Genomic DNA, 144,179 nt, shown 5'->3' with positions numbered 1-144,179 from the left:
TTACAAGGCACAGACAAAAGTAGAGAGCAACGTGAAATTTCGCCTAAGGGCACCTTCGTTGCTAAACTGAAGACTAGCACTCTGTCAACATATTGCATAGCTATCAATAAGTCACACTCAAAGGTTCTTTCCAAACGTTTTGGTATAACAGGTTAATCAAACTACGCTGTTGTAGGTAAGGGATGAGACTCTGAATGACCGATAAGTGTTGGAGTTCAGAGCCGTAGCTAGAAATTTCGTTGCCCGGGGCGAAGTAGAATTCGGCGTCCCCCGACACTCACCTTACCAAACTTTGACTTTTTCTTTCTGTGCTTTTATTTTTAACATATAAGAGAAACACCTTTTTGTTGTTATGCTACGCTGTTTTTTCTTTTTTATCAAGCCGCTTAGACAGACCATTGCAACAGCCAAAAGCGATCGTTATGTATTCTTTAACAAATAAGAGCCACTCTCAAGAGGCTTATTTTAGACCTGCTGCTAAACTTGCCAAACTACCTTGTATACAAATCCATTTGGAGAATAATTATGAAAAAAGCATGGAGTCGATTCTCCTACGTCAGGACGACCATGTTAGACATGGAGTTGCTGGACGCGAGTGGTAGCGTTGGAAAGGCCCGGGTCCCCTGAGTGCAGTAGTAATGTCAGAAGTCTGGCCCAGGCCACGCAACTCAAGGAATGGGGTCCTGACGTTATGGATTCGGGTCCCTTCTATTCACCTATTAAAGATGAAGTTGTTGGACGGCGTTGGCGGCATTTAAAAGGTTTTGATCCGTTGAGCACAATTGTGATGTCAGAAGTCGATCCCTAAACTTGAACGTCAAGAAACTGGGTCCGGAAGTTTTAGACACGGGTTCTTTCTATTCCCCTTTTAAACATGGGGTTGTTGGACGCGGATGGTAACATTGGAAAGATCCTAGTCGTTTGAAAACAGCGTAATGTCCGAAGTCAGTTCTTGGCCTCAAAGCGCCAAAAATGAGGTTCCGCATTGGCTCAATATCAATACCTGGTTGCGTAAGATAGAAAAACATTTATAGCTGTATGGATGGTTTTACCTCGCGTAATAAAATACTGAGACTGAACCACAGCAAAGGTTTACATCACAACCTAAATGCTTGGGACCGAATATGATTTCTGACATCACCGCAATGCTCAAGGGACCAAGGCATCTCCAATGATTAAAGCAAGTCAATGATGATAGAAGAATTGGTTGAATGAAAAGTGGCAAAAAGCGGGAGTACCCTGAGAAAACCTACGGATACGATCTTGTCCAACGCAAACTTCCTTGCCCGGGGATCGAAACAATAAAGACCACACGCACCAGCGTAAGCGGTTTACCATTGAGCCCCACAACAAGAACAAGAAAATTGGAAGTTACTTGGAAATATTTTAGAAGCAATATCTTTCAATGGTAAAGACCACTGCCCGATGATCCTGTTTTAATAACTCCATGAGCAGAAAGGACTGATATGTCCCTCTCCTATATGGTATTTTTCAAACCATATACTTTATCTGGAATATTATCCTTTATTCTTCAATTCATGAATTGTTTGAGGTTGAAGTGAGCGTAAATGTTTTCATACTTAGGAGTCTGGATATGCAAACCTGCTTACCGTGGGGATTTACTTCTGTGAAATTTGGTCCATGAAGTTATACAAAAACCGGTAAAATAAGGAACGTTAACATTCTTACAATGAGAACAGATTTCAATTCCCGGTGGGAGTTAGCGTACGCACGACTTTATCGTGGGAGACCCGGGTTCGATTCCCGGTGGGAGCTCATGTGTTTCGTATTCCATGTTAATCAGTAGGTCCACGTCTCCTATAGCCACGCTGCTGACCGGGCAGTTAAACTCAAAATCACAATCACCACCACACGGCGGGAGTTTACATGGTTCGGGTTTTACGTTAATCAATATGTCCACGTCATATATGGTCTTGCTGTTGAAAGAGACGTTAAACTCCAAATCAACTCAACTCATTAAGATCAGAGTTCTGAGTTTAATACCAACTTGAAACCATACGTTCAAAGCAAAAATTGAAATAAAATGAAATCTTTATGTTTAACGTCCCATGGTTATGCCGGTTAGGCTAAAGGAGACGGTGATAATGAGAAAGGAGTGAAATGGTGGAATGAAGAAAGTAGGAGGAAACGGGAGAACCCCGAGAAAACCCACCAGCACGGCGTTTGTCCACCACAAAGTCCAAACGGCGCGAGCTGGGATCGAATTAGGGACCCGAAGCACCGGAGGTGAACGCTCTACCACTGAGCCACCGCACCCCCCAAAATGAAAATTATTCATGCTTCTGATAACTATATAAAAATGGAGAGGGAGAGAGAGAGAATAAATATGGTTGTATTTTTCATAGGGCCAAAGTGGCTTAGTGGTAGAACGTTCACCTCTGGTGCATGGTATCCTTGGTTCGATCCCAGCTTGCACGAAGTCAGATTTGTGGTGAAGAAACACCGTGTGCGTTCGTTTCTTCAGGATTCTCCTGTTTCCTCCTACCTACATCGTTGCACAATTTTCGTTCACTTCTCATCATCACCGTCTCCTTTACCTAGCCGACATAAGCATGGGACGTCAAACTTAATTTAATTTCATTTCATTGAAAAAATTACTGTAATTCATAATCTGCATCTTTATAAAGCAACTTTAACAATCATATGGATGTATAATGCTTAAATTGAATTAAATCGCAATTGCAGTAATCTGCAATATTTTAGGTTTCTCATTTATTTACATCAAATGTTTAGTTATTTGATACTTTGTAGCAAAAATATTAACTGCTATATAAGACACTATTATATGCCTGTGGCGTGGAAGACCCTGGTTTGATTCCCAACGGGAGCTCACGTTTTTCGGTTTCTATGTTAATCAGTAGGTCCTGTCCTATCTAGCCTCGCTGCTGAAAAGGGCGCTAAACTCAAAATCAACTCAACTCAATAATTATCTATACATTGAATTTAATAATAAGGAGGGAGGCCGAATAAAGAGGGAGACCTTAAAATTTAAAACGTAGGGTCAGTGTGAGTCAGAGAGGTCACGGGGGGTGGTGTGTCACAGTGAGTCACGTCCTGTTGACCCACGATCCACTGACCTACTCACAAATCTTGACCCAATTGACTCACTCCATCTCTGGACTGTACACACAGATAAAGCAGACATATATGTAATCTGACCTTACTTGGCCTTCACTAATTTAAGATAATCTACAAAAAATGAAAGAAAGCAATTTCAAACGCAAAAATATAGAAATGTATTTTCAACGGAACAAAAAAAAAAAAACGTAACAGCCAAGATTTGAACCCGAATTTCTGCACTCAGCAAGCAGACGTCTTACCGACTTACCCACGGCATATCTTCCGACTTCTGGTTTTGAAACTTTATTTACACTGCGTGTGTTACCTAACAACGTTACGAGATGTCCTTACTGTCGTGTTAACACGCGTTCCGTAAATTTACGAAGTCGCTCTTTTAATCCAAAATCAATTCGACACACACACACACACACACACACACACACACACACACACACACACACACACACACATATATATATATATATATATATATATATATATATATATATATATAGATAGATAGATAGATAGATAGATAGATAGATAGATAGATAGATAGATAGATATAGATAGATAGATAGATAGATATGTTGGTGCACCAGTAAGCTCCCAAGAGTACAGATTAATTCATTCTTGATTTTAATCTACAGAACAAATGTTTTTTATGAAAGCAAGGGGACTGCTACCCATAGATGGCTAAGTGAGGTAAATAAAATTTAAACTTCAAATGGAACTGGGGTGATTCACCGACAATGGCTGATTTAACACGTTTGATAACAGCGCGGGTAAGAGCTGGTTTATAGATAGAGCCTGTGTAGGTAAGTGGATACCGCGTGAGACTGTCATTCTAAGGGTGTGGGGTTCGAGTCTCGGCCTAGACTGAGTTAATTTTTTTTCAATGCTATAAATGATGTTCGCGTTTGATACTGAAAGAGATTTATCCTATGAAGGGAGAAAACCCACGATGGGGTCAGGGGGAAAGACGGACACTGTTTATCCTTAAGTGTTAAAATTTAATTTATTCCCATGTCTTTTGCTCTTTCCTTTCCCTCTTTCCTTCTTTTCTCATTTTGTTTAGCTTTCCATACTTTTTCGGTCTCTGCATGATGCGTATTATTGTTTTCGTTTCCTTTGCATTAATTCCTATCTCTTTGATCTTAAAGTGAATGGATTTTCTGCAGATTTATCTCGTGGTTGTTTCTCTAAGTGATGCTCTCAGATAGTAATACTTTTTCCTCCAAATGGAGGAATATCCTGGCATGTTATGTTTTCGGGCACGTATTTGCTGTCATGTTGGTTGTCCAACTATCAGACATCGAGTGAAACTATTCTGCTACTGGAAAAAGCTATCATTTCTTATGTATCCAACCTCCATTTTCTAAAGTCGCTGACTGTACCACGTGTTTGTTCTTTTGGCCCAATTTATCCTCTTGGATGAGGTCCTATTACCTTATATGGTTATATGGTTATGTATAGGGGTCCATTACCTTTCATAAGACATAGGTACATTTGTGCACCCCTTTAAAAATTTGGGAGGAGTACTTTGGCCCACCCCTTAAATTTTGGAAATTGCTCATTTTATATATGTGGTATTATAGTACTGGACCCTAACATGTATTATGATAAATTTGGGTGGTCCACCTCGTTCCCTTTTAGGGGTACAAAATTGCCAAAATATAAACGTAAGCAATACGTTGTACCACGTGTTTGGTTTTGGCCCAATTTATCCCCTTGGATGAGATCCTATTACCTTATATGGTTATATGGTTATGTATAGGGGTGTATTACCTTTCATAAGACATAGGTACGTTTGTGCACCCCTTTAAAAATTTGGGAGGGGTACCTTGGCCCACCTCTTTATTTTGGAAATTGCCCAATTTAAACATTTGGTATAATAGTATAAGACCCTAATATATATATATATATATTACTATAAATTTGGGTGGTCCATCTCGTTCCCTTTCATGGGTACGAAATTGCCAAATTTTAGTACAACCACGTGTTTCGTTTTTCACCTAATTTATTCACTTGGATGAGGTCCTATTACCTAATATGATTATATGGTCATGTATAGGGGTCCATTTTCTATCATAAGACATAGGTACATTGATGCACCCCGGGAGGGGTACCATAGCCAATCCCTTAAATTTTGGAAATTTTTCAATTTAAGCATTCGCTATCATAGTACATGACCTCAATATGTATCATGATAAATTTGGGTGGTCCACCTTGTTCCCTTTCATGAATAAAAAAAAATGCCAAAATATAAACATAAGCAATATGTTGTATCACGTGTTTGGTTTTTGGCCCAATTTATCCCGTTTGATGCGGTCTTATTACCATATATGGTCATATGGTCATGTATATAGGTTCATTTCCTATCATAAGACATGAGTACATTGATGCACCCTTTAAAATTTGGGAGGTGTATCTTGACTCATCCACTCAGTTTTAGAAATTGTTTAATATAAGCATTTGGTATCTTCGTACAGGTCTTCAATATGTACCACTATAAATTTGGATGGTCCACATCGTTCCCTTTCATGGGTAAAGAACTACCAAAAATCAAATTTCGGAGGTTATTGACCCTTTGATAAGTATTTAGCACGTTATATGGTTTATTACCTTTATATGTTTATGTTCTCTTTTAAATTTGGGAATTATAAAATAACATAATTTGGTAAACGTTTTCTAGGACCCATTGTAGATGTTGGTGTTCCTCTTATGGCCAAATATTCAAAATTTAAAGGTTATTGACCGGCTTTATTATTGAATAACTACAGGATTTATTACTTTTTCATAAGACACAGGTGTATTTGTGTACCAATCTTAAATTTCGGGAGGGGTACATTTCTTATTGTCATATCAATAATTGGTGATTGTTCTTAAAATTGGATAGTATCTCATTCATTGGGTAAATCATTATGATCACGTGATCAGTTATTGACCTATGATGGGATTAGGAGTCCAGGACATTGGTACATTTAAACTTTGTAGGATAATTTGAGAATGCGTCATTGGTATTGATTATTACAGCCAAATATAAACGTAAGCAATACGATGTACCACGTGATTGACCTTGATGAGGTAGTGTACAGGGATACATAGCTAACCTTATTGAATCTTATGACTCATAGTCTTAAGGGAATACATGCTACAACACTGGCAAAGTTATTGTTGATGCAATTTGATTGGTTGATCACTATCTTTCGTGCAATCCGATTGGCTGATCACTATCTTTCGTGCAATCTGATTGGTTGATGAGTTTCAAATCTTTGCTGCATTCAGTTTTGTTTTAACATTTAAAAAGTTTGAAACTTTGGTTTGACATTTTTTCGTTTGATATTTTTAGTTTAAAAATTTTTGTTTCGAAATTTTTTTGTTTGAAAATTTTGTTTCAAAATTTTGTTTGAAACTTTTCGTTTGAAATTTTTGTTTGAAAAGTTTTTGTTTGAAATTTTTGTTTCAAAATTTTTTGTTTGTAAATTTTTGTTTCAATTTTTTTGTTTAAAAATTTTTCGTTTGAAATTTTTCGTTTCCAAAATTTTTTTCTGTTTAAAAATTTTTGTTTGAACAGTTTTGTTTGGAAAATTTCGTTTCAAATTTTTTTTTGTTTGAAAATTTTTGTTTGAAAATTTTTTGTTTGAAATTTTTGTTTGACATTTTAAAAGTTTGTGCACTCATTAGTAAAGAACCGGAACTGTTTAGAGCAAAAACCTTTGACAACATTGTGGTGCAATAGTACACGTCAGAACATGATGCAACGTCATCAGTTTTTCATCATATATAAGTATCGTTCGAGTTAGTATTCATGATAACGTCATCATGGCTACTTGTCTGCAGTTTCTAAACACACGTGATGTGATGAAATCATTTACCAAGATTACTGATTTACAACAGAATGTACCTTATAGAATCTTAGCTAGCCAAATGATCCCTACAAAGTTTGGATTAAGAATCGTAGTGAAGCTTGAAAATGATAAGAATATAATTTTACCAGCAAGATTATGGAAGCATCAAAACAAGAAGAACTGCTGCGTTTCTTAAATACTGGATCTGTATCTTTATGTTACAAAGGATTCTTGGGTCGAAGTCATCAATTTGAATTTAGTACACAGCCAGATTCGTCAGCAATTGTGATGAAATCATGAAAACAAACGTCAGCACATTAGACATAGTTGTATGAATGTGGTTGGTCAGCATGACGTCAGCAACTGTGATGAAATCATGAATTCAAATGTCAGCACATTCCTTTCCAATGACGTCAGCTGTAGTTCTATAAATCAACCAATACACTGTCATCCCACGAAATCATTTGAGCAAGTGCTTTTCAGGAGGAAAGATGTGTACTTCTAACGATAAAGAGTTCATCTTCGCAAGCTATTATCCAATAAATATATTTCAAACAAAACATGTGATGATTGGTATCAGTGCTAAAACATTTGAACCTGTGATTCGATTGGGCAAAGCAGAACAATTTGGTGTACAACTGACCTGTGAAGAATGGCAAATATTATGTTCACGAATCGACCAAATGAACGATTATTTTCATGATGAGCTAAATGTGACCATAGTCAAATCATTAGGCTCAAATCATGAAGTGGTGCTGCGTACAATCCTCGAAGAGAAGATGGTGCTGTTACGTAAAAAGAGTACATTCCATGTCCCTCGCAATATGGTGTATCTAACACAAACGGAATGGAGCAAATTTATCAGCGTATTTCAGTGTGTGAAACATGCAGTGGAAGTGTGCAACAAAACTAGTATATTCCTGAAAAAGTACTATTTTGAAAAATGTGTTATGCATATTGTACAACATGTATCTAGATATTGTGATGGTTGTCAACATCGTTCGTGGGTGCATACCTGTATTGATAAACAGTTTATTTGTGATCAAATGGACATTGAGTTTCCACCAATTGATATTGCAATAGACCTTAAAAGACTTCAATTGGAATTAAAATTATATGCTAAAGACAAACTAGTGCAAGAAGTTCAAAATACATTGTATCGACAATATCCAGAACCACTATCTGGTATGGATGTATGTGGAGTGTAATAAAATGATCCATTTCAATGAATTGTGTTTTTTCATTTCAAGTACAGCCCCATGTTCTGACGTGTACTATTGCACCACAATGTTGCCAGAGGTTTTTGCTCTAAACAGTTCCGGTTCTTTACTAATGGGTGCACAAACTTTTAAAAATGTCAAACAAAAATTTCAAACAAAAAATTTTCAAACAAAAATTTTCAAACAAAAAAAATTTGAAACGAAATTTTCCAAACAAAACTGTTCAAACAAAAATTTTTAAACAGAAAAAAATTTTGGAAACGAAAAATTTCAAACGAAAAATTTTTAAACAAAAAAATTGAAACAAAAATTTACAAACAAAAAATTTTGAAACAAAAATTTCAAACAAAAACTTTTCAAACAAAAATTTCAAACGAAAAGTTTCAAACAAAATTTTGAAACAAAATTTTCAAACAAAAAAATTTCGAAACAAAAATTTTTAAACTAAAAATATCAAACGAAAAAATGTCAAACCAAAGTTTCAAACTTTTTAAATGTTAAAACAAAACTGAATGCAGCAAAGATTTGAAACTCATCAACCAATCAGATTGCACGAAAGATAGTGATCAGCCAATCGGATTGCACGAAAGATAGTGATCAACCAATCAAATTGCATCAACAATAACTTTGCCAGTGTTGTAGCATGTATTCCCTTAAGACTATGAGTCATAAGATTCAATAAGGTTAGCTATGTATCCCTGTACACTACCTCATCAAGGTCAATCACGTGGTACATCGTATTGCTTACGTTTATATTTGGCTGTAATAATCAATACCAATGACGCATTCTCAAATTATCCTACAAAGTTTAAATGTACCAATGTCCTGGACTCCTAATCCCATCATAGGTCAATAACTGATCACGTGATCATAATGATTTACCCAATGAATGAGATACTATCCAATTTTAAGAACAATCACCAATTATTGATATGACAATAAGAAATGTACCCCTCCCGAAATTTAAGATTGGTACACAAATACACCTGTGTCTTATGAAAAAGTAATAAATCCTGTAGTTATTCAATAATAAAGCCGGTCAATAACCTTTAAATTTTGAATATTTGGCCATAAGAGGAACACCAACATCTACAATGGGTCCTAGAAAACGTTTACCAAATTATGTTATTTTATAATTCCCAAATTTAAAAGAGAACATAAACATATAAAGGTAATAAACCATATAACGTGCTAAATACTTATCAAAGGGTCAATAACCTCCGAAATTTGATTTTTGGTAGTTCTTTACCCATGAAAGGGAACGATGTGGACCATCCAAATTTATAGTGGTACATATTGAAGACCTGTACGAAGATACCAAATGCTTATATTAAACAATTTCTAAAACTGAGTGGATGAGTCAAGATACCCCTCCCAAATTTTTAAAGGGTGCATCAATGTACTCATGTCTTATGATAGGAAATGAACCTATATACATGACCATATGACCATATACGGTAATAAGACCGCATCAAACGGGATAAATTGGGCCAAAAACCAAACACGTGATACAACATATTGCTTATGTTTATATTTTGGCATTTTTTTTTATTCATGAAAGGGAACAAGGTGGACCACCCAAATTTATCATGATACATATTGAGGTCATGTACTATGATAGCGAATGCTTAAATTGAAAAATTTCCAAAATTTAAGGGATTGGCTATGGTACCCCTCCCGGGGTGCATCAATGTACCTATGTCTTATGATAGAAAATGGACCCCTATACATGACCATATAATCATATTAGGTAATAGGACCTCATCCAAGTGAATAAATTAGGTGAAAAACGAAACAACGTGGTTGTACTAAAATTTGGCAATTTCGTACCCATGAAAGGGAACGAGATGGACCACCCAAATTTATAGTAATATATATATATATATATTAGGGTCTTATACTATTATACCAAATGTTTAAATTGGGCAATTTCCAAAATAAAGAGGTGGGCCAAGGTACCCCTCCCAAATTTTTAAAGGGGTGCACAAACGTACCTATGTCTTATGAAAGGTAATACACCCCTATACATAACCATATAACCATATAAGGTAATAGGATCTCATCCAAGGGGATAACTTAGGTCAAAAGACCAAACACGTGGTACAACGTATTGCTTACGTTTATATTTTGGCAATTTTGTACCCCTAAAAGGGAACGAGGTGGACCACCCAAATTTATCATAATACATGTTAGGGCCGGTACTATAATACCCAATGTTTAAATTGGGCAATTTCCAAAATTTAAGGGGTGGGCCAAGGTACCCCTCCCAAATTTTTAAAGGAGTGCACAAATGTACCTATGTCTTATGAAAGGTAATACACCCCTATACATAACCATATAACCATATAAGGTAATAGGACCTCATCCAAGAGGATAAATTGGGCCAAAACCAAACACGTGGTACAACGTATTGCTTACGTTTATATTTTGGCAATTTTGTACCCCTAAAAGGGAACGAGGTGGACCACCCAAATTTATCATAATACATGTTAGGGTCCAGTACTATAATACCACATATATAAAATGAGCAATTTCCAAAATTTAAGGGGTGGGCCAAAGTACTCCTCCCAAATTTTTAAAGGGGTGCACAAATGTACCTATGTCTTATGAAAGGTAATGGACCCCTATACATAACCATATAACCATATAAGGTAATAGGACCTCATCCAAGAGGATAAATTGGGCCAAAAGAACAAACACGTGGTACAACGTATTGCTTACGTTTATATTTTGGCAATTTGGTACCCCTAGAAGGGAACGAGGTGACCACCCAAATTTATCTTGATACATATTAGGGTCCTGTACTATAATACCAAATGTTTAAATTGGACAATTTCCAAAATTTAAGGGGTGGGCCAAGGTACCCCTCCCAAATTTTTCAAGGGGTGCATTAATATACCCATGTCTTATGAAAGGGAATGGACCCCTGTATACGCCCATATAACCATATAGGGTAATAACACCTCATCCAAGGGGATAAATTAGGTCAAAAACCTCCGAAATTTGACTTTTTGGCAATTTTTTACCCATGAAAGGGAACAACATAGACACCCAATACTGATAGAGGTACATACTATGGTCCTAGGATACCATACCAAATTTTTAGATTTGGCAATTTCCAAAATTTAAGGGGGGTGGTCCTATGTACCCCTGCCAAAATTTAGGGGGTGGGCCATGGTACCTCTGCCAAAATTTAGAAGGGGCCTATACATAACCATATAACCATATAAGGTAATAGGACATCATCCAAGGGGATAACTTAGGTCAAAACCAAACACGTGGTACAACGTATTGCTTACGTTTATATTTTTGGCAATTTTGTACACCTAAAAGGGAACGAGGTGGACCACCCAAATTTATCATAATACATATTAGGGTCCTGTACTATAATACCAAATGTTTAAATTGGACAATTTCCAAAATTTAAGGGGTGGGCCAAGGTACCCCTCCCAAATTTTTCAAGGGGTGCAATAATATACCCATGTCTTATGAAAGGTAATGGACCCCTGTATATGCCCATACAACCATATAGGATAATAACACCTCATCAAAGGGGATAAATTAGGTCAAAAACCCCCGAAATTTGACTTTTTGGCAATTTTTTACCCATGAAAGGGAACGACATAGACACCCAATACTGATAGAGGTACATACTATGGTCCTAGGCTACCACACCAAATTTTTAAATTTGGCAATTTCCAAAATTTAAGGGGGGTGGTCCTAGGTACCCCTGCCAAAATTTAGGGGGTGGGCCAAGGTACCCCTACCAAGATCTAAAAGGGGGTGGTTCTATGTACCCCTAGGTCATTGACCCCAGGCCACGTAACCCGAAAAATGGGCGCCGGGCGCCTGGGGGCGCAAAATTTTGGCGGCGGTGGGCGCCCCTTAGGTCATTGACCCCGGGCCACGTAACCCGAAAAATGGGCGCTGGGCGCCCGGGGCGCAAAATTTTGGCGGCGGTGGGCGCCCCCTAGGTCATTGACCCCGGGCCATGTAACCCAAAAATGGGCGCCGGGCGCCCGGGGCGCAAAATTTGGCGGCGGCGGCGGGCGCCACGCTCCAGGGGGCGGTAAAATTTGCCTCAAGTGGGGCGATTACTACTATAGCTAGATATATAAGGAAAACATTAATGCAAGTTCATTAGTAAATATTCAGTATGACAATAGTTATTGGAATATAAACTTTTGTGCAAAATAACCCCATAGGTGGGATTATTTTGCACAATATACAAAAAAGTATGTTCAACACACAACATAACGTTTCTGTGCAATGCTTTCCCTTTAGTATTTATACATTTTACTTTCTACACAAAACTGCATGCACTCTACAAATATTGATATTAGAATGATGGTACCGGTATCAGTACTTTGAATTATCTATATTTGTAAAGAAAATTATATATTTTCTGGTAAAGGTACGGGAACCACATTCTAATAGTTTAGCATATGTCCCACAAAAATGCCAACTCTGGAACAGAAAAAAAAAAAATCCTCGTGGGCTGATTTGCTTTGCTTATTCCTTATGTCTAACAGTAAGGATATAATCCCAAACATATTCAGTGGAAGATTTACGGGGTTTGGGACTTTCAAGCTGAAGCCCACTCAAATTGCACGATTTTTTTAAAAAATGTAATGTTAGTCATTCCTATGCGTATAAGCTGCAAGCCCCCTGAAAAGTCTAGTGATTTCCTTTTTTTTTAAAAAAAAAAAAAAATAAATAACAAAGCTTTGTGAGTGAAGCCCCTCTCAAACTACTTTTCTGGATCCACCACTATTCATAATTTATTTTCCAACCAGGAATATATTCCGGCATCTACCTAAATAGGAAATTTACCTATATTTAGAATGCAGTAGGTTCCAGTAGTAATATTTCCTTTCTAAGCGGTATTTTGGACCGGTGCAAAGTAACCCCGAGTAGAGGCTGAAACCGCCTTCTTCCAGTTTTATTCTTTTTATGACTTTAACACGTTTCGCATTTCAATTTGAATTATTGCTTCAAAGTCCCATTATGCAGAGTAGTCTACGATACTGACTTAACTTTGACGGAAATTCTTGAACATGATATCCTTCAAATTTTGGCGCCCTTTACAGTCACTGTTTTCCATAGCTATACAACAACGAACCTCCCGGTAATAAAAACTGATATTAACCGCTAACATTATAGCCAAAATACAGTTAGATGTTTTATTTTACTGTGACAGTTGAAACTTTCTCATTATTGTTCATGGTTTTACCAATAGAGGACTGTGAAACTCTTTTCATATTTTGTGCAAAGTAACCCTTGATGCGCAAAGTAACCCCGTTTTACGGTATACAAATAGGGACGGATTTAGATGGGTGCGCCCCCTTGTTGTAAGAATACACTATCTAAAAATAAGCCAGTAGTGAAAATAGCAACACTTTCATGAGGATTCCGTACGATACAAGTATCCATCATATTCCAAGAAATTCCTGATCTAAAGCAGCAAGCTAATTATACAGTGTATACTGAAAACGATACCGATAAAAAGTGGCCGTGGCTCAGTTGGTAGTGTTGGCTATGCATTCGGAAAGTCATGGGTTCGATTCCCGAAACCACATACTGAGCACTTCCAGGGCAATTCCTAATTTATACCACAGATGCCTGCAGGCATTTTACAAAAAATCAACTTTAATTCAAATATACTGGTAGTTATTGGCACACCCGCGTCAGAAAACTTGGATCTGGCCCTGTATATATATATATATATATATATATATATATATATATATATATATATATATATATATATATATATATATATATATATATATATATATATATATATATATATATATATATATAGTTCAGAAATATCATAATAATTTGGTATATAAGAATATAAAACAAATATAAGTGTGCATACTTTATAAACATCAATGAACGTTCTGTATTTACTTTGTGGACTGTAACATGTTATCAGAAGTAAATTTCCTCTTCGAAACGAAAAAACAAAAAAAAAAAATTCTCCAAAAAGAAGAATTAAAAAAAAAAAAAGATCCACTTGACTCTTGGTGAGAATGACGTAAGGAGCTGGTCACGGGATACATGACTTCACGGGAACCGGTCAAAACCCCCACAGCCAAAACCCCCACACTCAAGAAATGTCAAAACGCCCACACGATCGGTCATAACCCCCACACAAACGGACAAATCCCCCAAACGCACGAACGGTCAAAACCCCCACAGCCAAAACCCCCACACTCAAGAAATGTCAAAACGCCCACACGATCGGTCATAACCCCCACACAAATGGACAAATCCCCCAAACGCACGAACGGTCAAAACCCCCACAGCCAAAACCCCCACACTCAAGAAATGTCAAAACGCCCACACGATCGGCCAAAACCCCCACACAAATGGACAAAACAGTCACACATAGCAACGGTCACAATCGCCACATAAATGGACAAAACCCCCACACAAATGGACAAATCTCCCACACAATCGGTCAAATCTCCCACACTCTGAAATGATCCTGGTTGTATGTCTTGCCCTTGTACTTTTTAATAACATTTTTTATTCCACTTAAACCGATGTTGCAACTATTCTTCTTGCACTGTTTTGTAATGACAGAAACACTAAGGTGGGCGTCGTAAAGAGCCGCAACAAAGACGTGCAATCACGGTATTTTCAGAGTGTGGGGGATTTGTCCGACTGTGTGGGGGTTTTGTCCATTTGTGTGGGGGTTTTGTCCATTTATGTGGAGATTGTGACCGTTGCTATGTGTGGGAGTTTTGTCCATTTGTGTGGGGGTTTTGACCGATCGTGTGGGCGTTTTGACATTTCTTGAGTGTGGGGGTTTTGGCTGTGGGGGTTTTGACCGTTCGTGCGTTTGGGGGATTTGTCCATTTGTGTGGGGGTTATGACCGATCGTGTGGGCGTTTTGACATTTCTTGAGTGTGGGGGTTTTGGCTGTGGGGGTTTTGACCGTTCGTGCGTTTGGGGGATTTGTCCATTTGTGTGGGGGTTATGACCGATCGTGTGGGCGTTTTGACATTTCTTGAGTGTGGGGGTTTTGGCTGTGGGGGTTTTGACCTAGACCCGACTTCACCTTTCAAGTGGGTTTAAGACAGACGAAGTATTGATAAGGTATTTGGAACGTTTTGGTGGCTCTAATAACAAAATGGAGTAAACTACTCTATTGACTTAAATCTCTGTTTGATGATGTCAACTTAAGATCTGTTACCAGGAAGACGAAGGACAGAACAATCGTCATTGTGTGTGTGTGTGTGTGTGTGTGTGTGTGTGTGTGTTTTGTTACAATGCCATTGGTTAACCTCGGTAAAGCATTCACTAAGGATTTCATGGCTGAGAGGCATGAAGAAGGGAAATATTTTCCTCTGAAAAGCATCCGTTTTCCTTCCGAATGTTTACACGTTTATTATTTATTCTTTCTTACCCTGGAGGCGCAGTGGCTCAATGGTAGAGCGCAGGGACGTATGCAGGGGTAGGTCATGAGGATCCGGACCTCCCGAAACTTCGACTTTTGTGTAAATTTAGCCTAATTTTAGGTGCAATTTTAGGAATTTTAATATAAAATACCCTCATATCGAGTTTGGATCCCCCGAAATAAATTCCTGCGTACCTACTGGTAAAGAGTTCACCTCTGGTTCGATCCCACACCAACTGAACTTTGTGGTGGACAAACACCGTGTTCATGGGTTTTCTCAGGGTTCTCCCACTTCATTCATTCCACCATTGCATTCATTTCTCATTTTCACCGTCTCCTTTAGTTTAGCCGGCATAATCGTGGGACGTAAAACTAAAAGATTTCATTTTCTTTCAAATACCTTCAGGATACTGAGTATACGAGGCAGTATGCTTGCTTTCTGTTCTATGCACCTGGCTCTGGGTTCGACTCCAAATGGAAACGCGAAACCTCCAGAAAACTTGAATAATGGTTCAGATCCCACTTTAAGAAGTATATTTCGTTTTATGTAGTCTCAGAGCTGAAAACGAACGCAAATTTCACATGGTATTAAAAATATACGGATTAGAATTAACACTGACAAAAAAAGATTAAGAAAAATAATGCAATAAGTAATTTATTCTGAAGATGCATGATTGTTTCCTAGCAAACGAAATTTCAATTGAAAATACAGTAACTTTCAAGACTCAAACTCAATGTATTTTTTTCTTTTTCTTTTTAAGGAAATGCATTTAATAAACAATGTTCTCAAGTGTGGAGTCACTAATGTTAGGAATGAAATTCTTTATGTTTTTCCGTAATTACACTTAAATCTAGAGTAAGTTTCGTCACCATCGATCTTAGGTCTGGTTCCACATTAAGATGATTTCGCTTTAAGTTTTTAATACTGCAATGAGTAGAAAAGGTCTGCTCACGTAAGTAAGTGGCATCAAATGTTGTAATGCCTTTTTAAACAACTCTTCATACTCACTGGGAGAAATTTAGTAAAGTAGGAAAATATTTACAAACGTAGGTATAATTTCTAATTGCTTTCTTTTTAGTAACTTCTTGCATAACAGCTGTGAGATCCATTTTATTACAATACATTTCAATTTTTAGGCATCGCGGGCCCCACTTTGAGAACTACTAGTCTAGAGGTCTGTACGGGCCCAGCCCGACCCGTGAATTTATAATGTAAGGCCCGACCCGAGTCCGAAATATGTTTTAGTCTTTAGGCCCGAGCCCGGCTAGAGCTCGCGTGATAATCAAATAAGTCCGAATTACAGAAACTTAATAATTAACGCTAGGGATGGGCACGAGCCAGTTCGAGCGAGTTTTCTTTGAAACTCGACTTGACTGGAAATAGTTATCTTTGAGCTCGACTCGAAAAATTTCCTCTAACTTGACTCGAATTCGGATCGAGTTTCGAGTCGAATCGAGCCAAAACGAGCCAATTGGAGCTAAACCCTGTGTATAGTTCCAAGTACTCTCTTAAGGTATTCTACATGATTATTATTATTATTATTATTATTATTATTATTATTATTATTATTATTATTATTATTATTATTATTATTATTATTATTATTATTATTATTATTATAACAACACCGTGTATAACCATGAAAGGTAAGAGGTCTGTATCTGAATAGTAATAACTAGTTTATTTTGACTGTCGATCTCGGTCGTCGAGAAGTCTTCAGGAGTCAAGGACATCGATCATGAGGTTCTGGGTTTGAGTTCCGGAGGAGCAAGTATTCGGACTCGAGCCAAAAATTGTTAAAAGTTATAGAGCGCCGGCCAAACATATTCGAAACTGCTCGGCCCGAAATTAGGGTTGTCAACGGCTCGAGTGGCTTGGCTCACAGCTCATTTACTATCGAGACGAACCAAGAAGTAACCCGAGCCAATAGCTCACCCAACTTAGCTGGTTCGAACCGATGGCTCACCCGAGGCGAGCCGAACCGAGTTGATTGCTTACCCCAACCGAGCCAGTTAGAGACATTGATCCAGTTGAGCTGAGTCTAATCGAGCCAGCCGGTGGACTCGTTTCAAATGAGTTGGCTCGAGCCGATGGGTCACATGAGCCGAGTCAGTGTCTCATCCCGACCGAGCTGGCTCGAGCCATTCGCTCTATTCAGCCAAGTCGATGGCTTGTCCCAACCGAGCCAGCTCAAGTCATGGGATCAATTGAGCCGAGCCTATGGCTCATCTCAACCGAGCTAGCTCGAGCTGTTCGCTCAGTTGAACCGAGTCGAGCTAGTTGACATCACTACCCTGGTTGGGCTTCTCCTTGGGCTCAAAAATTCGACTGTGCAGGTTTCAACCTTGATGGTAAGAACTACAGTATAAAATTATATTGATGCTCAGGACACTTCAGGCTGTCTCGTTATAAAAATCTATTGTCGTCTCGTTGTGGAGACGAGACGAGATACACTAAAAGTACCCAATAAGATGCACTAAAAGTACGAGACGAGATACACCCCTGTCGTGAGCAACACTAAAAGTATTCCACATTACTGCTTACTTTTCTCACGGGTTTCGCTTTCAGTCTAATCAGACCATAATTCCAAAACGAGTTAAAACGAGCTGAACGAGCGAGCCATTTATCAAACTCGACTCGACTCGAAACTCGACCTCAAAACAGTGACTCTGCTCGGAACTCGACTTGAGAAATTTACCTTTGATTCGACCCGAAACTCGAGTCGAGTTTCGAGTCGAGTCAAGTTTTAGCTTGACTTGAGCCCATTCAAAGAACAGTCCGATAAATATCGTTGTATTTACAATGTTAGACCCGAAAATCCCCAAGAAATATTTAAAAATTTACGACCCGGGTCCGAAGTGATATATGCTTTACAGGCCGGAATCCGGCCCTCGGTCTCGGTCGAGCCCGTGGAAACCTCTAAATTACGGTCTGACGTTGTTAGCGTGATATTCGCCACTCTTTCTGTTGATCGGTTGCGTCTGTTTCTTTTGAATTGCTAAGTGCACTCGCGATAATTGTCAACAGTACAGGTCTGAGTCTATCATTCTGCCCGACAGTAGCAGCTCATGGTAAACGATGCCCTTCCAATCTCACTAAACGCACAGCATAACTTTCCGGAGAGTCAGTATGGACCTTGCCAAAACCATGGACTTTCTCCTCGCTTCGATTATGATCTCATTGTATATACATTGATTGAGAGAAAAAGCACATTGTTGGCGTAGTTATCCATTTTTCATCACTCATTATCAACTCCTTCAGAAAAGGCTTGAGTTCGTAACGTTCCAGGAGAAATTTGGAGATGGAAATTCCAAGTAAATGCTTTTGTGTTACATCATGTGACACTAAAAGATGGAGCTTCTTTTTTAGCCAGCTTTTTTCAAATGGTTTAGCACAGGTTGGTGATGGATGTTTAGGTTACTGGCGATGTCCATGACTGCTTACATGCCGATCTTTCTCGACTTTTGCCAGAATATCATCCATTTTTGCTCTAATTGGTCACCTAGTACGAGGAGCATCTTAGAGATGGAAATTTCTCAGAACGAAAACAACTGAACCATCTTTTGGCTGTTGATTTTGATAACGTATCTTATGCTTAAAAAACACAAGGTTCTTTACAGACCTGTTGCTGTAACATATGCCGCTTTATCGAAGGAAAATATTGTAAAATATAGCTCAGTTTTGCGGAAAGTTCACTCGTGTTCACGGCCCAATATCTTATGTCTGATTATAAGAATCTATAAGCTTCAACTGTCAGCTGTCAAATGACGTCAGACCTGACCCATTTTGATTTATATACTGAGATTTCGCACATTAGCTGAGCAAAAAGTTTGTATACTGAGATTTTGGACATTAGCTGCGCAAAAGGTTTATAAACTGAGATTTTGGACATTAGCTGAACAAAACGTTTATATACTGAGATTTTGAACATTAGCTGCGCAAAAGGTTTATAAACTGAGATTTTGGACATTAGCTGCGCGAAAGGCTCAGTATCCTGATATGAAAGTCACGTTCTCTTCAGTTTTCTTTAATTAGACTGTATTAAAATACTAGTGAAATTAATGAGAGAGAAAGAAGTACTGAACTAAATACTCTGGTGCTACAGCCCATGAACGTTTAAGGCAGTCAGATGGCGTACGTTCAACTATGTGATGCGTGGTCAACTTATTGGCTCTAGGATTCCTAGATCTTAAGGGTCTATTCGGTTTGCCATAAGCACCAGACTGTGTAATGTGATCAGGTCAAAAGTCACGTTGCGTGCTAAATCGAGTCTGGAGATTCCAAATCAAGACATGAGATCTTTTAAGCACGTAACTTCCGTGTGGGTCGCCCTGGGTAATTCGAAGAAGATGTATATATTTTATCATTATTATTGATTTTACAGAAACAGTGTTCTATCCATATTTACCCTACGTGTTATACATCATTTCTAAGCTCTTCACTATGTCTTTACAATAAGCTTTCTATTAGCCACCTCCTTATTACAGTTTTTGAGATATGTGGACGACATTTTTTTCACTGATTTTCCATTGACTTGACTTTTCCATGTTTCATTATGTCTTTTGACTATGTTTTACCCATTTGAGGACAATTTCTTTTTGAATGTAGAATCTGCATAGTCTGTTCTATATTTAATCAAATTTTCAACCATCTCCCTCTTTAGGGTTTTGAGATAAGTGGAGGAAGTATTATTTTCCATCGATTTTCCATTGACATTAACGTTAATGTTTCAAGCTTTTTTGATTATGCTCCATCGATTTTAGGGCAATTTGCTTTTGTAATATGGAATTTACATAGCCTCTTCCATATTTCAGCTGAATTTCAGCCATCTCTCTGTTTTGGTTTTTGAGATAAGTGGAATCATGATTTGTTTTTCATCGATTTTCATTGACATTAATGTTAATGTTTCGTGTTTTTTGACTATGTCCTATTCATTTTAGGACAATTTGCTTTTCGAATATGGAATCTACATAGTCTCATCTTCATTTAAGCTGAATTCTATCCATCTTCCTGCTTTGGTTTTTGAGATAAGTGGAGAAATTGTTTGTTTTGCTTTGATTTTCCATTGACATTAATGTTAGTGTTTCGTACTTTTTGACTGTGTTCCATCCATTTTATGACAATTTGCTTTAGGAATATATAATCTACGTAGTCTCTCCTACACTTGAGCTTAATTTCAGCCATCTTCCTGTTTTGGTTTCTGAGATAAGTGGAGGAATTATTTGTTTTTGATTGATTTTCCATTGACATTAATGTTAATGTTTCGTGCTGTTTTTGAGTATGTTCCATCCATTTTAGGGCAATTTGCTTTTCGAATATAGAATCTGTATAGCCTCTTCTACATTTAAGCTGAATGTCAGCCATCTCCCCGAAAGTCCGTTTACATCATTGAAACCGGGTAGGCTCTTTCTTCCGTACGTAGGCTCTTTATACGTTTTGCGTCGTAATTTTCCCCTAAAACGATTCTACTGTTTCTTATAAATAAGTGAAAAAAATGTTAGTTCTAAATAGGATTATTTTAAAAGCACAGTTTAGAGAATTTAAAATAGGGACCAGATCCAGTAAAGGCGAAATAAAAGTAGAAACATATACCATGTGTTTTTTTTTTTTTTTTTTTTCATTTTGTATTACATGTCAGTTCGACTACCGTTTCTCTAGTGTTGAAATCGAAAATAACAATTGAACCTGTTCGTACGTTTTGCAACGGTTCCCCATTCTGCTGCCAAGATATTTTTATGATTATTTTTCAATGAATTTATCGCTTGTTTTGTTTTTTCAGTGCCAACAATGGGACAATGATAAAGTCTGTGTGTTTTTTTTCTTTACAGAGAAATAAAAACCTTATCTCAGTACGGAGGAATGTCATAGAAATCCAGCTGAACGTAAATCTGAATAGGTTAATTCACCTGCATTTTTATGATCCCAACCCAGATTTTGATTTACTTTTTTCATTTTTAGATGTTATCATAAAAAAATAAGATAGGTTACATGATTTGTAGCACAATATTATAAGTTTTCATAGTTAATATAGTGTCAGTTAGCTTTAATTAGAAGTACGGTCTACAATGTAACAAATTTAATTTTGTTTTACGCTTTTATAATAGTTTAATTTATTATTAAGAAAAAACATGATTTCTCCAGATATTTCTATAGAGAAGTATCTTCTAGACTAGAGCCACATCTATGACAAATGAACATTACACATCTAATAATTCCTTTGTGAACATCTATCTCATCTATCATCTATTTCATCCTGCTTTTCGTGTACTAAGTAATTTTTCCCAAGACATGTTAGAGAATGAGTTTTTAGTATCTCAGAGAGCCCAAATTGATTTGAACAGGAACGTTTTATTTTTAAGATTTGGAGAACATCCTATATTTGCTCTAAGTAATGACAGAGATATTTCAAAGGAATTGTCACTACAAGCTAATAATTTGTTTTGTAATAGAGGCCCAAAAGAGCTCACTCCCTCAAAATAAGTATCGTGAAGACGCTGGTGGAAGAAGACTTAACGTTAGCGATACTGCGAGCGGGAGAAAATTAGCATGGCTCTGAAGCCTATAATATAATAAGTTAATTACTATATTTTAGTATTAAAGAGAGGGATTTTTGTAAGTTGATATTTTAGTATTAAAGAGAGGGATTTTTGGAGGCCTTCTCAGAATGGAGGTCCCGGATCCTGGGCTCCATTGGTCTGTCCTTAATCCGCTCCTGGAGAGAAGTAGAAATTGTTAGGAATTTGTTAGTTGACCAATATACACTTTAAACTACATTGGATAAATGACGGCAAATTGTTGGTTGGCCAACATAGACTTTACGTTGCAACAATGATTTTTTAAAAACTATTTTACTATTTTTACAATGACCAACGCCGACCATCATCCTACGTAGGGCCCACTAATTGCGCTGCTAGAATAGTGGGTTGTTCGATTATGCATTAAAATTTAGTTTATTGATTATAGTAATTCTCCCAAAATTACCATTCTACCCCCAAAATTGCTCTTCTTCAGGTTGATTGTATAATTTTCAATGATAACATACTGTATGTCTCCCCCGCAAATATCATAGGCACAATCTGCACCTTAAAACCTGATTATGGACACCTCCTGATATCAGACGATTTTATTTATCGTTTGCTGCAGATATCAGCTGTGTGGTGTATACTTTGTTATGGTCCATTCTTTTGTTTTCGTGGTGAAAATCACAGATAATTTTCGTATGCCTCATCATTGCACAATCATTCCTGTTATGAGCATGATTAGGCGCAGTAAAAGAAACAATAATGAGTAAAATGACAAGAACAACATATTATAGCTATTTCATTACCATCTTTTTGACCAGACAGCCCTTCCTGCTCTCTGACATTTATGTTATTAAGCTGTTACTACACCCTAAGTGCAGAGGTTCTTTCTGTAACAGACAATTTGTTGATTACTTGATTTAGAGTTAACGTTCCTTTTCAGCACCTAAGCTATATGAGACGTACACTCATGTCCAAAATGATTGTCGCATATCTACAACTATCTTCTTGTAAGAATATAATTTGATAATGATTTTGCAGGGTACTTTTAATACTGATACTATGTGTATAATCGGGAAATGTATATTTGTGGTAAATTTCATAGGAAAGGAATTATAAATACGAAAATTAAAGTGAGTAAAACAAAATGTTGCTAAATGGACAAGATAATTTTATTTTCATTTTATTGTTCTTATTTACTGCTCCTTTGACATGAAATTTGCCACATACATGTCTTTGCTGATTATACACATACTAATGTTATAAGAAATACCTTGCGAATTAGTTATCATATTATATTCCTACAACAAATCATTTATAGACATACGACAATAATTTTGGACATGAGTGTACGTACTAGGGATGGCCAGATCCGGATATTTTTGGATCCGGATCCGAAATTTCGGATCTTAGATCCGGATCCGAAAATCTGGATCTTGGATCCGGATCCGAAAAAACGGATCTTGGATCCGGATTCGAAACTCCGTGTCAGAAAATTCGGGTGTTCCGAATCAGCAAAATTTTCGAAATTATTGACAAAGTGATTTTCATTCCTATGCTTAAAATAAGATTTTAAGACACTTTTGGTATCTGATCGTGTGACAGTCTTGCGTTCTCTTCATTCTGTTGATATTTGGTTTTCGTGCCTTAATATGTCACAATTACTCCAAATTTGATTGAGTTAAACTGTCGACTTAGGTGTGAGCAATCTCATTGTCAGATTCGATTCTAGTGGAAATGCTTGACCGAAAAGGTAGTAAATCTTTTTTAAAGCGGTCGTCCTGATGGAAATTTGTCCTTTGTTTTCTGTAACACTAGTCAAATGCTGGGATGAAACCTTAGTCTCAAACCCAAGCTTCTTCATTAGACTCAGGCTGCTTACTTTTCTAATTCTTTCTGAGTTATTGTGGTCACTGAATGAGGCCATTTCCTAGTCGTGATGGGCTAGGCCATTGCTAATAGGAGAGCCCATAAAATATAGATCAAATCAAATTAAGGAGCAACTTCCTTTTCTTGCTCTTGATGAGCTTTTTTAATTTCTTTAAAAATACGTTTCTCTGTGACCGTACCACTCCAGTTAGAATTAAGAATTGTAGTAGAGATGAAGTTCTAAATGGCAATTAATGTATCAAAATCAATGTATTCATGTACTGTATGTTTATACAAAATAGCATATGGAGCCTCGAGCAGTAACACGTATCTTTGTAATTAGTAATCCACTACTATTAACTCTGCATAGGTTGTATAAAGAGCTATATCATTCATGTAAACACATAGGCGGATGCAGGGGGAGAGCGAAAAGTCGTTCGCCCCTACCCAGCGCCACCATTAACAGTGTACTTTAGTAGTAATTTGTGGCAATTTCAGATCATCTAAGTAATTTTTCACTGCTAGCATCCCCAATCGCCCCCTAAGAATTCACCGCCCCCTCCAGGAGTCCGTTCTGGATTCGCCCCTGCACAAACATAATACATGTATACAACTCATTCAAGAGTACATTTTGGTAGCTTTTTAAAATTTTTATCTTAAAGGATTGTCATTTCTCGTGGCTACTTATGCAATTTTGTTCACAGCCATATATGCAATCTCCAGTCATTACGCAAATACATTTATATATTTAATAGACCTCGGCTAGTTGGGGGCTTCGCCACTAGACCCCCGTTACTAGGGCCTCGCAGCACAAAAGCCTCTAATCATAATCAATTTTAAAAGAAATGTCTGGGGATTTGCCCTTAGACCCTCTGATATCTCATTTGATCGGCCTATAACCTCGTACCTCGTAAACCTACAACCATACCGAATCTCAGTTCAAATATCAAATTGTATGTAATAACATTCCGGTATCCCGAGACATACCGAATTTCAGTGCGAGTACATGGGGGCTTTTCCCCCAGCCCACACATTTGCTCGGTCTACGGCCTCGCACATCATCCGCCTGCAAACATAACGAATTTTTAAGGGGGAGCGGTGGCTCAGTGGTAGAGCGTTCACCTCCGGTGCTTGGTGTCCCTGGTTCGATCCCAACTCGCGCCGTGTGAACTTTGTGGTGGACAAACACTCGGACTTTTCTCGGGGTTTTTCTGTTTCCTCCCAATTTCATTTATTTCTCATAATCACCGTCTCCTTTAACCTAACCGGCATAATCGTGGGACCTAAAACTCAAGGATTTCATTTCATAACGAATTTTTGTTCAAATAACAAGTTTCATTTCTCTAACATTCCAGGATTCCGAGATATAAAAGTCTTTTCTCCCCGCCCCTTTTCTTCCCCTCTAAGACATACATCAAAAAACGCTTAAGTACATATCTAATTATTTCAAATGTAAATTCCAAATACCAAATTCTATTCTCCTAACCTTCAGAGGTTCCCAGATATCGACATGTTATTATAATAATTACAATCCCCACCCTCTTTCCTTTCCATCTCTTTTCTTTTCCTTTTTACTAAAACGTCAAAAAACACTGAAACACATGTCAAATTATTTTCAATGAGAAATACAAATACCAAATTTCAAGTCTCTAACCTTAAAGGATTGAACATATTAATACAATAATTGTAATCCCCACTTAATTTTCTTCTCACTTAAAATAATTAGATACGTATTTCAACTTTTTTTTTTTTTTTTTTTTTTTGAAATGTGGCCCAGAAGGGAAGAAAAAGGGCGAGAAGTCCAAATACCAATTTCCATGTTTCTAACCCTTTCCATGTTCTAACCATGTTTCTAACTCTAAGTTTCCGAGATATAGGCATATTATTATACTAATTGCAATAATTGCAATTACCACCCGTTCTTTTACTTTCTACATCTTCCCTGCCCCTTCTAATTTAAATATCAAAAAGCACTTAAACAAGTATCAAATTATTTTCAATGAGAAACCCAAATACCAAATTTGAAGTATCTAACGTCAAGAATCATCAATATTTTCCACCCCATTTCCCCCCTTCCTCGTCGAATTTCCCAAAGTCCTTCCTTAGTGGTATCCTACGTCACAAAGCCTATAAACTGTCCAAATTTCAAGTTTGTAGCTTAAGCGATTTGGCCTGTACGGTGATCTGTCACTCACACTCAGTCACTCAGGACTTTGCCCTTTTTACATAGAGAGATTTAAGATTTTATGGGAAAGCCATGGATTTTGTCCTAAGGCCGCCAGTGTCTTAGAAATGTAATAGCTTTGCTATAATCCTAACTCGATTTAAGCAATCAACTGACTGATCTGCGTCTATATGTATTATGTAAAATGCCGCTTATGATATTGATTTTGCTCGTAATAATAATAATAATAATAATAATAATAATAATAATAATAATAATAATAATAATAATAATAATAATAATAATAATAATAATAAAAGAAATGATGATGAAAATCCAAAGACATCCATGATTTTAGCGTAATGCTGCAGGAGTTCAGATCATTGAATTAATCATAAGAGCCGACTGTATAAGATAGACTACATTAAATTCCAATGTGGCACAAAGAAAATATGCGGCATTACTATGCAGTTTTTCAACGTTATAACTCATTCTGAAAATATTATCATAGGTCTCACAAACAATCGAATTTTAATCCTAACTCGATTAATATATAACAAAAGGCAGATCTATACAACTACTGACTTGAGATGAAAATGGCATACTTGTAGTACGTTTAAAGGTATACTAAAGACTAAATGATGGGGTGTGCGCAACAGTGGTCTAACCCCGAAAAATGTGAAAATGAAATTTCGCATGTAATCTTTTGTCATTTAAATTGATGTCTTCCCACTGAGTTAATAAAATTCACCTAGTAAATTTTATACATATGGATATTTTAGTTCTGGGTCTCAATCTAAGGCCTAAAATATTCAAAACAGGAGTCCGAATCTGAACTTCGAAATTTTGGGTGTGGATCCAGGAACCGAATATCCGGATCCGGATCCAATATTCGAAACTTAGGATTCGGATCCAAGATCCGAAACTTCGGATACGGATCCAAGATCCAAAATTACGGATCCGGATCCAAGATCCGAAATTACGCATCCGGATCCAAGATCCGGATCCGTCTGGCCATCCCTAGTAAGTACCTACAACGTAGTACCCGAACCACAAGAGCTTACAGCGAGAATCGAATTTGAGTCTCCCGCAACAAAGATGCCTATGTTAACAATATAGTCATGGAGGAACTCTTTGTAATAGTAGAATGCCGCGGTGGCTCAGTGGTAGAGCGTACACCTCTGGAGCTTGGGGTCCCGAGTTCGATCCCAGCCCCCGCCAAGTGAACTTTGTGGTGGACAAACATCGTGTGCGTGGGTTTTCTCGGGGTTCCCCGTTTCCTCCCACTTTCTTCATTCCACCATTTCATTCATTACTCATCATCACCGTCTCCTTTAGCCTAACCGGCATAACCGTGGGACGTAAAACTCAAAGATTTAATTTCATTTCTTTGTAATAGTACAATTTTAGCACGTACCGTTTTTTTCCTTGGATACAACTTCTTGTTTGTTGTCATTTTTCGTATCAACCGAAAATTAGTAAAGTGAGCGACTTTCCTTCTCAAAAACCAGTTCCTTTACTGTCTTACGGGGTCCCAAGGATTAATTTTATACATAAAAAATCTAAAACTGTTAAAATCGACTTTTTCAAGTAGTAAATTACAAAATAGTCTGTTGGTAGGGGAAAAAAAAAGGAAATATACGTTGGATGATTTAGCTTGAAATAAGCTTTAGAAAGCTTTGGTTATTTTAACTTCAACCTTGCGAAACACCTGGATATGAACTGGCAATTCTGATTAAAATAGTCTCACTTTCCAGATATTTTTGACACAGGACCACAGACCAATGTATTTTAATCCATTTTGGGAACGAGAGCGCGGTTCCGAACCATTTCGGGTCAAGATACAGAAGACTTTCGACTATCCGGCCTAATGTAGCGGAAGAGCAGGCCAGATAACAAAGAACAGTTTTCTTTCTTTGTTTTAAAGTCGACAGAGAACTGCTTTTCCTCGGCAAAGTCGTTTTTCCACGAAGGCGAGTAGATTGATGAGAAAAATTATTCCTGGTTTTATTACGGAGTTTTTGGAACTAGATCGGAAAGTACGAAGGCCGGATAGTCGATAGTCTACTGTACATTGCATTGTTGACAGTTCTATGAATTCTTCAGGCGAAATGAAGTTTTTTATCTTTCTCTTTCTTTTATCTGTCGGTTGACAGTCAACATGTATCGTGATACGTTTTCTTACCGGCAATAACCAATTGAGCAATGAAGTGTGATGCCATGCTTAACAAAACACATGCAATGAAAGATTACAATTTCTTTCGTTTTATTAGTCATAAATCGAACGTGTGATTGTTAACACATCTGTTCGCAATTTCACACTATTTATTCCTCTTGTTCTTTGTTTTAGTTAAATCAGAACACTGTTAGCAAATCCTTTGGAAACATGTCTATACTATGACGTAAGCACTGTTATAGGTATGAAAAAGGTAATCACAAAGAATTTCGTCTATGTATCGATAGATTATAATATCTGATTAGGTACAAAATCTAGTCTGGGCACTAGGATAATTCAAGAGAAGTAAAGTGATCACATTTTTCCTGTAGTTTCGGACTGTATGAGTCGTTCAGTTTCAAAATGGCTCTTGTCCATTTACAAAAAATCCCAGAAAACTTAGGAAAAATGTGGGATCTGCATGTTTTGTAGAACTGGAAATATTTCAGTGTGTTCATGTGAAAAACTTGAACATCCTCAAATATTTCGAATTCTACAAAACGCATCGATCCTACAGTTTTTCTCGGTTTTCTCGGATTTTCTACAAATGGACAAGAGCCATTTTGGAACTGGACGACTCATATAAAGTCTCAGTAGTACAGGGTGACCACAAAGTCCCATTACCTCTGAAAATTAGTAACATAAACCCTAAATGTACGTAAATAACTACACGGAAAGAACTGAATAACATGAAGAACAATGCTTTCGAGAAGTTTTATTAAGGTAGGAAACATTAAGTGTCCAAAGGATCAGTTTGTCGACCGTTAAGCTCATGACAAACGACAATATTCCGGCAGGTTCTGTGCGATATTTTGCGGAGCATTGCAGGTGTAACTTGAGTGAAAGCTTGATTCACAACTTCTGTCAGTTCGGCAGTGGTATCGTAATGGTTTTGTGTAACGATGCCCTTTATAAGCCCATAGCGCATTATCACAGATGGTGAGGTCTGGACTTCGTGCTTTCTCTCATGCACCAAACAACTTGCAATAACACGTTCTTCAATACTGTAACTGGAAGTATCGCTCATCGTTCACTCAATCTGAAACAATGGAAAATCTTACATTAACATTTATAAAGGGTTAAAGGGAAATCTTACATTAGCATTTATCAAGGGGGTAACGGGACTTTGTGGCCACCCTGTAGAGTGTTCACGGTAAAACTGAAAGATTTCATTTCATTTTTGCAGGTATATAGTTATGACTTATACTTACTTCTTTCATGGTAAGAATAAATATATATATCCAGTTTATTTTACAATATAAACAACTCCGTCAGATATGTTTATTGCTTCGTAAAAAGATACTCAAAGCCTCATCTAGAGGGGATAGATTTTTCACAAGTCGGATTTGTTTATCAATGGACATTGCCATCAGAAATGTCCCTCTTTCTAACAGAAAAAGAAAATGTTTGTTCTATACCTAATAGAAAGCGCTAACGATAAATATGACTGAAATACCTTTATTATGGAATACTTCATTGGGGTATAAAACTATACTTTCTCAGAATTTCTAGAAACCTCTTTCAATTTATAGTATTCTTGGCATTGACGCGATGGTAGAGTCAGAAGGAATCTATGGAGTTTAGGACTTGGCATTTTAGGACTAATGCACCTTTAGGAATTCTGCAGTTTAGGCCTTGTGCGCCTGTTGATTTTTTTAAAATTATTTCTGCACTTTAGAACTAGTGCATATGAGTAGGTGCGCACCTAGAAACTTTTGTTTGGGGGGTACAAGCTTTGGGGGATCCAACACTAATACGTCTATTTAATATTGAACTAGTATTATTCTGTATCCGATAAGCAGTGGCGTATTTAGGGAGGGGGCTTTTCCGGGCTTAAGCCCCCCCGAAATCTTACTTACTATAGTAAAGTATATGAAATATTTTGCTGAATTTTCACATTTTCAGGCAAAGCCCCTCCCCACGAATGTTAGCAAAGCCCCTTCCGAAACAAAATCGTAAATACGCCACTGCCGATAAGTAATTGTAAAATACTTCCACCTACATTTTCAAAGAAAAAAAGAGAATAGATTGTTCTTAGAAGAGAAAGAGTGTAGATAATGTGTAAGATCAAATGTTCATGCTACATCAATCATTTTCCTGTTAAACAAGTTTAGTTTTATTAAGAAAGCGTACAAATATATGTTGAGTTAAGAAGTTTTGGAGGGATTCGGAGCCGGTGGACCTCCCGTGTGTGCGCCTCTGCATGTAAGGTTCAATACATTTTAGGACTACTACCACGTCTTCAATTCAGTCAATTATGGGCACTCAACAATCGCGGGTCATTTGCATTCTATTGATAAGGTGCTAAAATTGCAAAAAAAAAAAAAAAAAAAAAAAAAGTGTGCATGGGTACCACCAGTGGCGTAAGTAAAGGCTTGGAAACTCCCCTCACAGACAGCGTGGAGTGGGGCCCCTTCTCTACGTCCCACTTCACGATTTGGAGACTCCCTGATGACTTGGGGCCTCCGCAACGAGGGGTTTACGGGGCCCTTATTTACGCCCCTGGGTACACATTGTTAAGTGACGGAAATGTACTTAATAAAGATTTTCCCCCGCAAACACTATGGAGTGGGGCCCCTTCTCTACGTCCCACTTCACGATTTGGGCCCCCCTGATGGCTTGGGGCCAACCGCAACACGGGGTCTGGGGGCGCTTATTTACGCCCAGCTAGGTACCACATGTATTAAGTGACGGAAATCTACTGAATAAAGATACACTGATTTACAAAACTCTGTTACTTTATGTACTGATCGCTATGTAACTTATTATTTTTGTTACTTACGCGGATTATTGTAAAAGATTATCAAAACTATTCTCTTTTCTTTTGTGTGATTAACTAATACTGTCTGCACCATAATTGAAGCTAATAATGCTATTTCCATACAGTTCCAATGACTTCCCTTTCAGTACAAATTGCTTAGCTGGGCTGTGAAATAAAATTCCTTCCTGATGAGAACGTAAACACAAAATTGTTCTGGTGTTACGTAATTTTAAAACCGCTCACTCCTTCCGCTCTAACCACAAACCAACTAACAGACAGATACCAATGGACAACGTGACTCATCATCGTGTGTCAATTTAATCCCAAAGCATTAACCTGGATTTCTGTGTTACAAAAGTTTAGTTGTCTTTATATAATTCAAGTGAACTTCAAATCCCTGTTATTTATCCGCCTCATGTCTGGCGAAAAGTTCGTCTTAGTCAGAAACTAGAACGTCCTTGGCTTAAAATTGACAATGACAATGCTGGTACTTTTGTTCTATTAGACTTGTTTAATTTACAATGGTAGGTTTAAGGAATATTGCCTATTGTTTTAAAGGAGTGGTTCTCAAACCTGTTGTCACTGCGACCCACATTAAATAATAAAAAGTATTTTGTGGACCACCTACTTTTATTCAAATGCACATTGACATTCTGCGTAACGGTGGTGTATTTCAAAGCAATTAAATTTTGTAAATCATTAAACTTTCCGCGATCTACACTTTGCGAAACACTGTTCTAAAGGGTTCGCATATAATTCCTGAAACAGCGGCGTAGCGAGCATTACAAGATTGGAGGGGGGGGGGGGATTAAACTTGAAATTGCCAAGTCTTGATAAAAAATTGCCAAGTGTTTCGAAACTTAGTCTCACTTTTACCAACCCTGTGGAAAACTTTACAGCAACCTTATTTTCATATTCGTGTTATTCCATACCCCATCTGAGATCGAATACGAACACCCCCCGGTTTCGAGTCCAATTCCACACCTCAACTCAGGATCATTATCATCACCCACGATGCATAACTGTTAATTTGACAACTCATGGCTAACCTCCCAAGAAGTGCGCAGAGCTTTTTTTTCTTCTGTTCTTCAGTTTCCTCCCACTTCGATTTCATGATTTCGCACTCTGATGAAAAGTATTAAATACCGGCAAGAAAAATACTAACATAAAACCTCCCTTTTAGGCGCTCCTCCAACCACGCGCCCGGGGCACGTGCCTCGCTTGCTCCCCCATAGTTGCGGTTCTGTGAGCTACATAAGTGACATACAATGGTTACGTAATGCTTTGACTTATAAATACTATAAAGAGAAGAAGAATTGCAATTTTTGTTTAACTTTCCGAAAGAAGCGACTACGGGATTAAAAGTAAAGTAGGAAAGGCTACACATTTCTATGAAAATGAACTGAAACACACACCGGTCTATGCTTTTATCCAGCAGACGTATTGTTTGCCACCCCCCTCCCCAAATGTGACTTTTGGAATCATGTACTTAGGTTCACTGCAGAAGCGACACGATGACTCATCCAATGTAGCTTGCCCCCATCAAACAACTTCCTCCAGAAAACTACTGTGCCCCCCAGTGCCATGACGTGGAAAATCAGTGCCCGGAGCGTGAGTATACGACGACACCCCCGTACATATGAATGAGGTCGACTGACGAACCGCGAAGTGCCATCATGGTTGGCGTGAACCGGAAGAAAATTTTCAAAAATAAACCCTGCTATTCCTTGATTTTGAGCACTTTTTATTACTTTTTTCCTTCCATTTTATATATGTGCACATATATTTTCTTAACATGAGTAACATTAAAGGACCACTTCTTAAAGCAGAAAGAGGATTTAAGTACATATTAGTAACATTTTCTTTCTCTTTTTCTTTCGTTCTCTTCTTTTCTTTTTCCTCCTCAATTTTGCGCCCCCTTTACTTCTTCATCCTGCCCCGCTTGCCCCCCCTTCCTTACGCAAAACACTGATGATACCATACCCAAAACAAATTTTGGTTCAGTTCTCCCTACTCGAAAAGCCCTGTAAATAGAAAGTCTTACTGCAAAACAGAATTGAAATAAGTAGGAATGGGCACGAGTTGTTAAAAATCGACTCGAGTCGAGTCAAAGCTAATTTTCTCGAGTCGAGTTCCGAGTCGAATCAGTTTTGAGGTCGAGTTTCGAGTCAAAAATGAAATGAAATTTTTGAGTTTTACGTCCCACGCTTATGCCGGCTAGGCTAAATGAGACGGTGATGATGAGAGATGAATTAAATGGTGGAATGAAGAAAGTGGGAGGAAACGGGATAACCCTGAGGAAACCCACGCACACGGTGTTTGTCCACCACAAAGTTCACTTGGCGGGAGCAGGGTTTGAACCCGGGACCCCAAGCACTCGAGTCGAGTTAGATAAATGGATCGCTCGTTCAGCTTGTTTTAACTCGTTTTGAAATCATGGCCTGATTAGACTGGAAAGCGAAAACTACGAGAAATGTAAGCAATAATGTGGAATACTTTTAGTGTTGCTCACGACAGGGATGCATCTCGTCTCGTACTTTTAGTGCATCTTGTGGGGTACTTTTATTGTATCTCGTCTCGTCTTGATAACGAGACGACAATACATTTTTATAACGAGACAGCCTCAAATGTCGTGGTGAGGATCAATATAAGTATGTAGTTCTTTACCAGTGGTCGAAGTGAGACGGTATGCGGTGGTATGCCATACCGCCTCTGGTTTTCCAGTGATGAAGACATACCGCCTCTAGTTTTTCGGTGATCAAAACATACCGTCACTGGAAAGTGGATGCTAATATACGATACTTTAATAAATACAATTTTTATACACAGTAATTGACAAATAGCTTTGCACGAATAGCGTTGCAACACCAACATCGTTATTTTCTTTTTTCTGATACTTTTATTTTGTTATTAAATGAGGTATATTCCTTTCGGGATCCGGGGTTTTTGGGGTATTTTTTAGACTTTCAGTCAAGCAGCTACTGCATCGTCACTATTTATCCTAGGATCATGGTTCATACCTCATTCTCTTCAGAATGGAGCTGGCTTTTAAATGGTACCACTTGCGTGCTCATACTATATACCAGGAGAGGGAAAAGTGATGTCAAAGGGAAAATTTTGAGGGATTTTTTTCACACTTTGGGCCCCTCTGGAACGGCCCTGTGTGAACGTAGAGATCTCAAAAAAATCTAATAAATAGTACTTGGTATACTGAATGTGTGTGCTAAAAATTTCAAGTTTCTATCTTGAATACTAAGGGCGGGAGAAATTTTATCAAGAATCCCCACAATGCCCCAAATTACCAAAAAACACCATGATCTCAGGTAAAAAAAAATCCTGATTTACCCTAGGACTATAATCCGCCAATCATTCTCTTCAGAATAGAACTGCTTTCAGGCGGTACCATTCACGTGTCTCTATCTTGTATCTAAGGCGGGAAAATCCCGAAAAAAGGGATTTTTGGGTCTAAATATCCCATTTTTCAACTTTTAGCCCCCTGGACCCCCCTGTTTTAACGCAGAGATCTGAAAAAAAATCTGATAAATACTACTAGGTGGGCTGAATGTTTATGCACAATCTAGATCAGCGTTTCCCAACCGGTGTGCCGCGGCACACTGGTGTGCCGCGAATGGACTGCTGGTGTGCCGCGAGGAAATCGAAACAAAATTATTAGTTCCATAGCAACCAAATTGCAAGACAGAAAAAAATGTATATTTTTGTATTTCACATTAATATTAATTTCTACCATGGAAAAAATTACTATAATTGTAATATATTATTCTACATCTTTTACTATGTAGCAGACAGTATTTCGGCTCGTACACATTTCCACTGTTAGCTGCTATGTTACTGTTTCAATTGAGAGTCATACTAACACCGAGAAATGGAAGCACTTGTACGGTACGCGTCAAGTGAACGCTCGTAGAACACTCATTCGCACGTGAATGACAGAACAACACTTTGTTCAACAGCTGTGTTTTGACCGATGCATCGCAAGCTGTGTGATTGCAATAATGTGCTTTTAACTTTGCTGTTTTAACCAAAACCGGTGCATAAGACATTTGTTTGTTCGTTCGTTATTTAGTGATCTTCGTTCTTAGTGGAAGATTGGATACAGTTTTCGAAAAAGAAAGCGTATTTTTAACAATCTGAGTCCTATATTTCATTGCAATTGTTTTCAATTTTAAAATTAGAATAAAAAATAAGCATAATGAATTAGCATAGGGGAAAACCAGTGATCAACCTTTCATCTCTGTGAAAAGATCAGTAATCACAGAAAAAAATACCATGGTATTTTATGTTTGCAAATAATAATAATAATAATAATAATAATAATAATAATAATAATAATAATAATAATAATAATAATAATAATAATAATAATAATAATATCATCTATAAGTGTGCCGCGAGAATTCAAGTTACACCTGTAGTGTGCCGCAAGTTGAAAAAGGTTGGGAAACGCTATGATTAAATTTAGAGTATCACATTTAAACTCCAAGGCTAAGGGAGACTGTGATGATGATAAGAACGAAGTAGTTAAATGAAGATGGGAGGAAACTGAAGAACTCCAGAAAGCACACGCACATGGTATTTGTCCACCACAAAGGCCGAAGTAATCTGACATCGAGCCAGGAACCCTATAGCTCAGAATTGTTCTGATTATTATTGAGACATACATAGCTAATATGTTTAATAGTAATTTACTGCACTTACGGAAACAAATACAAAAGAATACTCTCGGCAGTTACAGAATGCCTTCTTGCTCATTAAAACATTGTCGCTTGCATACGTTTCATTACAAGTCATTGAGATAGTGATATTCGAACATCATGTTTGATTAATATTTAGGCATAACGGTTTGTTGAGTGGCTGGTTGGATTTCAGCACCGAGGTTATAGGACACGTTGACTTAGAACGTGGGATCCGAAATCACATGAGCTCGAACCCAGGTTTCTCGCATCAATGGCGTGTTGCCGTAACCATATAGCCATCCATGAGGGAGCACTTATACGCATAATGGTGAAAGTGCTGTCTGCAGCAATGTAATTAGATCTCGATTTTTCATAAACAAACATATTGCTAGATATGGTTACAGCATCCATTGATAAACAACGATGACGCTGGTATCCAGTGTTATTAAATTCGTAACCAATTTCTGAAAGCAACAGTGTATAATTTTGAATGATTGGTACGCTGGTATTTATAAAAGAAGTGAGCTTACCGTTCCTAGGTCACGACCTCCCGTTGGAGTGACGTAATTCCCTGAAAATTCAAGGCCAATCAACAGGCAATTGCAGCTGGTGCTGCAGGGGTTGAAGGCTCGTAACATGGTTCGTTGCTGAGTGACCTTCACTGTTTGTTGCGGGTAGGAAGTAGAGACAGAAACAGCGAGACTGCCTTGAATGGAATGGCTATTTGCTTGCGTGCACAGAAGCTGAAGGTGTTCTAAATGCCTAATCATTTACATATTTATAGTTTCTATTACATCAGGTAAAAAGGAAGATGAAAGTGGGTCAGAAACTCGGGGACCAATAGCTCATTCAGAATTTTATGGAAGCAAGTTTATACATACATATATTTTAGAACTGAAATCCGAATTTTCTAGTGCAGCGTTTCCCAACCGGTGTGCCGCGGCACACTAATGTGCCGTGAATGGACCGCTGGTGTGCCGCGAGGAAATCGAAAGAAATTATTAATTCTATAGCAATCTAATTGCAAGACACAAGAAAAATGTATATTTGTATTTCACATTACTATGAACCTCTACTATGAATCTACAATTTTAAGTTTCATACCGTGTTACTTTTCTGTACATTTTTAATGTTGAAAAAAGTATTTGTTATCATTGTTATGACTATTATTGCTTCTTTTTTGTTGCAGACTTATTTCGTAACTTGAAATTTTAAAATATCATTCAATCCTTTCGACAAAGCAAACATGCATACAAATTACCTTCATTTGTGTTTTAAAATACAAGAGATTTGTTTGTGCGTTCGTTATTTAGTGATCTTTCTTCTTAGTGAAAGGTTGGATACAGTTTTTGAAAAAGAAAGCTTAGTTTTAAAAACCTGAGTCCAATATTTCATTGCAATTGTTTTCTATTTTTAAATTAAAATGAAAAATTAGCATAATGATTTACCACAGGGGAAAAGCAATGATCGAGCTTTCTTCTCTGTGAGAAGATCAGTAATCACAGAAAAAAAAAATACCACAGTATTTTATATTTACAAATAATAATATCTATGAGTGTGCCGCGAAAATTCAAGTTAGACACGTAGTGTGCCGCAAGTTGAAAAAGGTTGGGAAATGCTGCTCTAGTGTAACCAGTGACCACGTGCTCTCTCTCTCTCTCTCACACACACACACACATATTATATATATATATACTAGCTGAAAAACGGAAAAAAATTGAATTTCCTAACTCTTTACAATATTTATTTCAATGAAAGTGTAATGAAAAAATACAAAGATACCCTACTTTTCATATAAATATTAAAACAATCTAACCACACAGAATACACCTTAATCAAATTGACATGGTAAAAAAAAAAAAAAAAAAAAGTAAAGTGGATACTATCTTCCAAAAGACATTTCAAACGGATCAGACATTTTCCCGACCTTGAAAACTACGAATTCGACACAAATTTCAGTCATTTTTGACATTTTATTTTTCATTTCCCCCACCTCATCCTTTGCAGATGAAAATGGACTTAAACGGCATTGAGCACTAATATTCATTTCAGTGACCCCAAAAACTATGAATTTGATACTAATTTCGGTTATCTATATTTTAAAATTGAAAGTGACTATGTTTGCGACTCTTTAATTTCTTGAACTGCCCGACCGATCTCGATCAAATTTTCAACATAGATGCGGTTCTGGCCTCGGAGTGATTTTAGCTATTTACTTTGACGGTACAACTTAGAGGAGGGGGAGGAGGAGATAGAAAAAAATAAATAAAACTTAATAACTCTTGAACCACCCGACCGATCTTGATCAAATTTTCAAGGTAGATGAGGTTCGGGACTGCCATGATTTTTATCATTTCACTTTGACGGAGCAACGATGGGGGAGGGGGTGGAGGGGGAGATATAAAAATCAAAGTGACTATGTTTGTGAATTAACTTTTGAACCACCCGATCGAATTCGATCAAATTTTCAACATATATGAAGTTCAAACCTGAGAAGTCTTTTTTTATTATCATCATTTCATTTTGACAGTAGATCTTAGGGGAGGAGCTGAATTTATGAAAATGAATACAACTTAATAACTCTTGAACCACCCGACCGATCTCAACCAAACTTTCAACATGGATAAGGTTCGGTCCTGTACAGTGACACTTCTGATGCCATTTAAATCCAAATTTAGACCCACAAAAATTGTGGGAGGGTATATATATATATATATATATATATATATATATATATATATATATATATATATATATATATATATATATATATATATATATATATATATAATCAAAATGACAATCGAGTTCATACATTTCGGGGTCGCTGAGATGAATAATGACACTTGCGATGCCGTGGTCCGCAACATGGGGACGAGAGGTGATATATAAAAATCATCGTAAATGGCCAATATCAAGGAGCGCTTTAGTAATAGTAAGAAGTGACTGACTAACGAAACACATTAATATTTTTTCTTAATTTAATCCAGTGAAATGGGTAATTGATGCTAGTTTTTAATAATTTTTCATATTACCATTTCCTCCTCCCCCCGGATACTAATGAAGCTGAACTTAAATGGCAACTGGAATATCATTCTTTATCTAAGCGACCTCGAAAATTATGATTCGACACTAATATCGGTCGTTTCTTATCATTTTATATATCCACCCCCCTTCCCCCTAGGAATGCTAAGGGGTCTTATCCCAAGTGAGGGTTGACCTTGAACTTAAAGTATACCAAAACTGTCATTAATCAACTGAGGGACTCCGGAAACTACGGATTCGCCATTAAGGTAAGTTATTTTCAATTATTTTTACTTATTACCATCCCTACCTCAGGAATACAAATGGGGGCTGAAATTGGATTTAAACGGTATCGGAAGTGTCACTTTTCATCTCAGCGACCCTGAAAACTATAGATTCAACACTAACATCGATCATGTTTATGTTCCCCCTCTCACTCCCTCTAGGTGTGGTAGGGGTCTTACTCCGACAGTCCTCTTTTCCAGACTATAAGTAAGAAGTGTAACAAGTTTAGTTAAAATTACTCCAGGCGTTCCGGAGTTATGCTGAAACAAAGAGATACACACCTCTCCCTCCATTGATATATAAATATATAGGGCTCGAAAAGTTCTGGGCGCCAGTCGCCGTGGTCACTGGAAATAGGTCTGGCGCCTATCTAATTTAAGGCCAAATCATGTACGACTATGTATCAAATTGATCGCAAAGTCGATATTTTCGATCGCTAGGTAGCCGTTGGTGACTAAATATTTTAGTTTGACGATAGACATTTACATAACTTACGTTGAGTTGAGTTGATTTTAGTTTAGCGTCCCTTTCAGCAGCGAGGCTATATGAGACGTGGACCTACTGATTAACGTGGAATCCGAACCACATGAGCTCCCGCCGGGAATCGAACCCGGGTCTCCCACGCCAAAGGCGCGTACGCTAACCGCTTAGCCACGGAGGAGCTCTACATAACTTACGTCTGTAGTAGAAAGTATTGCAACCAAACTCTCTGATCTGGGTACCGGATTCAAACCTGAAAAAATTAAACGAAATCTTTAAGTTTTATGTCTTACGGTTATGCCTGCTAGGCTAAAGAAGTCGGTAATGATACGAAATGAATGAAAGAGTAGAATGAAGAAAGTGGGAGGAAACGGAAGAATCCCAAGTAAACCCACGCACACGGTGTTTGTCTACCACATAGCTCAAACTTGAAATTACGCGTTTTGCCCATAATACACTGCTCCACAAAACTTAAGCAACCCGAGAGAACGTGGTATAAGTGACGTGTGGGGCCCATTCAACACTGGTTAGTGGCATGCACATACACAGAGACACACAGGCAAGTCGAGCACCCACTCTATCGCATAAGCAGCATCGTTGCAAGCGCGGTGAAAAACTTATGCCATGAGGCGTACACTACAGCTTAGTAGTGTCCGAGGCTCCAAGCATTGAGTTAGTGGTTCTTGTGTGGGGTACACACGTTGCAATGGCTGGTAGACGACATTTGAGTGACTATGATCGCGGGCAAACACTTGGGCGGTGGAATTCGGCCGATCGCAAGTGGAAGTGGCGCAGGAATTCAACGTGAACAAAAGTGTTGTGTCAAGGCTGTGCAATCGCTTTCAAAATGGAGGTGAAGTCAGTAGACGTCATGGAGGAGGCCGTCCGAAGAAGACGTCGGCCGTCGAGGGCCGATTTCTCACAATTTCTGTCAAACGTAACCGCCAAGCTTCATGCTCTCACCTGGCCAATGAGTTGTTTCAGGCTACAGGACAACGCGTGAGTCATGAAACTGTTCGTCGGCGACTCAATAGAGCAGGACTGTATGCAAAAAGGCCTGCGCTGTGTGTGCCATGAAACTGGAGCACAAACGTGCGCGTTACACATGGTGTCAGGAACATGTTGTATGGGGGGAACACCAGTGGGCGCGTGTCATGTTCTCCAATGAGTCGAGATTCAGCCTGTCGTCAGATTCTGATCGGACTTTAGTGTGGAGAGAGCCAGGAGCACGCTATCATCCAAACTTCATTGCTAAATGGCCCTCCTAAGGCGGTGGTTCCATTATGGTGTGGGGTGGAATTATGCTGGACGGGAAAAAGGACCTCCATACTGTGCAACATGGCACTTTGACAGCACAACGGTACCTGGATGAAATTCTCAATACACATGTGTGTAATTTCCGCGGAGCATTTGGCCCAGACTTCCTGTTCATGGATGACAATGCCCACCCACACCGTGCACATCGTGTGTCCGAGTATCTGGGGAGCGAAGGCATTACGCGTATTGCATGGCCTGCATATTCGCCGGACTTGAATCTCATCGAGCATGTGTGGGATGCTCTTGGGCGGCGAATAGCGCAGCGCAGTTCACCAGCACACACTCTCCCTGACCTGCAAACAGCTCTCCTCTAGGAGTGGCGCCATCTGCCGCAAGACTTGTTCAACACACTGACTTGCAGCATGGAGGCCAGATGTCGTGCCTGTATAGCTGTTCGTGGTGGTTACATGCCATATTGACTGCCTATGCCCTCGCACAACCCAGCTTCACCTGTTGAGGTATCGTAGTGCTGAACTTTTTGGTCACCCTGTACATCCTAACTGTATTGTTCGTCTTCACTTGTGTTGCATTGTGCATCTGGACCGTCTGTTTGTACATTATACTTGGTGCAGTGATCGTGCCGTTTTATTTTCCGCCACTTTCTTCGAGTTGCTTAAGTTTTGTGGAGCAGTGTATATAGCACATCAGTATATAGAAGTCATTACATATACTGGCATGAAAAGTCGGAAATATAGCGTTTGAACTTTGATGCCGACAACTGGGCACGTACCGGTACATGGCCGAATCAACACGCTCTGGCTCCCAAAGTTATGCTTCAGTACTTTCTCTCTCTCTCTCTCAAAAAAACACCCCTCATGTATTGTAAATTACAATAAGCAAATTGTCGGATCACTCGAAAAGAGAAAAGTATATGTAATACAGAAATGCCCACATAGGAAATTTCTAGCACAATAAGTCGATTTATTCTGTAATATCTAAAGTAGCCCAGTCAAAAAAGAAAGTCAAACATTTGACCCTAGGCTCCTACTGAGCGCAGGCGCTAATTCGAACACGATCACTATCATTGGCAGTAATGTGCATGTTTTCTTTAGTTATACGGTATTTAGAAACTAATGAAATTTTCTATCAGATAAATTCCCTTTCGCTACAGTCCATATTATCTATGGCTGGTCAAATGACGCTAGTTCAGCGTTTGTCAATTAATTTAAGAGTTACGAAGTTGTATCAAGAAAAATGGTCCACTCTGTATATTAATTTAAGAAGCTGAATTCAATGACTATTTTTAAATATATCTGTCCATGGGGTCACAAGAAAAATGAAAGCTGGGATCTTTAAAGTACAGCTTATGGCAATGGTAAAAGTTGCAACGCTTGATACATTTCTAATTGCATTTTTTTTATACTAATTAGATGTTAAACCAAACAGAACTATTTTAAAACAATCGTCCATGGGGTTTCTAGAAAAGTGATCTCAAATATGGGATTCCATAGGTGGATATGCTCAATTAGAAATGTATCTGGACTTGGGCACTTTTATCATTGGGGTAAGGGAGGTCATCATACCAAGATCTCAACGTTGATGTGATTATTCTCGTAACACGGGGTATCTACTAAAATTCCAAATTGAAATTTCGTGACCTTATCTTTACCAAACCATAAAACTTCGTAACACTCTCAAGAAAGAATTTGGGTGCGAATTAGGTCGAATTTTCATGCATGCGATAGAAGCGTACTTTGCTTTCGATTTGGTAGCGTCTAAAGCCGACCACATGGTGGTGAATTTTGACGTTTTATAGCCCAAAATTTTCCAGTCTGTACTTATATTTGTATAGATAAAAATTGTGACCCAAAAAATAAATTTCGTGACCTTTTCTTGACGTCCTTTCCAGAAGTGAGACGTGGATCTATAGCTTAACGTGGGATCCCAGCTACGCGAGTTCTCACTGGATAATGAGTGGATGAAAAAGTGAAGAAAATTGTTACAAAAATACTAGAATCAATCAATGATGCATAAAGAATTTCAATAAAAAGGGTGGAGGTGAGTTCAAGGTCCCAAGTTCATATTGTTTTAGGCTTTTTGCATACATATATCAATTCGAAGAGCATTCATTATTTTTCAAGCCTAAAGGTGACGCAACAATTACGGGATGACGAAACGATTGCATCTCCTTCCTTAACATAAAAACAAAGGTAGGAGCTGCCTTTTACTGATGTTTTAATAACGTGCGGAACGTAGATACCCAATAAGCTGCAGTTTCCAAAGATGCTATTCAACATTGTGGATTCCAACTTTTTCCCCATCGACGCTATCCCACAGACCTGGCCCCGTGTGATTTTTTCTTGTCTCAAAAACTAAAACTTGGGTGATTCAGCGACGATGATGTGTTAACGTTGATTCTTTATACTGTCTAAAACTAGTTTGACAGCCGTGATAAAATCTTTTCTTCTGCTGGTATTCGATGTCTTGCTGATTGATGTGTTAAGTACATTGATATATAGGGACGTTACGTAGAAGTCTTCGTTAAGTACTTTCAAAATTCATATATTCCTTGTGAGGCATAGAATTTATTGAATGGTTCTCGATGGCAAATGTATGTTTTTTCATAACATCTAGTTGATGGAAGGTGTGTGAGAGTGGGGGGGAAGGGAGAGTTAAAACTTGGAAACTCTTCTTTGTGTACACCACTATTTTCATTGCTTTTCATGGCGTGGGAGACCCGGGTTCGATTCCCGGCGAGAGCTCATGTGGTTCGGATTCCACGTTAATCAGTAGGTCCCGTCTCATATAGCCTTGCTGCTGAATGGGACGCTAAACTCAAAACCAACCAACCAATCATTGCTTTTCATACATTAATAGTAACATTGAGATACGAATGGAAAAAAACATGCGAATATTTGTCTCACGTAACGTAGATTTGAATTCATTTTCAGTAAAACCGTAATAAGCTATACAACTGCTTGATACTATAGCGCATGAAGGGCTACGAACAAATAGTTGGCTCACACTCAATTAGATTATACATGGCTATCTTATCAGCTCCAAGTTCTAAAGCACTCCGACCTATACCGCTATTACTCTGGTTTTGAGTTTTAAAATATGCTTTACATTTTATACGCGGAATGAGAAACGTAAGTTGAAGGTCAACATACGCTATCATAATTACAAAGGGAAACTTTTCAAATCTTCATTCTATTCGTCATGTTAATTCCTATAGTAAACAGTCACGCTAATAGGTGTCGATCGCACGCAGGGAATTTGTGGATTTACAACTATTTTGACAATTTAATTGCAAGTTAAAAACTGTACAGTTTCAATTTAGTTACTTAAAAATACGACTGGGGTCGTAACCACATTTACAGTATATTTGAAACGCCGTACCCAAACCAAAACCTCGAAAATGCCTAAGCTGCTGCTACATCATTTTCTTCTTTCACGGCTAGCAAACATCTCAACTACACTACAATGTTCATCATTAACAACATATCCAAAGAACTTTCGATCTCCACCTATGAAATCATCATATTCAAGAACTTTCAATTCAAGACACAAAGATTTTTTTCTTCTCTTAAGAATTTCAATCTTTTCGCCATTCTCCAGAAAGCAAAGAAAGGAGTATAGAAACTACAAACAGTTCTAGCGGCTATCAAAATTTAACCAAACTTCTAGATATCTCTCTCAGCATTTTCCATAATGGCACCATCTAGAACTCCACTCCACCGTCAAATTCATTTCCTAACTTGGAACGCAGATAGACTTTCACTCATTTTCTCACAGAAAAGAATGTCGACATCTTAAGAAACATACGAAGCCTCACACCAATCTCAGAATACGGGGCTACGATGTTCTTAGGTAGATAGTCACATTTCCAAAGAAAGTGTGTGGTCGGAAGAGTGAAGTTTTTGTCTGATTTTCAGAGGTACAACGTCGAGTGCACCGAAAACCCAATGAACCATTTCATGTGCAACGTTGTTCAAACTGAAGGAAGTTCTGTGATGCTGTGAAGATGTTTCTCGTACCATAATTTGGGCCCACTCATACAGGTAAATATGGACCAGTACATTTGTTTGGACTTTCTCAGTGACCAGATGACATTTTACCAACATATTCATAAAGAATATATAGTGAACACACTTATCTTCCAAGGTTAAGTGTAATCACTGGTTCTAAAGCTTTTGTACAGTCAGCGACGAAGTTCTTTCCGTTTGATGAAATCAGTTTCGTAAATAACTTCAGAATGGAAGGACAATTTGAGTACAGTTTTCAATAAATTAAAAAGAATGTAATTCTCTGTACGTTCCAGCGATACCACCGTTATTCCCCAAATAAATTTTACTAAACGGAAATAACTTTTGTCGCTGATTGTACATTGTTTCAGGGACATTCAGGCATCCTTTTGCACCTTGTATCGCCTGAGAATTCCTCAGTGAAACTCAGATATAAGCACGCCCATACTTTTCTGAGAATTCTGGTATTAGGTAACTTCTTCTGAGGAAGGGAAGTTAATTTTTTTTGTCTTGTGGTTACAATGAATCGTTAGGTGACAGAAGACAATCTGTAGAAAGAAAAATTGAATTGTAAAATTCAGGAATACAATGAACAAATGAAAACGACATTATGGAAGACAGAATTTCTCATTATATACGTACAAAACAATACATGAAAAGTTATAAATAAAAATAATATTTGGTATAAAGTTTCAAGAAAAGCGCATAATCAGATAGTTTATTCTTACACAAAAATCTAATGAATATGTAGTTTTTTTTTTGGACTAATATATCCAACCAATGTAATAAAGAGATATACTACACAGAAATTGACTTATTTTTGTTATTCTTCTTTCATGACGTTAAAAATAACATGTCACATATAAGAAACCTATGAATAAATAGAAATTTTATCTTCCTACTTATAAAAAGAAAATACCTTTTGTTTTGAGGTATGCAGTTACTTTTAAAAAGTCTATGGTTCACATACAAAGTTGAAAATACTATCTTTTATACACTTATACATGAATATTTCGTCAACGATGGCTGTCACTTGTATTACTGATTAACACCCACTTGATGGTAATCCACACATTGTCGTACGCTTTCTTTGGTGGCAGTGATAACAGCAAAACACACGAAGTGAACACACGGACGTGCCTTTTGTTATGTGCAGGACTAGCTACAGTATCACTAAAATACGTTTCATTAGAGTCATGTCTATGATAGTACCAAAGTCCCTACAGCAGTGTACTCCACGAAAGAAGGGATGAAAGAAATGCTATATAACAACAGAGTTCACGTCAGGCTTCTTGGAATAATTTTAGCATCTTGATGTTAATTTGGAAGCAAAAAAAAGCAAACAATACTTGTATCTATTTCTTCTTGCTTTTACCGAGTGTTAGTGTATGATGACTGCTAGTCAACTGTTGCTGCTGCAATTGTTGTTTCCTTCGATTGAATTCCACTATTTCATCCTCCAGTTTTTTCCTCGATTCTTCCAACTTCTTTTTGTCTTCTGCGTGATCCTTTTTCAACTTATCAAATTTCGCATGAAGCTATGGAAGAAGAATTAAATAAAATAATTATGATACATAACATGTTAAAAGCAACTTCTACAGTATGTCCGAAAAGTACTGCACCATAGGCACAAGTACAGTATTTGCTCACATGTTAGTAGGCAGAATCGCACAATTGTTGAGGGCACAGATATAACGTGGGCCAACTGCTTAACATACATCCTTGATTCTTTACAAAGATCAGCTATATCCCGAATCTTTTGCTGTACGCTTGAGATTTAACCCCTAGAACGCATAGTCTATCGAATTAAAATCCGGCGAGGGTGAGGCCTATTCAGCGGCTCCTCTGAAACCAACCCAGTGCCCCGGAAATTGATATCCAGTCTCGTGAAGCCCGGACGTAGTATTTTTACCAATTTTCCTATGGTGCAGAACTTTTCGGATACTCTGTACACCAATTTTCTGTTACACCTGTAATCCTGTACATTGCAGAAACTACAAAATTTCCTGCACTGTAATCGAATCTGAAAAGCCCATAATTATTATATTCATTGGAAGTTACTTAAGTTTAGAAAAACAACATATAAAAATGAAAATTGTATATGAAAGAAGTGCATAATTTCTTTTGTTGCAGAATTAAAAACTAAGACTAATTTGCCAGTCGTTATTATGTCAAAAAGCGACTCTTATTGTAAGGCATTACATACTAAATAAAGAGAATATTTAACTGCTAGGCATTTTAAAGCACAGTCATGAAGAATTAAAAATGATATATTTGGGTGAAAATAATCTACTGTGACAAAGCATTTGCCACAACAGCTAGAAAACCCACAGTGCCTAATCAATTCAAACAAAGTATTATGCAAATGTCGAAAACAATAAAACAAAAGAAGAGCTTTGTGGAAGAAATAAGTGAAGGTTATATTTTAATTATGAGGAAGCTGATAAAAACTGAAACACATTATAGTAAAGGTATCAGATTGTTTAACAAAATCTGGAAACCTACTAACATGTGAATCTATCTTTTTTATCTTTTCTAATCTATTCTAGATTGCTTGTGGAAGCCATTGGATGCACATTTATTACTAGAAAAACTACTTTTTATATAATGTGGATTAAACAAACTTTCTTCCTCTTTACAACAGTTTTACAGTGAAGCATGGATTTTCACGGATGGAAGGAATCTAGAACCATGTTTTAGCGGGCAGTGTGGTAGCAGAAAATGCATTGAAAAAGAGACCAGAGAAATCCTGAGACATTTATGTTGATTATGATATTCAAGTCCAGGATTCAAAGTAGAATCATTTTTTTCCCTGATATAATCTACAGTACTTTGCGATAGCTAGTTTAAATGCTCTAATTGTCCAACATGGCTTATTCGTCACCCGAGGTTTTTACTACTTTTATGGCATAATGCGAACATCCGGTCTGTATTCATAAAAACCGTTTGAAGTGCAGTCTTATGAATACAGACCAGATGTTAAACAAAATGCCTATTTCTTAATGTTAGGGACATAATACAAGGAAGGATCAGAAACTAAGGTTACAAGGCCGATATTTCTGAAATTTCGACTGTTATAGAGAAATGAGGACTGTGCTGTAATTTTAATACATGGAGTTGGCAACTATGGCGACTCGTTTGGAAAACTGGTCTCGCAAAGAAGTTCGCTCAGTTATTCGATTTCTGTGAGTGAAACATGTAACTGCGGCTGATATTCAGACGGAGAAACTGTAATGTCTCGTCAGCATGTCGCAGAGACCAGAAGACCACCACGCAGTGGAAGCAGTTTCGCTGGGACATCATCGACCACCCTCCCTACAATCCGGACCATGCTCCAAGCGACTTTCACCCGTTCCCTCACTTGGAGCACCTAGGAGCCCGCCGCTTTGCTTCAGACGAGGAGATGCAACACTTCGTGACAATGTGATTGGACACAAAAGGACAGGATTTTTACCAGGAGGGAATCTTCAAACTCACCCCATGATGCTACAAGTGCCTCAACTAATATGGAGACTATGTCGAGAAATAACCTGATGTGTGCACTATCTGTTGGATGTATGAAGTAACATATACATGTTTCACTGCAGGCTTACTTTCTGATCACCCTTCGTAAAAACTACCGGGCTGAAGTTCATTTGGGAGTCTTTACTTCAATTTCACCAAAATTTATTTTGCTTATCTTACTCTGTATTGCTTATATTATTGCTTTAAATATATAATATTACCCATTCTTTGTAATCTCTTCAAAATCAATCTTTTATTAGCATAACTGCATAAATCTCTTCCTTTGAAAATAAAAGTTTGTCAGTTCTCACAAATTTTAAAATAACAAAACGTTAACTTAGGACCAGACCTAGGTCTAACTCTAACCCGATACATGGAAACAATGACATAGCGAAAAATGTGAGCATGTTGCGACTAACAAGAATAACCTAAAGACACATAAAGTTGCTTGAAAATGAAAATATACCAAGTTAATTTGATCTGCATGATTTTTCCTGATTTAAATATGGCTCGATTGTATGCCATTATGGCTCTGGTGATAGAAGGAAAAGATATAATTTCAGAAGATAATTGGCAACTTGAAAATAATGTCTTATATGCAATAGCAATGCCTTGTGATAGTCTGCCAAAATGTATTAAAAATATAATAAATAAGTTATTAATTAATTAAAAAATAAAATCTGACCAAAGTAAATTACTTTTAATAATAAATGATAATGTTACAATTTCGGCAATGTATCCCTGTGAAACCGTAAACTGTTATTTATTAAAATGATTTGCTTTAGTCAGTGTATCTTGTAGTTAAGTTCGAGCAAACATGTTAATCATTGAGTTTTCCACTGACAGCTGTCAGCATCATCAAGAAAAGGTAAAAAGAAAAAAAGGGCTTTAGTGGGGACAGGATGCGTTTTTCATACCTGTATCTTGACATTGCTGACAATTGTCAGTATGAACTCGACGTTTAACATGTTTGCTTGCACTTAAATACAAGATACAAAAGAACCGGTAAGTACATTTTGAATTCATTGTCAAGATTTACTTTATTAACACAACTGGGAAACACCTACGGAGGCTTAGTGGTAAAGCGCTCACCAATGGTGATGGGTCTCTTGTTTGATCCCAACCAAGTGAGTATGTGGAGGACAACATCGTGTTCGTAGGTTTTCTCGGCCTCCTCCCGTTTCCTCCCAACTCTTATTCCACCAAATATTGTACAGTAAACCACTTTCATTAATCATTCGCCCTTTTGGCCTACAGGGAATACTTGTGGGAGGTAAAACAAAATATTTAACTTGTTTTCACTTGGAAACTACTAAGATTTACAAGTTAAACTAGTTTAATTCGGAGGTGGATTGGAAAGAACGACCATTGGTGTGAAATGGGAGAATTTTACACCATTTCAAAGGTTTATATGCTTGCCATTCTTTCCGGAAGCTACAAGGAAGAATTACTTGCTTTTCCTTTGAATAATGTCACCCGTAGGCTTTGAGGGAAAAAGTTGGTTTTGTTCGTGTGCAAGTGTTACAAGATAATTCAATATTATCTTTACTGTATTGCAACGTTGTGTTTTTATAAAGAATTACTACGACTGTACCTACTATACCTGAATGATAGGAACATTTGTCATAGTTTTATCTGTACAGCTTCCTTCAACCAGCTTCGCTAGGATCAGCTAAATAGATAGATAGATAAATAAAAAGAAAAAAAGTAGGAGTTTACGCATATTGAATGGACACTTTGATGATCAATTACCATAGCTTCTGGGTAGCTGATTATCAAAGTGAAATTATAAGTCTACAACTGGACCTAAATACTCTCTACAAAAAATCATTTCAAACGGTTCTGCCATTTTGTCGTAAAAAGGCGACATACGTCGATTTTATATATAAATAGATTGTCTTTTGATGGTATTTTGCTCATGAATCTCCGTAAAGGAAAACCAAGACGGCGATGCAAGTATAAGAGACGTAATGGACTTTTGCAGAAAAATGATGTGACTATAATAAAGACGGTTTCCTATCGTTATGTAAAGGATACAGTACACGTGATGTCTCTGCCACAGAACATAATGCATCAATTAGGAAACGAGACTGGGTCTGTAAATAATAAATAAATAGAAAGTGGAAGTAACTTATTTCGATTTACTCAAAGTAGTAGTAGTCTACACACACATTTCTACATGATCCAGTAGGTCATGGAATGACTTCTGAGTCCTGGACAGTACTAGTGTTCAAGGTTCTAATCACTGCTTCCTGAATGATGGGAACGCCGTCAAATAAGCAACTCTTCAGTAATGCTTTTACTTAAGGAGAACGAAAATAATTATAGGGAAACAGGTCTCGCGAATATAGCCACGTTTCGTCCTCTGCAGTGGTGTTCTGAAGGAAATCGGGCTTCCTTTCGCCATCAGTTCTTGGCAATCTTACATTATTATTTGGCGAACAGTCTCCTTATTCACCTACGAGATCTGATATTGTCATAAAATTTACACTCCAATCATTCAAAATGATATCCAGAACTTTATTAATCATTTTAGCTGTTCTGACAGATCCGGTACCTATCATTTTTCACGGACTCCTTGGCAGCACTGACCCTCTTATGTCATTCAAAAACATGACAACGGGAAAGGCAATTGTTTCCATAAACCTTTTTCAACATCTCAAATGTTTCTGTTAAAGTTTCCGTTCAGCGCGCAAAGACCTGATATTCACTCCTTGTTCCATCATTGAAACAGTGATGATGTATCAGAACATCAGTCTACACTTAGCCGCACCACAACATTGGCGACTGGCTGGGGTAAAAATTTCTGCACTTGTTCCCAAGGTCTGCAAGATTTACTACGTAAAAAACTTCAGTGGTAAAATTAATTTTCCATAAAATAATCTCGTTTCCTAGTTACCGCACAGAATATGTGTGATGACTGAATGAGATTTGAGAATTCTTATTTTTATTAACGTAAAGTACGTTTCTGTTTTAAATTCATTACCAAAATATGGCTTTATGAAAGTACAAATATCTTTACGAATCACCATGTATTTTACAAGCAAATAGTTGAGTGAAGCTGTAGAAATGCACACTCGGAATATAGGTTTTTAACTTTCAAGAATCGGACGGTCCCATTTTACCAATGAAAACACTCACACAACACTGGAAAGTTAAACCATTAGCCCTTTCACTCCATGACTATCGCATGAATCTCCTCCCATCTCCACCTGACAAAATATTCAGGTAAGGATGGGAGGAGGTTCATGCGATAGCTACTGGGTTGGGCAGTAAGAGCACAGGAGGGAGAAGTAATAATTACTGAAAATTTTTGTTTTGTGTTTAAAATAACAGAAACGAAATACAAGAACTGAGAAATACAAATAAAAATAAGTGAAGTAGTAACAAGTAAGGACAATAATGAAAGATAATACGAAATGAAAAGTATCTAGAATTCGATTCCAGGCGGGACCTCATGTGGTTCACTTCCCATGTTAAGTTGTAGGTCCACGTCTCATAGCCTTGCTGCTGAAAGGGACGTTAAAATCAAATGACATCAAAAGTATCTAGGAAACATAATAGCCCGGAGAAAGTACTCGGAGAATAGTTTCGCAGAACACAGAATACTGGATAATGGATTTATTTAAGAATGTGAATGAGGTTAGAAGAATCACAAGCATTGGTGTAACGCTAGAAAGCCAAATTGGTGTCGAATATAGGGTAAGTTTTATTTACATCTGGCATCTTCGGTAGAGGTTTGGAGCATGTGAGGCTTTCGGTACTATTTCTTGAAGCCAGTTGGGAAAGTCTTTTTCAGTTTCAGATGAAAAATTATGTCGTCAGTTATTCGTAATGTGACTTACAAATAAAAAGTTTATCGTACTACGATTATGCATTGAGGCTAAAGGATATGATGATGATGACAATGAATGAAATAATGGAAATAAGAAAGTGGAAAAAAAAAAAAAAAAAAAAAACGGGAGATCCGCAAGAAAACCCATGGACCAGGTGAGCACACTACCACTGCAGCCCCAAAGAACGTGAAAATGATATAATAAGTAATGTGCATTTTACGTGAAAATGATATAATAAGTAATGTGCATTTTACTGAAAGACTAGTAAACAATCTTAAGGTGTATTTTGGTTCATGTGAAACATCACTTTGCTTAAACATTAATCTAACTTTTCAGAAGGACTCCATGTATTCAGAAAGCTTTAGAATTTCATTTTAAATAAATCAAGTCCTTGAACAGTAGGAAGGTGTTCAAAATGTATAACAGTCAATATGGTACATCAAACTTGGAGTACATTTCTGATAAGTTATTTATGATGGAATAATGTGTTCACTGTGTACAGTTTTGAAACATCGTATCTTTACTGAATGGATACCAAATATTACATGAAACTGGAAACAGAGGATGTTGTTTATTATTATTAATGATTGAATTTGCGGATAAGAAGAAGAGGATTTGGAATTGGAGGTGTTGACAAGTAGATCTTCAAGTAACTGTTGATAGGTGATGTGGAACAGATAATGGTTCCTTCAAAACGGCTAGGAATCACGGTAGGGAATATTCGATGTGGTGTGGGAAGGAGTTCTTTTAGCAGAAATATTGCACATTGTTGGTCAATTTGATATATACGTGAGTCTCAAGCAGTTCGTTCTCAAGTCTGACGTTCACAACGTGAAAGGTGTTTCTGAATTGGATTGGAGTTTAGAGTCCCTTTCAATACCGAAGTTATATGAGACTAGGATCTACAGCTTAACGTCAAATCCGAATTTCAAAAGTTCCCACCTGCAATCGAACCCGGTCTCTCGCGCCAAACGCGTGTACGTTAACCATACAGTCATAAGTACGCTCATGAAAGATGACAGTGTGGTTGACTCTGCATTCGAACACATTCCAACCTTCTAGTACAAGGGGCGATCAACTGAAACCCGTTCGTTCCATGCATTATTGGTATAGTGTGTAGGAATGTTGTTGATACGTGTTTCCGTTTTGAAGGGATAACGAGTGAGAAATGGCGTTCAAGATCCCCACTCCCTCCAAACAGGACCAGCGTGCCGTCATCCAGTTTCTAAGTGCCGAAAGTTGTCAACCAGCTGAAGTGTTCCGGCGTATGAAAGAGGTGTATAGTGATGCATGCGTCTCCAAAACAACAGTGGTGGACTGGGCCAGAATGTTTTGGAAGAGGCGTGAAGAAACCACTGATTATGCCCGTCCTGGTCAAACCAAGTGCATGATTTGTTTCAACGATTCAAGTGGGAAATGTTGCGACACCCGCCCTACAGCCCTGACCTTTCACCTTGTGACTTTCACATCTTTGGGCCTCTAAAGAAGGCAATGAAAGGTCAGAGCTTTCAGTTTGACGCTGAGGTTTAGGACGCTGTGCGTGATTGATTTGATAGTCAGCCGTCCAAAGTTTACATGGACAGCATTTGTCAATTAGTGATACAGTGGGACAAGTGTCTCAACGTTTATGGTGACTTCTTCTGAACAATATTTTTACTGCACGCTAACCATAGACGCCTCTAGATAATGTACAAGTTTCCGCTCGAAATAAAACTTATTTCATGAATTATGACCACTGAACGGGTTTCAATTGATCGCCCCTTATACAATCCGTAACAACAGCATATTTGATCACACTTTTCAAGTGAATACTCTCAGGATAGGCTTTTTCACGAGCTTCAGAAAGAAATGCTTCAACATTACATTACATTACATTACCATTCTATCTGCGGACCGATCCGTGGTCTTAATCATCTGTAACGACCTCGTATATTTACTTTACTGTAATTTCATATTCATTTTTTTATTTGGTATTATTTTTATCAATTTTTATTTTCTTCTAATTTTTAGTACAAAATTCACTTTCAAAAATCGTAACCGACGTTTTACTTAAGTCTTTCAATTTATTCTTTTGCACCTGTATCGTTACTAGCCAACCAAGTGTTTTCTTCCATCATTGTACTCTCTTCACTTTCCAGCGTATCATGTCGCATGCTTCAGAGTGACTAGTATTTTCTATAAAATTTCTTCGGTTCCTACCTCCTCACGTCCTTAAGTGACACATACTTGCTAGAGCATATATTTACGTTATTCTGCATTGTGAGATTATGCTTGTAGCACAAAGAAGCAAATTGCACAGTAAAAGCAGAATTGGGGTCAGAAAATAACCACAGTATGTGTTTGGATAATAATAATTCTAGCCGGATTTATAATTCTAACAATGCTAGCTTTAGTTAACATTAAACTGATTTAATTACCTACCTATTTCAAATGTGGTTAATTTACTCTAAGACTTTTGTTATCAACCTCCTTAATATTCTCTTATCTTCCCGCTCTACCCAAAGGTCTTGTTCTTTCACTGACTTTTAACTACAATTCTTTACCCTACAAGTTGTTTCCCACCTCAGATGTCTCGATTTATTATCTGCATGATATTCAATGACAGCTATTGTGAAGTTTCACACTGTTTAATTTTCTTTATATACCCGTTCGTCTGGTTTTGCACCGAATACTGGGAAAAAATGTTACCAAAAATCCTTACGATATTGAAAGAAACTTACATCTTTTTCTGCTTCTTTTAGCTCTGCTTCCTTTTCTTTAACTCTCACCACGAACATCTGTCGCATCTCATCTTCTTTCTTCTGCAGCTCTTGAATGTGGTCGCTTCGCTTTTGCTCAAAGGTTTGTTGGAAACTTATTGGTTTATTTTCTGCATCAACGTCAGTGAAGCCCATCTAAGATAGAATAAATAATGAATTAGATAAAATGATAACATATAATACATACAAATAAGCAATGATAATGCATCTATTAATTATGGTAACGCTTCTGAAATAATAAATCGTAATGTGATTTTACTATTAAGTGTGTTTGTAAGCCTTCTCTCATCTACTTTTCTACATCCTTCAAACTATTGCAAAGTTCTCAGTTTAATCTTATAGTTTTCCAATACAGTATCTGCGTACTATTAATCCTTAGATTCATGGCCTGAAAATTATACAAAAATGTATAAGCAGGGTCTCCGAGGCTCTGTATTGCTTTCAAATGGGAAAATGTGCACTTTTGAATCACATGACTTAAATAACAGGTTATTTCTTTAGAAATAATGTATTTTATTACAATTAGAGACTATTTTATTTTATAATTATTTTAACATTTTATTGGAAATTAAATAATAATGAAATACGAATGCCTCTTTTTGAAGATTTCAGAGCTTTTTTCATATTTCTTGTAATAACATTATATATTGAGGTTAGTAATCGATTTTACATTATACTGAGATTTCTTTAACAACTAGGTATATCAATATCCATGAGATACATTCAGCAACATTGTAGTGCATGCCGGAAAAAAAAAATACCGAGTCCGCCCGAAAAATGTATACATTCTTTGTCATCCTGTATCAGGATACTGTCATTGACAAATGTCCTGAAATTTAAGTATGTTGTAGTATGGTTTTTCGGCCAACAGATGTCTGCATTGTCAATTGTTTTCAGTTAAAATTATGTTGTAGTACGGGTTTTCGTTCAACAGATGTCGATACTGTACGGTTAGTGAGATAAGAAAATGGTAGATGCACGCTTGACGTTAGAGCAGCACTGGATTGGATGAAGAGGGCCCACTGAGTTCCCTCCCCGTTCGCCAGATCATACCCCCATGGGCTACTTCTTATGGGGAACTGTGAAAGTGAAGTGTATGGAGGTAAGCCGCGCACGCTCGAGAACCTTCGCCAGAAGATTACAGAGGCATGTGCCTCGATCTCCATTGATACACTGATCACTGTAGCTGTAGCGACTGCTGGTCGTTCTCTTTGGTGTTTGGGCACCAACGGCCAAAATTTTGAACATCTAATGTATACAAATGCTTACTTGAAGGTTTGTATCACATGTTTGAACAATAATTAAACGTAATTAAGAAATATAATATAAAGTATTTTTTCTTAAACAGTGTATACATTTTTCTGGTGGACTCTGTAAAATAAAAATCAGATACACTATTTGAGAAGTACATACTTAAAAAATGTTAACCTAAAACATCTTCAATTCTAATTAAGTGGAATATACATATTAAAAGGTTTTGCGACTTAAAAATAATTAGGAATTATAAGCATTTTTCATGACATTAAAGTTCATAAATTCGAAAACTGCTTTGTGCATTTAGAAGCAGCATGGGCAGCAAATTAATTTGCTATATTGCTTAAAAATATTTTTTCCATACCTGGAGCACGTCAACTTGCTTTTTGTGTGAAGATTGTAAGGACAAAATCCACACCTTCTTCTTTTGGGTTCTTAGAGTGGCTTATTAAGTCTACATCTTTTCAAAGCACCTTCAACTGACCTTGGCAAGTTAGGTATTCGAAGTCTCTTCACCATTTGAAGTTTCACTAATGATAATTTGGGAGAATACGGGAGTACTCCCGAGTTTTACGTCCCATGGTTATGCTGGTTAGGCTAAAGGAGACGGTGATGATGAGTAATGAATGAAATGGTGGAATGAAAAAAGTGGGAGGAGACGGGAGAACCCCGAGAAAACCCACGCACACGGTGTTTGTCCACCACAAAGTTTACTTGGCGGGGGCTGGGATCGAACCCGGGACTCCTAGCACCAGAGGTGAACGCTCTACCACTGAGCCACCGCGGCCCAGGGAGTACCCCAAGAAAACCCACGGACACAATGTTGTCTACCACAACTTTACTTGGCCGGGGATTGAACCAATGACCCCACGCACCAAAGGTAAGAGCTCTAGCAACTAATTACCGTGCCCCCGCAAACAAAAACTTAAATGTATACAATTACAGTTCAACTGACCATGATTTTTAACTTACGGTGAACATCCCAGCAGGCACAGCTGCAACATCTATCAAAACAAAACAAATTCCATGTCCTTACACAGCATATGATGGACTACGGTGAATCAAACACCTTTTAGCAGGGTCATGTAGTGACCACATCACAGTTACTTCTATCTTGCTAGATTGACATTTGCTATCTTTGAATTCAACTAGCTTTCCAATTAAGTTAAGATAGTACTTAACACTTATTAAATATTGGGAAACTTTGATAGTGGAATTTCAATACTTATCTTTGATTTATAAAGTACACAAATCTTTCAACTGTATAATGAAACACGAAACACTATACTTATTCAACGCAATAAATCGAAGCTTATAGTACCTACCTAGGTGATATGTTGTCAGGGAATCAACTTACTTTATTTATAATGGTTTTATTGATCTCTGGAACACTTTCAACGAAGATATCGGTTAAATTTCACAATACTAACCTAGATGTGTCCCTGTGATGTTACACATTTTTTTTCTATTTCTCTCCTATATTTCTGGTGAGATACTAGATCATCTTTCATCAGGATGATCTTTAGAGCTTAAATGTGAAAATTTTGGCTATTCACATATTAATGTGAGCTCCTCCGTGGCTAAGCGGTTAGCGTACGCGCCTTTGGCGTGGGAGGCCCGGGTTCGATTCCCGGCGGGAGCTCATGTGGTTCGGATTCCACGTTAATCAGTAGGTCCACGTCTCATATAGCCTCGCTGCTGAACGGGACGTTAAACTCAAAATCAACTCAACTCACATATTAATGTATAGCACTTCAATAGCGTTAACTATATACTGCAGCACACCTATACACAACGAAAACACTATGATAGTGTTTTAAGTACAATACTTCTATATTTTATTTATAAATGACTTGTGCAGTGTTTAAGCCAACCCAACTTCTGGAACAAATCGAGAAGTTCTTGAAAACATTACTTCTTCATTATACATACAATAGTAGTAGAAGATTGTATGCATTTAATGTATGTTAGAATGTCACTGCTGCCATAACAAATCTGTATATAGTTTGGTGATATTTTTTTAAAAAAGAAAATCGGTATCTGCCTTTTTTAACAAAATGTATTAATGCCTTTTCTGTTATTATTATTATTTGTTTAAAGTCTATTTATGTCCTTTAAGGTGAAATCCATATTATTTTATATCGCTTTATGTGTACACAAATATGTAATAATTTATATATCAACCGTATTGTATTAATTACATTAATAAATATATCTCAATTAATACTGTAACACAATTAACTGGTACACTCACCTGCTCCAGACGTTTCTTCCGATACAGTTCATAATGACGACAATGTGTTTTCTCTCTCATATCCTCCATATTTGTGCGTATCAACATCTCACGAAGTTTTACAAAATCGCAGTGTGCTTCATTTTCAACTATAAAAAGGTTACAAAACAAAAGTTTTGTTAAACAGTGCTATGCACAACAGTATTCAGTAGAAGCTGAGTTCTACTTTGATGCCCCAACAACGTTAAGTATGTCCTATACATTAGTACATATTAGAAATACATTATGATCTCTTTACTCAGCTATTATCTCTGGTTTTCTATAGCTGACTCAACAACTAAAAAAATAAGCTTTTACAACATATAGTACTTGTAGGAAATAATAAATGTAATACTAGCGACAAGGAATTAGGTGATCAGGTTTACGCTATACTGTATAATGAAAAAGGACTTTGGTTTGTAGTAAACTGATTCTCTTATTGATGGTAGTTATGGAAAATATAATTTGAAAAAAATAAATGAAATATTTCAGTTTAACATCTCACGATGTTGCTTTGTAGACCAGTAGTACCCAATTTTTTTCAATGACGATACTTTACTGAACGAGCACAATATTGCGAAACTCTCGTTTGATATTTTATTAGTAACAATAAAAATTCAAATAGTGTAAGCCTATAAGATTCTAGAAAGTAGTGACTCTTTATAGTACTAAGCATTTTTGTTGCTGTTGAAGGCGTTGACTGGTAGAGTCTGTTTCAAGATTGATTGTAACTACAACCCAACACATAATTCAAGCTGCACGTCTGGAAGAAGATATCAATGTGACATCGAAATTATCACGATTAAACAAACAATAATACACTAAGGTAAGTCATTTTATTACTTCTTTATTTAATTACTAAATGCTTTATGATTTTTCAATTCTAAAATTTAGCGACATACCCTATGGAACAAGGCGACACATTGGTTGAGAACCACTGCTGTAACCTAACGGGAACGGATGATTAATGAAAGTAAATTAATACGAAATAATCAGTATAATGAAAATGTGGGAGGAAACGGGAGAACTCCGAGAAAATCCAAGGACACTACATTCTCCACGACAAACACAAATCACCTGGGAGATTGAACTAGGAATCCCTTGCACCAGAAGTGAGCGGTTTACCTTTGAGTTGTCGTGGTCCCCTAGTCAAAGATCTGAGTGCCACCTTGTGACATGCGGGAGTTTTGTGTGCGCCCGGTCCGTATTTCCCTGTTTTCTCTGATACAATCTTTAGGCCCAGTCTCATACAGTCTTAGTGGTGAAGTGGGATGCTAAATTTCAATTAATCAAAGACCTTATCCTATTGAAAACTTTGATCGATACAACCCTATTTACCACTCTAATGTTAACCCTTTAGGGACGATTTTAGTAACCATGTTAGGCGTTTGTGTGTTTGTATGCCACGCCTGTCCCAAAAGAGTTTAATGAAAGTATGTCGATGACTCGCGAACCTCTGTCAGAAACTAGACAGGGGCTGTTTGTAATCACCTTTTAATATATGCACTTGTAAGAAACCTCGCAAATAAAAACTTTTGCCAGGTAGGGTTCTGTGCATTAAAAATATAGAATAAACCTTGCAATGTATTATGAAAAAATATCTACACTTGACTTATGAAAAATTATGCCACTGTAATTAATAGCTACACTTAAATATTTTAAGCACAAAAATGAACATCATTTAACACTGATAAAAGCCTTCATTATGAAATGTAACCCAGTTAAATAATAAGCAAACAATCTGCTACCTTAATTTTATACCAATTACCTCTTTCAGGGTCTACTTTCCAAATTTGATAATATACATCAACAATTTTTGCTTTAGAGCGGAAGTATATTCACTTTTCAATCTTAAGCCTGTCGGACGACAAACGGAAACCCGCTACTCGCCAATATAGTACTTCTTTGAAAGACTAGATCACATTCTTGAACACTTAAGACTATTATTTTACCTTAGCTATATTGAACATGCGCTATCTTGTTTTTTGTCCTCTTATTATATAAGAAATTATTTAGGTTTTCTTTCAAATGAACTGGTATAACTTTTTCTGACTCTTACTTTGTGAAAATAAATTTTGTAATATATGTTTTTAATATTTAATAATGAAATTTAATTTAATATTAAATTCATATTGAAAAGCAAGCATTAAACTAGACTTAAGGAAGAAATCAGAAAATTCACACCATTAAAATAACAGTTTATTTTAGAAAAAACAGAAAAATAATTTCCCATATAAATTAATGGGCTAAAAGATAAAGTTGAATCAAGATTGCGTAAGTTCTCAACACTATTAAGGCAAACTTACAATACCTCATTAATGAGCTTCCTGTTATACGTGAAATTTGTATTCTAGTAAACGAAACAAGATTAAATGTCGATATACATTCATGAGCAATTGAGTGGAGTGGATTTGGAGTTTAACGTCCCTTTCAGCATCGAGACTACATGAGACGGGACATACTGATTAACGTGGGATCTGAACCCGGGTCACATGAGCAATTGAATTAGAGATATTATGGGGAAACTGTGGTATGCTCGGCCCGCGAATGTAAATAGGAGCGCGTGGCATGTAACGGCGAGGACGTCAGACCTCGTACGGGTTGTATGAATAACAGCTGGCTACAGAATGGGTAAGACACGAGATCTCAGCGCATTTGATCGGGTCACTCCATCTCTGAAGTCATCTAGGCACTGAGCTTTCCAAAAACTACTGTATCAAGAGTGTACCGTGAGTAGTTACGTGGATTGGGACAAAACTACCGCCGCCTAGGTCAACTGTCATGCTGTACGATGCGCTGATGGGAGGATTTGCCATTGGCTAGCCCGGATGGTAAGACTGGATAAACGAGACACAGTGCAACAGACCACCAGACACTCGTTAATTTAATGTTGGACAACAACGAAGTGTAACCAGTTATAGAATCCAGAACCATCTCGCCAGAGATAGAGAAAAAAGCGTTCTACGAAGGTGCCTCTACTCAACACCCATCTGCCATAAGGCACAACGATTGATATGGACAAAGAGAACGCTCAAAGCATGGAAAAGATCAGCTGGGCAGATGAGTCGAAGTACAAGTTGGTTTCAACCACATGAGGCAATGGTTCCCTCTTGCGACCACAGTAGTTTAGGCTGGTGGTTTCCTCGTACAGGGACTGTTCAGTAGGATGAAATGGGATCCCTGGTAAATCTGACAACATCCCTCACGGCCGAACGTTACAGAAACCTGCTGGTAGATTATGTTCATACATTTTTTTTTCGCACCCAGCAATCTGCACGCGACCTGTACGTATAGTAAGACAATACTCCAGTCCATCGCTCTCAAACTATTATTGACTCGTTTGATCAGCACTCCACGGATATGAATATGTTTGCTAATCCCCGAGAGATCTCAATCCGAATATCGATAGGAATGTGTGTGCCTTTATCCCTGCTTTGATCAGCACTCCACGGATATGAATATGTTTGCTAGTCCCCGAGAGATCTCAATCCGAATATGTGTACCTTTGTCCCTGCTTCTACCAATTTTATGGGAGGTTGTGCAGCGATCATGGATCACTATGGCTCCCCAATGCTTCCTGTGTCTTTGTGAAGACCATGCCACGCCGCACTGCTGTCATAATTAGGACAAAAGTGTGTGCTACATCTACTAGCCAGATATCTCTCACTCAACTGCTCATGAGTGTAATATAGACCGATTTTAGTTCATTCACAGCATTCCAAAACAATGTCTCCATTGTCATCTAAAATATTAGTGATTTCGTGTTAATATTCTTCACTTAACTGTAAGATCATGCTTTTAATACGCGTATAGCAATTGTTGCAACTCGAAACTTAACTTGTATAAACTAAAACAGCTAAATCAACGCTGAATCCAAAGACACATTATATTATCAGAGATTTCGATAAAACATAACTATACTGCTATAAGCTTAACTATACTGACACTAAAAAAAATACATTGAATGTTTGGTGAATTTTAAATAGTGTAGGTGAAAGTATAGCACATGTTTTTTCTCTACTTGATTAAGAAATAGATCTCAAGCTATCGTTCTCCAAGGACATATTTTACTGAGACCCACGATTTTAAAGGAACAGATTAAAAATTTGTCAGATTGAATTTGTACAGCGCATGTTTCATACATGTAAAAAACAGAATTTACGCAGTATTTTTCATAACCTTACGTTATACTAAGAACGAGAAAGTTAAAGGCCAGATTTGAAATTTGTTAACTGATTATATAAGGGATTAAAAGGTATCGTTTTAAGTTTGCTCAGCCCAAAAATATAATTACCACATGAAGTAAAGGCATAGATTTCAAATTTGTTAAATTAGAAGATATCAAGGTTCTCTAGGTACGGTTTAATTTTCGTCATTTTTCTTCAATTAATTACGTTTACTAGTCAAGTGCAGGTGAAACTAGTGACTTCAAACCAATGTTTCATTATTATCGCATGTTTTATACACTAGCGGTTAGTGCGCATAAAGTGAAATATATATATATACATATATATATATATATATATATATATATATATATTTTGAGAGAGAGAGAGAGAGAGAGAGAGAGAGAGAGAGAGAGAGAGAGAGAGCGAGAGAGAGAGAGAGAGAGAGAGAGAGAGAGCACAGGAATTAATGAGTTACGATATACAGAAGAAAGTAATCAACGAGTGTAGTTCTTCAAGCAACATTAGTTTTCTGAAACGATCTGTGCTAAGGATGGAAATAAATTTTTGACAAAATGTTCAGAATTGAATTATAATTTGGGTAAATATAGTTTTAATAAATAATGCATAATCTAGTTACCGATAAGTTAAAACATGGTTGTTATTACATTAACACAACACTTAGAAAGTGACTAACAAGTGTGGTACTGGTTTCGAACCCCGCTGAGAGTGTTTCCTTCGGATTAAAACCCCAGTAGTAGTTCAAACCCCACTTTAATAGTAAGGCCAGTGTTATATAGCCTCAATGCTCTAAAAGGGACCCCAAGCAAGCAATAAATTAAAAACCAACGATGTCCTCGATGAAAATCTAATTCAAGTCAACACTTTTAAAATCAGTTGATTTTTTTTAAAAGGAAATTTTAGACTTTCATTTACGACGTTATTGCTCCCATCCTGATTATCTTAAGTTCATGGTTCGTACATCATTATCTTCGAAATGAATAGACTTTTGAAAAATACTACACACACGTATCTGAATGCAAAATCTGTTTTTTTTTTTTTCCTTGTGAATTTTCAAGAAAATGAAAATCTTATAACCTATTAAGGCGGTCCTAACAGCGGCAGAATGCAAGTAGTTCCACGAATATATATATATTAATGTATTACTTTCCCTTGATTAGAGACGTTTTTCAAATTACTGAAATACGGGTAACGGTTATGAAGATAAAAATATTTTCTAACTATACATGTAAAGTAAACAATGAAGAAAAACATACTTTAGGAAGCCCCTGCTCGTATTGTAATTACCTTGGATTTATGGTTCTAATGTCACTGTCTTCAGAATGAATCAGGCTTTCGAATGGTACGATACACAACTGTCACGAGACTCATAAATTTGGGAAATTTTCGATAGATATTATATACTTTTAAATATTTGATCACCCCTGTTGGGCTCCAGAGTCAACTAGCTGTATGAAACTACTCCGAAAAATTCTTTATGTCCTAGGCTGTACAGTATATTTGCCAAATTTCATTAAGGTTAGGGGGTATGATAAGCAGACAGGAAGACACAGAACGTTTTTGAACCAAGGACACAGAAAACCTGATTTCTGAGAGGGAGAGTGATAGAGAGGGCAATAGAGTGAAAGAGGACATGTATTCATGTGTGTATGACGACTCATAACCTTAGATGTAAAAAGGTTGCATAAACCGTTATTATTATGTAATAAAGTATAAGTAAGTAGATACCAGCTAAATAACATCTTTCTGGGATTATGTGACGTGACAAGGATTTTAACGGGTTACAGAGTTGAATAAACTAATCTTGTACCTTGTACAGTTCCCCAAGGATATTGCCTGGAACGCATCATTTTGTTTCCTACTCGAACAAAATCTGTGCTTCCAACAACAGCAAAAGGCACATGGGCATTCATTGACGTGTTAACTTCTGCTACCGACTCATCATCAGTTGGGAATTGATAGATCTGTACTCCATTGTTTGTTAGTTCCGACATGATTTTGGACTGTAAAATAAAAATACATAAATGTATAAATACTACAAATATACTTCAGAATAACAATATAACTAGTACGTTTCCCTATAATGAAAAACATTCGTCCTTCATTGATTTATAGCAAATTTTTATTCGTTAAAAGAAAGTTTTATCTGTCAAGAAAAGTACATACTATCTTTACTTAACATTTAACAGATTTCTTAAGTTCAAACCCCAACTTCGATTGGCAGTACCTTGGAAACCAAAGGATTGCACACTATAATATTTCATATATCTACTAGTTCATGAAGGTTTAACGTCATGTTAAAATTAGTCAAGATTAGATGAGTTAATCGATCGTGTCAACATCTAACTTTTCTTTTTAAAAAACATTGATGATGAACAACTAGGAAACCAAAGACTTACATTTGACCAAATTAGCTATACTTGTAAATGCCGATGAGCTCAGGCCGAATCAGAAATATTAAGATGTTCGGATTTTGAGTCTCAGAATTATTGGCCACCAAAAGTCTGTAAATCACAATAATTCATACGCGTACCAGGCTACTCAAAATCCACCACTATTCCAAATTTGGAGGGGGCTCAGTAGTAGAGCGCTAACCTCTGGTGTGTATGGTCCCTGGTTCGAACCCCGTCCAAGTTAGTTTGTGGTGGACAAAATCGTGTCCGTGGGTTTACTTGGGGTACTTTCGTTTCTTCCCACATTCTCACTCCACCAATCCTTGAATCACCTTTCACTTACCTTAATAATAATAATAATAATAATAATAAAAAATCAAATAAAGGATGAAAAGTTTACCATTAAAAAACCCGAAAAATTATCTGGTTATTTTCTAAACTTACTCAAAACATATTTTACTGGTATTCTTCAAATATTGTACAAGGTAGCTCATAATTGTGTATATGATGTTTGACTGACTGTAGTATTTGTAATTCTGGATAAAAAGATTCGATATGGCAACTGTGTAGCCTGAGAGTGGGGATAACAGTCACTGGACTTAGAGCCGTTTGTGTATGCCAGACAAAATGGCGGAACAGAGTGTGCGTTTGTATTCTGCAACAAATAATTACGCGGAGGTGAGACGGAGCTCTATCTCCCGATTTAACACCACCTGACTTTTTCTTATGGGGTGTTTTAAAGGGCAAAGTGTATCAATACACATACGCAATATGGCCGAACTACGGGAAGCTATCACAGAAAAGTTCCACAGGATACGTGTAGGGGTCTGTCAAGCTGCTTGTGACAACGCTGCTTTTCGTCTCCAGGCATGTATCGATTTGGAGTGTGCATTGGTGGATCATGTCATGGAGAATAGAGATTAAAAGTCTTCTAAGGAAAGGCATCAGAGTAATGCATTCAAGTTATGTTGCTAGTTTCTCTATCGTACTCTTTGAAACATCATAAATACAATTATGAGCCACGCTGTATTTACTGGATCAAAATGACATGAGGCTATGAACAAGGACATTGTGAGAAATTTGATCTGGTGGTTGAGTTAATTTCGTTTTATTCCTTTTTACACATTCTTCTTTTTCAACGATCATCTTATTAACATTTTCACCTACTTAACATTGGGTCTCCTGAAAATTCCTTTCATGTTCAAGTTTTCGGCTCTCTCCTGAAGACCTGTTCAAGGAGGATAAAACTAGGAGTAAAAGTAATAAAAACATACTAAGAAACGGTCTCACCGGAATACAGCAGTACAATAACATCATGGCGATTGGTTGTGTACTTTGACCATTGCAAACAATCGATAAGGTGTTTCTGTACTGCTGTCCTCCGGTAAATTCATTTTTATGTAACTGTATCATTAATTATACTTTGGTTAAAAAAAACACGACATTTTGAAAAACCGAAATGAGTATTGCCAATAGAAAAAGGCCTACCTTAAATTTCTGCAATTCCGTCTTTGATATCGTGTCAGCTTTTGCAATGATAGGAATGATATTAACTTTAGTGTCCAACTTTTTCATGCATACTAGATCAATGGACTTCAATCTGAAACAATATTAATTGTATTGTGAACATTCTGACAATATATACATTTAGACTTTTTAAAGAGGAAAACTAAACTACTGTACCAAAGTAGATACCACTGTTACAAGCTTAATATGTTAAATGGGAAAAATGCTCGGTTATAATAGTACAGCAAAAGTACCTCTCCCAACATCAACAACTTGAAAAGGAGATCACAAATCTGAGCGTCATTTAAGCTAAGCTACAGAGAACCACATTGTATCTATATCAAAATTAACTTTCTTCAAATCTGTATATCCTTTCTAAACTTTTATGACAGAAGTACACAGCGAAGAGACTCTATTACTTACAACTATTTACATTAAAAACTGTTAACTTGGCCACCTCTCTCAGCTGAATATTTATCTTTGATCTTAGTTTTGTAAAACCTACACTTTTCCATCACACACGCATTACTTGTTAATATCGCAAGTTGGCTATCTATCTTATCTTGAAACAGCTGCATTGACACAACGTTATCCCTATCTTGTTACATTTACTTCTGTGTTGGACATCTGAATATTCGGCAAAATACTTTAATTTTTACGAACTCTTGCAGAATATTTTTTATTGTACAATGTACTCATTGGACAGAACTTGTTCTTGTTGAAATATTTTTTATATCTGTTGTTGGCGAGTGTATGAAGAGATCGCCAATATTCATTTAAAGGATACCTGCAAGACATTTGGTAATTCAGGGAATTTCTGGGCTTTCGCTATCTAAGGCCATTTAGCCCGTCACGTTTGAGGGATGACGTCCCTCGGCGAGCACACTATCCGGGGAAAGGGGAAGGAAGAGGCCTGGAACCTGTAAGGTAGGTACCACCCTGGCATTTGCCTGGAGTGAATGAGGAAAACCCAGGAAAACCTCATTCAGGGTGGCTGGACTGAAAAAGCGTGTTACACTTTTTCGACCGAGTGCCCCCACCGGGATTTGGTAATTCAATCCACATGGATTTATTAAATAAGCTATGGGTACCTGCTGCTTTTGTCACGTATTGGAAACCGCTGCAGCCTTCTAGGGAACTCGCAGAAAATTTGTAATAAATGACAATCGGTTCATATTGTAAGATAAGAAACGAAAAGACAAAAAGCAAAAGCTCTTTTTGGTCAACAGTCATTAAAGAGGTGAATGTAGCTATCTAAATCTACAACCAAGCCTGCTTTTGGTGTTTCGCTATTTTGAAGGGTAAGACAGCATTGAAATTTTGATTATTTCCACGAACCGACGATTTTATCCCCATCTTCGTCAAAGATGGAAGAAATGGAACAATCAATAAAAAATTGCCATAGATGTGTAGGTAATTAGCATATTAGACCTACATTTAAATCTTAGTGTAAGAATAGCAAACTTAAAATATTTATTGCGTGCCAGGTTTTATGTTGCAGAGAAATGTTTACATTATTTACGAATAGCCGAGAACATAGGTAATAATTAATTGCTGTGTTAGAAATACACATACTACAACTTAGACCTACTAGTTGGCCACTTCTCAGTAGAATTAATGGTGGCCAATATAGACATATTTCACTATATGTAATTCTCGTTCATACAGGGTAGTGCGGAGCCACATTTGGTAAGAATGTTGGATAGGAACGAAAGTTTGGAATGCAGGATTAAAGTCCATAGGATGCTATTTCGTAAGAACACTGTAACAGTTACAATGAACGTTTAGAACAATTTCAGCTAACAATGAAATATTGTCTGAACAATTGCAGCACTTTAATAACACATCATTTCGTAATAAATACGAACACAGAAAACATGCTGTTCAACGTTCCAGCAATGTCCATGGTAACTTTTATACAGTCCTATACTATACCAATACCCCACTCGGAACTCCCTCCATGCTATAGCGCCTGAACAATAATCAATTCGAAATATGACCGCTGGCTCCGTGCCATCCTGTATACAGTTAGTGTTCATCAATGATTATGTGTAAAGCATGATTGATTTTTATAATAGTCAGAAAGGGGCAGTTTTATAATTTGCAACACAAATTACAATAATAATAATAATAATAATAATAATAATAATAATAATAATAATAATAATAATAATAAATAACTCAAAAAAGTATAATCTTTTATGAAAGCTTCAACTTTTACTTTTCCTAATTATTCACTCCAAAATAATTTACACTTCATTAAAAATAAATTTAAAAATTGATTAATTAACGTTATAATCATGGATGAAAAGCACTAAAATACATGCTTAAATCATCTCAATTTCTCGTAATTCACTCACATTTCCATTCTATCAAATTTACATATTTATAAATTCAATCACTAAAAAACTTACCCATGCCCTGTTGGACATATAAAATATAAACACACATGGATCCGGCTGTCATGGTACGTTGTAAGAGAGCGTTTAATCTTCAACTCTTCTTGAAGATATGCCTCAAATTGGGCATCAATATAGTCTACAATCGCCTTGAAGCTATCTTCTTTATTGATCTGGTCTCCATAGCCAACTGTATCAACGATGGTCAACTTAAGAGCAAAAAGGAAAAAAGCAATTGATACATTAATTCTCAGTTTTCGAGAGACTGCGACCTGTCAAACAAAAATACTACACGAAGTTTAGCAGCAAAAAAATATTTAATTTAAAGCTCAGAACATATACAATGCCACGATTCCATCAATACCGCTAATTATACAAAATTAGGTCTTAAGAAAATTTTACTCAAAAATAATCTTATTATGCCTGTATATTTACTGATATGTTTCAAGAACTCTATTGGTCCCTACATCTGTCAGGATGTACGTTGGAAAAACTTATGCCAAGAACTATATACCTTAACAGTTCAATGTTAAATGCTCAGAAAATTACACACAGAAAGTTATCTTCACAAGAAAATAAAGTATAATCACTGTTTGCGAAGACCTTTCTAAATTCAATCCGGATGACGGGATAGCGTAATCAATAGCTTTACTCAAAATATTTTAGTTACTATGATGTATGGCACTCTTGTTTTTCTGAGCCTGGAAATGATACAGTTCTTCTTCCAGAAGTCAATCGACTTGCAAAAATGTAAAAAACCTCACTAATTTGGTTTACATTCTGTAGGTGTTCACTGAGACAACGAATGCTCATCGTTTTTCGTCCTTTAACTAAAGGACGGAAAGCTATATATATATATTTTCCTGTTTTGGAAAAGTTTAAGTGAATTCTTTCTAAACAGTGAATATACTTCGTATTTTCGCATCGTGACGGATGAGTTCTTGGAAACATATCACTGAATAAATATAGAAGGATAATGTCAGTTCTATTATATATAGAAATCAATGACCTTCTTAATGTTCCTGACAGACAATATACTGTGTGATTCAAAATGATTTGAACGATAAGAAATGGTTTCATGAGCGCTAAAACTCTATATCTAGGATTAAAATTATATTGAAATACTTTCGACTACGACCTCGAGTTTGGTTTGGGACGGTTAGTAGGAAATTTTTCTGTCATGTGGCAGGGTGACAAATTTCAAGATGGTTGGCTGCCTATGGCATAGATACAACATTTGCATCCTATAATTTAAAGTTAGTCAATCTGTTGTGTGTGTTCAACGTGAATTTTGAACAAAATTTCGTAAACTACCACCATACGCATTTCTAAAGGGAAAATCGTCTGGAAAGCCTTTCACTACTGCGATAGATGTCGAGAACTTCAAATATCTCGAACGACTATATGGCGCGCAGTGTGTAACACCTCTACCACAAAACGTCAGTGAACAGCAAGAGAAAAAAAAATTGAGTTTTACGTCCCACGGTTATGCCGGTTAGGCTAAAGGAGACGGTGATGATGAGAGATGAATGAAACGGTGGAATGAAGAAAGTGAGAACCCCGAAAAAAACCCACGCACACGTTGTTGGTCCACCACAAAGTTCACTTGACGGGAGCAGGGTTTGAATCCGGGACCCCAAGCATCAGAGGTAAACGCTCTACCACTGAGCCACCGCGGCCCCTTGTGAACAGCAAGAGAGTATGATATTGTAATGCAAATTTGATGAAAACATGCTGAAACGGGCATTGCAGGAACTGGATTACCGAATGGATGTCTGCACAGTAATAAAGAGAGTCCACATTGTGCATTTCAGAGTTACTGTATTACAATTTTTACCACTATAACTTGAACAATTATAATACTTATGTATAAAATTTTAAATAATTTGAATTAATAATAATAACAAATTGTAAGAAGCTGAAATCGTTTAAATCATTTTGAAACACTTTGTGTATTACAATGCTACTGGGTCAATCCACGCAAAGTGATCGAGAAAAAAGAAAAATTGCCGCTTGACCTTTTCAAAAAAATTAATTTTTTCATGAATTTATCCTACATCAGGATACTTCAAAACCACAATTAATTATTTTTTACAACATCCCATGGTGACAACGACTGCCGCCATTTTGCGCTTTTTTCGATTTTAGGAATTTACGTTGTTTTAAATATCTCAGCATGTATTTGTCCTACCAAATTGAAAATTGCAGCACGTCTTCAACTCGTGCAGAGCTCAAACTTTGATTTCTTAACATTTTTGCCTAAAACCACTTGAAAGGGGTGAAATCACGGTCTACAATAGGAACATTTTTGGACATTGAAGACATGTTTGGGAAGAGGAAACAACTGACTAGAGGTCTGAATTTGTGTGTGCATGTAGTCCGGGGTCATAAGTTAATACACAAAAATTTACAGTCTTGTAGCTGCTTCCAAAGGCCTGAAAAAAGTTAAGGAATTATGCCAATTTGGCATGTTTCACTGTCCAATACGTATCTCCAATGGGCCTAGATGAAAAGATCTGAAATTTTGGGAATAGTTAGTCCTTTAGTATACCATAACACACAACAAAGCGCGTTTTGTGTTTTTGAGCAGAAGGGGGCAAAGTATTAAGTAATGACGTCATACGCTAAGAGTTGTTTTGTTCATAAATTCAACTGGAAATTTGTTGTGAAGTAAAATAATGTAGGATAAATGGTTAGTCCAGTTAAGGCTCTCAAGCTCGTTTCTTTCCTTTAGTTGTAACACTGTCTTATCACATCCACAACAGCACTTGTGAAGAATGCTGCTATCAGCAGAAGGCGAGGAAAGTCGAAATGCATATTTGACAAAAAAAAAGTCCGGTATGCTAGAGATAGAAGTTTGAGCCCCGCTAACCTACACAATTTCATTTTTAAAAAATCTTCTATTTATTTATTTTTTAAATTGCTTAGTTATACTATTGGACGCATTTAATACAGTTAACACTTATCTCTAAACTTCCTAAAATTTATACAAAAGTGCAAACGATTTTGTGTAAACATGTCTACTTCTTCACTGTAAATTAAAAACTACAGCCGCTTAATCCATCACATTGCATTGCAAAATTATATACAAATGAAATGGATGAATCCTTGATACACTTCATTCAACGCTACGCATCAGCTAACACGTTTCTTGGAAGTTTTTTGGTGATACATTTTAGACAACGCACTTAATGTTATATGCAACCTGTTACGTTACAAGTTTTTCAGTGATACATATATAGATATCCTTTTGAATGAATACCCTTTGATCACACGTTCATTTTCCTTCAATTTAAGAAATCAAGATGATGAATATTTTCGTCTGCATATACTGTATAAAGGATTTGCCCATGCCATTTGTATATAGTTTCCCATCATCTCTTAGTTGAAGGAAACCACGCAATGTGACGGATTTAGTTTTTCATTTAAACAAATACAAGCTGATAACGAATACTTTCTATAACTTACCTTTAATCTAACATTACTCTCCTGTAGTTCATAGGTATGAGCTTTCAGTTTTACTGTCGGCAAATTGTGCGGACTAGGGGTGGATTCAAAGCTTGTGTTGAAGAGCGAGTCCATTAATGTGGACTTTCCAAGCCCTGTCTCACCTAATGAAAGAAACATAATCAGTAATGCAGCACAAAGTATGCATATTAAAGACAATAAATAAAACGATTTCAGTAGGAAATCATTAACGGTAAAGCGGTTGGAAAATTGGTGTTGGATTTCGGAGTGGTAGTCTGAATATTTTATGATTAATCAGCTCGGTAATTTAAGTTCCCTTATCTTTAATAACTCAACTCACCCAAACTTTTCGCAATAAATGAGTCTGACAGAAACTTCAAAGGTAGTTTAAAATTAGCTTGCAGAAATTTGATCTAGACAGATTGATACCCAGTTAGTATATTCTTGTAACAAAATCACTCACTCCGATAATTCTCCATGAATACGACAATTAGAGTTCAAGGCAGTGCATTTTTCACTTAAGCAGGGTGTCTACTAAAATTCCAAAATGAAATTTCGTGACTTTCTCTCTACCAAATCACAAAATTTCCTAACATTTTCAAGGGCGAATTTGGGTGCGAATTAGGCCGAATTTTCATCCATGCGATAGAAACGTACTTTGCTTGCGATTTGGTAGCGTCTAAAGCCGACCAGAGACATTTTGGGTGGTGAATTTTGACGTTTTATAGAACAAAATTTTCCAATCTGTACTTACATTTGTACAGTTAAAAAAAAATCATGACCCAAAAGCTAAATTTCGTGACTTTCAAGACCCTTTTCTGATTTCGTGACTTTCGTGACCGATAGACATTATGTTAAGAGATGTAAAAACTGACGAATTTGAAAAATCATCACTGTACACTAATATCTTTATTTACTTAAAAATTGTAGAACTTCTATATGAAAATGTAGAACTTCCTGTCGTTACAACTCACAATACGCTAGGGCTAGACTTTTAGTTGATAGATCATACGATTCAAAGTGGGCTAGAGATAAATATTTGGTTACGTGATTGATTATGTTATCTTACAATGGGCTAGAACCACATTATTAGTTGTGTGATTGGTCATAACTCAAAATGGGATAATGTCAGATTTTTAATTGTGTGACTGTTCATAGGACTCATAATAGGCTGCAGCTAGACTTTTCGTTACGTGGTATTAATGTAACAACTTCCTGATTGAGTATCATCATCAACTGTGGCCTCTTTCATCCCTCTCTACTTTTCCTTTACCGTATCTTCTATTGCGTCTCCCATGATATAGTTCCTTCTCAATAGATGTACCAATCAATTTCTCTTCCTTTCTATTTAATTTTCTCCATTCTCCTTCATGCCCACATTTCAAAATCCTCCAATCTTTTTCTGTCGCCTTTGTACTGTCCATGCTTCTGCTCCATCCGAGTAGACTGGAGTACAGTACTATACACGAAACATTTTAGAAGTCTTTTTATTTATGGACTTAGATAACACTTTTTTACTTCTTAAATGGTTCTTTCGTCATTCCTATCACTACTGCTTTTTCTCTGTTCGTTTTTACATTCGCGCTTCATGTCTTCGGTAATATCTAAGTACAAAGAGTCATCTGTGTGCAGTTAGCTATTTCTTAATTCAATTATGTCCCTCAATTACTAAACTTGAACTAACACAATATAATTTTTGTTTTGCTTGGTGTGATTGATGTTCATAGAGCATGCTTAACAGCATTAAAGTATGAGTTAATGGTAAAACACGAAAGAAAACTCACATAGGAGTCGTAACAACTTATATTCCAGAATATTGTAAATTTGACAGTAGAAGGCAAAACTAAGAAGATAGATAAAATATTACAATGCTTGTGCCGCAACCTCTCTTCCTCGTTTTACCATCTGCCACTGTTTCTACTTTGCCTGTCCTAAAGATATCTTCTGCTTAAGTTGTTTTTCTTTCTTTCTTTCTTAAATTTACTTTTTGAAATGCAATGTCAAGTTTATATTCCATGAAAGCATAGGCCAATTAGAAACTATCTTCGCTATTCATTTTGTTTGTTATAAATAAACACAGGCGACAGCTTCTACGAATTTAGTACGTGTTTATATGGCATACAAATATAGGCATACTTATCTCATGGAAATTTTTGCCGTGTGTCAAAGACCTTTACATATCTCAACGAGTACGATGAGAAGATATGTCAATTAGTTACCCATTTACTCACTTATATGAATTCTGATGCCAAACTTGGGGACAACACATGAATTTCAGTTCTCTCTACAGATTTTATGTAATACTACTACTATGCAATTCATCTGCAATCCATAAATTAAACACTACATATTTACTTAAAGAGTAATTGAAAAGAAACATTTTAAATTTAATTATTGAAATGAAATCTTTATTTAACATCCGAAAATTATATCCTTTAGGCTAAGGGAAACGGAAGATTAATGCAAGTGAATGATGATGCAAGAATTGGTGGAATGAGATTGTGGGAGGAAACAGGAGTACTCTGGTAAAACCACGTACACTTACTGCGTTATGTCTGTAAGAGCTTTCCTGCACAGTTTCAACCACTTATTCTGTGGCCTTGTTCACCTAATTAAGTCACTCATATGAAAATCAAATTATTTTATAAATAAATTTTCCACTTTCGGTGCAAGGATTCTAAAACTGAAATAAGATCTCCTTTATTCATGTACACCCGTGATTTCTTTATGAAAGAACTGCGGATTTAACGACTTTTCTGTGTACACTAACAATGTGAATCCTAGCTTTGAAACTCTATTGCTTTAATTGAAAATAAAATGTGACCAAAGTAAATCACTTAATAATAGTATTACAGTTTTGGCGATGCATATGATGAAGGCCGAAACTATAACATTATTATTAAAAAAAAATATTTGATTTGGTCAGATCTTATTTTTAACTAGTAACTAGCTTCGCTGGGTTAAATTAAGAAAAATTAGTAATATGTTCCGTAATATGTATTAGTCAGTCACTATTTCCTATTACTAAAACGCTCTCTGATATCGGTCATTTTTGATCGTTTTTATATATTTTCCCTCCCCCAAATTGCAGGACTGAATTTGGATTTAAAAGGCATCAGAAGTGTCACTGTCCATCTCAACGGCCTCGAAAACTCTGGATTTGGCACTAGTATCTAAAGTTAGTTTTTTCTGCTATTTTCTTTTTAAATCTTTGATGGTTTACAAACGTAACTGCAGTAACTTATAATGGTATTAATTTCATTCCACAAGATACATGCACATGTCATTTTGAAATTGACGGTTTATTATCTGAGGTGGGAAGTCTCGATTATAGGCCGCGCCATTATTTTTCAACCTAAAATTTTGAAAAAAAAAAAAAAAAAAGTGCAGCCTATGTTCGCGCAAATACGGTAAGTAGCTGAAACCGTAATCGAAAATTCTTACAGTAGAAATCAATGACGCGTGTGTCACTTAGAAAATAAAATCAGAGTTGTTGGAATTTTCCCCAGCCCAAAAATTTCCAATTTTTTACAGAGGGCTTAAACACACACAAATAAATTCACAATAAAACCCAAAGACCACACTTTCAAGAAAAATACTTTACTTCGATTGAAATTATAACCTTAATGTAATTATAATTACTTTCTTCTACCGTGTTTCTCAGTATACATCTCGTTTCGGAATTGGCTTAAACTACATATTTACTAAAATGCAAATTACTCTATTTTTTCAACACTACATTTGGATAGGTGACGAAGTACTATCCCAGTATGTGCCTGGCGTATTTTGAAGGAAATTAAGAGGATCTTCAGTTAGGATGGTTGGCCCAGGGGTTAGAATCCTGAGTGTAACAGGGGATTTTATTTCTATTCTATATTATATAGAACTATCCACTTTTTTTGTTGTTACTTTGCAAAATTGTCTACTTCCTTCATCCTAGGAATCGAAATATAAGCGAGTGCTAATGATGCAGAAGTGTGCCCCACATGTGACTTTTCGGAACAAGGAAATTATGGCTTTAAATATACGTACAAAATTTAATAAAACCCACTGAATTAGAGTGACCATAAAATTTTCAGCTGAAAACGGGACAGGTTCCGGCTTATGAGAAATGAGAAACAGGTTAGTTTCTGTTTACCTTTGCAATACCTAATACATATAAGCTATAAAATATAAAGAGCATTTAACTTACAATATAGTCTAGTAGGACACGATGCTGCCTGCAGTTGCTCCTTTGCTCCAGCTCGAATCCTTGATATTACACTGGATGAGAAGTTGATTCTTGAACTGAGGAATGCCAAAAGAATTTCTCAGAAGAACCTATCTTCTTGAGAATAGCTTTACTCTTCACTAGTCTTTCATAAAATTCACTGCAGTTCTCTGTGAAGTTTACCCATACCAAATTATAGATTTCATTGTTGCAACATGTACGGAAGATTTTTTTACTCGTCCATATGTTATTCATGATTGATCGACAGGAGTGTACGGAAAAAGGAAAGACACGTTGAAGTTTGTTCAAGAAACAAGCAACTGCTAAAACGTCTGCTGCCTTTCGAGCAGTACTGAGAACTATAGATCACGTTTAATGTAAGGAATTTCAGTTCAATTCTTGCTTCTATTATTAATTATTAATACCTTTACAAGGCGTAAAAGTACTAGGTTTGCTACTTCTTTCACTTGCACAAAACGAGACAAATACTTTTTTTTTCCCTACTGACGGGACGGCCGGGACACACCTCTAAAACGCGACTGTCCCGATTAAAACGGGACATATGGTCGACCTACACTGAACTGTTAGAAAAAACACAATCCCGATACAAGCACTACATGTCTGTATTATACTAATACATTTCCTGTAGTAATGACTTCATGAACAGAGGAAACACCAACAGTACATTCTATTACACACATATATAATGATTGCAACCACTTAAAACACAATAAATTATTCTTACCAATACAGAGAATGTTGAACACAAATCCATTCTGCACAGATTTGTTAACCAGTTGATCCGGAAGACTATCGAAGCCCACATGGCCCGACAACTTCAAATTGCGAAGATTGATTTCAGCCGTCTAAAAAAATTAAATAATATTTTTGTTAAGACATATCTTTATATTTCATTTAAAAAACAAAGTCATTCTATGTTATATGAGTGAAAAATCGACAATTGTCCTTAATTTTACGGACAACTTCTATAAAATCCCAAAATTGAACCTAAAATTGTACAGCAAAATACTATTATTTTATTTCTACAAGATCAAATTTTGATCTTTGATGTTCTGCACTAATAACCTTTATCTAAATTTATCTGCCGACTTTTTTTATTTTTTTAAAAAAAATAAATTAAGACTATAGTTTTCCGTCTCATAGGAAGCCCTGCTAAATAAAAAATGGGGGAAACCCAACAAATACTAACGACACAAGTAACGTTGTTTTAAAGTCCGGGACACTTTTGTTGCGATGACAAAACACTAACTTTTTTTATACTTCCAAACTATGCTATGCATGAGTGTCGGAAGTCTTATACAACGGTTTTGTCCGTCCGTCTATCGACAGGTATCAGTGCAAAAATGATCAGAAATATTATTATTTTGTAATCGATTCAGCGTCCCAAGACTACGTTTCCACTTCCTCCGTTAACGCTCTATTCAAACCGGAAGTGGTTCAAATTTACTACTCCTTCCGGTTCCAATATTGATTTTCATTGAACTAAAACAGTGAGAAATATCTAAGTGCAGGTTTCTGCAATCAATTCAGCGTCCCAAGAATAGGTTCCATCTTCTCCGTTAATCCTCTACTCAAACCAGAAGTGGCTCAAATTAACTATTTCCAGTTTCAACATGTATCGGTATAGAACAAAAATGGTATTAGACAGCGGCAAGCGGTTTTCTGTAAACGATTCAGGGTATCAAGAGAACATACTATCACAACCTGCAACAAACTGCCAAAACCGGAAGTGGTTGAAATATAGTACTGTTTTCAATTTCAGTACTGATTTACGTAGAACAAAAACAGTAAGACATGTCAAGATGCCGTTTTCTGCTATCGATTCAGCTTCCTAAGGGTAGGTTCTATCTCCTTCCTTAACCATCTATTCACTCCGGAAGTACTTCAAATTAACGATTTCCGGTTTCAATATTTATTGTCATAGAACAACAACAGCAAGTCATAGCGAGTAATGGCTTCTTTTTGATTATGAATTCAGCGTCCGAAGAACTGATTCTAGATTTGTTCTTATCAATTTATTGCAACCAGTAGTTACAGATGTACTACTTCAAGTTTGAGCATTGAATTCCCAGTCTGGGTGTCTACTGTATTTCACAGTGAAACGGAAGTAAAATTTCATTTTTTTAAAAGAGAGAGAGAGAGAGAGAGGGGGGGGGGGAGCACTTTACTCCTTTTATTCATTACGTCTAATATTTAATATACTATTAACTGAACTATTTCAATGTTCCCTGATACTTTCCTCAACAGACCTTGCCAATTTACATGCAACTCACTTCACTTTTTAAAATCTCATGTTGCAATCATTCGTGTGCACAGTAAAAATAATGATGTCAAAAACTTGATAAAATGATAACGTCAACTCATAGTACTTGAATCCTCCTCTTTTCAATCTTGGGCAAGTTAGTGATAGTTTGTAGAAATTTTGATTACTTCTACCATGCACTTAGTGAAGGTGTCATTATGGTCATAAATCTACGTTACCCGTTATTTGTACGTTAAACTTAGATGAATATAAATTAAAACGTTAACATTATATCCCGAAAGAATATTCATTCTTTTACATCAATTCGAACATCTTTGGGATCTTCGTAAGTAATTCCTAATTTGCTGCTATTTCTTTTGGTTTCAAGAATATTCTCCTTGTGGATGATTAATCAAGAAACGGAACTGCAGCAAGAGAGAAGTTACTTAGGAACACGCCAGAGAGGGTCGAAATAATATTAAAGTAGTAGTATTCTTTCGAGATACAAGATTAGTAGGTTTTAATTTATTCATATGTACCCTATGGCATCCATTAGCAAATATTCGAAGTATTTCTTTAACTTGCCGTATAACGTTTAACGTAGACTTGAGATTATTATAACAGTACTTCCACAAACTGCCTGTTAAGAAGTAATTACAGTATCTACAAACTAGCACAGTATAAGAGAGTATATATATATTGTGAGTCCAGGAAAATGGCAACGTTGTATATTCATTTAACAGTGGGCGCATAAAGAGTGTACAGCTTAAATGTCTCGTCCCTCAAAGAAATTTCTTCACTTTAGATTGAAAACATCACATTTGGAGACGGTTTCCCCTCTTATATTTCGTTGTAACTCTGATAATGACAGAGATACTCTGTCAGGGGACTTTTGAGACACACTGTATAAGAGGGGAAACCGAGGTTGATGGTCAACCGAGGAATTACTTACGAAGTTGATGGTCTTTCTTAAATTTGTTGACCGTGCTCGTGGGTTTTCTCGGGGTTCTCCCATTTCCTCCCACTTTCTTCATTCCACCATTTCACTCATCTCTCATCATCACCGTCTCCTTTAGCCTCACCGGCATAACCGTGGGACGTTAAACTCAAAGATTTCAAAGATTTAAATTTGTTGATGCCCTTATATATGTTCCCAATATATTTGTTATTACCATTATCTTCAAGTTCATTAATTTTAGTTAAAAATTTTTTTTTTGGAAGTTTCTCGCCTGATGTCTACGAAATTTTTTGTAGTTATAGCCTGTTTTCTCCTCTCTTTTAGTTTAGTGCGTTTCTGGTCGAACCATGGTTTGTTCCTACATATTTCAATGTACCCCAATTTGTCTTTTCCTGAAATTTTATTGCTATCTGTAATTTTAACCCAAATATCCTCAAACACTAATGCACTCCGAACCTCCTAAAACCGAAAATCTATTTGACACTTCAATCTGGGTATTTCTCTCTCACTGGTTCTCCTCTACTTACTTAAAATTGAACCTATCCGTTTTCAGATGTAGAATATTTGCTTTATTCAACGATAATCTCTCTTAATATCGCTGCTACCAGGTCGTGATCAGTATCACAGTCAACTCTTCTGGACGACCGAACATCAATTATGCTATACCATTTTTTTTTTTTTCTATCTATTAAAACGTGATCAATTTGATTATGTGTTCTTCCATCTGTTGAGGTCCAAGTATATTTATGGACGTCACGATATAGCAATTTTGTACTCCTCACGATAAGGTTTTTGGATGTTGCAAAGTTCGCCAGTCTAACCACTGGTGTCATTACCTTCCTTTATGCAGACTTTCATTCCCTACAACTGGTTTAAAAATATCTTCTCGTCCTACCTTCGCACTGTAATCCTCTAATAGAATTTTCTTATGGTATCGCGGGAGTTGGTCAAATACTCGTTCTACTTCTTCATAAAAACTGTCTTTTATATCGTCATCCTAATCTTCTGTTGGGATATGTAGCCTACATTTAAAACAACGACCCTTATGAGTAATAAAGGAAAGTCTATCATTAACAAATTCAACCCTTTAATTGCTGACATTCATTTGTGAACGAAAAACTTTGTTCCTAGTTGGTGATTTTTATTTCCTTCCCCGTAAAAGAATGCAAAATTTCCGGAATTTACTGCTCGTTTTTCTTCCATCTAACTTCCTGAACTCCTACTAGGTCCATCCTATATTTCTAACTCACTCGTCACGGATGTTAACGCGCCTGTCCAATAAGACTTCTTATATTCCAAATTCCAAATTTCATGTCTATTGTACTGTGCTGAGGTGGTGCTAAGTTATCAGTCCTAGTCCGAGCTTGTGTGATTTTTTTTTTTTTTTTTTTTCAGGATGAGATTGTTAGCCCCACGCCAAATACCCAAGGTAGATGACCACCCCTTGCTGTTTGTTTGCGACTCCTTATTTAATATATTCGCAGCTAACCTCTACATGTAGGGGCCTTCTCCTCAATTCGCAATCTGAAGACGCGCCATGCCATGATAACAGAAACTCCCATTACATGGATTTTTCTATTAAGTGTTTTACTCATGGAAATCTCTCTTTCACCCGTTCCATTTCCCTGCGAGAACGACAGTAATTTTCAGTCTTTTCCAAAATTTCTGTATTCTTCAGTGCCAGCTAGAAACTTGCTCTAAACAGCGTCAAGTTCTGATTCGTTGGAACTCTGGAAGACTTCTTGAAGTTCTGGAAAGTTTAGATTGGAGAAAGAAATGTATTTTTCCCAGAATTTTTAGCAAGCACATTATCTATGATGTCCGCGATTGTCTAGAAGATCCTTAGGTAAACGTTGAATTACGTTAGGATCTAACAATGATGGATCTTTAATTGGTTTGTACTCTAAAGGACTGCTCTGTTGGAGTTTGGTAATCACAGAAGTTACGCATTCAGCGGCAGTCATATAAAAATTCTAGTTTCAGACATCGAATTATGAGATATCGTAAAAATTTCCCAACAGCATTAAAGACGAACTGGGCCATTGGTCTTGAAATCTGAAACCTACCCAAGAAGGTTGGTATTCAATGGCTACCATCTTGCAGAAAGCCAATTTACACTTATAATATATTGTAAATCGATTGCTGCCTTCTTCAGGGTTTCTATAAGTCGTGTTTGGCAGCTTTGCTTTTGTAGAAATTTATCGTAGTCCCAAATTTCTAATGTTCTCTGAAAACAACTGGCATTTTCCAACTAGTGGACCCCGCACAACTTCACAGGAAATTTTGTGCACCCTGTGATTTCAGTAAACTTTCCTCGACGAGCTGGAAAGTCACTGAATAAGTAATAATGTGATAGTAGGTTACACATATTCCAGTTCACCGATTCATTGCAACATCAATGATTCACAATGGCTTTATCTTAAAGATATTTCTTTCATTTTAAAATGAAATGAAATGTTTGGTTTAACGTTCTACGATTCACCGAGGCTAAGGGAGATGGTGATGATGAGAAATGAATGAAATGGGAGAACCCGAAAAAACCCACATATACGGTGTTTGTTCACCACAAAGCCCACTTGGCACAAGCTGGAATCGAACAAGGGACCCCACACACTAGAGGTGAACGCTCTATCACTGAGCTACGCGGCCTCAGTCATTGTTAAGTGTTCTCCATTTACCAGAACAAAAACATCCGAAGAAATTTAAAAATCCCCCCCCCCCCTAGTTTTCCATGACTTTTCGGTTTGTACGAATTCAGTTCTAATATAGTTTTTTTGAAGATGGCTTTAATTAAAGCCGAAATATTGGAAGGATAAAAACTGTAACGCACAAACAAGGTAAATACCATTTAAGTTTTGTTCTAGTACTACTAATGGTGAGGAAGTAAAAGGAAACCTAACATAACTTACCTAAAGTTACAAAATCAGTACCGTATCTCTCTTTAACATGTTTTAGATACCAGAAAATGCAGAAAAAATAAAATAAAAAGAAGTATTTTTCGTACTGTAATCTTACGTGAAGGAACTAGCTACCACGTATCGAACTTACTTTTCTAAAATATCTAATAATTTATAACTTTATTTTACTTACACTGGTAACTCAAGGTACAATGGATAAACAATATTCTAGATTTGTAGTTGTAATCAAGTAAAAGGACCGCATATTACATCCAACAAAAAATACACAACTTTGTATTCGAAAAGAAGACGACTCATCCTAAGTTTTTATCGATCTAAGTTTTTATCTTCGTAACGGTTACCAACTGCACTGCTAAGTTATTAACATGTATGTTGGTTCGTTCTTATTCGTCGAGTCTTTCTTCTTAAATGTAGCTTTTCGAAAAAGAATGCTCTATTAAGTGATACAAAGAAGTTTCACTTTCTTGAAGGCTGGGTAGTATTTACTAGTATTTATAAGTTGCATCTATTTTTTTGTAGAAGGATACGATATTAATGTTGTGTATTGTGATTTAAAAGAAAACATTTAAAAACTTCCCGGGAAAGACATTTACTCGCTCCATCTATATATCTAGATACAGCGGTTCCATAAAAATACTAACATACTTTAAAGTGGTATTATGTCGCTTAAAATGGATAATCATATTTAGATGAAATTGTTCACATTTGAAAGAAAACTTCAAATATTTATGATAGTTTACTGCAATATGTATGTCATTTCATTTAATGTTAACCTTAAGTTTATCATGTATTTTTGTTAAAAAGAAAAGTACTGAACAAAAGTATTCAAGGAATTTAACACAACTCCAAATGCTTTGATGAATGACAAAGTAGTTTATTTTATGAACGTACAGCGAAATTTCGTGTTGGGTTAAATTTTTTTTTGTTTAATCGATTTTCGGAGTGTGGTATTATTTTAAGGAATGAGAGAAAATTTACACCGGTACGCCGGAACTTCTACTTAACTTGGTTAACATTACTGTCATAAGTTGAAAAAGAAACTTTTCCTACTTTGCCGATATCTCAACAAGCCCTTCTCAGTAAAAACAATGTATTGTAAAAAATGGTTTCTTGATTGTTCTACATCCCTAGTCTTTAAAAAACACAGCGGTTCATCATTCAGGAAAAGAGTGCCTGTGATTCAAAATGTTGTGAATAAAGAATGAAACATTAAGATATTGCAAATAAGTTAACTCAGGATATTAAAATAATAATAATAATAATAAAATAAAATAAAATAAATAAATAAAAAAATCTTGATTTTCTAGGCGTCTTCGCAACACGCAGAACAGCTCTTTAAAAACACTACTGTACTGCTAAAATCATTACGTCTGTTCACCTAACTCATAGACATTGAATGTGAGCCCCACGAGTGGCGATGCAGACATCAAAACGATATTCCTATTCGTGCCACACACACTCCAACATATCTGATGAAATGGACTGGATGGCAGCACTGATACGAACTTGCACTTCTTGCAGGTTTCGATGCAATGGGCGTACATAGACACAATCCTTTACGTAACCCCACAAAAAGAAGTCATAGACCGGCAAGTCAGATAACCTCGGCAGCCACTTGTAGAAGACATTATCATCATTTCCGGCACGTCCAATCCATCTTCCTGGAAGCCGTTCATTCAGATGTTCCCGAACACGTAAATGCCAGTGACGAGGTGCTCCATCTTGTTGAAAATAAAGTCACTGCTTTCTTCCAATTTGTGGAAATAATCAATTAGTGAGCACAAAGTAAATATGAGTGAATTTTCTTTTTTGTGTTTGATCCGTCCATTATTCAAACTGTTGTCCATTACTGATATGCACAAAAATACTTTTCTTTCAAATGTGACCAATTTCATTTAAATACAATTATCCAAAGCGACGTAATACCACTTTAAAATATGATAGTATTTTTATAGACATGTTGTTTGTAAAAGCGAACATGGGTTTGTGTGTTACCTCATCCCGCAATACGTAGTGAACCAATTAAAATGATACTTAGAGCATGATTACCAACCTCCGGTCTCGCAAAGATCTTATGACATTACACTGACAATTTTCGCCATCCGGTTGACTGCAAAGGGGCAACATGTAAAAATAATCGAAAACAACCAATATTAGTGTTCAATCCACAAGAGTCGCAGGGATGAACATTGGCACTTCCGATGCCGTTTAAGTGCAAGTTCAGCTCTCATCAGCATCGGAGTGAGGAGTAAAGAAGGGTCATTTCAGCTAGTCTTAGAATAAAAACAAATAAAATTGGATATTTATGCTTCTACAGACAAGACGTGCGTACACCTTACATATTATAAAAACGTGTAAATACTAGCCTGGCTTTAAGAAAACACAATGTATTTTTTCAAAAGGCTACATTTGCGAAGACAGACTCCACGGATGCGAAGGAATCCACATACACAATAACTTCGCAGCGTGGTTGATGACCCTGCCAGGATGTCTCTTTCTCTTCGAATACAAGAGAAAGTATTTTCATCTCCACTATTAAATATGTAGCTACCAGGGTTGGCAAAAACCATAGTTTTTATTGAAAAAAACAAACAAACAAAAAACAGGTTTTTTTGGTTTAAACCCGTTTTTTTTGTTTAAACCCGTTTTTTTTGTTTAAACCCGTTTTTTTTTTTTGTTTGTTTAAATAATTTACTCTATGTATTTATATTAGATATGGACAGAAATTAGTTTGTTTCCCCTTGGTGTTATTATGCAACAACAAGGTTATGCTGGAAGGGGTGACATAAGCTTAAAGCGGAATCCAAACCGCTTCTCAGCTTCATCCAAGAAAAACTGTCCATTTCGACACGAAACCGGGACCAATTGGTCACAAATGCGATTGCCGACTCACTCACGAAGGACTCCTGATAAAAAAAAATACGTTGTACTTATCTTTACATAGGCCTAGTTGTTATAATTGTCAAGAGTCATTTCAGAAGGACGAAAAAAATAAACAGTTACACAAGTAAAAAGATTATATTTGGTCTAGGAATTAATTCGTGCGGGTGGGCAAGAGATGGCGCAACGAACGGAGCGTCCCACAGTTCCGTGTATCCACACATGTGTTGCAAACCCCTGTCATCGCGTATCGTTCGTAGTATAGGGCAGTGGATTAAAGCGTCAACAACACCAGTTTGTAGTTAAGTGAACATGGCGCAATTTGTGCCTGATAAAGTGTTTTTGCGGGGTGTCCTGCTGCATTACTTTAACATGCAGAAAAGTGCGACTGAAAGTCATCGTATTTTGGTGGAAGTGTATGGTGACCATGCTCTAGCTGAGCGAACGTGTCAGAAGTGGTGATTTCGGCTTGGCAGACCAAGAGCGAGCTGGACAGCCAAAAAAATTTCAAGACGAAGAATTGACAGTATTGCTCGAGCAGGATTCGTGTCAAACGCAGGAACAACTTGCAGCAGCATTAGGCGTTGATCAAACAACAGTCTCCAAACGCTTGAAAGCCATGGGAATGATTCAAAAGATGTCACATTGGGTTCCACATGAATTGAAAGACAGAGACGTTGAAAGACGAAAAACCATTTGCGAATTGCTGCTTCAACGACAGAGCAGAAAGGGGTTTCTGCATCGAATTATTACGGGTGATGAGAAGTGGATCCATTACGAGAACCCTAAACGAAAAAAGGCCTGGGTGAAACCAGGTGAACCAGGTCCATCACAACCAAAACGAGATATTCACTGTGCAAAGGTTATGCTGTGCATATGGTGGGATATGAAAGGTGTGGTGTACTATGAGCTGCTGCAACCGGGTGAAACTATGAATGGAGAACGTTATCGACGACAATTAATGCGTTTGAAGCAAGCTCTGGCCAGAACACGACCAGAATGGGAGAACAGACATGATAAACTTATTGTTCAACATGATAACGCTCGCCCACATGTCGCAAAACCGGTCAAAACCTATTTAGAAAATGTCGGATGGGAAGTTTTACCCCACCCGCCGTATTCACCAGACGTTGCTCCTTCGGACTACTACTTGTTCGATTGCATGAACAACGATTTGATTGGACAGCGGTTTACTTCTTCAGAAGATATCGAAACATGGGTCTCTGACTGGATCGCTTCCAAGGATGAGGACTTCTTTCGCCACGGAATCCGTACATTGCCTGACAGATGGGCGAAAGTGGTGGCTAGCGATGGACAATATTTTTCTTAAGGTATTTATGTATTTTGTGTTTGTACTACAGCTTCAATGTGTGCGTACCAACCGCACGAATTAATTCCTAGACCAAATACAATTATATATAAATCGGGAAACTCCCGCCTTAGCCATTGGGAAAATCCTGTTATTACTTTAAATGTATTTGTATATAAAATTTTAAGGTCATCGTATCATAATCACTACGCTAAAACTCAGGTATTACATTACAAATCTGATATGTAGATATCATTCAATAAAATTAAAGTCAAATCCAAGCTGATGTTGGAAGCTGCGTAGGCAGTTGATAAATTTTGTTAATTTCTATAAATATATTTAAGCAACCTTGGCTTCTTTATAAAACAACAGACATTCAGGCAAGTAGAAATATATAATTCGGTTTCGTTTCGTATGTTTAGGCTTAACATCCTTATGAAATACCAAGGTTATCACGGAGAAGACTCGCTTAAAGGGACCTCGAATCGCTACTTACACTTGGAAGATGGGTTGTGGTTCGACCGAGAATTGAATACGGGACTGGGTCATGGCAGAAGTCACACAACTTTCATAAAATTCTGAACATTACTCAGTGTGGAATGTTCTTTACCTTTTTGCATCTCTAGATTTTGTACTTCTTCTCCGAAAATAAACTTGTCAAAGTTAAGTATGTGGGTTTTCCGTTTCCTATGACATTCTCATTCCATCAACTGTTTCAAAGTCATTCACTTCCATTTAGTTATTCTTCTTTCTATAGCGCATAAGCGTGGGTTATAAAACTAGACAATTTCCTTTTCTTCTTTTCATTAGCCTATTCACTTTTTTGTATTTTTTCTATACCCCAAATAACACACAAAAATACTAGGAGAGATTCTACCCTATTTACAATGCAAAAATATCTCAGTCTGTGAGTAACGATAATATCCTGATGGTATGCCACCCTTCTTCAAAGATGTGTAATGCTGATTGCAAAAACACAAGGGGCACAACGAAAATTCCTTATAATAAACGCAAACGTCTGTGTATCACGCTAACAGATGTCGCTACTAGCGCGATTGTTGTATATAATGAAATGAAATCTTTGAGTTTTACGTCCCACGGTTTTGCCGGTTGGGCTAAAGGAGATGGTGATGATGAGTAATGAATGAAAATGGTGGAATGAAGAAAGTGCGAGGAAACGGGAGACCCCGAGGAAACCCACGCACACGGTGTCTGTCCACCAAAAAGTTCACTTGGCGGGGGCTGATATCGAACCCGGGACCCCAAGCACCACTAAGCCACCGCGGTCCCTGTATATAATGAAGTCCTTGAATGACTACACTACCATACATACCTAAACATACATTATACAGGGTGGCCCAAAAGTAGGTATACAGTCCCGTACTCATCCATCCTGACATATTATATCATTTACTTATTCTTATCCATACAGGTATTGACTTAGTTACTTCCTTATTTGCTCTTAATTTATTTTCACTTTTACCTTAAGCTCGGAACAAACCAAAGCAAATAAGTTCATTGTATTAATAAAATAAAATATCATACTTGATCGATGTTGGTCTGTACACCTACTTTTGGGCCACCCTGTATATATAATATGGACTCTGAAGTGGTTGGTAAAAATCAAATGAAATCTTTCAGTTTAACGTTCCATGATTATGCCCTTTAGGCTAAATGAGGCGATGATTAAAGCAAATGATGATGAAAGAATTGGCGGAATGAGACAGTGGGAGTACCCCGAGAAAACCCTCGAACACGACGTTGTCCACCACAAATTTACTTGGCCGGAGATCGAACCAGGGACCCACGCACCAGAAGTAAGAGCTCTACAACTGAGCCATCGTGCCCCCTGGAATGGTTGGTGGGCAAAAAGAAGTTACATGTAAACAACTAGAGCTTTTAATTAAGCACGATTTTAACCTATAATGTACAGCAGGCCGAAGGCGTGGGCATTAATGATCAAGAACTCCCTAAGGAAATCGACCAATATGAAATAAATTACAACTTTAACATGTCCTACAAAGTTTCATCGCTACAAATGCATTAACAAATATTGCACTATTGTGCAACTTTTTTTCAAAATACTTTAGACACGAAAAGATAAATGTATAATGAAAAGCGTATTTGACCCATATTAAATAGAAGTTCCACATTAGCTGTATCCACTCTTGTTCCCTCTTAACTTTAATGTACTCTTAATTGTACCAGATTATTTCGGTTATCTCTGTTAACTTCATCAGTAGTAGTAGGGAAGGTTCTAGAACACAGGTCTCCCTTTACAAAACTAATGAAATATATTTTACGTACCTTGTTTTGGTACTTCTTCTTATTCTTTTCTTTCAGTTTTTGGACTTTTTTATTGTTGAAATATACTATTACCGAAACTAAGAACACTGAACAGTCCACTACCGGTACCATGTTTGTTTAGTTAACCACACTAATCATATGTAGGTATATTGTTTTGTACATAAAGTAATAATAATGTTTTAATTAATTATAATTTTAAATAAATTAAGTTTTTTGTTATTTCTTTGATTTTACGTGCATAAATTTTATTTTAGTTTGCTTTTTATTCTATTCGAAATCCACTCAGGTTCGTTTTCATAATCGGAGTCGATGTTGAATTGTTCATTGGTGGTAGCCTATGTGATTGTATTGTGTGAATTTGTTGAAGTATTTATATATTGCAATATATTGCTTTACAGATCGTGTGTTCTGTGTACATTTCATGGTTCCTTTAGTGTCCTGTTTCTTGATTCTATTGTGTTTGGTTTTTATGGGTTTACAAAATGTTTTTTTGTGGTATACAGTGTTGTCTTCTTTGAAATTCATTTGTTCGCAATGAGTATATTGTTTTACACTGTCTGATGTTATCGATGTTTCTGGTTCCTTTTGTTTTCTTTTTAGGCCAAGTTGGATGAATTGTAAAATAAAATTATTCGAAATTATTAATTAACCAAAATTACACTTGCATTGAAGGATTTCTTCTAATAACGTATATTATAAAATAATATGCGTTCGGGGCTGCGGAGCGCTCTGCTCACCAACTATTATAACATATGTAGATTATTGGAAGAAATCCTTTTATGCAAGTGGTATTTCGGTTAGTTAATAACTTGAAATAGTTACACTGTCGTAATTCAACTAACTTGGCCTCTAAGTGGTGGATTTGGAGGGGGACCTGTATTCTAGAATCTTGCCATGAAAAGCATTTATGGCCCATGTTAAATTGAGGTTCCATACTAACAGTATCCACTCTTGTTCCCTCTTAACTTTAATGTACTCTTAATTGTATTCCACTGTTTCGGTAATCTGTTTTTTCCTCAGTAGTAGTAGTAGTTCTCAGAAATGAAATGAGTTGATTGTGAGTTACGTAAATCTCCTGATGAAGGTAGCACAGATTACCGAAACAATGTAGTACTTACTGTACGTAAGCATGATGACGCAGTAAATATAAGACATTCCGTGGGATTATTTTCCTGGAGTTTCATTGATGCAGACTGTGCTAACGTGATTTAAAAGAATTTCTTACAAATGTACCAGGGCAAGTCTCAGAAACCATACCTAACCTCACTGTAATATCGTATAATTTCAGAAAAATTTGACAAAACTGCATTGGTAATGGTGTGAAAGTAATAACTGGTAAGTCTATCAGTACCAACTACTAATTTTAATAGAGGTGTTAAGTCATTATTCTATAAAAATGTGATTTAATGTTGGAAAGAGAAGGATAGATGCGCAATATGCATATGCAGTACATCGAATTTTCCGTATGGAAAGTATAATACTAAGTATCCAACAGCAAATACATTATCAGGTGCTGTTTGAAAAACAGCCATGATTTGAACATTTATTATTCTTCTATTAATTACGCACGGGAAAAAAGTTAATTTCAGATATTCATACGAAGTTAAGGCCTATGTTTAGTTATAGGGGTCCAGCATTATTTTCGAAAAAAAAAAAAAAAAATGATAAAATTTCGCTTATATCTCTTAATAATAGGTTAATATAGGAAAGGTTTTGTTAGTGTAGTTTAAGTTAGATCAGGTTAGATTAGATTAGGTTTGGTTTGAACTAACTACTTGCACTATTGTATTCATATTCCCTTATGTGCGCTTCGGTAAATACATATAGTCTCTACAGCATTTTGCATTTCTTATTTCTACAATACGATTTCATTCTGAAATTATAGGAAACAATTACAAAGCCCTTACTTCAACTCATTTCTCCTGTAAATCTTCTATTTTTTACGTTCTCCTGGACCCCTTCAACTAAACATAGCTCGAAGTTAACAGAAATTCCTTATACCAATCCATTACGTTTCATACTCTTTGTAATTTCACTGTGGTATCATTATCAATATTTATTAATACCCAACTTCTTGCGGTAAATCTTTTTCGCTGGTAGCATGAATTAACTTGCCTTTTCCCACGTCTATGTTGTTAGCAAGATATAACTTGATTAAGAAGTTTTGATTAAGAGTTGTTGTTTTTGTGACGTCTAATAATATATCTAAGTGCTTAAAGCCATCTTGAATGGAATATAAGCAGTAGGAGTTGGCCAGCCTTTCCTATGTAAACTACATTTCTCTAATCGTAACCAAATCTAACCTACCGTTGAGAGGGAGGTTCTGAAATTTGGACAGTAGTTTGACTGACCTGTTCTACATATAAAGCTCCATCGATTTTTCTTAAAAGTATATATAATGGAACGAGTTAAGTTTCAATAAGCTCGAACGGGCCAAACCTATGTACTAAGTACTACAAACCTAACATATTCATAGGTAATTATTATCATGTTAACTAGATAAATGCCAACGGAAAATTTGAGAAAATGCAAGGCCTATGTTTAGCAGAAGGGGTCCAGCTTTTTTCTCTAAAAAATGTTACTATTTAGGTAATTTCTGCTCACATTCGGTTAGTTTAGGGTAGAGTTGGTTAGTTTTAGTTAGGTTAGGCTAGTTTAGGTACGCTAGGTTAGTTTATGTTATATTAGTGTAGGAGTCCCGCATAATTTTACAAAAAATGACAGAATTTCGCTTATTTCTACTAATACTACGTTAGTTTAGGTTAGTTCAGGTTAGCTTATATTTGGTTACGTTATGTTACGTCTAAGTACTTGCATCACTCATTTCTCCTGTAAATTTTGTGTTTTTTACGTGCTTCTGGACCCCTTGTACTAAACATACTCCAAATGCAAAAAGTGTTATAGGAGTCCTAAGGGGAAAAAACTACCCTATCCTAAAATGCCTCTACTCACTTAGAAAACTTTATTGTTAACGGTGAGAATCTGACATTGCATGTAAGTTCCCCCCCCCCCATCCCTTATGTAACATATTCCTGAGAAAACTTTCTGTATAGGAAAAATGCTGGCATAGCTTAGACTGAAAGGATTTAAAATTAAATTCACAGGACCGATATTTGAAGCAGGTCTCCATATGGATATCAATCTTCGTTTATAATAACTGTAACAACGATATCTGAACAAAACAACGATATCTCGCTAAACTACTAATTTCAATTTTTAATAAATTTAGTTGTTGGTTAATTAGATATATGATTTCACATACTGTTTCTCACTGTAGAACCTATTTATTACTGCATAGAACGAGCTATTTTCTTATAATTACTGCATAGAACGAGCTATTTTATTATAATCTCTTTAACAAACTATTAACTTTGCACTTCCAACAATAATTTGACAATATTTTCAGTTATATAAATGATAAATAACTCGAGGTATTCTATTTGTCAATCATTACACATCTATTCACATTTCAATATGGGAAGAACACGAACCCCTTGGAATTTAATAGACTAATCCTTGAACCTCTACTGACCTTTCCGTACATTGTTTAGAATAAATTTAAGCGATTTGAAAGTGTTTTGATAAATCACACCCACACATTCTCAACCTGTTAAGAACTGGAAGTGTCAACACCCATAGTAAATGCTAATGTCGAATACACGTTCTCAACGAACTACCGTATAATAGCCAACGCCCATGACAATTAAGTGTTTTTACTTGATCCGGGGATGTTTCTTTTTTGAAAAAATATTCAGTAAAACAACACAAAATATTGCACTTTAACAGCAAATAAAAAATGCGAAAAAATGAAACTAAACCACTAAATTCCAAGTAAATTTTTACTTACTCGGCTCCTCTCAACGTCAACAGCAGCCATCTCTGTTTCCATGTGATGAAATCACTTTCCTTTCCGCTAATTGGGTAGCAGAAATGTGAAGCAAAGTAGAACACATTTAAACACTACAAAGTTAAAAAGTTTCAACAAATTCAGAATTATTATATTTAAAATAAATTTTGTACAAATACACATTTATTCAATCTATCAGTTTTTAATTATAAGATTATTATTTAGTCTAGTTTAGATTCAATTTGACTAATAGGAAATAACCATTTCAGTTTTCAATATGGCAGATGTTGTCAGTGGTCGTGATGATGTTACGTGGTGAGCGTTGTGTTTAAATTTATTTTCTGTACCAGTACGTGAAATTTGACTGAAAGTAAGAAGTAATTGAACTCTATAACCATGGCGGATCAAGCCAATCCGCCCATAAGTGACATAAAAAGACCTGAAGAAGTGGTGAGGATGGCAATGAACGACAACTTGAAATTTGCAGTCCTAATCGGACTGATAGAGGTGGGACAGGTGTCCAACCGGGAAGTTGTGAACACCGTACTGCATTTGGTGAGTGATAGCAATGTTTATTCACTCCTTGCACTAATTAATGATATAGTTATTCGAAGTAAATTTGAAATAAACTGTTGCCACTTTAATAAAGAAAGTTTTTCCAATATTGTCACATCAGATGCTTCAATAATGCACAAAATGGCATTGTTTACATAGAGCATATTGCATTTCGGATTTAATTTTGTATGGCTGAAAATGTGATTCGTGCTGTATTAGACAATACAGCTGATTTTCCGCAATATCTTTATGCAGAAATGGTTTATCTTATTGTGTAAACATCTGATTCTTAATTAGATGAGTTGCAGTGCAAGGTTGTTTCCGTACAGGTTAAATTGAAAGACGCAAACAGAATTATGATTGGAAAACATTTTTTCCCCTAATTATCTTGTGCATGTTAAGTTTAAACAGAATTCCACAAATGTTCAAAAACTAAATTCTTTCTTCATCTCTTGCAAAAATTTGTAGTGCGACATTACATTGGACGTATTATGTAAGGTGAAGTTGATGGGGGAGGGGCGCCACAAATATATATGGGTTAAAATTGTCACCTAACGGGTAACGCTTTTTAAATTTATATTCTGTTAGCGATATTCCAGTTGTACTTTTTTTTTTTTAATACGGTGATGAGTATAAATACAGTGTGGACGTATGGCGTAAAAACTACAATGCATAAAAGACGAATCAGCTTGTGCTAGATGTTCGCTGTAAAGTACGAATGCTATCTAAGCGAGTCAGGGCAGGAGCATTGCAGGGGGCTGAGCGGTAGCGAGGTGGTGCGTCAGTAGGGAGTGGGCGCGTCATTGTTGGTGGGTATACTCTTAAACGAGGTCGTTTACAACGGGTTGGGGTAGATATTAAATGCCATCCACTTTCTCTTGAAACACCCTTTTCTTTTCGCACTATTATTGTTTAAGTTATGGGGCCGCGGTGGCTCAGTGGCAGAGCGTTCACCTCTGTGCGTGGGGTCCCGGGTTCGATCCCAGCCCCGCCAACTGAACTTTGTGGTGGACAAACACCGTGTGCGTGAGTTTTCTCGGGGTTCTCCCGTTTCCTCCCACTTTCTTTATTCTACCCTCTCATTCATTACTCATCATCACCGTCTCCTTTAGCCTTACCGGCATAAGCGTGGGACGTAAAAAAATGTTTAAGTTGTATCAAAAATTAACTACTATGATTTTAGGGGGAAGGAGTTAGGGTTTATATTTTGTATGCATTTTGTTTAGAGAAAAAGATGATCAGCTAAAAATTTTCGATAACTTTTTAATCTCTTTAAAAAAAGAATCAAATATTTATTGTTGTAAATAAGAACATGTAGTGTTTGCAAGCAGCTTAAACGAATTAGGGCTAAATACAAAAACTTAAAAATATACCATACCGATAATAGTATGACTCATAACGTACATAAAGTATAATGAAAATGAATTAAAGCTCTAGTTTAACTTCCCGAATTATGTTTTGCAGACTAAGAAAAAGAAGGATGATTAATGAAAATGAATGATTATGAGATAATTGGCGCGATATTCCCGAGAAACTTACAGATATGATGTTCATCACAAACCCACATGGCCTTGGATAGAACCAGAGAACCCTAACACTAGAGGTGAACGCTGTATCATTGAACTACTATGCTTGCCTATATACTGCAATGTAATAAAGAATAACCCGGCACATTTTTCTAAAATGAAACCGTTACTTATCCATAATTTGCTTCATAATGTATAATTTCAAAAACACCTAATCTTTTCTTCAGTCAGATTTCGAGAAGATAAATGTCACTGAATCCATGTTTATCGTCAGATCTGTCCTTTTCTAACAGTAAACCGAATCTTGCGTCACGTATTCAAAACTAACGCACCTGCTTACTGTGTAAAATTTATACATCCTATAATGTAATTACATAAAGCTGTACGTACAGTATAGTATGAATATGTTAAAGATAATTAAGCCGTATAGGAATAGAAAACAGACAAAATAACACATTTCAATTGGGAAGATCCACCGCAAGAATAAATTAGTTGAAGGTTAAATTTATTCTTCTATTCTGCTGCAGGCGAAGCCACCTAAATAATTGCAAAACATTCACTTTTAAGAAGATACTGTGCAGTTTTGCGCCGGGTTCTTTTCACCTGTATTCATATTTTGTTCTTTTATTCTCTTAACTAAAATTAGTCTAGGATATGTTTTTTCTTCGCTGAGGGATAGTATTCTGTAATTGGTTCTTCATAAATTTGTAATTCATGGGTAATGTCATTCTTAGGTCTCAAACATAACACAACAATTGAAATGCTGCTAATTCTACTTTGGCTCTACATATAACTTAATTAAAACAGAAAATCTGAAGAAAACAAACACTTACTATTACTGATCTCTCTTACAGTTTCGGCAATATTCCATTGCATTCATCAGACACATCTCATAACTATAATAGAGATTAGTAATAATACATGTTAGCTTTGGTCGGATTTTTTTTTTTTTTTTTCTATTTTTAAACAATTGGGAATCCAGAAGATTGTCGTACTATTGCACTACTTCCTTGTTCTTACAAAATTTTTGAGAATTAATTGCTAAATCATATTTTATACATTTTAGAACACAAACACACATTACTCGTTCCAGAAAAAGGGTTTTCTGCAAATAATAAATTTACTGGATCTATTTATTTTAGATATTAATTAAATAGATTTGCAAAAGAAAATATCTTTTGACATTAAGCATTGATATCACGAAGAGATACGATTCGTTTATTTTTGGACATATTAATTCAAATACGGAAAATGTTTTGGAGATAGGAATTATCAAACTAAAAATAAGGTACGAGACAAATGTTTCTTTCAGTTTATTGTTGTTGATTTTCCAAGATTCAAAACCAGTTCTTACCTACTTCGTTGAAGAAATAAGTGAGATGATTTTATCTGAAATATATGTAAATAAAGGACAACAGTTCAGGATAATCGTTTTAACATCGCCATCTCCCTTAGCCTGGGAGCGTAAGTGTGGGGTGTTAAACAAAGAAATCTTTATCTATCTATTCCACTCTAGTTAATTCATTTCGAGTTCTACGTGTATCTTGTTCACTCGTAAGGGAAAGAAATTAACTACAAATCTCTATTCTACCGAGTTAGTAGCTCCGTCTATTCTCCATTCTCTCTCTTATTTCTAAACGGAAATAAATAAAACTAGTGTTTGTGTTCTTCCGCTGTTCAAAAACTTGATTGGTTAGTGATGATTTACCAGGCTTATAAAATTTGATACAAATCAAAATGGACCACTTCATTTGAAGTATTGGTATTTGAAACAAAATGCCTAAGGATTTATATCAACGTTAAACATCTTGACATTTCACGAAGACTAAAAATTTTACTAACTTTGTGAATAAATTTGCATCTATACAAAACAGAATTACTACCGTACTTTATTCTTTGATATTTCGGTTGCTTCTATTGATAGCCAAGAGTATTTTTCAGTTACTCCATTTTCCTTCAATAGGTCCGATTTCTGGACCATTCTAACAATGGTAAACATAGTAAGGCAAATTCTACTGCTTCTTGAGGGTCGTTGTTAAGGAAAGATCAATGACCTTTAGACATAATGGTCTCTTATATAATCAGTCTCCAGAAGAAAAATCCCTACACACTTAACATAATAAAATTGAACACAGTGTAAGCAATTCCGAAAATGAAAGATAAAACAAACGAAGTCGTAAAATGTCATTAGCAGTAGCAATCTCAACACACAACAAGAGCACTAATCGTTTAAACAGGCTATTGATTCTGTTCAGCACTTGCGTAAGATCATTTAAGAAATTGCTTGTAATAAATTACCTTGTTTTGATTACTCTTTTTAAAAACTCGGACGTATTGCTATATTTTTGAAAGCCACCCAAAAATTAAAGATGATATTTGGTAATCCTGTGATTCACTCACACGCTTACAAAAAGAGGGGAAATATATATACACACACGTGCTTGGTCGCCAAGTTCTGCGAATTTGGGTAATACAGCTGAAAACCAGCAGGGCATTGTAAAACAATAATTTCCGTTCTTAAAATTTTCTTAGCAATTAACAATTACAATGATCAATATATTTAGCAAAGTGCATTGCATTAGTTCGTAAGACCTCCGTTATTTTTGTTTCATTACAATATTGGTAGAACCAGGAGTCAATCATCAACTTGACTTACAATTAGCTTATACTCACTCAGCTACAGACTTGAACTGACACCAAACTCTTGTCTTCGTTCATGCTTACGGTACTTGATTTGATTGCAGTATTATTACATAATGTATGTCTCGTTATTATATTACATTCTGGCGCGTCTAAATTTCATATACTAATTGTTTTATAGTAAAATGATACTGTACTTACAATAATTAACTATTTTGCTGAAGAATACATGAATCAGTAACTCATCAGCAAATCAGCGTTCTTTAGTTACACGAGGTTTTGTTGTTAGTCGTTCAGAAATAAGATGCAATAGACAATAGTTGTTTGGATTAGAACCTGTCTTGGGGGGGGGGGGAGCTAACCAGTAGTACTTGTTATCTCGTGTGTTAAAACTGTAGATAGTTCCGTCTAGTTACATCAGATATATGGATTACAGCATGCCCTCTGACAGAAAACACACACATCAAGAAAAGGTAAATATTAGTAGTAATACTTGTCAGGGTTGGTTGGTTTAAACCAGCTGTTTTTTTTTAAACCAACTGGTTTAAACCGAAAAACGAAAAATGTTAGTAAAAGTGTAAGTGTTTGTAAAATCTTGATGAACACACATTTATGGGTTATCAGTTTCAGTCCCGTTATTCGTATTATATTCAGACCTAAATTCGCTGTTCATTACTCAGATTAATACTTAAAAAAAAGTTTATGGATGTTTCTTTTGGGATTTTTTTTCATAGTTTATTATTGTTATGCAATTGCAATCAAAGGAAAATTCTAAATATCGTTTCCTTTTTTAATAATGTTTATTATTAATAAAATCGAATTGCCGTACTTTTTTTTTGGGGGGGGGGGGTCATACAAACCCCACGAGAGGCATTTATTGAAATCAGAAGTATCTTTGGTATCTATTTATGTATAAATTGGCCAGAGCCAAAATGGACTCAAATAATTCATATCTTTATTCACTTTTCTTACTGATATGCAAATTAAGTCGTTGTATTTCTTTAACTTGGACTAACAAAAGTCGTATTGAATTAACTTGGACTAAATTAGTTCTTCTGTACTCTGCAGTATTTTGAAATTGTCCATATGTAATTCTGTATAATGGTTTCACTTGTGAAACTGTTTATCTTTTTGTCCTTCTGAAATGACTCTTGACAATTATATTAGCAATTATGTAAAGATTAGTACAACGTATTTTTGTCAGGAGTCCTTCGTGAGTGAGTCGGCAGACGTATCGCATTTGTAGCCAATTAGTCCTGGCTTCGAGTTCAAATTGAGGACAATTTCTCTCAAATGTAAGCCGAGAAGCAGTTTGGATTCCGCTTTAAACTTATGTGAAGCCTTCCAGCATAACCCGATTGTTGCATAATAACACCAGGGCGAAACAAACTTGTTTCTTTCCATATCTGATATAAATACTTAGAGCAAATTATTTAAACCATAAAAACCTGGTTAAAAAAAAAATCCGGGTTTAAACCAAAAAAACCGGGTTTTTTTTTTTTTTTTTCAATAAAAACCATGGTTTTTGCCAACCCTGGGACTTGTTAACTCACATATGTTAAAACTAGCTCCGTCATACTAGGTGTATGGGTCAGAACATTCTTTCAGGCAGAACACTTACGAAAAAAAAAAAAAAAAACCCTTGGAGAAAAATAAGTGGTAGTACTTGGTATAGATAGCTCCGTCTAATAACGTCAGGTCACGGAGATATTACAAATTACACAAGTTTGAATTCCCACAGATCATACGGTAACTGTATGCAGTATACAGTAAACTCGTACAGTACATTTTTCATTTATTACAATTGTAAATAAGATATTATGAAACACTGTCCATTATTCGAATTATTGGAAGGATGAAGATAAATCCCCCTCTGTAAATGAAGGTATCGGTAGGATATGCAGGTGTGGCTACAGACAGGTTTTAGAGCGTAGGTTGCGCCCATAAGTTTATTTGGGGGGAAGGGGCATAATTTTTCATTGGAAATGTTACAAAGTGGAGAACGGTAAATTTGGAAGGTTGCCCAAGGACGTGGGGGGGGGGCATCCCTGGAAATAGGTTCACGTGTTCGTGTACTGCAAAATATACTACATGTGTGGTAAATTTTCTTCTCAGGTACATGTTTGTCTCTAGAAACTCTCTTAATTTCTGTACTGACGTTACTGAAAATAAGAGTTAAGCAATAAGGACATACAACTTCAAATTCATTTAGCAAGTGCTCTGTGTGGTGTGGTCATTGATTTACTACATGACGTTTGTTGCTTAGTTGATTTGATTATCATTTCTGAGGTTTTGGGAGCTATGATCATGTTAGCCCGTCACGTATGAAGGATGATGTTCCTCGAGGATCACAGTGTCCGGTGAATTTGGGGAGAAAGGAAACTGCCTGGGAGCATTATGTGAGGTACCATCCCTGCATTTCTTTGGCATAAATGAGGAAAACCCCACTCAAAATGACTGGCCTGAAAGTGCTTTCACACATTTTGAACTGAGTGTCCCCACTGGGAATCGAACTCGGGACCTTGCTGGATTTGAGTTAGCGTCTCTTTCAGCAGTGAGGCTTTATGAAACGTGGATCTACAGTTTAACGTGGGATCCGAACTACATTAGCTCCCTAAACACTGTGTGCGTGGGTTTTCTCGGGGTTCTCCCGTTTCCTCTCACTTTCTTCATTCCACCATTTCATTCATTATTCGTCATCACCGTCTCCTTTAACCTAACCGGCATAACCGTGGGACGTAAAACTCAGATTTTTTTCATTTTTACCTTAGCTCCCACCGAGAATCGAACTCAGGTTTCTCACCCAAAAATGACATGGCATTTTGTGAGGAAAGGCTTTTCTGTCTACTGTACTGTATCTCATATTTATTTTCAGATTGCAGAAAGTGTTTTCTGTGCTAAATTCCCATGAACTGAAGATAATTCTTCTTCGTTATGAGATTACTAAAACGAGGAGAAAATGAAAGAGAAGGAAGAGGGCTCGGTCTGTCCCATAATAATACATATATCTTTGCCTAGACAAAAAAAGAAAGAAAAAAATCCTAATTGTATGTTTAGCGTACACATCTTTGGTGGGAAACCCGGGTTCGATTTCCGAAGGAAGCTCATGTGGTTCAGACGTAGCCTTGCCGCTGAAAGGGCGCTGACTTCAATCAACCAATTAGAAAAAAGATGTCCTTGTTATGGAGGTGGCCGTTAAAGGAGGTTTCATTATATCTGTATCACTTACCAAGAGGAGGAACTAAAAAGAAACTAACCACAAGACCCTTTTCTAGTGGATTAGTAACTATCAGATCTTCCTTCAGATAGAACAATCAGAATACAATGACTTGGAAAGGAATATTTAGTTACCTCATGCATATTAAAACTGTTGACAGTGGAATTTGTTCGGAACAGGGTTGTGAAAAACCCAGGCCAAAAGAAAGAAAAAAAAAGTGATTTATTGGGCAAAATTAAATTTTATTAAATTTTGTACGTGCATTTTAAACTGTATTCTACTTAAAACATCATTTAAGCATTCATGTTACTATTATACACGTGAAATTATGCAATTTCCTTATCTCACAAATGGGGTCCGTAAAGCCTCATCCACGTGTCTTGGACACTCTTTGCACCATTGGCACTCGCCTATATTTTAATTTCTAGAAAGAAGAAATTAAACAATTTTGGAGAATAACAGAGAGGTAAGTAATTCTATTACACTTGCAAATTACGGGGCAAAACGAACGCTCTACGCCCATACCGAAGATTACTTTAGTTTTACCCAAAATACGTCAGGTAAATACTGGGATAGTACCTCAAGATCAGGAGATCAGATGAAATAAAGACTAATGGACGCTTTTTTTTCCTTTAAATAAAAAGTCAGTTTTGTGAGAAATTAAAATGTTGGAAACTTTTTTTTTTTTTTTTTTTTTTTTTAACTCTCATTTTCAATTCTCAATTTTGTTTTCTTACAAGATTTTACGATTAAGGGACCTTTGTAAAACACGATAATCACACTATATAGCACATAGTTCATCAAATATACAAGAGGAATTTGGGAGTTTTCCGATCTCCTTTTTAATGCTACTTTTTTTTTTCGTTTGTATGCGTGTAATTATCTCAATATAATGTTGAGAAAATAGTGCATGCATATATATATATATATGTGTGTGTGTGTGTTTGCGCATTTGTAATTAGCAGAAGAGAAGATTTTGCTTCTTTAACGTATCTCTTTAAGGCTTGTATGTGTGTAATTATCCAAATGTAGTATTGAAAAAATAAAGGTAAATCTGTACTAATTACCTTTTTTATGTGAAACGCTTTCAATGTGTAATTAATTGACACAAGAAAAAGATTTTTTATTGTTCGTTTGTACTATTACTCGAGTATGTAGTGAAAAAAAAAAGCTTTATTTTCTTGTTCTAGATTACAGTTGAAGACTGTTGGAACGAATTTAATCGAGCGCGAACAAAATTCGTTATGCATGATTCCTAAACACACACACACACATATATATATATATATATTCAATGATATTCTGTTCTGGAGATTCCTCTTAATAAATACATGTTTTAAGCCAATTGTAAAACTAGGCGTGAACTGAGAAACCTGATTGATAAACAGTAATTGTAATCACATTAAAGTTAACAGTTTAATTCGTTTTGAAATATGATTTTGGAGGTGGATTTTGTTTTGTCTTTTTTTTCCCTCTTTCTCGTTAGGTTTACCCAATAAAACAATACTGGATACTTTTAGACTGGGAAAAATTCCAGCAATCCTGGTTCAGAGTATTGTGTTTCCACTTAGTGTAATATTTCACCAGTTATTCATACATTGACTCGTGGCTTCGTACACATTTTACTTATATTGACTTGTGATATTTATTTTCGTAGCAGATTTTCACGCCATTTATGGTAAATGTTTCCGTGGTTTCGCAGATACCTGTGAAATTACAGACATCTAAATTTTTACGTCGAGCAAGTACGAATTGATTACTTGCAGTTTTTTTTTTTTTTTTTTTTTGGTTCAAAATACAGATCGTATTGTATGTATAGCTTTTCTGTCCGCGTTTTATGGTCACGATTACGATTTCTACCTGACTCTAGAATGACCGTGAGATTTCCATTGTGGCCTTCGATTTTCTTTTAATGACTTGCTTGACACTTAATAGGCTTATTACGCCAGTAAATCTTCTGCTCACTCTCCCCCTTTTTTTGTACTGTACATGAAATGTTAGCAAATCATCTATTTAGGGGATCATATTTGTATATATATATATGTATGTGTGAGAGAGTTTTATTGTATAATATAACCACAAAGAATAATATACCGTAACTAATTGAGTAGCCATTCAACTTAATTTGTAAACATTGCTACAAGACAAGAAAGATACATTCTTTTTCTAGCTGAATTTAATATTTTAATTTTCTTTCACTATTCCTTTCTTTCGGTGTAAGTTCTCAAAAACGTGTAACAAAAGCTATAGACCGAGTAACTGAATGATTCTGTGTTTTTAGTGCTCGTGATTCCGAGTGGTTAGTTGGTTTGGTTTACTTTTAACGTTCCTTTTCAGCACTAAAACTATATGAGACAGTTCTTACTGTTTAAAATGGAATCTGAACCTCAACCCAGGCTTGTTTGTTGAAGTCCAGTATTTCACTTCAGCATCGAGGCTATATGAGATCTGAACCGTACAGGAATCTGAACTACCATAATGGGTTCAAAGTTTTTCGTGCTCTCCCATTGGGAATCGATTCTGGAACCACGTTCACAAAAGATTCACGCATAGCCATTGATCAGCGAGAAGGGCTCTACTCGGGTTTGTCTGGATCAATTTACCCTATTTGGAATCGAATCCGGGACCACGCGCGTATCGTCAATGAAGAAATCGCTGCTTGTGACAGCTGACATGTCCTTCGCTAATAGTATGGTTAGATTTGGGTAGTTGCTTGTATGGAATAGCTTTGATAATTTCTCTATTCTGGAAGTAATATCGCATACCAACATTCAACCGTGTTCTTAATTTGTTTTTATATAATTTTGCGTAGAACTGCGTACTATAATAAGGCTACTAACATAGCCAGAAAGTTTGTTGGAGTGTAGGCGTAAAAATATTTTCTCCTTTGTTTTAAAATTATGGTGGTACGTGTGGGAAAAAAAAAAAAACTATTTGTTATTTCTATTGTCGAATCTTGAGGGTTGGCCGGGGGATGCTGTGGCTTTGCGGTAGTGCGTTCACCTCTGGTGATGGGGTCCCTGGTTCGATTCCAGGTCGCTCAAAGTGAGCTGTGTGATAGACAAATACCGTGTGCGTGAGTATTCTCCAGATTTTCCCGTTTCATCTCATTTCCTTCATTCTACCATTTCATTCATTCTTCATCACCGTATCCTTTAGCCTACATGACATAACCGTGAGTCATAAACTGAAAGATTTTTGAGAAGAATGTTATCTTCCCTGTAAAGTTGTTATCTTCCTAAGTCAGTTTGAACGGAATGATTCTCATGTATTCTAAAGTAGTAGTTCCCAATCCGTGTGTCGCATAATCCCGTAGGGTGTGTCGCGAAATATTAGAATTTAAAAATCATGAAGCATTTAATAATAAGTTGAAATCAATTTTGAGACAGGCTGTACCATAGCGTTCTCAACTATGGGTTGACCTTTTTCGGGACAAATATTTGACAATAGGCCTGTAGTACATCCTCATTTATCTGGCGGTGACTTAAGAACGGAGGAATATACCTCTTACCAGAAACAGTTGTGAAAATAAAATAAAATTGTGTACTACAACGTAAATTATAAAGCTAGATCTCTAAACGTTACATAATTAGTTTTATTGCTGTTGATTTTTTTTGTAACTTCCACGTAAAAAAAATCACTGAAGTATACTTATCATCACCACAAACAACAAGAAAAAAGTACTTTTAGTTATGGTAGGCTATATTCCACGCCAAAGAAATAAAAAAAAAGTTTAAGGTCATACTTGCTGGGACAGAAATAAATAAACTTTTGGTACTGCAAAAAATATCAAACCAATTTTTTTGTCTTTTTTTAAAGGATTTTTAGTGTGAGAAGAAAATAAACTCCATAAACATACACGGTAAAGACAGAAACACCAATAGCTTTCTTACAATCACTGCTGCTGGGAAGATCAGTTGCCACCTCAGCTGAATTTTTCCTGAAATTGGCGATTTCCATTTCAGTAAACTCGCACGTTATTTTTTATCTTGTCACTAACATATCGTATATTCATTATTCAAGAGACGGGATATTCAATTCTAGGTTTTTAACCATCCATGTAAACAAAAAAAATCCTCCGGGACAATACGTAGAATTCCTGGTTAATCCCGCCCAAACGTTTACTGTTGGGATCCCTATTTTACCAATCTACGCCTCTAGCGGTAGCAACCATGTTTATTTATTTATTTATTTATTTATAATAGGTTTCAGATACAGCACTAGGCCATTTTACACTGAAACATTTTAACATTTATGTAACATAACGATAGAATGACACTTTGAGCTCAAGATGGTATACAACACATTGGCAACATTACAAAGATAGCTTAGTTACAAAGGATCTGAAAGTAAACTCATTAGAAAACGTGTCTACAGTTTCTGGTAATTGATTATACGTACTAACAAATTCAGTTTAGAAGGGACCTTTGCACAATATTTACCTCCGCAGCTCAAGTGTAAAAGAGATCACTTGACCGTGTTCTAGCGGATACGCGAAAATTGATCTGACTTAACAACTGTTCACATGATATGTGGCCATTTACAATTTTATGCAAAAATATTAGGTCAGAAATTTTGTTTCTCAGTAGGGGAGGTTTGATATTGAGGGATTTTTAAACGTCATTTTCTGGAAGTGTTCGGAGGTGAGGTACTCTGTAGGATACAATGGCTAAAAGGAAATTAATTACGGAATTTATTTTTTTTAGATGACATGCCATAGACTAAATAGGAGAACAGTACTCAATGGTGGGAGCAACATATGTCTTATAGAACAAGCTTAAAGAATTAGGGCTTTATGCAGAGTCGTTTTGACGCGTGATTAGTGCAATACTAAAGCGTTCGACTAACATATGTTGCCTGAAGTAGTCAGGCATTTAGTGTGACGCTAATTATACGTCAAAACGACTCTGCATAAGGCCCTTTATTACTACAGACTCATTACTTAATAGAAACTTCTAGTCGTACGCTATTATAACTTATAATATTAATTTCGATGGTGTGGGCGTTCAATACAGTGTCATCAGTCAAAAAGGTTGGGAACCAGTGTTTTATGGTATATGCATAGTTAGGGGATTTGATATCTTTTAAATTTCTGCTACCCTTCGAATAATGAATTCTAATTTAAATATTTCAGTATATTTAAATCGTATAGAAGTGCAGTCTTACCGACTTTTTGGGTGCAAGCTAGGCTGTAGAACATTTTTTTAATTTAATGAATTATACATTAAATTGTAGTCATTGAGAACAATGATTTTTCGTGATCAACATTGAGAGATAGTTGCGTCAGATTTATTGTTTTATACAGGGTGAACCTGAAAGATGTACACAAACTCCGAGAGATGATTCGTGACATTAAAAGAAGTCAAAAAGTGTTCTTGCAATTTGTCGAATTGGTCTTGCAAGCGTCGTGTACGAGTGACAGGGGTGCCAATTTGAAATCCGAACTCGAATCCTGACAATTGGAATGGAATAGAAAGATGTGCACAGCGTACGGAGTGCGACAACATGCAAGAAGACCTTTTGTCTTCTTTTGACGTCACGAATCATCTTCCGGAGTTTGGGTACATCTTTCAGGTTCGCCCTGTATATTTTTTGTAAATATTTTGAAACAAGTAACATTATTATTTTTTTTTTTAATTAAGTATAATAAAACTTAGGAAACATGGAAGTTTACTTAACTTAAAATATCTGATCGATCACTTTCTGTTAATATCTGAGTTTAAATTGAATTCTTTTGTTTCCCAAATTTTTTTACTTTTAGTTATTATGAAATAAATGATTAAATAAAGCAATTGCATTGTGACTTTTTCTTTAATTTGACAAGAGTGTAACTGGCTTCTCTCTTTTAAATTTTTACCGCACCTTGGGTAAATAAACTGATACAGCTTTAATTGGGACTCTTCTTTTTTCTTCTTCTTGGATTTGGGATATTAATTTTCACTACTACTTTTTTCCCTTGTGCAAATATTACTTTGTAAAACGTTCTTCTAATTGGGGTTTTAGTATATATAGATTTTAAAAATACTTTGTGAGGTAAAGTTGGGTTTCATGTATGTTAAAGAGTGTGATATGTACACTCATGTCCAAAATGATTGTCGCATATCTATAACTGTCTTCTTGTAAGAATATAATATGATAATGATTTTGCAGGGTACTTTTTATACTGATACTATGTGTATAATCGGGAAATGTATATTTGTGGTAAATTTCATAGGAAAAGAATTATAAATACAAAAATTATAATGAGTAAAATAAAATGTTGCTAAACGGACAAGAAAATTTTATTTTCGTTTTATTGTTCTTATTTACTGCTCTTTTGACATGAAATTTGTCACATACATGTCTTTGCCTATTATACACATACTAACATTATAAGAAATACCGGGCGAATTTGTTATCAAATTATATTCCTGTAACAACATATTTATAGACATACGACAATAATTTTGGACATGAGTGTACATTAAATTTTGTATTAGCTAAGGTTTGAGCTCCTTTTTCTTCTTCTTCAGAGACTTCAGTGCTGTGGTTATTAATTTATTGATGGAAACGTCGTATGTTTTCTTATTGTTTAGATGAATTGTATAGCGACATGTGTAATTTTTACATCGATATCTTCCTATAAAAGTCACATTAAAAGTAACAAAATACTGGCACAGGAATTGTCCATGTAAAGATCCTGCCTTATTATCTAGAAGTGGTGTCACATGAGGTAAAATTTGAAACAAGCGAAAGGAATAAAACTTATCTAAAGAATTAGTAAATTAACAAGGATTTTTCTTTCGCTTGTAACGATAAAAAAATAATATTTATCTATGTGACTTTCCTGAAGAACCGCCACAGAATACTTTTAAGTCTGTGGGGCATAATACTTTTTTTCACTGCTTCGAAAATTACTACCAGAAACTCCTGGGTGTGTCTCGACCGCAGTTGCCAAGATAATTATCACTCGACTTGATCAACATTTGAGTGCTGCGAATTGTGGCGCTGTCTTCCTTTTCTCTTCTGCTCTGCTCGTTGTGTTCATCACCTTGGTAATGCTGTATTTCATCACATGGATCTATAGGGTGGACCATAAGTCACGAAGAAACAGAGCACAACTTTAGAATATAATAGTGCTATTTTTTAAGTTTTAGTAATGTGTGTGTTGTGTAACGGAGATTTCTTTGCCCTATAGACAAAAAATGATAATAAATGATTACGCGTAAATGTTTACAAATTTTGTATTTCGCACATTTTAGCTTTTACCACAACATTCATCCTTGACATGTGTCAGTGTTGCTGGTGTTCTTGCTTTCATTTCTGCAATGATCTTCTTGAACTGTTGAAGTGTCTGAGGTTCGTTGGTGTCCCCAAAGAAACAAAACGGTGCTTCAAATCTGTCGAACATAAAGACCAATGAATGTTTGCATTTTCTGAAATGATTCGATGTCCAATAATGATCTGAAAGAATCCTATCGCACCCTTAAGTTTGTGCTTCATCTTGCTAGATCGAAATTCATGACCTGACTTCCACTGCAGGATGCAAAATATTTGTAATTATTGTCTTCTGTCGAGCACAAGTGACTGTGATGCCTTTGCAATAATGCGAAGAAGTGACTGTGATGCCATTGTGAAGAAGTGAGGCCTAAGGATCCTCTGTGACATCATCACAACGCGTGGTACACTTCACAGGTTATAATGGACTATGTGGATAGCTTGTCGATTTTCTGATTCCAGAATCTAAAGTTTACGGATCCCACTGTAGTAGAAATAGTTTTCGTTACTTGTAATCATATTGTCAGTGAAGTCTGCGTTAATTCGAACCTACTTTTGAATGCGCTTAGCGGAAATAAGAGGTTCATGATAATCTGTTGGTTTCGGTTTTTATACTAATTGCACTTTTTATGGATACAGGTGCAGATCATGTTCCAAATGCGACTCAATATTACAGTATTTAACACAGCTATCCAGGAGGTATTCTTGCGATATTTCTCATACATTTTTTACACTCGCACACATTCTGAGTGACTGAATGTGGTCTGCCCAACCGTGGCAACTTAGGTACCGCACCTTATTACCTGAAACGTCCAATCAGACGATAAATCATTGATTTTGCACGACACAACTGGCTACGATATGATATTTAGGAAATAAAAACAAAAATTAACGGTACACGGACGATATTCAGTTACGATTCTTTCGTGAATTCTGTGTCACCCTGAGTTGTACGAAGAAAAGAATTTAAACTTTACACAGTATAAATGTTAAACATAGTAACTCCTGAGGTTACGAATTGTTAGCATGCTTACCTTTAATAATGGTTCTGGGTTCAATCCCAGTTTTAGCCTAGTTGCATTAGACTGTAAGGTATACTTTAATACTGTAATATATAATTAATTAAATTGAAGAAGCTAAATGTACACCACTGAAGTCTTTTTTTGCTCTTTTGCTTTTACTTAATTAAACAAATATATTTGGTGTGTAATGCAAGTTTTATAATATTTTATTGTTGCTTTCTTGAAGAGTCTGTGGTATTTCGAAAGACGTAAAGCTAAAAACGAAAAAAAAAAAAAAAAATCCGTGTATAGTTAATGTTAACAATTACTACTGGCCTGTTTTGTTTTAAAGGGCTTCGTAATCTCATTTATAGTCAGAGTTGTATGAAAAGTATGTGTAATGAGTAAATGTAAATTGTACGACAAATTTTCATTCCACAGTGTTCTCTTTACGGATGGAGCTGGAATAGTGCTATCAAACGTCCCGAATTTACATAATCTGTTCCCATCAAAATTGTTCAAAACTCCAAATGTCCCAGTTTTTCTCCAAAACAAGTTAAAAGCGTTTGTACGATATTTAAGAACAGTCCCGCTTTTGTTAGTCATCCGTACTGTACTCAACTAAAGCCATTTTATTTCAAGTTTGCTTTGCTGGCTCTGCTGTCGATGTGCGTTTTCTCGTACCTCTCTCAAAAGAAGAGGAACAAGTTGCTAAGGTCGAGAGCCCTCAATAATTGAATACAGACAGGGCTACCACATTGAAACATTCCGCTTCGCTGTGCACGGTCTTGTTAGTCATTCTAAGTAGCCTACGATCTTCACTCGCCAAGACCAAATGACTGAATGACAAATTGGCAACGCAGCTGTCACTCACTTCTTTCCCCAAAGCAAAGGGAAGATTTACTTCGTAAAAGGGTGGCGGGGGTGGAGCCGAAGTATGTTTCACATATTTTCCGAGGGTACACGTGAAATAGAAAGGCTCTAACAGGAATAAGCTGCTCTCTGTCACTAATTTTTGGAGAGTGTTATTTAATTAATTCTGACATTTCACCAAGCTGAACCATGCATATACCGGTACCGTAAATTTGCGTAGGATATCCTGGTTGTATAGTCTAAAACTCTTAGTCGGATCACACATTAAGCTGTTGGTCCATTTTCATATAGCCTCGGTGCTGAACAGGACACTAAAACTCCAAACCAAATCAACCGATTCGAATCTCACAGTCGTTATTGCTACTAAAAGTTTTTTCAAAAGTTTGTCGTTAATCCTCGTATCGTTCCTTTCAATGTAGACTAGTCATGTAGTTTCCCAAATTGCATATTTCATTTGTTTTTAGTGTAAATTTCTTCAGAGCTGTGTCTGAATCTTCGTTATAAATAAATAACTTCTTATTTTGACGCTTATTTTAAGCAATATATTTGCGGAAATTTAAATGTTAGAAAGTATGTTGTTATTTCAATAGGTACGTTCGTCACAGTTAATTTGTGTATTTTATATTTTAAAATTGGTCAAAAACAGAACATAATGTTACCATTCCAGCATATGAAAATGTAGTACCATACCATACGTGTCCGGTCACAAGTCCGTTTTCCTCTCATTTTCTCTCCTCATATATTTGTAGAAAGTCATGGGAACACCGTATGTATATATATTTGCATACTGTATATATTATGTTGATTCCTCAGCTGCATTTTTTTTTTTTTTTGAACTTACGGTAATAGTAGTAAGATAACGTAAAATGTTTATTACTATCTGCACCTGTCATTCCGAATTGCCACTGACTCTCTCTATATATTTATATACTTTATTTGCTTGCTTAGTAGGGTATAGGTTGTCCCAGCGTATACTGTTTGATTTACAATTTGTTTATCTTTTGTCGAGCCTAAAAGCTTTAAGCGTACTGTTTGCTTTATTTCAATTTAAAATATTAAAAACGGCAGTGAGAACTTTTATTGTTGCAAAAGCGCGTAAAGACTGTAATTTAATATATTGCCATCAGTAACTTCAGGATCATGCCTAAAAACTAATTACTCTGTGTGTTTAGGGAATACATGGATTTAGTAGTACGTATACAGCCAATCTGTACGTTCCTAACAAATGATCAGCTGTGTGTACAAGCACTTTTCTCGTGATGATCGTATAGTTTTGTGTTGGATATCCGTGCCTGTATCGGATTCCTACGTAACTTAATTTCAAGAGTTTCAAATGAGTTGGAGACGGTAGGCTAAACAAAGGGAAGTTGCAGGGTTTAAACCGTCATTAGAGATGTCCATCAACCCAAGAGCTTGAACACAGCCTCCCAAAATTTACCGTTCTTCCTCCGAAATTTGTTTCTTCCCAAATTTACTATCTGCATCCCAGATGCACCACTCTTTTGTCCAAATTTACCATTTTGCTCCCGAAATATTCATTTCTTCCTCAAATTTACAATTCTCCAGTTTGATGTACCATTTTCAACGAAAAATAATCTCCCTCCAAATAATCTCACTGATGGAATCTATGCTCTAAAACTTGCCTGTGAGTTCCTGATCCCCATTCAACAAAATATTATGGAAAAATAAAAACAATTACCACAAAATATGTGAATAAAAATCACGCGTGTCAATGCTTCGCTGCTTTAACTCCCTGAATGGAATTCTGTGTACTCCATCAGTTGGAGAAACCTTGTAGAAATCGTTCTTCCTTCAGGTAATTAATGAAAATATTACTGTAGAGGTATTAAAAGCCCGAAATGGAACTCATGGTGATAGTAAAACTGCAATGCTTAACGATTTCATTGAGCGCTGTTTTATGTTCCTGCTAGTTGAAAATGCCTGTTCTTCGCTCGGGAAGAATATACTTCTATTTTTGAATATATAGGGAGTTTCATCTTCGTAATATGAGAGGCTCGGGAAATGCTCTTATTTTGGCATACATTTAACTCCCTCTTCCCCCTTAGAATATCACTTTAATGCAGTAACGTGACAAAAGTACAAAACCTGGCTCGAACCAGGTGCTGGTCATGCTCAAGAATTCGTTTCAAACTGTTCATTTTTTTCCCGTGATGATGAGACAAACAACGTCGACTTGAATGAGACAAAATATGGAAATCTTCTCCCTTTAAAAATATAATTTTCGAAACCTGGGACTTGTGTCAATTACTTTCAATGAAAAGTTTAGATACCGAGCTTTATCTTTCTGACTTAAGGGGCTCGTGTAATACTTTATTTTTGGCATAAGTTTTAAACTCTTGCTCCCCCTTAGGCTACAGGTTTTAATGAAAATGACATAATCAAAACCTGCTTCAAAGTAGGCAATAACTATATTCAAAAAAATCATTTAAAATGGTTCATTCGTTTTTTCATGATGGACTACAAGCAATATATATATATATATATATATATATATATATATATATATATATATATATATATATATATATATATATATATATATATATTTTTTTTTTAAATACAATTTCTAGACAACTTTCTTGTAAAACTATTCTTTTAGCTGGGACATCCTTTGCATGCACTTCTGTTTATTGATATGTGGTTTGGAGCTTAATAACGTTTTATGTTTCTTCGTTAATGCAGAGGAAGAGGAGATGGGCCAGCTGATCGTAGAATAGTAGGGATTGCGAATGTCTGTTTCCGCCTGGCAGCTTGATGAAGCAGTAGTGAATAGGGAAGTGCACTATTAGCGTAGGAAGACAAGCAATTATGCTCGTTCTAGAGTAGAAGTTTGTTATTGGAGATCCTGAGCACTTAACTCGTGCTATGTATGCACATACATACTTCAGTAAAGTATGAACAATGCAAGTATGGGATTTGAAGGGTACTGTCAGTGGCGGCGAAACCGGCTTTGACCCTCCCCCTATTGAATCCCTTTCTCTGCTGGCTTTGTGGCCTTCAGTGATTTTTCACTTTGGGGGCACTCTTTGAATAATTCCGGTATAAGGTACAAATATTACATATTTTCGTACTTCATTTGATTTTCCCTTGAAAAATCATTGACAGAGACATTATGTTTCGTACGAGTTCAACTCTGAACTTATCCGATCTGGATCAAACTTGACATGGTGCTAGGCTAGACCTTGACCTACTTATAGGTTTGTGAAATACAATATGTGGATCTTTGCTTCCTATGTTACATGTAAAATAAATATCAAATGAAGGACAATTTTTTACGATGTGCGTAAATTGGACGGTCCTTTTTCAAAATTCAAGATTATATAAATTCTTTTATTTATTTATTTATTTATTTATTTATTTATTTATTGTACAGTCCGCAGCAAAAAACCTGCAACATGAGCATGCAAATTTATTGTGAAACTACTAGTAACTTGCCCAAGGAATCAACACAACGTCTAAGTGGCACGAATCACACACCAGGAGAAACCTCGGCGTCCTCCCGTGCACACTTAATTTTGGAGCAAAAGACGTCGTCGTTTCACAACAAACTTACATGCTCATGTTGCAGGTTTTTTACTGCGGACTGTACATAGCAATTTGTTACTTTTTTGAAACACACTATTCGTAAAATATTTTCCTTTCTTGCAAGTGATGATGTAGTTCATAAATTCATAAGAAATCAGATTTAAAAAAAAGAGAGAGAGAGAGATGCCTTGCTGCTAATAGCTTAATGTAATAAAATTAGGAAGCAGAGTCTGGAAGTAAAATGTTCCAAGGACTACTTGACATATGACGATACATTTCTAGGAAGGGGTCCTAATTTGAAAATTGGCTACAATGCAGATCGTATTTATATATATTTTTTCGTATTTACACCCAGAAAGTATCATGCAAAATATTTTCTGCATTGAATATAGAAACGTTAAAAAATTCGTCACACGTTTTAACTCCCTTTTATGTCATTTAAAAAACTATATATATCGTTAGAAGTGTACAACACCTATGGATGGACAACAGTACCCAGTACCCTAATGAACATACTTCGAAACGTCACTTTAGAGGGCTGCACCACGGGATCTGCAGGGTCGTTATGCCGCCACTGGACACTGTATACTCTTACGAGAATAATTGTAATAAAACATGTTCCCTGATATGTTATACCAATAAGTTGCTTGATTTTTTCTTGTTTTTGTACTTCTGTCTTTTTTGTTTTTTTTATGTAGATAGTTCTGTTGAGTAAAGTTTTTTTCTTTGAAAAAATTCTTTATTCATTTTAGTCATTATGCTTTGAGGCTGAGTAGCGATATACATATAAGCTTGAATTGTGTTTTAGCTTGCTGTATACCAATAAATATAATAAGAATAAAAAGAAACGAGACAAATATGCAGGTAAATTGTAATAAAAGTTTCGGAAAGTTTCTGAGTTTTAATTTTACATTTTTTTTATTTCTTCCTCTAATTCCCCTCCCCCCAACGTAATTCCCAGTGCATCTGCATGAATTGATCTGATTTGTTTGGGTTTGTACCTCTCTTGGAACTATTATTTTTCTCTCTTTTTTATTGATAAAATAAGGAAATTTATTTATTAGTTGATTTTCATCTGTAACTTTCATGCTTTTATTTCCAATAGTCGAAAAATTTAGAAATATAAATTATTCAAATCAAAATATGTTGATTTTAGTGAGCGAGTTCAGCAAAGGCTGTTCTAACACCTGATGCTTGTCGTTAAGAAGATAAAGAAAAAAGAGAGCCATAGTCCAAAATAATGATGAGAGTAAATAATATTATTAAATATAAAAATGATATTTCTGGTTTTACGTCTCATATATATTTGGTAGGCTAAGGAGACTGGGTTTAATATGAGCAAATGATTGTGAAAGAACTGGTGGAATGAGAATGTGGGAAGAAACGAGAGAATCCCGAGAAACCTACGGATACAATGCTGTCCTCCACAAACTCACACGATCTCGAAACGAACCAATGACCCCTCGCACCAAAAGTGAGCGCTTTATCATTGAACCACTCGTCTTGTGCGACAGTATTCAAGTTAATATACATTTACAGACACACATTCTGTGGTGTGATTTTTTTTTTTCGAATCGGACGATTTTTTTTATACAGTGTGTCTTTGATGCATTCCAACTAGGGTAATTTACCTGTGTGTTTTCCTAGATCTTTTACTTTGATCCTCATAATGGTTTGTGAAAAAAAAATATTGATTGGTTTGTTTTGTTCCAAGGGTAAAAGCATTAGTGTTTCACCTGTTACTGATTTATAAGGTTAGATATACAAGTGATTTAAGCAACTACATTAAGAAATCAGTTATAGTAAATGAAGTATGTCTATCTGTATTATAAGTAAAATTGTTACAAACCATTTTATGTAGTGTATTTTCAGTTAAGTAGCCATTTCCAAGTCAGTGCTTCTATATTTACAGCGGCGCAGAAAAGTATTACATCTCAATGACTGAGGGCATACGGGTTAACTTTTTACAATGGTAGGTTTACGTAATGTTTTCAGAGAGGAAGAATAATCTTTTCTTATATCTTGTGTAATATACTCGTAGTTGCATTAGAAGTAATTCATATATTACTCGAAACTCGCACACATTTTGGTCACAATAGAAGGAACTTCATGAAGGTTCAAATATTTTAGACTAATTATATTTTATAGATTAAGAAACCAAAATGGTCGTGTATGCGGATCCTGGATTCGATTCCCGGTAAAAGAACCGTGAAAGATTTGAACGCATTACGGTGGCTTGGATTCTGCCTTAAAACTGTAGGTCCACGCCTCATATAGCCTCCATTCTGAAACAGGTGCTAAACTCCAATCCAACCAACCAAATTGGTCATACAGTAAGGCATTTAATTAATGCCATCAAGTTAACTATGATCCCTGGTAGTCGATGGTTAGTACATTTGCTTGTGGTGTGTATTGGCCCCGGGTCTGTTCTCGGGGTGGCATGGAAATGTCTATGTTGACTTAGCATCTGAGATAATTCAGTAGATAGTGAAAACAATCATTCAATAATAATAATAATAATAATAATAATAATAATAATAATAATAATAATAATAATAATAATAAAATGGAAATAGTGTATGGAAATTTGATTTAGACTAATTTAAGCAAAAATTACGGGTATAACACATCTATCACATCATTTATTTATATTGAATACAACAGATGTATGACTATGTATTGATAATATTCAGACGTAAGTATGCATAGTTAATAATGCATGGTTAAAACCATACATGATTTTTTTTTCTGAATACTGGGTTATACTGTCAAAGTGTTGGTTTACATATTCATCAAATAAGTCTGTTGTAGGATTTGTTATTCGGATAGTATTATACAAAGTCATGTATTAAGAATTTTTTGTTTCCCATTACCACTTTAAAGTAGCAGTCTTTCAATTTTTTATGGTAGCAAAAAAGTTTTTTCAATAATAATAATAATAATAATAATAATAATAATAATAATAATAATAATAATAATAAATATAAATTTTGTTTGACGTGAAACTACTGCAGACTTCCAAATTATGTGAGTTCAATAATTTAATTTAATTTAATTTAATAACATATTTATAGTGCTAAGAACAGCATTAGCCAAGTATAGCATTGTACAAGGTAATTGAATATTTTGTACATAATACAATTGAAGGCTTAGAATTCAGTGTTAGTGTCATATAAGAGTACAGTTGTAATATTTCATAGTTTGAAACTGAGTCACATAAAGTAAACAAAGTAAAACCACTAAAATAGCCCTAATCTTAATGTCTAATAATGAAATATAAATATAGATAAATAAATATAAATATATTTATAAAAGAGAATCATGTATGAATTGTTGTGTATAATGAAACTAGTCGTAGTAGATCTGCAACTACCTGCTGGAACACAGGAATAAGATCGGAGATGGAACTCATTCTTAGGACACTGAAACTATTTCTTGGTATCTCTTACCATTTTTACTTTATGAAGATTCATGTTGAAACTGGAAATGGTAGTAGATTTCTACAACTTCCGGTTGCACTAGAGAAGTAGAGTCTGGGATGGAACATATTCTTGAGATGCTGAATCGTTAAAAAAAAAAAAAAAAAAAAAAGTAGCTTTCTATTAGTTGGAATCAACATTGACACCAGAAATGGCTAATATCTACCAATTTCCTGTTTGAATAGAGGGCTACGGATAAGATGGAATCACTGAATCGATTCCAAAAAACTGCTTCTTGATTTCTTAAAGTTTTTGATCTTATACGAGGGTCGTTCGATAAGTTCTCAGAAAATCCGAAAGATGACAGTCATAGTATCGAAAAAAGTTTGCTTTTAGTAAACGTCATTCCTTACTAGACTGTTCTCCAAGTTCCAACTATATCCGTCTCGTGGTTTCATTGTCATAGTCGATTGGAGAAATAAACTTGTGTTCACTTAGAAAAATGGAAAGATGGGAGTTTCGTGCGGTTATTAAACACTTATATATTTAAAATGTTTAATATCGAAAGAGATGAAAGTCGAGTTGGATGAAGTTCATTGCACATCTGCTCCTGTGTTAGTGACTGTTTACAATTGGGAAAAATAGTTTAAGCGTGGCCATACATCTACAAATGATGAACATCGTTCGGAACGTCCATTGGAAGTGACTTCCCCCGAAATAATTGACAAAATCCACGATATGATTTTGAATGATCAACGAATGAAAGTGCGCGAAGCAGTTGAGACCACAGGCTTATTAAATGTATAGTGTTTTCAATTTCGCACGAAAAATTGAGTTTCAAAAAAATTCTCAGCAAGACTGATGCCACGTTTCCTGTCAGTATAGAGTAAACGCAATCCTATGACCGATTCAGAGGCTGGTTTTTTGTCATAAGCCCGACGAGTTTCTGCGTCGATACATAACAGTGGATGAGACATGGATATACTACACTCTAGAAACAAAATGGTTTTTTAAGGCGATCGAGCTCTGATGAAGGCGAAGACGGTGAAATTGACCGACAAGATTATTGCCACAGTTTTGGGGATGCATCTGCAATCATCTACATCGATTACTTGGAGAAAAGATAAACGATACATTGAGAGTATTATACGTCGTTATTGCACCGGTTGAGAGAAGATATAAAGAAAAAATTTCCTCATTTGGCAAAGAAAAAATACTTTGCATCAAGACAAGTTTCGTTGGCGAAAATTATGGAATTAAAATTTGAATTACATCCACCGTATTCACCAGATTTGGCCCCAGTGACTTTATGTTACTTCCAAACTTAAAAAAATGGCTCGGGGGAAAACTATGCACGTCGAACGAGAAGGTCATTGCCCAAGCAAATGCCTATTTTGAGAACCTTCCGAAATCCTACTTTTTGGACGGCTTTAAAAAGTCTGTGAAATGCTGGGGAAGATGTGTCATTCTAAAAGAAGATTATGTTGAAAAATAATTAAAATTACCCAGTGATTTTTTAAATCTTTCTGAGGACTTATTGAACGACCCTCGTATCTGTAAACAGACAGACAACATAGACGTTTTGTCAGACTTCCAATACTTGCGTATAACATCATAGTATAGTTTTGAAGTCTAGATAATGGAAAAGACTAGTACGAGATACAAAGTACAATAAAACTTCTTTAAGGCGACAAACCAAAATTTTCAATGAAAATCAGGCGTCTAGAGAAGTGGTCTTCTTAAAAGAGGTTCAGTAATTTTCCAAGGACTTCAAAATCAGAAAGTGAAAGTGAAAGGGAATGAAAGTGAATTGTATCGCTGTCGTGCTTTCTGATGTTTCCACTCGCATAAACGTCTCTACTATACTATTAGTCATACTATATATACACCGGTAATAAAAAAAAATCAGACTGCAAGTACGACTAACATGTATTACTAAAGTCCTTAAGACTCCATTATACGGCGCTCGTGGGTTTCTCGGGGTTCTCCCGTTTCCTCCCACTTTCTTCATTCCATCATTTCACTCATCTCATTATCACCGTCTCCTTTAGCCTAACCGGCATAAGCGTGGGACGTTAAACTTAAAGATTTCATTTCATTCCCATTATACTGCGGAAATTGAATGGCATCTCTCCAAAATTTCCCTCTTCATAATTATTTAAAGGGTATTGTATGACAACACTGTCGCCGAGGATTTTCCTTAACTTCCCTTCCAACGATAACACTGCTACATGCTACATACCATTCGAAAGGCCATTCCATCATCACCTATACAAATGCGCTTTATTTCATGTGTAGAATAACTACAGGATGAGCAATAAATACTTCATGCAACTTAAGATCAAAAATGATTAACAACCTGAAGTTCTCAAACCACTGAGTATAGGACACATGTTCATGGGAACTTTTTTGTTCAGAATGGTTTCATTCATCACCTCCCAAAGGGACGCAATTTCCTCCTCAGACATTCTGTATGTACAAACACTGATCTGCACAATGAGACACTTGTTAAGCTGTTGACAAATTTCCAACTCAGAATAATTGACAGGCCATGTCATAGCTGAAAAAATAAGTAAAATGAAGAAATATCATTTCGTGAGAAAAAGATGGTCTTCGCAGTTGGTTACAAGTTTGTGTCAGTCATAGGGTTGCAGTTCTTTTCCCTCTCCCCCACCCCACCGCTGCTGATGCATTTCATTTCGTCACAAAGGAACTTTGCTGTCAAAAGCATAATTAGTAGTTGTCTTGAAATATTGCCTAGGTATGTTACTCACATCAGAAATTTCATATACATGCAGTGCCGTATTTAGGGGAGGGGCTTCCGGTCTTAAGCCCCCGCCCCCGAAATCTTACTTACTATAGTAAAGTATATGAAATATCTTCCTGAATTTTCACATTTTCAGGCAAAGCCCTCACCCCGAAAGAAAATCGTAAATGCGCCACTGTATAAATATATACATGGAAATACGCGTAACACATCCTGAAACTTAAATATTTAAATAAGTGCTCAAGTTAGTTGGTTTGTTGAAATTTTGCGTCCCTTATCAGCACCGAGACGTAGACCTACAGTGTAAAGCGGAATATTAACCATCATAATGCGTTCATTTGTTAATGCTGTTCTTACCGAGAATTGAACCTGGGACCATGTGCGTTAAAGGCGCATGCTCTAGACATTAGACGAACTTGCAGGGCATGAGTCCTCAGGTTCATCCACCTATCCCATCAGCTCAGATTAGTAACAGTTTATCACTACAAGTATCAGTCCGACGAAACATGTTTATAGCAAGGTAAAAGTAACTCCTGGCAAAATCGGTGGTCATCGGTCGTGATGAGAGGAAGTCAGTCAGGGGAGAGGGGAGGTTCACTATATGCAGAAAAGTCGCCTTTTTCGGATCGAGTCGATCTGTGGTCTTTTTTTATGTGAAAAGTCGTCAAAATTACATAAAAGGAGAGGATGTTGGCAAATAAGCCCCCTTTCCGAGAAATCGCAAAGCAATGGGGAAACAATACGTGGTCTTCTGCAAACGATGCTATCGCAGTGTAAAGCATAATGTTTGGATGAGCGGCCCATCCTGCGTCCAACTATGCTGAGCGTTATTGTCAGCCACTGATAAGATTGAAATGTGTTAATGGCAGGAAGCGGCCTGGTCATCTGATATATGGTGTTCTTCTTTTGGACAACAATGCGAGGTTACACTCGGCGGCGGCAACGCAAAATCTTGGCATCCTTGGATGGGAGCGCCTTGCCCATCCGCCGTACAGTCCGACCTTGCGTCCAGCGACTTTTCAGCATTGAAGAAGGCTCTCGGGGAAGGTATTTTCGAACCAATGACGAAGTGAAGACAATCTTAAGTTTTTCACTTTTTTCTTTTCTTTTCTTTTCTTTTCTTTTCTTTTCTTTTCTTTTCTTTTCTTTTCTTTTCTTTCTTTCTTTTTTGTTGTAGTTAAAGTAGACTTAAGCCTTGTTCTTTATTTTCGTAGTGCATTCTTTGTCTTGCATGAACATCTCTGTTTATAGCCGACATTCCCCTCGTATAATATTATTTATGATCATAAGTAATAATATTTCCCGTACCAGAATCTATGGAAGATGGGTAACAGTTCTCACTGAATCGGCTTGGATTGACAAGTTTTGCTTCTCAGCGATGTCTTTCGTGTTTCTTGAGTTATTATTGTTAATTACATTAAACTCGCAGTTATTTGTGGAATTGGTTGGCGCGGCAACCGCGGAAATTCGCAGAATGGCCGAAAAAGGACACAAATCAATATAAGAATGCTTTTGGACAGTTTTCGTTTACGGGGGGGCGCGGTGGCTCAGTGGTAGAGCGTTCACCTCTGGTGCTTGGGGTCCCGGGTTCGATCCCAGCCCCCGCCAAGTGAACTTTGTGGTGGACAAACACCGCGCTCGTGGGTTTTCTCGGGGTTCTCCCGTTTCCTCCCACTTCCTTCATTCCACCATTTCACTCATCTCTCATTATCACCGTCTCCTTTAGCCTCACCGGCATAACCGTGGGACGTAAAACTTAAAGATTTCATTTCAAAGTTTTCGTTTACAGTAGGGTTACACATACAAAATTACTTAATGAACCGTAAACCGTAGATTATTTTACTTACAAGTTTGCTGGTTTACTTTCTCAAATATACAAAAAAAAAAAAAAAAAAACTTGTAACGGGTTTTCTTCTTTCGTCTTAAAACACTTTTTTTTAAAATTTGTGATCGAAGTTTTTTAACATCTTGTCAGAAGAGAGCAAGCAAAATAAAGAAAGAAAGAAATGGAGAGGAAGACCGTGGATAATCGATAGTTTACTCTTGTTACGTAATTTTGAAGTCCATGTAACTTGCTCAAGCCTGAGGAAAAGGGCATACTTTACGCCGCTCTTTCAGTTTTCACGGATTCCACTTGGACATATTCTTTGACCAGCTTCATTTCCTGACTCGTAACATATTCTGCATCTGAACAATACTTTGTCAATTCGTTTTGTGAAGACTGACATCGTTAATCTCGGTTGGGATAGCACTTTAAGCTGTAGGTTCACATCTCATGTAGCCTCGGTGCTAGAAAAGAACTTCAAATAAACTAAACAACCAGCAAATTAGCCATAGTCAATCGAACAACGAATTTTCATTGATGCGTTCTTGGCCACTCGAACACTTTTTCACGGCATGCATCAAGGAAAAGCATTGGTTGTGCCAGGATTTAACAAAATTTTGGTTCTATTAATAATATAGGCGTATCTATTACATGGAACTTTTTTTCTGCCAATAATGCCCAGAGAGCATGCATATCTAACGTATCTATTTAACCTAGCCAATATGAAAAAATAAGGAAGTGTAGTGAATGAATTATAATGTCCAATCGTTTTGAAGCTAATCGATAGAAGGTGGTATTAAGATAAATCTGAATACAAATGAGGGATTAGTTTAATTCATTTGATGATCATCTCTCTCTCACTCAGACACACACACATACATACACACTTAAACCAAGTTATAGCAGACGACGTTTGAACTTAGATAGCTTTCATCCGTGCCCTGATCAGGCTCTTTGGTTTTTTATTGCTTCTGGTTGAATGATGATTTAGAGCATCTGCTGGTCGTAACTAAACTTGAGCTTTCGTCAGTACGGTGCAAAGGCTTCTCTCATGGCAATGGTGGTGCGACGTAAAACGTGTAGTGATCAATATATTGGGTTGAAGTACCGAATTTGATGGCCAGATTCAACTCACGTCGCAGCTTTTCGAGATTCCGTCAAGTAAAAGCGAGGAACCACTAAGCAAAAAAGGATACTTTTCCTGTCAAGTCATGCTTCACTGGTTGAGCTGATCGAATTTCGAAATGTTAAGAAGGGCTACAAAATGTTCGGTTGGTTGCAAGATGGATTTTATAAATGAGGACTTGTTTTACTGCTAAGTAGTGAAAAGAAAATGTCAAAATTTTATGCTCAAATATGAAGATGAGCTTTCTTTGTGTTTTAAAAGAGAAAGAAAAGAGGAAGATTTGAAGAGCAGAACTTTTGTTTTTCTGTTAGTAGCAGCAGTTTTCCAATTAATGATTTTTGTTCGATTCCCGGTGGGAGTGGGGATACACTTCTTCCTCATATACCCTCGGTACTTAAAAGAGATGTTAAACTGCAATAAACTAATAATTGTTGTGGGAAAGGCATAGAATGTGGTGGTACAAACTATTGAATTGTTCTCGTCTCTTCAAAGTAAAAGTATAATAATGATGCTCCTAGGGATTCTGCTATTATTGACATGTCACACAGCAAACCGAGGATCTTCCATACACCACGGTCTTAGAAGGGACATCTTTTCCCATCTTACCTTCCGACGTCTTATTAATACATTTACAGTACAGTACAGGATTTACTGGTGTCTTTAAAATTCAGCTGTGAACTGCAAAATAGTAGTAGTAGTAATAGTAGTAGTAGCCATTTGCCCAAAACCAAATCAAAAGAAGCCTCCAATTTTTGGATGTGTGTGTGCATCTGTGTTGAATTGTCTTTCAATTTCCTTGGGAAAATCAAAATTTCTGTTTCTCATCAGGAAACAAAAGATAGGAGTCACTAATGCATTGATTAAAATTCTCGTTTCGAAGTTTGGAAGAGTATGGTTCTTACCAAACACTCCAAAAAGAGTTTCCTAAAGAAAAAAAAAAATGAATCTGTCTATCAAAAATGTACTAAGATGAGAAATAATTTGCATATTGTCTTCAACAGTGGTCACTTATGAATATAATTGTTGTTTAGTGTAAGTATGGAATTTAAGTTTCCACGCCGCTTTGTATAATACCATTAGTAAGTGTGTGGTGAAGTTTTAATTTTAAAGCTTATTATACCACATTTCGCAAGGCTCGTAAATCAGAAACGAAGACGATTTCGACTTTTCTTCATGTGGCCATCTTAACTTACTTTCATGAGTAAAAACATTTCAGATGTTGCAGTAGGAATTTCTCACTCTATACTACCGTATTGAAATGTTTTATTTGTACGATGGGAAATTACTTTGTTGAGTTACACTGTAATTAGTGAGCTGTTAGAAATATACGAGTATATTGGTGATGGTAACAAACGCTTCTTATACATCTCCCGATTCGAACGATGTTCGTACCACAGAATGCGTGTCTATGAAGGGCGTACTGATCTTAGTTTGAAGGCCTATCACACCGGCCATCATAGACCTCAGGCAGATCGTAATACCTGTAGAGGGTATAGTGGTAGTAATTTAAAGGTAGTTGTACAACACGACGAATGTAGTTGTGTGTGGATCAATGTTAGGTAGATGCATATTGTGCAGTTACGTAATGTGCAGCGTAAGTATATAGTGAATCTGTGATAGACTGGATGGCCGTTACAAAAAATTACTTCTTGCGTGAGTCGTGATGTATCAGTGGTCCATCGGTAGTACACATGGTGTAGGTTCCCACACCAAACGGATCGGAGATTGTCTGGATGGAAGTTTTGTTCAGAAGTCGCAATTAACAGGACAACAAGTACGTACGATCAGAGCCACCAGTGTGAGCCATGAACACTAAACAATCTATTGTTGGAAGCAGGTCTACATTCCCACGTTTCTCTCGCACAATTGCCCCTGACACGTTCTCATCGTCGAGAATGTCGTGAGTGGTGTTGGGATGGATTGCAGTGGTGAGGCCTATCTCTGACGCAGTGATAATCGTAATAGAAAACCCAGGGCGTGTTCGCTTTATTCATACAGGCCAACACCTGTCTCAACTTCCTCATCTCTGATTTTCGTTCAGGGAAATATGACTGCAGCACTCTATATTCCAGCAGGATGATGTTCGTCCCTATACCGCCAGGATAATCCAGTGTGCTCTACTCGCCTACTCGGTACATGGTATCTATCGTTGTCTTCTAGGTCTCCAGACCAAAGCCCCATCTAGCACGTCTGGGACATTGATTCCTTACATACATTCGAAAATATCTGGATTTATGAAAATATTTTCCCATTATATGGAGTCACAATCTGTAACGTTTATTGCGCCATTATTTCTGATCATCAGAATTTGCAACTGTACTTTCGAGGGATCTACTAAACTCATTCTTGAAATTTTCAAAACCCGCTTTAAATTTAGGAAACGTTTTTTGTTAGTGGTATAAGTAAATTAAATATTGTAACATCCAAAACACTTTGTTGCTTACTTCGAGTCAAACTGATACACATTATTTGAAAGTTGAAATCATCATTTGTTTGTGATTACTGTGAAATATCTCCAGAGACAAATTTTCTCAGAAGAGAACGTGTAAAAAGAAAAAGAACATAGTTCTTAAAGTATGATGGACGCTGAGAAGATTGTTGATCTTCAAAATCTAGCATCCAAGATCAAGCATATCTGTTATCAGTTTGATCCTACCATCATTAATCGACTGTTAATAGATACGCTTCAAACACCTGACATCCGTAATCAAACACGCATGTCATCCGATGGAGCGTGTCTTCACCAGCTGCAGCAGTTGTCATTCAAAACCAAAGAAGTTTGCCAGCAAATTGATCCTATCATCAACAACTGAATATTAATGGAATCGACTAAACCTATATGTTATGAGTAAAGATCATTTCAAACATCGTATATAAAACTTCCTAAGATTCCAGGATTTAGGAACAGCCTGTATGTGTGTTTATGCTCGATCCTCTGTTAATGATTCGTTAAAGACTGATTGTGAGTAATGTGTGTCTTCTAATGATCGACATAAATTCTGGTAATAGATATGTTCCTGGTTTGTAATAGATCTGTACAAAAGAATGTACAAAACAATCAGGAGTTCTGTAGATTGTTTACTTAGAGTTGCTTATAATATAGGATAGATAACGTATAAGTTTACCAGTGGTTGCTAAGGAAAACAGCATCAAAAATGTAACTAAAATCTCCATTTTACTTCTATTCATATATAGAACCCAGAAACCCAGACTTATGACATTCGTAACAGGCTTAACTCCTATTAAACACACAACTACATTTACATATAACTTTTGAGAGAACTATCGAAATGTCTGGTACTACTATGAAACTGCTAGTGACGGAAAACTGTTTTCAATGTGAGAGTAATGCTATGATATTTTTATTTTGCAAGTCGTTGAAGGTTTGACAAAAAGAGCATCTGTGCCGTTGTAACCATCGGTCGTCGAAGACACCCGGGTTTCCATTGTCATAAATTCTTATGCCGAACAAAGGAGCGGACATTAAGTTCCGCTATAAGTTAGGGAAATCAGCAACAGAGACGTACGAGAATGCCTGATCTCGTGGTTATGTGTTTGGTACGCCTGGTAACTTATCCTCAATTATCTGAACAGTCTGACGGCAGCAGGTCGCAAACATGCTTCACATTATCCACTGAACGACTGATTGACGAACGTCCATTTCTGGGCTCATCAGAAACGTCTTCCATTATGAAACCGGGCAATCCCGCGGTAATCAGTTCTAACAAATCTTCAAATATTCTCCAAACTAAGAATATCAGAGCATTCATCTCACATGGTACATAATTTTCTGTCATTAAAAGTTACATTGTCAGTCTTGGAATTTTATTGTCAAACCTTGTGTTATAACAGAATTACCCACAACGCCTGTTATCCACATTGAACAGTTCATGAACATCATCATGACATAATATTAAACTTGTACAAACAGTTTGTGCACAGAATATGACCTGATTTGTATATCGAAACAATTGCCGCTAAAGGCTATTTTGTCATCATCCTTTAGTCAGTACCTTGATATTGTTCTGGTTGATTACTGTGTATTGAATGAAAGTGATTTTCAAGACTTAAAAATAAATCCTTAAATTTAAAAATAAATCTTTCAGTCTAAGACAAAACGGAAGGCTCATTTAATATTTTAGAGTTGATTAACATTTTTCCTCCCTCCTTTCCTGTATTATAAGTGAGTTGAGAACATTTTATAATGGTTGATCGTGCAAAGAACATCGATTTGTATTCTGAATGCGTCAATATCACCCATCCGGTATTGACAGACTCACTGACTGTTAAAAACACTGCAAACCTAATTACAATTGATCGTCTTGGAAAAAAAAAAAAAAAAGCGTATAATTTATGACGACAAAAGCATTGTCTCATAACTCATTTCCCTGTTCCTTTTAGTTTATTATCACCCAACCTCTGATCTCAATGGAAGTAGTTTCCCAATAATGAGCATTGTGATTAACCGCAGGTGGAATACATGGGAACTGGCTGTATAACGGGATATATTGAAATATATGAAGTTTCACAATATAAATTAATCATCGCTGGTGTCATCTAACATACGTTGAATGGGTTTTCGCTCGTGATTAGTTTACAGTTTCATAAAGACGAATCAACTGACTCACCTCTTTATATGTTAGAATTATGTTTTTAGCAATTATTGGTAAAACCAGTAATAAGCATTATTGTTTATTTGAGCACTGACGCAATGTGAGATGTGAATGCAGAGCATTATATATAATTCGAACATGGGAGATAAATGTTTCTTCGAGTAGTTGAAGGGCCTATCCCACTTCCCAGCATTATTACTATTATTATTATATGGAAACGTGTTGTCTGTTATATGTGAAGTGTGCCAATTTGATATTTAGACTTCTCATTTAAAACAATTGAAGACATGTTTCAGCTTTTTTTTAAGGGGACCGCGGAGACTGTGGTAGAGCGTCCACCTAGATGCATGAGGTTCTTAGTTCGGTCCTAGCTCGCGCCAAGTGGGCTTTGTTGTGGACAGACACGTGTGCGTGGGTTTTCTCGGTTTTTTTTTTCATTTTGTCCCACTTTCTTCATTCCACCATTTCATTTATTTTCATCATCGCAGTCTCCATTATCCAAAATGTGTAACTATGGAACGTAAAACTGAAACATTTCATTTTGTTCATCTCCTTTCTGTTTTTTTTTTTTTTTCTTTCTTCATATTTTCCATAGAAGGGAAGAACATTTTGTGAACTTGCAAATGTTTTGAAATTGACATATCTCGAAATCCCTTAATGTTAGAAATATGTTAGGAAAATGAAATTTGTTATTTAAACTCCGTATTCAATACAAATGAGCATATGCCACGGCGTTTCCGGAAATTCCACTTTTAGTGTAAAAAGATGGTATTTTTTTCTTTACAATATATAAAAATTATCTCGAGGTGTCTCATCATCACGGGGTAACGGGTTAAACATTTGAAATGAGTTTTTGAACATACCGCTTCATGGTCCTACATTGGTTTTTATGGTTTCAGTATGATTGAAATAAGTATTCTGTGGGGAAAAAGGGTTTACATTTTTCGCAAAGAACAGTGTCATAAACGGTGTCACGTCAGAAGGGCCCGGACAAAAGGGCGAGGAAAGAAAGGCCTGAGTCAAAACGGCCCCGCGACAAAAGGGTCTCACGTCAAAAAAGCCTGAGATATAGCCTGAAAAGATTCAGAAGTATAAAAATGCTTATTAGATGAAAAATGTTCTGTGGACAGTGATTTATTTATGTTGAAAGACCATACATGTGGAAAAATATAGGGTTAGTAAAAAATATTACGACAGACCAGCAATAACGATACGCGTGGACGGAGAAAAAGTTAAGCCTAATGTTGAAATTGGGCATTGATGCGAAAACGGAATTGAATGGGGTATGGACCTCATGGCAGATACTTTGGATTCCGCGGTATTTGATATTACACAATACTTCTTGAATGAAAATGGGTATGTTTGACGCATCAATTTAGGCTAGAATCTTCTCACAAATAAGAACACTTTTTTCTTTTTTAAATCTATCTCCATTCGTTTGCGAGATTGGGTGCTACGTTTGACATTTGTATCTAATAGACAAAGTATCTGGACAGGCAACGAGACACGTAGACGGAGGAAAGTAAAAGGTTGCAGGTGTGTGTTGATGCGAAAACTGCATTGAGTGAGGGTGTGGACATAATGAGAGCCATCCTTAGATTCCGCCATATTGGATATCAGAATATTTTTAAATGGAAAAGAGTATGTTAGGCTTCAATCTTCACACCATCAAGAATCTGTTTTTTTTTTTTTTTTTTAACCTTTCCCTATTCTTTTACGAGGTAAATGTGCTATGTTTGGCATTTGTATGTAGTAGACAAAACTATCAAGACAGTCCAATAATAATGTAGCGAAGAAAAGCAAATGTTGCAAGTATGTGTTTTACAAAAACTGCATTGAATGGGGATGCGGATATTATTCATCGCATAAATATCCAGATATCATGGAACATACTACTATAAAATGTCCTCAAAACTTATTTTATCCCTCCAAGTTAATACAGTTAGTATTTAATAGCAAACGATTTATAACTTCCTTAAGCATTTCGGCATGGTTATTACAAATTTCCTGGTATAGTGTGGGGAAATATTGTTCCACGCTGTACTTAATGCTTTCTCAAACATTATTTCACCTTAACTCGTACATATTAACCTTACATTGTAATTCGTTCCAAAGATTGTCAATGAGGTTAAAGTCTGTACTGGGGGAGGGGTTTAGCGCACTTTTGGGCAGTTTTAAAACAATTATTTCCTTACAACATACACTTTGATAAAATTAGAAGTCCTCCTCATTCTTAATTTTTCGTACTTTGGTGAAGATGTGTACTAAGAACATTAAGATATATTTCTTTTATCAGAATCTCATCAACACACACTAACTCTCAAACGCCTGATGAACATATATAATCCAAACCATTAAGCTTCCTCCTCCGTATTTTACAGTTAGCTGGAAGTTGTTGACATTTATCTCTGTATTTACTTGTCGAAAATTAGCCAGAAAATAAAATCTGTATTATTCAGCCATTATACCCGTGCAGGTTTAATTTAAATTCGTTGATAAACAACACTTTCCCTCCAATTTTTGGGCTTATCTTTGAAAGCTCTAGAAAATTTAAGTATCTTATATTTCTTAATTTGGATAATACATGGTTTCTTTCTAGCTATTCTACTATTATATCCTTCGCGTATTAACTCCACACGGTAAAATACACTGACCAGACAAAACAATGTTATCACCCGCTACTATTTGAACGAAGCCGTTGAGCTGTGCTGAATATTCAAAATTGCACATTAAGAGCATTGTATTGCGTTATAGTCGTAAAGTAACAAGTAACAACAAATATACTTACTATTAAAATATGTTATACTTACTATTAACATATGTGGTACTTTTACAAACGCAAGAAAACGAACAGAAAGTTAAGAACACAATGAACGCCCACTTTATTACTTGCCTGCACCAATACTTTCTTTTAGTAGAAACAAATGTCAAACGTAGCACACGCTATCTCGTAAACGAATGGCGGTCGATCAAAACTCAGTTCAGATTATAGTTTCTAAATTATGACACAAATTCCTCTTTCTATTTAAAAATATTGTATCGTATACAATATGCGGAATTCAAGTTGGCTTACATGATGTACACACAATAATTTAACGCAGTTTTAACACTAATACCAACCTGTAACATTTGCTTTTCCTTTGTTCACGCGTCTCTTTGTTACTGTCATGTCATAATACTTTTTTCTATTACATGTCAAACATAGCACACCTTGTCTCATAAAGAGATAGCGATGTGTCAAAAGTGAGTTCAAATTCTCATTTGTGGGAATATTCAAGCCTCAATTGAAGTGTAAAATCACAATCTTTTACGTTTATATATATATATATATATATATATATATATATATATATATATATATATATATATATATATATATAGATAGATATAGATATATAGTACGATCTGCAATGTAGCGGAATTCATACATCAAAATAAGTCAAAATGTTCCTATGGACCTGTGGGGAAACGTGCATAGTTTCAGGGCTGTCCAAAATCGCGAAAACGCCAAATTTCAAGAGGCCCTATTTCGAATTCGAGAAATCGTGGATTGGTGGTCCTTATCAGCGTAAAGGAAGTCACGCATACACAATCCAAAAATGCATATTTTATTAATGTTCAATGGGTGCGCAATGTCCTCGTATTCCCAACAGGATGAAGTTCCTAGACATTCCATCAACCGAATTTTGAAATATGCTCTGACTTTATGATTGGTTCAAAGTAGGCAAACGATAAGCCTTGACAGCAGTGAACAACGGAATCCTTTGGTGCGATGTCGGAAGTGTTAAGGATCGTCAATGGCACGCTGTCTCGTACTCAGGAAATTCACATTCATTAAAATTATATAAAATACTATTAGAAATGGAAATTACCATAACTCCCCCCCCCCAAAAAAAAAGAAACGAAATAATGAAATTCTCAGAAAGATTACTAGAACACGAACAGAAAGGGAGGAGGAGAATCATATTTCTATTTATACGGCACAAGCTATTTTCATCAGCAATACAACCAGCAGTATCACTTGATGCTGTTGATATATTTTTGAAAGAAACCTCAAATTATGCTCATCTAGGAATTAACAACACAGGTAAAGATGGAATAAAATGGATGGAATAAACAAAACGGAATAAAATGTATTATACGTATAACCTGCAGGAGCAGCAAAAAAAAAAAAAAAATTCCCTTATCTAAAATACATAGCTCATTATCTAAAATATAAATACACTTTTTTCGATGATGGAGCATCACTTTGTTTCAGTTCAAAATAATAATAAAAAACATTAAAAAACTCGATTCTTTCATTGTCTATGCTTTCTCCCCCTCTATTCAGATAGAGCCAAGTAGTTCATCATCTTTAGACTCTGACTTATTAGTTGAGGGGAAAAGCCAGTAGTAGAAAATAAGTAAAGACGAAAGCCACGCAACGGAGAGTGCTTAGTGAATAGCCACGTTATTTTTTCTTCCTCTTTTTAAAGCAGGTATGCACAACGATCGGAAAGGTTTCAAAGGTTAATCTGAGAAATGATATTTTTATCATAAGATCAAAAAAGAGAAGAAACTGATGTTCCTTTGAGCCCTTATTAGGACGTTCTCTCCCTTGGATTGGTAGCCACTTTCTGATTGTTTTTCTTTTATCAATTGTGTATTCTGATTAATAGATACATGCAATAGAGTAGCGTTTCTCAAACTTCTTTGAGATGAAGATCACTTTAAAAATCAGAATGTTCTACAAATCACGACAGTCTTCTTCCCTTCAGAAGCGTATGTTAATATCTTCATACTTATGTTCTTAAAGTAGGGTTATTTAAAATTTGCTTAATTTTATGTCGGTATGGTTATTGAAGGCTAGCAAGAATATATTGTAGAGTAGAAAATGAAAGATGCTTGCTTATGTAATTTCCAAACTCTGCGAATGTCAACTTTTGTGTGTGGTGCGAAATTCACTTCTTAAATGTTATATATTTTTATCATTAATAATACAAAACTATAATAATAATACAAACAGGGGCGTCATTTGACACTTCGTTTGAGGGGGGCAAGAGCACTACCGGCATAAGACTTTCATGTTTTGTACTAGTATCTTAGTAGACAATCGATTAAAGGTATATGTATTCCTCAAATTCTTGGGGGCAATTGCCTCCTCCTGCCCCCCTAAATGACGCCCCTAAATACAAAACTATAATAATAAACAATAATGCCAAAGCACTAAATATAATATATTAATAACATTTCTGTAACAGTTTCGGCTATGTAACACAAGTATTAATATATATCTGCATTGATCAGTAAGCTGTAATAATCTTTATATTTTTCTTTTTTTCTTGTTGACTAATCCTCAGTCGAAAAGGCAATGCAAACTTTGAGTACCACCTGTGTTTCGCGGACCACAATTTGAAAAACGCTGAAATTTAGTATTCAGTGTAACGTGTTAAAAGAAACATGCTCATATTAAACATTTTCGGGTTGAATGTGGAAATGGGACAAATATGTCAAAAATGATATGTAGATACAAGTCTATAATGTGCGTGTGGTACATAAAGAAAAATAATGCTGTAAATGGTATGAACTATATATATATATATATATATATATATATATATAGCTATTTTTTAATGAAAATTAAAAAGAATTTACGACGAACCACTGTTACTTTTTTATTTGTGTCCGACTTTCTCTGCTCGCACTTATCTTTCTTCATTGAATTTTAAAAGAAGTTTCAGAAATTTTAATGTGCATTCTTTAATTTCTCTGCATGAGAGAGAACTATTAACATGAATTAAAAGCTGAAAGAAGTATCATTCTAACGTTAATGGAAGAATTATTGGTACGTTATAATAACATTATGTTTCAGCTATAGCTTATGAAGTTATCTGCTACCAAATACCAATACAAACCTAGGGTTTCCTTCCTTATCTTAGGAATTGCACGTCCTTCTGAGACAGTTATTTAAATACGAAGTCCTTTCATTTATACAAATACAGTTGGTCGTCGATTGAGGTATCTGGAATTTGGAACGACCATAATGCGTTTAAATTTCTATGGTCTCCCATGGGAATCGAGATCAGGACCACGCAGTGAGGTAGTCAGAAACTCAAGAGGAGCTCCACACGTCACGAGATTAATATGCGTGATAACTGTTGAAACGCTTGCTTCCTTCTACAGAGAATGTGGTAGAAATCTTGATATCAGGATAAATAGTACTGCGTTTGTATCTTTATAGTACTTGTACCGATTATGGCCCGGGTCCCTAATATGGCGCACAGACAATATCTTCATGACACGCGTAAACATATTTGCGCGGCTCAGAGGACATAGTTTATATTGTCATCTAGTAGCACCAACGTAAATCTGCAGAGATATGATGGGTGGGCCATATTAGGGACCCGGGCCATAATCGGTACAAGTACCATATATAGTTTTTTAGTGTTAATACACAAACAGAATATATAGTTTTTTTAACTGGTTTGATTCAATGAATAAATTTTAAGAACTTTTAAAACTGAATGTCGTTCTTGACCAACTGTCGAAAGGAAGTTGATTCTCTTTCGGCACGCAAACAGCTCATTGGCCGGTACACTTCATGATAGCTCATTTTCCCTATTATGGTAAATCTGACAACTATGCGTTACACAAAAATGCGAGCTAATGCAAAATGGATATCATATTCATATTCAGGGACCAAAAATTAGTCAGAATCAGTGAGTTTTGTTTTTGTAACTTTTCAGAAGTTTAAAAACGTCGGCCTGTGTTACGTTCTCTTTATGGGCCAGGTCATAGGTTCGGTTTCGTATGTACAGAGCTTATTAGTATACTATTTTTCCCCTCATTCCTATTCAGTCTGTAAAAACAAAACGCTGTACACCCATTTTCTAACTCCTATAGTATTTTTCGAAATACGTTTGGATTGGTGCTTTTACCCGGGGTCACTCCAGAGAGGAGACAAAGTTGATGGAAGGGATTCTTTTTAGATAACTTTCCCGACGTTCTTCCAATTTTCCGTATTCAGGTACGTTACCGGCGCCAATATACAGGGTGTTTCAAAACAACACCGACAATGTTTGGGAGGTGATTTCTGACACCAAGATAAGACAAAAAGTATAGACCAACTTGGGTGCACAAATGCTTCCTTTTGGAGTTATGGGCTGCCGAAATCATGAAAAATTGAACTTTAAAGATCAATAGGTCCAAAACTACAGGACCTACCGTAGTCGGGTCAAGAATGTGCCCTATCCAAAAACCATGTTTCAATATACTGCGGTACTTCCGCAACACTTTTTATAGAGGGAGTTTGGCTACGGGCATATAATTTAAGTACTCACCAACTACCTCTATAAAGATTGTTGCGGAAGTACCACAGGATTCTGAAACACGAATATTTAGATAGGGCACATAGTATTTTCTAAATGAAATCTTGACCCGACTGCGGTAGGTCCTGTAGTTTTTGAGCTATGAATATTTAAAGTTCAATTTTTCATGATTTCGGCAGCCTATAACTCAGAAAGGAAGCATTTGTGCACCCAAGTTGGTCTATACTTTTTGTCTTATCTTGGTATCAGGAATCACCTCTCAAACATTGTCGGTGTTGTTTTGAAACACCCTGTAATAGCACCTCTTATTTCATGCTGAAGACTATGAACTATAAACCATGACTTTCCAATGAACAACGTTGATACAATAGCTATTTCACTGCGAGTCGACGATTTTCTTCATACTAACAGGGTTAATGGGCCCTAGAGGCTTACTCCTTTGTCCATAGCACCTAATTTCTTGTGCATGAACATATCTTTTCATGGTTATCGAATGGACTAGGTTTGATTCGGATGTCCGGATGACACGTTCATGCCCGTTCCTTGTCGGTAATATTTTTTTGAAACAAACAATACATCAACTTCCTTTTTAATGCTTTCTATTCACACCTTGAGATAGTTTGCTAAAATTTGATGAAAGGTTAAACGTAGAGCTTCTGGGAAGTACGTTGTTTTGAACGTGACTCTTTAATACTTGTTTCTTGGGAAAAAAAAAAAAAAAAAAAGTAATATCGAGATCACGAATGGAACACATTGCATGTAAGCAACATTCATTTTCAATATAACTGCACTAATGGGGGGGGGGGAGGTTTGAGCCGGGTCAGCCCTCCTGGCTATACCACTGGGACTACCTGCACCAGCTCGCGCTAGCTACTAGACCAGCAGGAGTGCTGGTTGTTCTGATCCATTGTTACCTAATGGTTTGGCTTTTGTGCTATTTAGGCGCGTGGTTCCAACTTTGATTTCTAGATCGGCTCAAATTTGTGATCGTTGATCTGGAACTGACAGTTTTTTTTTTTTTTTTAATTTTTAATGGGGAAGGTTTTTTGGTTTTGTAGCAAAGTTGTCTCTAGAAAAACAAAAAATGAAATCTTTTGAGTTTTACGTTCCAGGTATAGGCTAAAGGAGACGATGATGAGAAATAAATGAAAATGAAGAAAATGGGAGGAAACGGGACAATCCCGAGAAAACCCACGCACATGATATTTACCCACCATAAAGTCCACTTGCGCGAGCTGAAATCGAATCAGACCTCACGCACCAGAGGTGAACGCTCTCCACAGCGACCGCGGCCCCTCTAGAAAGACAAAGAATGTCGTCGAAATATATCTGCTGACCAAACGTTTCTAAACTAAAATCCAGCTGATGAGCCATAACCCTTTCTAAACTGCAACGGAAGGGAAGATTTTTGCTTATTAAAAAAATGTTTGCTTCAACAGTAGTGAGGTTTTTTGTAAAGCTATTATGTTCACAGTATTCCATTCTGAAACTTACCTTTAATTACGAAATATTATCTCTCCGATATGCACTGTATAGTGTATATCTGTTTTTCAAAGCGTAAAAGTGTTACGTAAGATAAGAACGGAACAATTTCCATATGCTTAGTATCCTCTGAAGTGCGCTTTAACAGATTACGGCTCTTTCTGATGGCGGTTTCCTTCAAGATTAGATAACAGTCTGCAATTTAATCACTCTTGAGTGTGAAGTTGTAAGGTGTATAATCTTTTTATCAACTTTTCAACATGCTTGTGTTAGTTCAGTGAATATCTGCATGTTTTTCAATGTTAAAGTATTTGTACGTTTTGGATTTAACAAAATTTTAACTGCTGCTAAATCTTCCGTTTCTTAATAATAATAATAATAATAATAATGCTTATGTTGCCTTCGGTGTGAGCGGTCCCGGGTTCGATTCCCGGTGGGGACACTCGGTCGAAAGAGTGTAAACAGCTTTTTCAGACCATCATAAGGTTTCCCTGGGTTTTCCTCATTTACACCAGGCAAATGCCGGGGTGATACCTAACATATAAGTCCAAGGCCGCTTCCTTCCTTTCTCAATCCTTTGTTCCTTCCATTTTCCTGGATAGTGTGCTCGCCGAGAGACGTCATCCCTCAAACGTAACGGGCTAACCTGGCGTTAGATGCCGACAGCCCAGAAATCTATCTAAATCCTAAATAATGCTTATGGACGAGAATGAGGGCTTGAAGAATCCGGCTTTTTGAAAAAAAAATGAAGTTTTTTCCACATTTTTGTCTCCTGGGAAATTTCGTCTTTTTTTAAAAAAATGAAAATGAAGCCAATTTTTTTCTCTCTTTAAAACTGGAACATATTTCAGTTTTAGTGAAAAAGTAACAGAACGTTTTACCTTTCTTTCCTCACTGTAACACGAGAAAGATTATTAATTACTGTATCCTGAAGAAAAACAATGAAAAATTCATTATTCTCAGTGCATAATCATGGTACATTATCTCGCAATAACTGTTCTGAAAATGTAATAAAGTTTGTGAAACAAAAGTTTCATTCAAAATTTATGAATAGACTAAAACATTTATTATTACTTATAAATCAAATAAATCCTCATTAATATTGATTTTAAAATTCGAAGATGAGAAATCTGAAGATGCTACCCAAAAGTTCATTATTTCAGACATTTAACACGATATAGAGTAAATAATATAAGAATTCTATGAATAACGAAATTTTCCTATCGTGTTAAACTAACATCATACATGAAATAGCCGTTTACAGGTTTAGTTTTGTAAACTGATCTCGTATTGGGTTCTTACAGAATATTCGAAGCTCAGAATATACCAAAACAATTATGATTTTGCATCTATCTCTTGGTTTATAGAATTTATTCTTTGCACCCGATTTGAATTTAGACAATGATTAAAACATATGACAAAATGTACCGTACTTACTCGAATATAAGTATCTCCTAAAATGTTAGTGTCTATTACGAGAATCCGTTTAGTGTACAGATATAAGCACTCTTGGACGACCGCATAGAAGTTAAATAGTACCTCTCTCCATTCTGAAAAATACAAGCTTGGACTTACACATGAAGTTTTATGAACTGAGAAATCAGAACTTTACGTTGTCATCATTTTCAACTCGTTTTCATTCTCCATTCTGGCGGTATTTTGACACAGAAAAAAGAAAAAGAAACTTTGATTGACAATGATGTTACGGAATAACTTTAAACTATATATATATTGAGATGAAGCTAAAACAATAAAAACAACTATGTGATTATAAGCGCGCTCAAGAATTTTAGGCACTTTAAAAAAAAAAAAAAAGAAAAAAAAAAGAAAAGGAGGCGCTTACATTCGACTAAATACAGCTTGTTTCACGCAATTAAGCAACCAACTCGATATTTACGATATGGTGGGTTGCATACACTTACTGGAAACAATTCAATACCAGTTTGAGAATCATTTAAGATATCCAAGCCCTGGACTGAACACAACACCTTCAATTATTTAATGTTGTAAGCACACTTTCTTAATTGTAGAATCTACTACGGGGAAATGAAAGTGACAGTTGAATCAGAGAGAGAGAGAGAAAAAAAAATTTCGTCCCCCCAGAAAAGAACTACTTTTTTCGTCTCTAGAGATTATAGGTTCAAAATTCTATTTTGAATAAGGCATGATTTAAACTAATTTGTATAAACCACTTGACTGTTTGCTCTTCATGCAAAATCCATGATTGGTAAGTTTTTTGTATTCTCGACTCTTTGATTGGGGTGTAAATGTTTCTTTTTTCAACATCAATGTTGTTTGAGATATATATAGAAGCCAAATGGTTCCTATGAGTACCACAGTGGCGTGCTAGAAATTCATATTTCTGATTCAGAAGAGTTTATACTATTTTATTCCTACTTCCTCAATCCATACAGGGAGCCCATTGAAGTGGTCTCTAGTTCGATCCCAAAAGATGTTAATTTGTAGTGCATGTTATTGTGTCTGTGAATTTTCTTGGATTCTGTTGTTTTTCTTATACTTTCATTCCAATGGTTCTGTTATATAAAGTGTGCCAGAAAAGTAAGGAAACTGATTCTTTTAAAAAAACAAAATGACCTGGAGATGATGTTTGGTGGAGGATGCTAGTAAAGGATCGATTTTTCATTGGTTGGGTCTGAGCTTTTACAGAGTGCGGATCGCTTTAGCAGAGAACAACTAGCTGTTTGAGCATTGTCTAACGGTCGAAATGCAGAAGTATGGCAAGCATCAATACGCGATAAAGTTTTGTGTTAGACTTGAATTATCCACGACCGAAACGCTTGCTATGATACAAAAAGTCTACGAGAAGGATGTTTTATTGGGAGTACAAACGTTGAAGTGGTACACTACTGACTTTCAAAGATCAAAGAAGGCTCAAATAAGGAAATCGAAGATGAAGTCGATACTCATTGTCTTTTCTGATTTTAAAGACGTGGTCCATAAGGAGTTCAACCATCCAAACAGAATGATGCGACATCTTCAGTAGCTGGGTTCCTCACCACAAGTGATTTTTTTCCCTATGAAACAGACCGTTGGTACTCTGCTCCAAACTCCCTGTAGCTCGGAATTAGCCTTGGCTGACTTCTTATTATTTTCCCAGCTCGAATCCAACTTAAAAAGATATAATTTTGGGACTTAAGAATATGCAAAATGCTGTGATAGTGCTTTGAAAGATTTCTAGGCGAACTACGGTGCGTTGCAGAATCGCTAGCAACTAGTGTTGCCGACGAGACGAGAAAAGATATAAGGTTTTCTCCAATTCTCGGAAAGCTTGTCTCGTTTGTAATTTTATGTACAATTTATGCGCAGATTTTCTTCTTAATTTTATCTAGAAGCTATTAGAATTCTTCCTCGGGGGCCACGGAAGTTCCATAAATGTGTGATATACAATCATATTTATTGAAGTATATTGTGTAATGACATCTATATCTTTAAGCTTTGACAATTGTTCTTCATCCTGTTCGTAAATCACTTTATAGTTTTTCTCTATGAATCGTGAAACACTAAAACAAACTAAGACTTAAGTGAACTAGTGTTGCCCACGAGATTCGAGAAAATTTCTCATATTGTTTCAAAAACGAGACGAGAATTGCCATGTTTCTTGTTTCGTGGGCAGTACACTTGCAGCCGTGTATTGGTCTTCAAGGCTGTTATTTCAAGGAATTTTAAGTATGTATAAGCAGGTCTCGAAATAGAAATCAGTCCCACTACTAGTGTAAGCTTTAATGAAATTTTTGGAACGCGAGAAAGAGATATCCTGCCCACTAGGGATGCGCACGGGACAAGATTTTGTGATCAGGAACGTACGAAGGAATATATTTGGGGAGTCTAAATTCAATATGAGGTTAAATTATGTTAAAAATCATCCCTAAAATTAGACTGCATTTATAGAAAAGTCTGAATTTCGAGGGGATAGACCCCAAGAACCCATGCCCTGCGTATGTCCCTGTTTGAGATGAGAACAAAACAATAAGTTTGATTGCTGCTCTAGTATATTTCCTGTTGGTTAGATTGTATGGCATTCGTACCCGTTTTTTCGTTTCTTTGAAAGGTGAACAACTTTCAAAATTAACTTTTAACTTGCAATCAGTTTTAAAATATCTTATATTAAAGGAAAGTTCTGTTACCTTAAAGCAAATATAGTTTGTGTGAAGCATGAACGGACACATTTCATTTTTATCTTCCTGTTTGTGTTTCGTTCTTCCATAGATGCTGAAGTTCTTTTATCATTTTTTTTTTACAAATGATTCAGCGTTTCATTTTGGTTTCAGTGTTTTTGTTGTACTGTCTATGCGTGATAGTTGCTTCTGTTACTATTCTATATAATTTTGATTCATGTAAAACTTTTGCACATTTGGAACCAGATCTGACAAAGATATTCGCTAAAATTGCTCATAACAGTGCACAATTGTATCAAAATGAGTGATTTTGAGTCAAATTCTGACACTGACAAATTGCTCGATAGTTAATCCCATAATTCTTCACACCAAAAAATACAGAAACTACTTTTAGGCACAGTAGACACTGTACACATTACCGTCACTCTTTGAACACCTCCAGATGGCACATATTCACCCCTGTAGATACTACTTTGTCCAAGTATGTCCAAGATATATGTACAAAATGCGCAAAATGTATGTCATCATTTTGTTTTCGAACTGTTTGTCAAGAAGTGTTTTAAATATGTCATACTAGATACTATTTTTAGAGAAGTAACGCTTTTGGACATGCAAAGTACACTTTATAAACACTGTTTCATCATCCTCCTCAACATCTGTACTAAAAGTGTTTCACTGTTTTATTATTATTATTATTATTATTATTATTATTATTATTATTATTATTATTATTATTATTATTATTATTATTATACAGTGTTAATTAGAATTATCTCAGTGTGTTACTGGCGAAGAAGGAAGAATGTTTCCACTTGGAGCGACGATGGGCAATTTGTTACCGGAAAACTGTTAAGAAAACCAAATAATAATAATAAGAATTATATAAGTTCTTAGCATTAGATAGAAGCTTATATTCAGGATTTACTCTTTTACTCGTGTTACTGCAGTAGTTTAATTTCAAACCGTAATTCTGAGTCCCTATTAATAGTAAATGCAGTAAAGAGTAATATGTATTAGAAAATGTAATTATCTCATATTCCTGTGATTAATTTTCTAAAGTGATTCAGTTCCTGTGATTGAACTTGGCCAAAACCAGTTCTTGTCAGGCAAAAGCCACGACAGCATTCTTCTTTCGGGCTAAAACCATGAAATTCATGAATGGGAAATCAGCACGTTTGACAAAAACCACGGAACCAATTTTACATCATGGAACAGAATTACTCAATTTCACATTTAGGAAAACTTGTTTGACGGAACAAAACAAATGATTTGTCACAATAATCAGTTCATATACGTACAAGAGCAGTATTATTCTCAGTTATATTTCGAAGGTATTAATAAAGTACTTTGTGTGCTATGTGTAATATCTACTTTCTGTCATTGATTTGATACCGTAATGTCATTGTATGTCGCCTGTGCTGTAGCGGATATCCTCATGTGAACAGAGGAAATGCTTTGATTTACCCAAGCCCAATGTCCTTGCACACCACATAGAAACACAAAATGTTGAATCATGTTGACTTCATGCAGTAAATAATTGTATACTATAGATATTTTCTAGACTTCATTTCGAAAATGATGTTAATAATCATGAGTGAATTTCGTTTCCAGTGTGAAACTACGGTAGGGATTCAAACTGTGCGAATTAGTATTGACACTGGAGGTAGTACATCTATAACTTTTGGTTATAGTAGATTCAAGAATGTAACCAGTTCCTCTGATGCTGAATTCATATCAGGAAGCTATTAATCGCGGCGTCTTATTATTTTTGCTCTTATGGTAACCAATATTGAAACCGGAAGTAGTAAACTTCTAGCACTTCCGGCTTTAGAGAGATGTAGGATAAGATATTTTCTTCAGAAGTTGAATTGATAAAAATACTGCATGTCATTATCTGTTACCGTATTTGTTCTATGGTGATTAACGTTGAAACTGGAAATTGTTAATTTCTAGCATTTTCGTTTCTAATAGAAGATTAACGGAGGAAATGGAGCCTAATCTTGAGGCGCTGAATTGATTTCAAAAGCCCACTTCGTACCCTCTGTGGCAATCAACGTTAAAAACCAGAAGTGGTTAAACTATTAGGCCCACGTTCGGTTTTTAGTAGATGAGTTAGCTAAGTAGGGAGAACCTGTTGTTGGAACGCTTTATCCATTGCAAAAAAACACTTGTCGCTCTTATCATTTTTGCTCTGTGGAGATCAATATTGAAACCTGAAGTAGTATTAAATTTCTTTCTATTCCGGTTGCAGTAGAGATATGCGGATGAAGATGGTATTTTTTTCTTCAGATGCTATAATCGATTTCAGAAAAGTGCTTGTCCCTATATATATTACCGTATCTGTTCTTTGATAATCAATATGAAAACCGGAAAATGTTAATTTATACCACTTCCAGTTTGAATAGACGGTTATCGGAGGAAATGGATCCTAATATTGTTTGCGATGGAACGCAGATACTCAGATGATACTATATAGTTGGATTAATGTTTATATTATTAACAGAATTCACATTAAGTCCTAGGCTAGTCGAGAAAGCGTTACCCCCTGTAGCGAACGCGGCCAAAGTGGCTATTCAGTAATTTTACTTTCACCAGATGTGTAAATCATACTGTGAGGGTTTCCAGGACTTTTTACCAGGTCCAGGTGTGTAATAGCAGAGTTCCAATACTCTGCACAAACCATCTTCCAAGCAGCTGTTTCTTGCTACAATCCCTTTGCCTGGCAACACGTCTTTCCTTTTTTTTTCCCTTCCTTTTGACAGCAGGCGGTCTATTGTTCCGACCCGCACCAAATACGCTCGAGCTGACGTTTTCTCAGCGATTTTATTGCTTTCGCGTTTATGATTAGCCATCTACATTTAAATACATGGTCAGCGTATTCCAAGAGTACGCATGAGCAATAAATGCGATCGCCTCAAATAGCCGGGTACTAAGGATTAGGGTTAGGAATTACATTTCTAAACTTTCGTTATCTATGACCATGTTAGTCCGTCACGTATGAGGGATTACGTCCATCGGCGATCACACTATCTGAGAAATTGGGGAGTAAGAAAGAAATGGGGAGAAAATGAATCAGCCTGGGGACATTATGTTAGGTACCATATCGGCATTTGCCTGGTGTGAATTAGGAAAACCTTACTCAGGATGGCTGGCCTGAAAAAGCTCATATATTTTTTTTTCGACCAATTGTCTCCAGCAGCAGTGAATTGATGTTAAATAGGACGAAACTTAAGTTGTTGATCTATGTTAATACTGTGGATTATGAAGTGAATACGCAAAAAGTGCTAAACAGAATTATATCCGTTATTTTTACCTTTCTGTTGAAATAATCTTTTGTACTTGAATAACAAAGAAGCGTTCAGTTGATTGCTTGAAGTTCATCATCCTCTTTCAGCATAAAAGCAGTTCGAATAAAATAATTGACTGAACAAAGTGTTTGTAATAGCAAATAATTTTACCACCACTAATCCGAAATACATAACCCGGACTGAGATTTGAATCAGGATCTCCCAAACTGAATTCAAGAATGTGTACCATTAGCCACGAGGGAGTTCTCAGAAGACTTTAAAACTTAGTCCGTAAAAGGTAGGCAGCTATTTCTGATCGATTAAGACAGTAAAGAGGGGATTGTTCTTTGTTACAAAGATAGGAAAGCTAGCAGTATAAATTTTTCCTCTACTTTTCAAGGAGCTTGATAATTAATCTGTTGTTGAAAACGGAGTAAGGGAGATGAACGATAACCTTCTTGAAGAAACTAATT

General features: G+C 36.2%; 2 protein-coding genes across 3 annotated transcripts; one reads left to right on the top strand and one right to left on the bottom strand.

Annotated features, from left to right (window-relative positions):
* Nucleotides 1–45,467: 45,467 nt before the first annotated feature.
* On the bottom strand, nt 45,468–93,282 carry Septin2 (septin 2). 2 transcript variants are annotated; one of them, XM_081738914.1, is made up of 9 exons: nt 93,130–93,282; nt 77,393–77,513; nt 72,438–72,580; nt 68,985–69,178; nt 66,553–66,664; nt 64,482–64,674; nt 58,467–58,594; nt 54,920–55,093; nt 45,468–46,397 (listed from the first exon to the last, which is right to left on the bottom strand). In XM_081738914.1, exons 1-9 carry the CDS (start codon nt 93,169–93,171, stop codon nt 46,215–46,217), a joined length of 1,290 nt encoding a protein of 429 aa, XP_081595040.1. In that variant the 5' UTR covers nt 93,172–93,282; the 3' UTR covers nt 45,468–46,214. The 2 variants fall into 2 exon arrangements, with proteins under 2 accessions (XP_081595040.1, XP_081595041.1); XM_081738915.1 differs by lacking the exon at nt 93,130–93,282 and adding an exon at nt 92,815–92,935.
* A 113-nt stretch (nt 93,283–93,395) lies between these two features.
* LOC145670351 (neurobeachin-like) lies at nt 93,396–114,649 on the top strand. The gene is made up of 2 exons (XM_081738917.1): nt 93,396–93,684; nt 112,902–114,649. The coding sequence occupies exons 1-2, from the start codon at nt 93,526–93,528 to the stop codon at nt 112,923–112,925; spliced, it is 183 nt and encodes a 60-aa protein (XP_081595043.1). The 5' UTR covers nt 93,396–93,525; the 3' UTR covers nt 112,926–114,649.
* Nucleotides 114,650–144,179: the final 29,530 nt, after the last annotated feature.

The sequence above is a fragment of the Thermobia domestica genome, chromosome 14 (genome assembly GCF_964235325.1).
Source record: "Thermobia domestica chromosome 14, izTheDome1.hap1.1, whole genome shotgun sequence".
Classification (NCBI taxonomy): Eukaryota; Metazoa; Arthropoda; class Insecta; order Zygentoma; family Lepismatidae; genus Thermobia; species Thermobia domestica.
Note: the sequence above shows the minus strand (reverse complement) of the source record. Positions and strands in the feature narration are given on the sequence as shown.

Bases quoted from the DNA above. Each gene is read 5' to 3' on its own strand.
- Septin2 (XM_081738914.1), bottom strand. From the start codon at position 93,171: ATGGAAACAGAGATGGCTGCTGTTGACGTTGAGAGGAGCCGA. The intron at 66,665-68,984 runs GTAAGTTTTTTA...ATATTGTTTCAG, and splicing joins ATATGTCCAACAGGGCATGG to ATTGAAGTCCATTGATCTAG. The intron at 46,398-54,919 runs GTAAGTTTCTTT...CTTCTTCCATAG, and splicing joins TAAAAGAAGCAGAAAAAGAT to CTTCATGCGAAATTTGATAA.
- LOC145670351 (XM_081738917.1), top strand. From the start codon at position 93,526: ATGGCGGATCAAGCCAATCCGCCCATAAGTGACATAAAAAGACCTGAA. The intron at 93,685-112,901 runs GTGAGTGATAGC...TCGTTAATGCAG, and splicing joins TGAACACCGTACTGCATTTG to AGGAAGAGGAGATGGGCCAG.